General features: G+C 35.2%; 1 protein-coding gene across 1 annotated transcript; it reads left to right on the forward strand.

Annotated features, from left to right (window-relative positions):
• Nucleotides 1-3,184: 3,184 nt before the first annotated feature.
• LOC150096700 (ELAV-like protein 2) lies at nucleotides 3,185-103,852 on the forward strand. Its single transcript, XM_090408001.1, has 7 exons — nucleotides 3,185-3,224; nucleotides 12,987-13,202; nucleotides 51,815-51,918; nucleotides 66,778-66,931; nucleotides 93,249-93,474; nucleotides 93,632-93,634; nucleotides 103,510-103,852. The coding sequence occupies exons 1-7, from the start codon at nucleotides 3,209-3,211 to the stop codon at nucleotides 103,829-103,831; spliced, it is 1,041 nt and encodes a 346-aa protein (XP_090264127.1). The 5' UTR covers nucleotides 3,185-3,208; the 3' UTR covers nucleotides 103,832-103,852.
• Nucleotides 103,853-144,179: the final 40,327 nt, after the last annotated feature.

Raw genomic sequence — 144,179 nt, forward strand, 5'->3', positions numbered from 1 at the left:
GATAGAATTGACATGTGAAGAAAGTTGTTCTCTTCAATCGGTGGACCAGTAGCTGTTCAGGGAATTCGCGTATGACGCGTGTCGCTTAGGGGCGGGCATTACCATCCATTAGAAATTGGACAAAGGGGGGGGGGGGAGAAAGGATAGTTAAGGGTCGATGACATCTGAAAAATGGAGCAAATAAGAGTAAGTTTGGTCTAACGTACTGGTTTCCATTCTATTAGCAAGAATTAGTTTCATATGAAAGAACCACGAATTATTGAGAAAAGAGGGGCTGGAATTTGCGTGAAATAGCAGCTGGAATTTTCTATGCACTATTTGAAAGCTTTCAGACTATTTGCAATGTATATTACTTTATACTTAACATTCATCTTGCATTTCATTATACTTAATTACAACAATTTACATTCTTGATTTCATCCTATACCTGAAATAAGCATAAACTTCTCGGTAGTTGACTACCTTCGTGGGACCAAAATCAGGACTGGCTTAAAGGGGCGAAGCAAGAATGCTTTTCATCTTCTCCGTTATCTGCAGAGGACAGTGTAGGGATAAGGTGTTATTGAGCTATTAAAGCTCTGATCATGACAGGAGGGTAACAGCAATAGCCGAGCCTCAGTTAGAACTTCATTGGCTATAGCATTGCCATCCATTACCCTCTCAGGGTTTGAATATTCTCTCCTTTTCTATCCTCACGGTCAAGTTCTTATAAGAACTGGGCGATGGACTGAGTCCTTGACTCTTTATCCCGTCATCTGAATGAAGAAAATCTGTGTGGATGAGGTGTTATTGAGCTAAAAAGCCCTAGTCATGGCTGGGTAACGGCAATGGCCGAGCCTCAGTTAAACCTTCATTGGCTACAGCATTGCTATTTGTTACCCTAGAAGTCCTAAAAAGGCCTCACGGTCAATTGACATTTATGTCTTTAGGGGTGAAGCAAAATGCTTTTCATATTCCCCGCTATCTGTGATGGTTACAGTGAGGGTAAAATTTACGAGTAGTTTGCTCGCCCTGAATGGGCATGGAGATTATGCATCGTTATAGGAGGCTAATATAGTTTTTGGTCTTCTATATTTGAATATGTCCGTTGGCTCGTATGCTGCAGCTTGTTGAACCAAATCGTTGGGATGTGTGGACTTCTTTAGAAAAAACTTGGACGCTAAAGATTGCAGAAAAGAGAGAATATAGGGAATATTTGTGTCTCTGTGGAGTTGGTTGTTTCTAACATACCACGGGGCGTTCAGAATCATTCTCACGCACTTGTTCTGCACTCGCTGTATTTTGATAATGTTAGCATTAGAGGTGTAGCTCCAGGCCGGAGAGGCATAGGTGATGATAGGACGAATCATCATCTGGTATAGTTGTAATTTGATTCTGTTGCTGAGCTTGCTATTTCTATTAATTAGTGGGTAGATCTGAGCTATGGCTTTAGATGCCTTTGCGCACGTAGACTTGATGTGTTGGTTGAAAGATAGCTTTTTGTCGAGAATCACACCCAGGTAATTTGTTTCTGTCTGCCAGGGAATTTTAGTATTGAATAGTAACATCTCCTGTAGGAAATATTGGCCTTTTTGAGAAAAGAACTGCTGAGCTTTTCATGGGGTAGACTTCCAATCTCCACTTGGAGACTCACGGTCAAGGACAATTAATGCAAAATTCATACATCTTTTATTCAAGAATAAAAAAGGTTTGTTTATTTATTAAATATTCTGAGGAGAAAACAGAGTTATAGAAATATTTTTTATTTAATTATAATGTACATTATAGTTGACAAGAAATTATATTTTTCTTTTCTCAAACCTATTTTCCCAGACATGAGAATGAATAGCCGTAAAGTAACTTTACAATTGCTGGATAGTATTTTATTTTCAATTATAATTGTCCTTAAAAGATTAAAAATCAATCTTTTAGACTTAATCCAATATTCACCTTCCTAAAGAGTAGAAGAAAAGAATAGAAAGTTTGAACAATAACTAAAATCGCACCTGTAAACGAATTGCGTAAATCACTAAAACTCGTGTTTCGCTAGCAGTTATCCGATTTCCTGGAGTTTTGTTCCCCCAACTGATTAGGGTCGCAGCTGCACAGAAAGCCTATAAGTGCGCTTTTACCAAAATCTGATTATTTTCTCACTCTGGTAAATTGTCAGGGTTTCAAAGTTACGAGAATAAGCAGTATTACTTGAATTTGCTCACGTTTTCAGTTTATTTGCAGAAAATGTACCGAACTTGACGGCTGTAGCTTGCATAATGACACTAAAGAGGAAAAAATTGCGGATATTATAAAACTTGACGATTTTCCCCCCCTTTTACGTTTTTACTTTTATTCTAGGAAGTAGTTTTAACTCTTATGAAAACTCATGGAGCATTTTACGTTGACAATCTGTAGTAAATGTCACTGCTCATTTTAATATTATGCTATTTAAAATTTCCACTTAATTCTTTCTGTTCGTTGACACTGTCTACTCTAGTCTCGGTTTCTCCAACAATCTTCTACCTACCGTCCTTCTAAATGTAATAAAGATGTGCCCTTTTGCGTTAACGGCTTTTAATATCTGAGACCTTCATTTACTTGACAAGCCCCGAGAACTTTTAATATCCTTTTTATTTTTTTTTTTAAATACACACTACTGAAATCATCTTGCATAAACGTTAAATGAAAATTACCTAAATTTAACTGCTGCAGAAATTATTTCCGCAAAAGAAAAAGAATAAGTAGGTGGCGCTGTTGTTCAAAAATTTTGTCCAATAGTAGAAACTCAAATTTCTACGCAGACTTTGCATGCTGGAATATTAAATGTAATGTACAATTTGAATACACGAATTCCACAGCAAATAAGGGTAAGCCCTAACCATGCTGGAAGCGACATCTTAGAAGCCAGAACAAGGAAATGACTTCAGAGCTGAGTAGTCACACATTAGATTAATAGCGTTCTATTAAACAGAAATCCGGCTGCTCGTTGAAGCGTGACTATTCTGCATCGATCATTCCTTTCTGGAGTGCTGACGTATACGCTTCGTCCACGTGTGCCGGCGAGATAAAAGGCTATCTTACGAGTTGGGGAGGTAGACGAGGCTCGTAGTTTGGTCAAAGTTGGTGGCAAGGAGAGACGATCTGTTCGCCATAACTCTTTATTTATGTAAAGAATTCTCGGATTTTTTGAAGATACTGTAGAAATTTTTTTTTCGTCTCCTGCCTTCTGTAAGGCATGATCCTATTAAGGGGTGAGCAAAATCTATATAAGAATTACTTTCCAAATTTATATACCTTCGCAACTTATCTGAGCTGAAATGGGAAGTAAGAATTACCTGCGCTATCTTTAGAAGTCTAGGATTCAATTTCCTCCATGATGATTAAGCTGTGGGATTATCTGAAATGTGCCTTATCGTGACCTTTTTCTTTCCCGAGAAAACGTTGGTGCGTGCAAAGTGGAAATTAGTACTATAAAACACGTGATTTCCATAACTTTTAGATGGATGTGTGCGGTAGCACAGTACATCAAGATTAAGACATAATCTGTTTTTATTTTGGAGGCGGTCTTTACAGCAAGATTTCTTCTTATGTAACTCTTTAGCGATATTCAAAATTTCAAGTATTCTAAGTAGTAACCTACTGTTAAATGCTGCCGAAATATGTTGGATTGAGTTATGAAATAAATTTTCCAAGTATTACTGGAATCTATGGACTAAATGTTTATCATTGGCTTTCGCTTACGTAATTGCCTTAAGTATATCTTTAAATATTTAACAAAAAGGTGTAATTAGTTAACACCAATTTATAAAGTTTTTTTTGATTAACTGAAAGTAATTTTAATGAAATATTTTAATTAGAAGACTTGAAATATATTTATAGAAGCAGCATTCGTTTATCTAAAATAATTACTACTTTGAGACATAAATTCCATGAGATACGAAATTAATTGAGCAAATTAAACCCGTTTGTGTATATGGAAACCTTAGCATAACAGAGTAGTTTAAGTGATCTGATATTTCACAATATCAGAACTTTCAAAAATCTGATTTTGTGAAACTGACGTTGTTAACACTTTAGTTAACTTATTACGAAGTTGTATTCATTTCCAATAATGCATTAAATCAAACGAATTACTTAAATTGCACCACAATCCTCAGAAAGTAAAGAAAGATTTTGTAATAGTTCTACACGCGCTATTACACACATTCTACTAGAATGTTTAAGTATCTTAAAACAAAATATCAAAATTCCAGTTTTTTTTTTTTATCTTAAGTTTTAAATCTGCGTTTACTAGAGTTCTCTAACCTGATCGCTTTATCAGTATAATATTTTCAAGCTTGATTTTACTTCCTCTCCCCTATTAGTTTGAATTTCTAGGTACAGCGGACCTCTGTACTACTATCCCGTGCTGAGAGTACATCTGATATACGCGTCTTCCTATTGGGAAAATGTAACTATCCCAGTCAATGTTTGTTCTTTTCTGAATAAATTTGATTTCCCAGCTTAAATTTACATGTATTGTATCAATGGGCGTCTGTTTTTCAGCTACATATTCCCATCCTTGATCAACTGTAGCGTTTTTATGGCATCCACGATACCCCTTCAATGACTCAATATTTCGTTATATAGTTAGGAAGTATCAAGAATAACAAGTCTAATTGTTTTCAGAAATTTATGGGCCTCCATAAAAAAAAAACTTTTTTTTTTCGTATATCTCTAGATTAATCAGATATACTAAGATTGTTTTTAAATGTAATAAAATAACTCATTAGTTTAGTAATGAGTACATTTTTGTTTTTAAATAAACCTGGATTTGACACAAAATATTTGATTTTCAATCCAGTCTATAAGATGGTTGTTCGCTCCTTTGGCTACAAAAGTGTTTTTGTTTATAGACAAATTAGGTTCTGAACATCTGAAATGTTAGCTTGCTTGTTTGCTACTTGGCCGTATGTACGGAATTATTAAAAATCTATCAGTTCGTAAATAATTGGCGTAATAAGTTAACTAAAGGATGGTTTATACTAAAATATCTAATACATTTGTTTCTTCAGAATCTATTGACTTCGTTATATATATATATATATATATATATATATATATATATATATATATATATAAAACGAAGCTTCCAAAATTACATTAATCGTCATAATAGGAAAAAATCCATGATTTGATAGACTGTTGTTCATTAAATGATTAAACCTGAAGACAAAGTGCCCTTGACGTATAGTCAGACCCTCTGTCTTTGCAGACGTCGTTCACTGAGACGAACTTCAGGACCACGTCCAGTATAAGCATTATTTTTCCTTTCTAAGGCATTTGGCGGAAAAAATGTATAGTGATCTGCCACTGCTTGATCCATTGTCTTAAAATTTAGTTATTGTTCTTTCACTTATGATTCAGAATCTTTCCCCTTATTTCTTACAGCATTCACGGCTGTAAGAAATAAGGCTTTAACCTCAATCCCCAACTATATGCAATATATTAATTTTAAGAAAAAACAGTTGATTTTAGAACTATTATATAAAGGTGTATAATAAAATTTTAAATTCTTTCTTTTTATTTCAAATTTTTACCAGTAATACAACAGTTTCCCCATTTCTCTATTAGTTCTATACAAATAAACATGAATATTAATCGCTTAATATAACGCTGTATTATTATGTCCTATGATTCATGATAAATCTGAACTAAATTTCATTGAAATCCACTGACCATATCTAAGATAAACTGCATCAATCGATTTTTCTCAGGAAAAAAAAAAACAAATGAAAATTCCCATAACCACCGGAACGATCTGCAAAATGAATGTTTCATGTTCATCCAAACTGGAAAGATTCGTCAATAGCGCATCCTTAGGCTAAGAAGCTACTCATGCACAACTCAGTTTTGTTATAAACTCTAGTCCCAGAGGAGACTAACGGAAATAAAACATAGAAATGCCATTACTGAAACTTTTCCACGTACTAACTCGAGTATGAAGAAATGGTTGGGCAAGGAAGGGAAAAAAAAAAAAAAACTCCGAACAACATCCTTTCTCAACGCATCCATTGTGGACTTCTTTCTTCTATTTTCGCTACCACCGGGCTCCAGTTCTCTTCTTTTGTTTGGCTTACGTGGCCACTATTTCTAGGGCAATGACCCAACGCCAAATGGTCTCTACGACAAATTGTCCAGCTTTTACAGCTTAATCTCAGCATCCACTAAGTGATAGCTTTGACGATGTCTGATATTTTTATTCTGAATCCAAATCATTAGTTTTTGGTCAGTAAATCCAGATGGTCGGTTCATAAAAGCTTCTCGCTTTGACTGTATTGCATATAGTGAAGATTTTTCACACGTGACTTTTTTGGGGTAAAAACCTTGTCGATTTTTCTACTCCAAATCGTAGGAGAGGAATAAAGCAAAGCTTCTCCACAATACACCCCCCCCTCTTCCTCCTGCATCGTTTTCTTCAATGGACGCATGCGTGTTTACAAAAAAAAACGGTATCTCGCGCTAAGTTGCTCGTTACTTTTTTTTTTCCCTTCTCACTCCCTCTTTTCGAACGCCATGCTAAATCTACCACTGAATGCAGCACGCACGCAGATCAATAGGTCCACCAGGGTGTGTTTTGGAGACTCCGTTTCCTTGGCAACGGTGACGTCAGTATGGTGAAGTGTTACAGACGTGGCATGAAGCGCGGGTTGTACAACTCGGATGGCGTGCGCCGCCTCAGGCGTTTGCGTCTGTTCCGTTAACAGAACCTAAGAAGGTCGCCCGCAAACTCGTGGTTTTTTATGAAAGTGAGGAGGGGGGGGGGACCAAGTGACCTGCCCTATGAGTAACGGTACCACCCCACGCTTCCTTTCTAAGCCAGAAGAATAGAAACAGGCGGCCTCGGACTGGTTTAATTGTGGAGTCCAAGTAGAATTTGCGTCCTTCAAACAAAGATTGTAATAGGGAATTTGCTGATTTTTCAGGGGACGACATTTCCTTATCTTGATATGGACAACGCCTAATCGTATCTGAACATGAACTTCTCAATTTCAAAATGTATTTGAAGACTTCCCCAAATCGGCTTATTGTAAAATGTCAATTGATTTTAAACTCATAAATTGTTACGCCTTCCTGGATTGATCAAATTTAAATCATTAATAGTTAGCATCGAAAGCAATCGTGCAAAGTTTAAAAAAAATATAGAAAAGGTATTTAATTCAGGTTTTGCAATCTCCTGTGAAACTGACCACAAGTCTTTATCAAAGCATGTCAAAATATGTGTAGATATTCCTATTAAATAGGAATATATACAGATATTTTCCAAAACGAGCAGAAACAGAAATCGTAAAAACATTTTATAGACAAGTTCCCATTTGGCTTTAATTTATAAAATAATAGGATCTAGCAAGGTTTTCAATTTATAATTTGTAATTCATATAAAAACGGAATGTAATAATATCACTTTACTAATTTTTAGAATTATTACTAATGTTTCTTAATATTCTAGCATTAATTTTTATATTTTATAAAACACCCTTTTATAACTCGTATCAATTGTTTTAAGTTTCGTAATCGGTTTCTTGTGATTGTATCACAGTCCTTTTTAGGACTTACAGGGTGACAAATGGCAATGCTATAGCCAATGAAGTTTTAACTGAGGCTCGGCTATTGCCGTTACCCAGCCATGACTAGAGCTTTTTAGCTCAATAACACTCTATCCATACAGATTTACTTCATTCAGATGACGGGATAAAGAGTCAAGGACTCAGTCCATCGCCCAGTTCTTTTAAGAACTTGTGATTGTATGAGAGGAAACCGATGAGATGCGGTGATTAATATACCCTTTTGAGGGTAATGGATGCCAATGCCGTGGCAAATGAAATTCTAATTGTGCCTTGGCTATTGCTGTTACCCTCCTGCCATGATCTGAGCTTAAATAGCTCAATGACACCTTATCCTTACACTGTCCTCTACAGATAACGGGAAAGATGAAAAGCATTCTTGTTTCTCCCCTTTAAGCCAGTCCTTATATAAGGACTTGTAATATTCATTAATAAAAATTACTAGTACTTTTGGTACTTTCGTTAACGGAAATGTATTGAAATTTAACAGTAACCTTAACATACAATAACTCTAAATAAAGAATCATTACTTTTTTGATACTTCAAAATAGGTAAGTAATGTAACCTCATTACATTATTTTTGTAACCTCAATACTCACAATTCATGTTGCTTTCCTAGCAACATGAATTGTGAAGAAACAACTTACTGGACAGTGAGGTTTTGAGAAGTGTTATCATCCAGCGAAGACGTGTATCAGGGAATTGTTTTCTGGTGACAGCAGTTTATTGAGGCAGTTAATTGTCAAAAAGAAAAGTAACATCTTAATTTTTATGTTGTAAACAGAAAACCGGTACGATGCCATTGGCAATGCGCTGGCTAACTTTTTTTTTGGCACATATTTCAAGCACGCAGATGACATGCACCATAAAACGCTAATCTCTTGACAGCCACTTTTAACCTGATGACGCTTCGGGGATCAACTGAAGAATCTTCGTACGTTATCAAAGCGGGACTAAATTCAGCCCGGAGCTTGCACGTGAAAAACAATAAAAGCTTTGTACGTCAGGCTGAGTGATCAGCAGTGTTTTTTATTTTAGTAATTTGTAGGGAAATCGAAGACTTTTAGCAGATAATGCTAAAGAGGGTATTTCAATCTCTTGTCACGGTGATAATTTACATTCGATAACACACGTTCTTACCAGAATTGAAATCCGTAACGGTGTTTTAAGCTTATTTTAAAGGCATTTTCGTATTAGCTTAACCTAATTTCCTTTACTTAATAAATTAAATACAGAGAATTAGTTTCGGACTCTGAATTTTCTAACATCAGTCGTCTGTCTAAACATTTTCGATAAATTTTCCGTTTACTCAGGTCTTTTGTTAATTACTTCCTATTTCTGTTTCAAGATTATCACGCTCCATAGCGCAAATAGCCAGCTTTCTCATAGATGCGCCAAATAGCTGATCAAAACTCGGAGTCAAGGTAAAAGGTTATTCCATTGCACGTAGCACCCTTAACGCTTGAAGTAGGGGCAATCGAACCTTCACTTGACATATTTCTGTGAAGATTCACGATGCGAACACGGCTGTAGTTAGAGGCTAATTAAGTGTAAAAATCGTAAGGGAAAAAAAAGTAAGAAAAAGAATATCTTGAGACACGGAAATCCGCCCTTATCTATTGATTGACATCTCGGCTTCTTCTTAGACATTGAAGATTTCTTTTAACTTGTGTTCCTAATGATTGCGTGGTTTGTCTTATTAAAATAGATAATTCAAAAGGATGTGGCGCTAGTTAGGAAATCAGTTGTTGGTTTTCATTGGTTGTTTTGCCTATTAATGTTCTTGCACTCGTGCAAGAACATTAAAGGGACACTGGTCATGTGTGACGATAGGTAATATACTCATCTGACATTTGTTACCAAACATTAGATCTGTGTAATAGCAACAACAAAAAACGACATTCGCCACAACGTTATTCCCCCCCCCCCCTTCCGACAGACGACTGACTTTTGTGATCGCTTAACTCGGGATTGGCTGTTGAAGATAGGCCCGCCATGCTATCAATAGAAGCATCGATTTTGCAATCAATGGAGATCTCGGCATAGAAGGGAATGGTAAAGAGGGGGGTGGGGGGGAAAAAGGCTATGAAAATGGAACCGAAGCAACGAGCTTGCAGGATAAGTTCGCCTAGGTAAGCTTCGCTAGATCGTTTTTTATTCTGCTGACGTGGTCTTAGGATCGTGGATTCACCACATGGTTCTCCGCCTCTCCATCCCTATCGTTTTTTACGCCCCACGTGACATGGCCAAAGAAAGATTTTCGTCAGGACACGCACCGCGCTTTTCAGCTGTTTAAAGTTTGAAACAACCTATTCAAATTTCATACGGAGAGAAGCCAGAAGCGGCAAAAGAGAACTGTCAAAGCGTGTGAAGTTGGTAGCGTGACTCTTGCCTCCTGCTGAGTGATGAAAAATCACTTTCTATTAACAAATCGTTCTATTTAAATTATGTATTAAGTTTGCTTAATTTTCTTCAAAAAGTTTTAATTTCTAGCAATTTAACTCGAAGTATTTTCGCACACCTTTATTTTCAAAACTTAGTTTATTATATAAGTAATCTAATAAGCTGCAATGCTTCTGGGGCATGGAAGAAACCGAATACCCTTGGATGGTAATGGATGACAATGCTGTAGCTAATGAAGTTCTAACTGAGGCTCGGCTATTGCTGTTATCATCCTGCCATGATCAGAGCTTTAATAGCTCAATAACACCTTATCCCTTAGATGAAAAGCATTCTTGCTTCGCCCCTTTAAGCCAGTCCTTAAGGGCAATGCTTCTGGGGCATGATTTCCTAATTTAATATTAATGCTGATGTGTAACTATCGTAAAATTTAACTAATTTAATAAATTCAATATTTTGAAATAAATGGATTTTAATTTTAAGTTTTATAATGCAGTTTCAGAAGGCACTTCTTTTGTGGAATTTACTTCGAGAGCGGTCGGTAACTGTTAAATTGTTTTGCTTCTGGCTAGAGCTATTCTTAGTATAGGAAAATTGTTCCGCATTACACCAACCGAGTTAGAATAAATTTTGATATTAAATCTTCTATTTACATCTTGAAGCGCCGTTTCCGTAGATAACATGAACATCGCCATAAATTTCATAAACATTTCTTTATCATAAGTTCAAGATTCTGGGTTTATTACTCATGTTATGAAAAAAAATATAAAAATGTATCTGAAAATCCACTTGGATTTTCTGTCTGTCTGAATGGAAAGTTTTGTATTTGGCATTCTCGAATAACTATCATCAAAAGACATACTTCAAAAGATTTACTGCTAAAATCACCAATTTTAAAATAGATTCGTATCGTGTAAGCTACTGTTGTGTGTGTGTGTGTGTGTGTGCGTGTGTATATATTGGGCAATAGTCACAATTACTAAATGCTCTTTCGCTATTTGCAAATGATCTGCCAGACTTCTGAAAACACCCTTCCATAAAGTGTGGATGAAAATATTTTCTTAGCTTATTCACTTCAGTAGAAATCATTATCACAGATGGGACTGAAAGCAAAGCGAAATGCAGTTCGTTGCATTAAGCAAGCAACGAGAGAAAATTTATTTTCTAAGTCTTCATACCAAACGTTCAGTCGATATGAATTTTTTTATTAGACATGATGACTAGCGAATGCGTCAGTTTTGCTTGAAATTTTCAACTGAAAAGGGAGTAATTTTTTTTTGTTGTTCAGACTTGAGGGAATACAAAAATACTCATTGAATTGCATGCCCTATTATTGTCTAAGTAAAACGAGAATATGCTAAGCACCAGTTTCTTTGCAATTTCAATGGAAAGTTGAGATTTTTTTGATTGGTTGGAAAGAAAACTTGCTAAATTGGTTTATTTAATTTTTTGAACATAGGATGGGCTCAAAGAATTAACGATGGTAATCTAGATCCTTGCGTTACGCTGATTGGTAATTGTTAAAATGCGAATATCCTTTAATCCTAAGGAATTTTACATTTCCTATAGAATACATTATATAAAAAAAATAACGTATTCCTGAATATTTGCAATAGTGAGTATTCTGAGGGACGTTTCGCTTCTCTTCCAGGAATATGGACCTTAAAATATTTACTAAGAAATGGTCTCCTGAGATTATTGAGAATGACGTGATAATTCTGGGTTCGAATTTCATCTGAGATGTAAGGAAGGGACGCTTACAAATCTTAAGTGAATTGAATTCTGTCTTTTCATACGAAGGTGGGTTTCCATCGTGCAAAACATGCGTTTGAGAACGCATGCGATTAACAGGCATATGTTGGCTTCGGCCTAATTCGAATAGTTACGAAACGCCTTTCTCAATCACCTGTATACGACACACACCGATTTAAAATAGCAAACATGTTGCAAATATCCTTTAGATTACATTTATTAGAATATGTAAACAATAGCATTATCCAGTGCTATTTTTTACATATTGCAATATCCTTACTAATTGGCCTAAATGTAGTGTATTTAAGTAGAATATAGTAATCACCATTCCAGTCCTAACTAATTTTCATTTGCCATTCTTCTATAGATAGATGGCAAACAACACTGTAGTTTACAAATGCTCATACAACTGTGTACATTGTAATTGACTTTAGTGTGAGCTATTCGCTTATGTCTTCACGTGAATTCACACATCCCTTGTCCTCGATATGTACTTTGCTCTAAGTACTCACGAAAAGTGTACAAACCCATTCTAATGGTTTAAGGCAAAACTTCATAAGAGTTTTAAATATGATGTGAAGCTATCATTAAGAAATTAAAAAGCTCAGACCCTGATAAAGGAAACGTATCTCTGACAACCAACTGTAGGCAAGTTCATAATCGAAGATGAACAATTTTGTCCTCCAACAATACGCGCGATTTTTAAATACCAACATGGTTGATATTCGTTTTCAACCTTTTTAGGTAGTCGAAAAATTCAAGGTAAACCTGTCCCTCCTCAGAGTAATTATTAAAACGCTAATATGCGATTGAAATTTTTAATATTCATCTTGATTTAGTTTTGAATCATCTTGCATCATAAAATGACTGTTCAGTAATTGCAATAAGATGGACTTCTCTTTGCACGTTTTAAATTTCAATGCTATGATACTGAAAGCAGATCGTTGAATATACATATTAGTATAAGAATAAACTAACCGTGGAGAACATCGCGTAGCTATAAATTTGACGTATACATTAAGTATTTTCATACTTATCAAGATAAGCTGTAGCTCTTATTTGTAACCCATTATCGGAATTTTCATGTGATGACCACAGTTTAGTAATCGGATAAGTTATGTGATATTTCTTAAATTCTTTTCTGGCTCTTTGCGATCTTGGAGATTGGTTTGAACTAGTCACTAATTAACTGTCATCTAATTAACTATGTCAATGCGTATCTCTATCACTAAAACGTATAATTTTTTTTCCTTCTAGTGTTCCAAATGAATGGCATGGACACATCCTCGGTCCAACCCCAACAGAATGGTTCCCTCCATAATTCCGTGCAGACAGGAACCACGGCTGAAGACAGCAAAACGAATTTGATCGTAAACTACCTGCCACAAACGATGACCCAGGAGGAGATCCGTAGTCTATTCTCTAGCATCGGCGAAGTAGAGTCATGCAAATTAATCAGAGATAAAGTCACAGGTAAGAATTAAAATGTTTTATTTGTTGCGTAGACCAAAATCAACTTAAAGTAACGTCAACTACACGTATAGGCTTCGGTAGCAATGATTGCTTCTCTGTATAGAACACGTCTAGTGAGCAAGGATAACTGAACCCATTTTCACGTTTGCTGGTTTATGGCTACGCTAACGTTCCGCCCATTGGAAACGGGAGTAGCAGAAGTGCATCAAACTCCTCGTTTCCATCAGTTGTAGTTTATAGCTATCGATATAAACAACCTTAACGATTGCTTTTTGTGCATTTGCACAAGCCAGACCATCAGTGAAATGAAAATATCCTACGTTCACGATTTGTAGAGCAACAACATCCTGAACTATCTTCTAAACAGGCTTTTCATAGAATCCACTTTCTAAAATAACGACAAGTCCATTAAGGGATGGACTTGTGTTTCACAAACTTCCACCAACTTAATGGACGTGTTTACAAATATGGCCATTCTGGTTGCTATGAACAACGGTATATCGGGTATACGATTTTATGGAAAGGAAGTTATGGAGGTAGCAAACAAGCTGTCCTCAGATTACCCACACATCCCTTGTCTTCGATATGTACTCTGCTCTAAGTTACCGAAGGCAACGAAGAAGAGGAGGATTACGTTATTGACATTCTGGAGCCTATCTGGTGTCAAGTGGCAGCTGGTGAGATTTGAGGAGTGCATCTCGTATCTACGCATTCGATAGGCGAATTCTATTGTCTGCAAAATGCATTTGTATTTCCCCCCCGCTCGCTACAAATGAAGTTACATTTGTAGTAGAGCAGTTAAAATCGACAATTGGTTCTTTATGTAAGAAGCTTAAAATTTCATTCTGTTCAACCTTTATTTTGGGAAAGTGGAAGAGTTTGCATTCATGCATACAGCTTGTGGACAGTGTAGAACGTCAGGCATTTATATTCTAGCTTTGCATGCATTCCATTTATGAAAAGTGGTAAATGTAACATTCTATACCATGAGTTGTCTAAAGATTAACACTCTCGAAATCAAACCCGATAATAACTCAACTCACTTCAGTAAGCAAAGCGAAAACAGTTGGCTACCTAAGAATTTTAGCAAATTTCGAATCACGGGGTGGATTCAAACCAACATCTCTCTCCCCATGATTTTTTGCTATAAGAGAAATTTAATATCGTTATGAATGTTAATTCGTTTGGCTTTGGATTTTCATTGTATATAACAAAACGGCTGTATGGTCATAAATAGTGCCCTATTATCAAAGTAAACTAAATCGGCCAAACTTCTAATTTCCCAGCGAATTTACGACACGTGACAACTTACTTTTAAGGATGTTATTAAAAATGTGGTCCGTTACTGAACAACGTCAGACAAAACCGGCACCCTGCAAGCGTAACATTTAGCGTAAGATGGAAGACAAATTTTTAAGAAAATAATCTTCTGAACAAAACGCTAAGGAAAATGTAAAATTAATCTATAAGGAATTCATAAACCTTCAGATTAATGTATAATAGTAGTGTCATGCCAATTTGTTTGCGTTAAAACTACACTATAAAGAACTTTTTAGCAGCTTCCTGTAGTCGGCTCTCAACTGCTAATTTTTAGTACACTTAATTTACTTCGTTAGAGGCTCTTGTTAATTTCCTATCCTTCAAATTGTTCCTGTTTTCGCAGCTGTAGGATGAGGTCTGCCATACTTGCATAATCAGTTTCTAAACGTTTTCTAACAGCGAATAGAAATCACTTTGCAGTGAATTGACTTTTACTACCAAAAGCAGTCCAGAACATCCCAAATTCAAAACGTTTTTAGTTCTCTTCAGAGAAGAGATATCACAGGTGATTCAAATTATTGTAATGAATGGAGATCTTTATTTTTGGCAGTTCTTCGAAGGATTAGTCTCAATTATTAAATGTGTATGCGTTCACGTGCATCCATATAGGATGCTTAGGATATCACTCACCTCGTATGGCAATGTTCTTCGCCGTGTGAACAAAGTTTGACTGCCGAATCATCTCTGGCAAACCTCATCCGACCTGATTGACCGAGTGGTTTACGTATTTGCTCCCCAACACAACAGGCTGTGGGTTCATGAGGACGTGATTATGTTTTGTGAGTGTCTGAGGTAGGCAAGTCTTTTCTCACTTAGTATGAGACACTTCTCTGCTTTTATTGGAGAACTGAAGTGGCTTGAAAGTTCTAGATCAGTTTCTGTATTATCAAAACAAAATCACTATAGGCTGCCTTTGTGGTTTGGGATTCACAAACCTATCCTAACCAAACCATAGGTAATGCGCTAAAGGTTTCCAGAACCATTACAGGCAGACATCACAATCGTCACTAATTAGATAGACAGACGGACTTCTCTCAGAAAACCGAAAAATAATTAGAATATTATTTCAATATCTAAACAACTAGTAGCAGAGGCAGATGAACTCGCATGATACGAACTTCTCTTTGCAAATGTTGGGGGCACTTTCAAAAATACTTTACCGTTTAAATAGATGTCTTCGTTTACAACCAAATGAAGTGCGAACAGTTCTGTCTACGTTCTTGACACACCTAATCTTAAGAACTTTCCTGGCGTTTCTGGAAAATCCCACTGTCAGTGCTTAACTCATCACCCGTTAAGAGTGCTACTCGACAAGTCATTTTAGAGGATGTTCTTACTCTTTCTATTCCTGTCAAGGAGGAAGAGAAATAACTTGAAACATTTCCGTAGACATTGGAATTTAGGTAAGAAATTTGCTAACAATCCAAGAAATTCAATTTCTCTTTTGCCTTGGAGCGAAAGTAGGACAGTTTTGAATTTTGTCGTGAAGAATTCAGATGTGTTCAAAACTGCTCGTTTTTCAGAATTTGAAATCGTTCACATTTCATAAGAACTTATAGCATACATATTTGCGAATTCAGTTGCTCTTCTTTGCTGATTTGTTAAAAAAAAAAAAAAAAAAAAACCACCAATTTTTTGGGCCACTTCAAGTATGAGTCGATAATTTCAAAAATAATGAAGAAAGTTAGCTTTAATGTGAAGCGATGGTAAGTGAAATTTTTTTTTTGTCTTCACAAGGGATAACAAACGTTTTGCTCTTTATCCTCCTCCTTTATTTCAACATGGAAACCATCAGCCTGACTGTCCTATTTGCCTAAAATGCAATACCATCTTGTGGCGCATACCTAAACGCCTTTTTGTTACTGCAGACATTCTGCCTGTATTATTTAAGGAGCCGATTCATAGGATTCCTTTATATACATATCCTGCTACTGGGATAAGATATTTCTGTGCAGAATTCTAGTCTACGAAGTAAACTTCTTCGGAATCATATTCTCCCCCCTCCCCTCTGTGTTTCTCGTAACTGTCAACATCTTTGTCAACACAAAGGATTACATCGCATAATATTTTTTCAGATCTTGCTTTCGAATATTTTTGTATCCTTTTCTAAACACTAATACTTCAGCTTGTAACGCATTCTTTCACGAGACCTTTCTACTCTGATGGTACCAAAGTATTAGCATAACTTGCAAGTGAAAATCTAGATCGAGTTCAAGATATGATGCTGCACTTCCAGGCTTATCGCTAGAACTGTTTCAGAGTCGGTCTCAGGTGGATTAGAAGCAGTCAGTGTACATACTTTCACGAGATACTTGCTTTGTAAGTGATATAGTTGGATACTTTTCTACATGCTTAAACTTCGAGAAAAGACATTTGTTAAATAGAAGCTGAAATCACCGACGCTTTCTAAACTCCCATGCCAATATAGTAAATAGCACTGACGAACATATGTACCGTTTCTTGAGTCTCGTGCACGCCTGCAACATACGCTTTACATCCATGTACAACTCGAACCTTTTACAATCCGAAGAGTTGAATGCGTGTCAGAGATTTTAATGCCACAACGAACGATGAGACTTAACTATTCGCACATTTTCAAGATGGAGTATAATTACAATCTAAATAACTCAATGCACCATAGCGTTATTTTAAACGCAATACCGATTAAGAGAAAGCGAATATTAAATGTGGGCCAAAACCAGAAAGCGATGTGTGGTAACCGTATATCAAAGCCATCCCTGTGCGTTCGGCTTCTGGATTGTCTTGATCTTTTCTTGATGTTTCTTTTGTTCTTAGAGATCCTCTTAGTTTCCCACTTGAAATTTACCCTTTAGAACTAGTTACGAATTAAAACTATCTTGAGGTTACTGGAGTTAGTCTCAAAACCATAATTTAAGATAAAGGCAGCTTATTTTATTCACAATCATCATAGCCCGCTTGATTACAAACTCCATCACTTACCAAGGAAAATCAAATTTTAAATGGAGAGAAAATATTAAGTTTCCCGTAGTCCACAAGCGGCATCGAATATCCCAAATTGAAACATCAAATGACACAATGACAGACGTCGCATATGATCTGCACGAAGGTTAATGGACTCAGAGTTCAAATTAATCTTGATCTTGTGAGGGACAACGCGAACACAAATTGCGGGTAATATTAGCTGCGGCTATAGCTATTACTCGCTGTAATCCTCCTCCCTCCCCCCCCTTTTCCAGGCCATCCAACATATTCCTTAGAAATTGTGTAACTGACAGAGGAGCCACAAGGCACGGAGGCCTAGACCACTGATGGCGGCTCATTTAATTCATTTATCCTAGGCTGGTAAATCAATTAGCGTCCTCGGACTGTTATTGTCCGTGAGGCCTAATTCTGTTAACTGCTACCGGTCAGCATTCTTGGTATAAGTCAGTATTGGCGTTAGCGTAAGCCTCTGTTTACACAACGATACCTTCCCGCTTTAAGTTTTTATGATTGGCGTCTATCTGCTAGTAATGAAATCTTGTTTTATTCCTTGAATGGGATTATTCTTCCCCCTAGGTAAAATGTTGCAGATTAATTTTGTTTTTGTTTCTGTGTCAAAATTTGAGTCAGTTAAATCTCTTCCACACTATTTGTGTGTGCGCACGCTAACGTAATTCCATGTGAATTTTTTCTTTTAAATGCACCAAAATTCATTACTATATATATATATATATTATGATTATTCATTTTTACTCGGTAGAAAATATGAATTATTTTAAATGACTGATACCGAGAGATAAAGAGAATTTATTTAAAAAGATTTTACTAGTTTCGTTGAATGGATCAACTTCTTCAGGTATCACAATCAAAGCAATATACAAAAAATAACAGACACACATACACACACTATTAGTGACTTTCTCCAAGTAAAATAATTCCATTTCTTTTTTGTTTCAGTTAATGACAAACATAATTATTTCAATTCCTACGAATCTTATTTTCACTCACTGAAAGACAATTCATTATGTGTGTGTGTGTGTGTGTGTGTGTGTGTAGACACACACAATATACGTAATGAATATATAATTTACCAACGGCGCACGAGTCCATGTTTCATATTGAAAAAATAAAATGGTTTCCAAGATAACCTTAAATATCACAGAATAAAAAATAGATTAGCTGAAATCTATTTCAGAAATAATATAATATATAATTTACGATATTTTTATTTATCTTTAGAGGATTAATTTTTATAGTCAATACCGTTAGAATGTTTAAATCCTAATTCCATTAGGATTTATTACAATATGGTTTCTAACACACACGATAATACACTAAGTACCTTATATTTAATGTGCAATTATATCGCGTTAGATCCATAAGCTTTATGGTCAATCTTATTTGTTGTTTTTGCCTGATAAAAGAACCCTAGCTTAATTCTTACGAACATCTTTAACGCTTGGCATCAGCCATTTCCGAAGTTAAAGAGATCACTTTTTCTGCAACTTCCCAGTCTGTAAACGAACCATCTCATGTCTTTTGTCGAAAAAGATGAACGCAAACTCGCCAGGCAATATACTCCACCCAATCTTCGTCCCTCCCCCCTCCCTTCTTTCATTCACCTTCCCCTTCTGTTCGCATCCATATCGTGTGTGGTGCGGCAGCGCGCGTGTGTGCTTGTCTCGGGCGCATTGTCGCCTTCCAGTTAAAGCGAAAAGAATGAATTTGACAAAGAAGACAGCTGGGATACTTCCCGCGCGTCTGATCAATTCCTCCTGTCACCTGGTGCTAGTGAGGATGCAGGCTGTCGCTCCTGCCACCGCCGGAAGTCACTCGATCAGAACTTGCGTGCTTTTAGTCGTTTCGAGGTAAGGTTTGAATGGTTGGATTCAAACCAATCGAGAAATTGAACAGCAGAAGACGAATTTAACTCAATTTAATGATGCACTATCTTTAGAATTAAGAGCATTCCATTACTCAAAAAAGATTAAATGCTATCTTTCAGTTGCACATTATTATTTTTACTTCAATAATTAAATTTTACCTGAATCAATATTAATTTTACCTCAAATAATTAATATTATTATTAATATTATTTTATTAAAATTAAGTATAATATAATTTATAAATAATTATTTTATTCTAGAACAGGTGTAGCTTTAAAATTAAATTTTACTTAAAAATTTTTAAAATAAAATTAAATTAAAAATTCCATATTAATTATTTTTATATATCATTTAAAATTTTATGTAAAAATATAATTTTTCTGAATTCATTGAAGTGAATATTGCAAGCGTTGTTGTACCTTAAAGAAACAACAGTTACTTTTTTGCTCAAGGATAACAGTTACATGCTCGAATACAGCTGAAACATCAGCTGTTCCACGTTTCCACATCCCTCCTCCCCCGTAACCTTTCGCCAGCTGTAAAAGGGGGAGGGGGAGAATCGTAAAAAAAAAAAGCTATGTTACTAGTTTGCGCGCGCGTGTGCCCTCTCCAGTGTACTATTCCCTCCCCCCGTGAAATGCAGTAAGGGATGGGGATTCTAAAGTGCAGGCAGAGGGTAGTGTGTTGACGGGACAGTGAGGTGGGGGGGGGGCGAAATTTGGCCTGCGACTAGCAACTCAATACAGCTGTTATATTTGTTCAGGGGGGAAGTCAACGTGGGGGACGATAACGAAGAACTATCGTTGTAGTTTAGTGTGGCTCTGTGCAGTATGCAGGGAACAGATGGGCCGGACGTTGGCGACAGCTGCGAAGAGAAGAGAGCTTTTCGAGGGTGGGGAAGAAAAAAGACAATGGTGCAGGGTCGTTGTTGGTTACGGTTGAGCGTTATCGATTATATGTATCGCGTGACTAAGCAGATTCAATTTTGGTAGGCGAGTGTCGTTAACAGACTATTCACATTTCCTGTTTATAGAGCAAATGTAAACAGCCAAATTATCAAAATCTCGTGCAGCAATTGGGAGGTCAGTCGAAGTTCACATTAGAATAAATCCTGGTCAATATTTTTAATAAATTCCCAGCCACTTAAAATAATTTTTTTAAGGAAATATATATATTAAGTTAAAGTTTATAACGAGCATTCTAAAATCTCGTGATTTATATGGTAACAGTAAGGCCAAACTTTTGAAATGGATCGCAGTTTATTTCGAAACACATCTCCCTCTAGTAGCGTCATAAAGAAACTTTATAACCATCCTGATGGCCGAAAATGTAAATATGCACAATTTGGGTGTTAATATTCCTTGTTATCATGACTGATTTTCGTTATTAAGAAATAGTTATTTAGTTTAAACTTTAAATTTTACTACAACTAAAATGTCTAAATTATTTAGCAATCCAAACTTAAGGTACTATATCGAAACTAAAGATATAATTTATGATACTTCTAGTTATTCTTAAAACAGTATTAAAAAACCCTTATATTTTTTATATAAAAATAATATAACTCTAGAGACAAGGTCGTTAATAATCAATATTTATGACGTTGCATGTTTTTATTAGCGTACTTTGCGAATTAACAAAATGTAGCTGATATGAATTGTTAAGTGCTAACACCAGATTCTAATTTCACTGTTTTCTTGGAAAAATTCAGAATCAATGTCGAAATGCGAAGATCTTAAAGTAATAATTTTATGACTTCATATTTTTCAAGACATTTATCAGTTTCAAGAAACTTAAACTTGCACAATGTAACTGTTTCCCTCCTTTCATGTAACAGCGTCATTTTGTATTTACTGCAAGGTAAAAATCCTTGTAAATAACGATCACCCCACCCCCCCTTGCGGATGTGACTGTCAAATATTGCACAACCATACACGTACTTTCTTCGAAATGCTTCCTCAGGAAATTTCCATACTTGATAACAATTTTATAACATCGAATTCGCACATTTACTTATCTGCATTTGTGACTCGCAACCGTAAGCATTCCTTGTTGGAAGTCGATGAAAATCGTTACTGGCTTGACATTTAAGTGTTTCAGAAAGTTTTTTACGCCAAAAGGCCTTTTCTTAGTTTGGGAAAACTGTTTGTTACATAACGATAAATGAATTTTAATAAAGCAGATAACGTTTTGTATTTTTTTTTATTAAATGCCATTAATGATTTGATTCGAAGAAAATATTTCGATTTTGGAAGCTTACTCGATCCATTGAGAACTGTTCTTAAAGTCCTTATAAGGACTGGCTTAAAGGGGCGAAGCAAGAATGCTTTTCATATTCCCCGTTATCTGTAGAGGACAGTGTAGGGATAAGGTGTTATTGAGCTATATAAAGCTCTGATCATGGCAGGAGGGTAACAGCAGTAGCCGAGCCTCAGTTAGAACTTCATTGGCTACAGCACTGCCATCCAAGTGTGTGTGTGTGTGTGTGTGTGATCAGTTATGCGAGGGTGTAGATATCTACACGTAAATGCGATTAAAAATCAGTTTTTCAAAAATTTCCTCTGATTTTTCAATACAGTTTTATTTTGTTAAAGTCTTAATACTGAAGATTAAAGAATTTAGGTATACTTAATAAATTTATAGAAATAAATCGCAGAATTTAGAATGCGCTCTATATAAAACAAAAAAAAAAACCTGTAATCTGCTGTTTTTACTCTTACGACCGATTGCAAAGATTACTCACACAATTAAAGCTTTAAACACTGCTGTAAAAAAAAAAAAAAAAAAAAAAAAAAAAAAAAAAAAATCATTGGATATGTATATTATTGTTAAAATAATTACAGCTTCCATTTTGAAAAAAAAAAAAAAATCTTTCGTTCTGTTTTGCATATTTAAGAAAAGATCTACTTAAACTTTCCAGATACTTAAGACGGTCTGCTTTATATAAGATTCCAAAGGAGGTGAGCTAATCTAAGAAAGGTTCATGCTTTTAGAAACACAGCTAAACAAATAAGAATCGCAATTTAATTAGCAAAGAAAAACATTTTAGATAAAGCAAACAACTCGGTCTTAAGACATTTCGCGAGAAAAAATGAAAAATAATTCCTTTCTCCTCATAATTGCATTTAGAAACTGCAAACAGAAGCAACGAAGAAAATAAAAACAAGCGTATGCCATAATTATACACGGGACCATAATTAACCGAAGTTATGAGTGAGGGACTTGATCCATTATGTATACCGTGTGGATTATGTTGGCGTCTAAAGGAACGAAAAGGGGCCAAGGAAAGACTCAAATGAGCTTCAAGAGGGTGGAACATTCAAACAAGAAAAATCTTGTTAGAATCCCTAAGATTTCATAGTGGTATACGTTTCACGTCAAGTGTGAACCGAACAACCTGCGACAGAGATTCAATTGAAGACTATTCAATCATTAATATGGTAATTCTGATGCAGATAAATAGCCAATTATGTCTAGTTACTGGCAATGAGTAGGAGGTCAAAGCTAAGCCTCTTTCATTTTAAAGACTTAAAGTACTCTAAGCTAGAATTTTGTATCGGCCACTGCTGCATACTATTTGACTCCTGAACAAAATTTTTAAATTGGAAAACGCGAATGAGATTTATCTGTGTGTGTGTGTGTGTGTGTGTGTGTGTGTGTGTGTGTGTGTATATATATATATATATATATATATATATGAAATAGAACCTTTAACCAGATAAAGGAACCAGATAACATAATGGAATTTTGGACTCATTTAAATCTGAATTACGTTTTCAAGTATGGAACTATATAAGGACATATATTATTACATGTGGCAGTTCAGTGTCATATGCTTGCTATCATTTACCAACAGATCCACTGAGAACTGATAAACGTACTTTCTTAAATAGTCCTTAAAAGAACTGGGCGATGGACTGAGTCCTTGATTCTTAATCCCATTATCTGAATGAAGAGAATCTGTGTGGATGGGGTGTCATTGAGCTAAAAAACTCTAGTCATGGCTGGGTAACGGCAATAGCCGAGCCTCAGTTAAAACTTCATTGGCTACAGCATTGCCATCTGCTGCCCTGGAAGTCCTGAAAAGGACTCTATCCCCTGGTTGACGTACTTACCAGGGGATAGTCCTTTATATATTTACTTTATATGTCAATTATGTAAGAAAAAAGGTGTGGGTATCTACACGTAAAGAGATGCGATTAAAATTCAGTTTTTAGCAAATTTCCTGAGATGCTCAGGAAACAAATTTACTGTTGGTTCATTCTGCTTGAATTTATTTAATCGTATCTGAAGCATTTCCTCAATTTTTTTACATTTGGATACAAAAGTAGTTGGCTGTTGTCACTTAAAACAATTGCAAATTTTTAAAACATTTGGTAAAACACCATCGATAATACAAAGTCAAATATTTGTTATTACAAATTTGACGATTATAATTGTTAATATTTACTGTTTAGTTATATACTGTAAATCAATATTTCGTGAAAAGGAAATGCAAACACCTGCCACATATTTGTTCGATTTTTTTTTATGTGCGTGTTATGCAGTTTAAATGCGAACACACTTCTGTTTGAAACGACGAATTGCATTTTGTTTAGCGATTCCTGATTCGGAATATTGAAGATATTTTATCTAGTTGAAATTCCTTTCTAGAAATTAAACAACTTGCGTAGTAATAGCAGAATAAGTAACTGACTATATCCTAGCATCTATACTATCGGTTTCCAACCGGTGGTACGAGTATCTCTGGGGGTACTTGCTGGGCCGTTCAGGGTACACGAAAAATAATCAGTAATAGCGGAAAAACAAGTAAAGTAAACGATTTTACATTAAGACAGACACTGTATCAGTATTTAAAAATCAGAACAAAAGTATCAGTATTTAAAAACAAGGGGTGCAATTTATAGAAATGGTTTAAAAAAGGGTACACAAGTGGATAAAGATTGGGAACCACTTATCTCTACTATTGAGTATGATTGCAAATTTATTGCAGAAGTATACCTGCCTTAAGAATCCACTTCTTAACATAAACAGGTCGTGAGAACAACCTTTTCCCTTGATTTTGAATTCGATACCCTCCGAGTGTGATGAATGCTTTTTAAAGTGTAAAATATAGAGAAGGTTAGTCAGGGCAGCACGACAGTTTAGCGCGTCAGGTCTACTCTACCGACAAACTCTGGACAAAGTGTAACGTGAGATGAATTTGTAAAATAATCCCTTAGTAAATTTTATACGTTTTAAGATATCTCCTACAGACAATAAGTGTTCAACTTATAGTACTATAGTAAAGAAAATGTTAACTTGAAGTGTCCCCATTTAGAGAAGCGGGGAAATTACCGATTTTTTTCTCTCGGGGTATTTTATAAATAATTATAAAATACCCTGAGGGAAAAAATTTGGGACCGATTTCACTTATGGTTCTCCCTACCTAACCCCATTAGCCTGTCATAGAGTAGCCCAAGATTGAGTATGTTCGATGTTTTGTATTTCACTCGGAACTAAGCGAATAAATTCGCTAAACTACCTTATTAATGGATGTGTTAAGTATAATCGAGTGATATGAATATTATTGGAATTCTAAGTTGTAAAATGTGCTCATTTTAACTCCTAAACGTTTATTTTCTATTCTGAAGGTACATTAGAAACTATATTTGTAAACCACAATCATCCGTAACATTAGGGTGTTAGCATTGTAATCCGTAAACCAGCCTAAGAACACTGTAATTACAAATAAAGCGAAGTCGGTCCATCGTGTCAGCAGCGATGCAAACCAAACCATCATGTGAAAGGATTAGTCCTGCAGTTGACAGATGAATAATCATATGGATTTTGTTCAACATATAATTTTTTGAAAATCACTTTATTCCTCAGTCCACACGAAGTTGAACATACCTGAAATCATGAATAACTTGAGTTCGATGCATAATGAAAAGAGTTTTTGGACAAGCAACTAGCTGTAAGTGTTTTGACAGATCTTAGGAAACCGTTCTCAAATGGGAATATTAGCTAGCTTTTTTTGTGGAAATATTCTATTTTTTGTCTTTGCAAGATGTGTGGCCAAGGAGCTTATTTGCATTGAGTTAGAGCAATCATTCGTAACACAAATGAGTTTCATTGAATTCGAGCAACCCATTATACATATCTATAAACTTTCTTTCCACTCCTGTTTTATATTAGCAATATTCTTCATTAAGATGATTACGTCATTAATTATGAGCCATACATTCTGATAAAAGTGAGCATGAAATGCTTGTTTTCTACAAAAGTACTAGTATAAATGATTTTTTGTGCTGCCATCTATTGGATTACAAGGAAAATTTTCTCTCTTCGGGCTCAATAGTTGACTCTAAAGACTTACATCTCCAGCAAAAATCATAACTTACCTTTGGACTGCTATTTTGAAAAGACGAAGTTCGGCTTGGTTGGATATAACCAACTGCCTCTTTTGCAGTATGGCGATTTTAGGCCTGAAAATGCGGCCATTTCAGTACTCTAAAAGATCTTTTTTTTATATTGGCTGATAGTACTTAACTGATTTTTAATCCTTCACACAGTGGCTAGTACAATTTTAAATAGTTACAAACTTTAAAAACATTCTAGAAACGGACTCATGCTCCAAATCTGGTAACCAATCAGTAGAAATACTTTCTTTCCGGTGGAAGAATGACTATCCTAATTTTCTCTTTTTCAGCACAAGGATAGTTGGAATTTAAAGTCCATAGGTCACAATTACCCATGAGATGTTTTTAAATAAGTTTTGCTTTAATTAAATGCAAAGTTATAAGTACTTCAAGTTATATAACCTATTAAATGCTTCTTTAACTGATATTCGTTAAACATTGGTGAACTAGCTGTTTACCATATAAAAGTGGCATTTCGCTGAAAATAACATAAAATAATCTCATGGGACGCCTATTGCCAGGAAATACTCTCAATAAACCTTTTTATAAACTTCGCCTTCTGTAAATGCTTTTGTATTTTAGTGCATCAATATCATATTGATCATAAAATACTATACAATGGCGATCCTTTATATAAAGATTTAAATATCTGAGAAGTTAATCATTAACCCAAATAGCTCATAATGAAGAGTCATCACAGCCACACACCTGACTGTTCTATATTTGAATTTTTAACTTTCAATGGTATTTTTTTATATACTATTTATATTTATATCATAACTTCCAAAACAAATCATTCAAAACATGCAGAACTCTGCAGAAAGACATTTCTTCTCAAAGTAGTACCAACCACCATTGACCATTGACGTTACTGACAGGATGGGTGAAGCACAAGTGCTTTTCATATTCCCCTTTATCTGTAATGAGAGTTATTTGGGAATGGGAGATTTGTGAGCAATTAAGCTCGCCCTCTGAGGGCAGTAGTGTTAGCTATGATCAGTTGAGAGAAGAATAGCCTTCGGTCTTTTGTGTTTGTAGTAATCAGTCTCATTGTAATTGACAGCTTGCACGATTAGTGGGTTTGAATGTGAACTTGACTTCACGAAGAATTTTTCTGCAAGATCACGAAGAAGGGAGGAGATGTATGGAATGCCGGTTTCTCGGTGAATCTGTGAATTTCTGACGAACCACGGTGCATCCAGGATCATCCTAAGGCATTTATTTTGGATTCTCTGCAATTTTGAAATGTTTGATCTTGAAGTGTGACTCCATGCTGGTGAGGCGTAGGTGATGACTGGACGTATTACCATCCGGTAAAGAAGCAATTTATTATGTAGGTTCAATTTGCTCTTGCGGTTGATCAATGGGTAGAGCTGAGCTATGACTTTGGAAGATTTGGAACAAACGAGATTGATGTGTTTGTTGAAAAGGAGTTTCTTATCCATCAATACCCCAAGATATTTGGTCTCTGAATGCCATGGGATCTTTTGACCAGAGAGCAGGATGTCTTCTTTGTTGCAGATCTTTCTTCTTGAAAACATCATGGCTGAGCTTTTGAGGGGGTTTACTTGAATTCTCCAGTTGGTGAACCAGTTTGCTAGCTCATTGATACTTCCTTGGAGTCTAGTGATTGCTAGGTGAGGGCTGAGCGATCTGGCCAGAATAGCGGTATCGTCGGCATAAAGAGCCGTAGTAGTTTTTGGGTTGAGAGGAACATCTGCCATGTAAGTTGTGAAAAGTATTGGGGCCAGAAGAGAACCTTGAGGTACTCCCGCCTGGATTCTGCGCCTTGAAGAAACAATTCCGTTGAGTTTTACTTGCATGTATCTTTCATTGATATATGAATATATGAGTTTCACTAGTTTAATTGGGATATTGTTTTCAATTAGTTTGAAGATAAGGCCTTGATGCCAGACCTTATCAAAAGCCTTGGCAACATCCAAAAATACAGCAGCAGTATGAAGGTGCCAGTTAAAACCATGAGTGATATGTTCTGTTAGTCGGTGAATTTGTTGCACCGTGTTGTGAGCTTTGCGAAACCCAAATTGTTCATTTGGGATTATTTTCTGTTGGTCCACTGCTGTTTGCAGTCTTGATAGGATGATCTTTTCTGTCACTTTGCCAAGACAGGAAAGAAGACTGATGGGCCTGTAGCTTTGGGGAAGTTGTGGGTTATTACCAGGTTTTTTCAGAGGTATAATGTCCGCGACTTTCCAATCAGAGGGAAAGTATTGGAATCTTAAGATGGAATTGGTAATATTAACTAGATGAATTATGGCTTTCCGTGGGAGTAGCTTTATTATTCTATTGGTAATGCCGTCAGGGCCGGGGGCCTTTTTATTCTTCAGATGGGAAATGATATTTATTATTTCTGTTGGAGATGTGGGGATGATGGTTTCTGAATCATCCTTAAGCTGACTTAGTGCATTTCTAACTTTACGATGGACTTTGTAAATAAGATTGATATTTAAGTTTGCATAAGATGGGCTGCATTGATTTTCCAGATTGTCAATTAGGGCTTCTGCTTTTTCTTCATCTGTGTGTGCAACTCCAAGATTGGTCTTTAAAGGGGGAAGTGGTTGTCTTTTGGTACGAAGAGATTTTACAAACTTCCACATGGAGTTATCTTCTGGGTTGATTTCTTTCAGTTTGGTTTCCCATTTGGAGTTTCTGTGGACCTGGAGGGCTTCTCGAACCTGTCTGTTCAAAGTGTTTAAGGTTGCTTTGTCCTGCGGGGCTCTGGTGTTGTGATATCGCTTTCTGGCCTTGTTTTTGGCTCTAATCAGGTCCATTATCTCTTCTGGGATCTTGGAAGCGTGGAAGACAGTGGTTTGAGTGACTGATGCTATTGCTGTGTTGATTTGCCTAGTTAAGTTGTTTACAGCTTGATCTATTTCTTCTTTTTTACGAATGACAGGGGGAGGACCGATGTGGATTGGAAGAACCTTAGAGAGCTTGTCCCATGGTATGAAAGAATGATGGGGAGAGAGTTGGTCTTGAAGTCCTAACCTGAGTAGGATGGGATTATGATCTGAGTTAAGCTCTTCTACTGTCTCCAGCTGGTATTGATATTTGATGTTTCTGAGGATAACTATGTCTAATACATCAGAACTTCCTGATGGGCTGTAGTGGGTGGGCTCAGTGGGTCCAGCTACTATTGATGAGTTGAGTAATGTGTAGTTGTATAAGGTACGTCCTTTGGTGTTGATTGACGAACTGAACCAAGCCGTATGTTTAGAGTTAAGGTCTCCAGCTATGATTATGGAATCTGTGGAGCCGAGGATGGAGTCTAAGTCTGCTGTCAATAGTGGAATACTGGGAGGATTGTACGCTGCGTAGATTTTGAGTTTGCCAGCGTTATTTGTGTGCACCTCCACACCCGTCACCTCAAGGTTTAGAGTTTGGGGGTTGGTCAGCGAGTTGTGGCTTAAATAATTTTTGATAAAGATAGCTGTTCCACCTCCACTAGAGTTAAGTCTGTCTGTCCTGTATAAAATATAACCTCTTAGTTTTGGATTGTTTGATGGTCTGAGGTGGGATTCACTGATCAGGATTATGTCTGGATTGTATCTTTTTGCAAATTCTTGCAGCTCGAGAATTTTGTTTGTTAAGCCATTGGCATTCCATGCTGTTATCATGAGAGAATTTGGTTTAAATTTTTTAAACATTATAGAGAGCTGTTAGTATGGATTGGGTTTCTAGGTAGAATCTTTTTCTGGAGGATGGTGAGGTGCTTGCTTTGCTGAATTCATGCAGCATTGTTGCAAGTGACAAGGTTAAAGCTGAAGTGAGATTAGAGCTTGTTTGCTCTTGTGATGAAGAAGTCTGGGTTCTTACCGCTTCTGCATATGATTTGGACATGGTTGATGGTCTAGTGCCTTCCTGTGATGTTGAATGTGAGGTAATATGTTCTGGAGGGCGGACTTCTTGGATGTGCATTGTGTCATTTCTTGGAGGAGCGTGGTTACTTCTTAATGATCCACGGTTTTTTGGATGGAAAAGGCAACCCTTGTAATTAGAGGGGTGTGGTCCTCTACAGTTGGCACAACAGGCAGGTGTTGACCTGGGTTTGGTGCAGGAGTTGGTTTGATGACCCTCACCGCATTTTAGGCATCTATATGCAGCTCTGCACAGTTTTTGGGCATGCCCGAACCTCTGGCATCTGTGGCACTGCCCTGCCGATGCCTTCTTCCTTAGAGGTTCGGTTGTGATTTTAAGCTTACAGATGTCCGTTAATTCATAGATGCTTTTTTGTGCATTAGAGATTTCGACCAACACCAGTGGCATTGGTGTTTTATCTGATCTCAACATTCTAGTGACTTTGGTTGGAGTCAGTCCTTGATTGATGAGGTCAGCTGTAATCTCATCAGTTGAGATGCCTTCAGCCACTCCTCTTAGAACTACCTTTAAGTTCTTCTCGCTTGCTAGCGCAAAGGTGTGGAAGGGCAGTTTGGAGTTGTCAAACAATTTGGTCATCAAGCGATAATCGGTGACAGTGGTAGGGTGGATCTTTACACCCTCTTCCGTATTTCTTGCCCAGGAAAAATTGATATTATGATCTCCTAGGGATCTTGAGACTGAGGTCCATTTGTTTTTGTCTCGAAGGATAACTGGAGGGACCTTTTCTTTTCTGTCTTGGGAGATCTGATTTTGTTGAGTTGATACATTATCTTCCAGTTCACCTCCCGATGTTCTTCGTCTTTTATTAGATTGTTCCTCATGAGAACAATCGAGCTGTCGGGGAGACTTTGTAGGTAGAACAGGTGTAATGTCCTCTTCTATGTCTAAATCATCATCTTCAGTGTCATTTACTTGAGTAAAGAGATTCAAGCAGCCAGGGTAGTCTGTATCAAATTTCTTAAGGATGAATTTGAGAATGTCAAGTGACATATCTTTGTTTAGCTGTTGAATGGCGTCCTTGATATCGTTTACATTCTCCATTCTTGTGTACGAAATATTAAGATATATTTCGGAAAGGTATGATGGCGTATAGAACGGGCTAGGGCCAGAAAATTGTATCAAAAGTTAAATTCTTACCTTTTATTCTGTAAACAAAGCAGATTCACAATATCTAAAACTCACTAATCACCACCGATATCAAAAAACATTCTTCACAACAACAACCGTCATGCGAGACTACTATGCGAGACGCCATCTTTTCAAAGTAGTACCAATTATCATTAATATTAAGTTATATTTTAGCGATTACAAAAATAAAATGGTGTATTATTGATGCTATGCAATTATTTCAGTTATTTTTTAGTTTGTATAAAAATGAATCTAAAATTAAATTATGTTTTAGGTTCTCATACTTTTATAGAACTATTTTTTGTACGCTTTAGACATTAGTACAAATGTACGGAAAATGTATAAGGAAAATAATTATGAAGTTATCATTAGTCCAATCATAATAGAAAGACACTTTTCACCAACTGTTCTTTAGCGATCTTTAAAATTCAATATAAATGTGGTATTTTAGACAAAATTGCAGTTTGTATCTCTGGGCTGACTTAAATAGACTTAAATGCTTGCAACCCCCTTCGAATCCTTGTGAACAGTAGTCATAGTAACAAAACTATTCTAACCATTCATCGAAATCTGCTTGATTATGCTCTGTTTTCATACCTTTTTATCCCCACCTACGTGAAGGTTTCTTAAGTTTTTTTTTTCTTCTACAGACACCAGGTAAACATCCTTACATAACGCGAATAGCAGCGAGCACTTACATTTGCTGCTTGCTTCTATTTGGAAAGCGTAGTTTGCTCTCCCGAGACTTGCTACCGCTACTCCACTCACCTTTGTCCGTTCCTGGGGGAAAAAAAAAAACCCACCCACACACTCTTTCCTTTGTTAGCAAAACACGGTTAAATCCTGTTCTTTACAAGTGACGTTCGCCTAACGTAATTTTTTAGAAACGATGATATAACTAGATATTGGTGTCTTGATGAAATACACTTCCTTTAGAGGAAAACGCGTTAAAAACACCATCTATCCATATTTAAGGGCACTTTTATTGTATGCAAGTTTGTATTCATGGGCATTAAAATGCTGTAAACATTAACTTTAGACAGCTGTGTTAATTCTCAGTATTATTTGCCTTCTCCACAGTTCGGTCATTTGTAGCTATCCAAAGACATCCGCAAGAGTCCACTGCAACAAAAGATTGCTTGTCCAGTATTAAGGGATATAAATTCTTGCTGCGAGGTCGTGCTAAAAAAATCGCTAATAGTGAGGCTCCTGTATGTTATGCCTTACGATTCTGTTGTATAGAGATAGTATTTCAAATTAATTGCTCTCTTTACTGGTATTTAGGGTCTTCATATCCAATTTCATCTAAAGTTCGAGACTCAAATATCATATTTGGACATATCACTTAATGGAATATCGATCACTGATACATCAATGCACGAAATTCCAATGTTTGTTTGGTATTCTTAACTTCATAAATTTAAATGTTTGAAATATATTTGTTACTTCTAAAATACCAAACTATACAGACAATAACAAAATTTAAATACTTGTAGATTTTCAGTTTAGTATGGAAATATGAAAATAAACGGTAAAGATGCGACACTAGAGGCGCTGTGTAAAAATCTATTGCCGAGTAACTATTTTCATAGAAATGAAATCTGCAATTTGTGTTCTAAAAGATTGAATACGAAAACAAATGTTAGGTATTTTATCAAGTTTTTCCACATTGCTATATTTTAACTGTTAGCATATTAACTAAATATAATGAATATTTACGTTTGCGACTTTCACATTAAAATCGAGCATATTTGAACCTAAGGAATATCTGCTACTTTGTTAGTTAATTGCTTACGTATGTTTGGAACTTGTTTTTATTAAAATATCCGAATTCTTCACTTTGCAAATGATATTTTTACTATCAAAACAAACAGTTTAAAGTATTAAACTATAGTACACGTGGAGAATTATGCATTCCCTCACGTTGAGTGATTTTAAATGAATAGATAGCTCGCTAGATAGGGTAAAATATCTGCTGTCTACATAACTGCTGCATAGAACCGGGTTTTTCTTTTCGACTATAACTGCCTGGAAGACTTTCCCTAAAATAAAACATCACTGGTGAGACATCACATCATCTGCAAGTCGACGAGCTATCTGCGGAGCAATTTATCGCCTCACATGGTGACTGCAGTTTCACGACTGTGTCCCTTGGTGTCTACAGCCGTATTTTATCCGCAATCACCAAACTGGGACTACCTGGAGTTTCCACGCTTTCCAAAGAGAGCCATCATCTTAAGTCAACCGAAGTTTACCGAGCACAAGCGCAGTAGAAGTAAAGCTGAGAATTTCGTCTATTTACGACCAGCTCCGGGCTAGCGGAATCGAATACTGATGGACGTATACTTCTGGAAGAGTAAGACATTCACGGCAATAATACATCTGTCAGCGCGACTGTTATTCAAAATCTAGAAATGGAAAGGGACTTGATACACTAAAGAAGTGATGTTGAATGGATAATTTGAAGTAAATTTCCCCATCCCAACATCTTTTCTGTATTCATTATGCATTCGTTTCCATGGAAACCAGAGTATTAAGATTCGGGTTTATTTAGGAATGTTTTTTTTGCAAATTTAAGCGGGTATTCGCAATTAATTATCTTGTATTAAGACTATTACTATGAATCCTTTTGTTTTCGCCGGTATCTATTGTTTTCCAGCTATTAAAATACCTTATTTTAAAATAAGGCTTATTTAGTGCTATTGAAATAGTTTGCTGGTATTTAAAATCTGTTTGAAGTTGCTAATCCTGTTGCTCTTTTCATGAACAGTCAACTCTGTTCGCTTCTGCTAAAGAATTTAAGTCCCATATTCAGTAACATTTTCGGAGTTGAAATGGCCAAGAAAAATTATTTTGGATGCACTTCATTTTCATTTTTAATTCTGTATGTAATCGCCTTAGTCATTAAGCTAATTTGAAATTAGGTTTTTGTTCAATATTTCAAAATTAACTTCAAACGAATATTAATACTAAACTAAGGGGAACTAAAACATTTGATCTTGATTCTTTAATAGTATACTGTTTGAAGTTCAGAGGATTGCGATTAATCTGATCATGAAAAAAAAGTACATGCGACAAAGCCTGGAGGGAAAACAATGCCAAGTTTGAGACAACTTTAAACGAGTCATTTGTTACTTTGAGTGAAAAAAGTGTTTACTTTCCACTCATGTAAATAAAACGAAGTGGAAATTTTAGTGTTGGAAATAACATTAAAAAGTGATTTTTGTTGTTAAAGAATTGAAATAGAACTTAACCATCAATTTTTATTACCTTTTGCAATTGGCAAGTTCCTCGGGAGGGTTTTCAGCAGTTACCTTCACTGCAGATAACATTCCTGCAAACTTTTCTCATTTGAGTAAATTCTTCAAACCAGAGTTTGAATTACTTATTGGTATAATAAGTAATTCAAAACAAACTACTTATTGGTATAATACTATTGTACCAATAAGTAGTTTGAACTACTTCATAAACAGCAGGAATTGACTCGCTGGATTTCATTTTATCCAGAAGTCTTATGTTCAAACTTTACCTCTTTTACTAATGGGGGTGAAGATAACTTATGAGTGCAACGAAAATCTCTTCACCGTCCAATCCTCCGCTTTTAATAATACTCAGTTGCTCGCACAAGACTTCAGTTTCTAGTGGAATAAGGCGATCTTTTTTTTTTTTTAGTAGAAAAGAATTTCTATTAGGACGTAAGGACCAGTTGCCCAGTGTAAGCGGGTTCTCTCCTACCGGGAGGGGACATTCCATACCGTTGGAAATATCTGTTCGCGTACTGTTTACGAGATGATGAATCCTTTGACTTTTTAGTTGTCGAATTATGACAATTTAGGCCGTACTTACAATGATTAGTTATTAATATCCAAACATTCATGGTCTGAACTATCCCTAATTCTGAATAATCCATTTCGTTCGCTCGTGCATACTTTAAAAATGATAAACCTTAACTGAAATATTATTCCTCGTCTAGAATTGAGCACAATCTCTCCATAAAATTACATTTGATTGTTTAAAAGAGCATAATTCTGCTAATTGGTCGCCACTTAATCATTTCTAGGGTACATTGTTTTTTTTAACGTTTCCATTAGCATTTATTTAATTAGCACTCAAACACGTCAAATGATTGACATTCACGGTCTCTTAAAACTAGCTTTCATTGGACTACTACAGTTTATATTAATATGAATTAAACTAATTTTAAGGTTTTATTCGTTTCACTAGGTCTGGAGGGAATGAATTAAAAATGTCTTTAAGAATCGGCTCACTTGAACTCAGCGAAACTTACTTTTGTATGAAATTCGGGAATCATATGCAAATTAAATTAATATTGAAGCTTCATAATTCTCATCTTGATTTGCCAATATGGCGAATATAAGCGCAGAATAAATTCTCCTCAAAATAAAATCAAATTTTGAAGTCTAATTCTTAAGTTTCACTTCATACTTACCGAGAATGGAGAACGTAACCTATCCAACTGGCTAAAATGGCATTTTAAAATCAGTCGCCATAGAATAAGGGTTTGAAACTTAAAAGAAATTCAGAAATTCCATAATGGGGCTCACAATATCGTGTAATTGTTTGCTGGGATCGCTGTAGTGTGAACCTATTAAGTTCTTGACACTGTAATCAGGATTTCTTGAGTAAAATCTTTTCACAAACATCTACTTATACAAAATAAAATTTGTAAAATGTGATTGAAACTACTATGATTAAGTTTTAAATTTTTCGAAGACTTTACCTATTCATTAAATCTTTATTTTAATGAGTCTAATATTTTACTAATAAAATTTATTTAAAGATTTCGATGCGTGTGATAAGTGTTAATTAGGCCCATTCTGGGAGATACAACATAAAATTAAGATCAATCGCAGGAAGTCAATACCAATACATAGTAATCCCCGCAGAAGTACAACCTACCTAGCAGCCTCCTTGTACACTGTCAGTCTAAACAATTTTAAGGGGGGGGGGGAGCACGAGTTATGCTGCCTATAGCGCATTGTTTTTGTTAGAGAAACTGCAGAAGAAACCAACAGCGTTTGCGCCGAAAAAGTGGTTTCAAGTGTGCACAAGAAAGGTTACAGAAAAATCGAGTGATTTTTAACTAAACCAATTGACATGTCGACAAAAGAAATACGATCTGTCATCTTCATCCTGTACTCGTATGAAGGTAACTTATACGAGACATTTTTACAGGTGGTTATTTTATCCCCTCTTTACCAAAACAGTTCATGGGGGCGAGGAGAGTTTTTCACTCAAAACATGTAATATATACAGGCAGTTCCTGTATTTTTGGTAGTGGAAGAAAAGTAAATACCTACAAGACGATCTATATCCAATCAGATGCTTACTTTTCAACTTCCTAATGCCTTCTTGTCGGGTATGTGCAAGAAGAATGAATTGGATGTGACTGATATGTGTACTTTTTGTGGCGTAATTGCAAAGGCAGCATCTTTCCTATTATTTCTTAGCACAAGCGATAAGCAGACAAAGGGGATAGCCAACTTAATCCAATCACAGCTTTCCACAGGGAGGGGGGGGGAATTTATCAACTTTGGTCCTCTGCTAATGGCTATTTGGATTGTTTGTTTACACTGAACTTCGATTTGATCGAGAACAGTCAATGAGCAAATAACGCGTTTTTTTATATTTTTTTTAATCCTAAACGGTGCTACTTATTGTACAACATTCGCTGAAGATTCGTTTGTCTGCGTGTATGAACTATTAGTGCTTTGCTTTTTCTCTGGTGTTAAATGACTTTTGATTCCGAGTATCTATTTCTACAAAAACGGATAAATCGGACCGAGCACAACCCGCAGTTAAATCTTTCAAATATTCATCAGTAATTCTGTAATTATAAACAACCAAATCTCGCGCGTGTAAATCATGTCTGCAATAATAATAGCGTTTCACTCCACGAGATTATAACACAGTCATGACCATTACGACAGTCAGCAAGCCACTACAAGCACATCAGTGAGATTTGCTTTTGTAGCTTTTAATGGCAAAATGATTCCATTTATATTTATCAAAATTCAGTTTTGTAAAGAACAATATAAAAGCCCTATACAGAGATGCATCTTCAGACGTTCAAAATCCTGTTAATTCAAATGTATTGCTACATATAATGCCTGGTTGGCGGAGTGGTTAGCGTATCCTCTCTCCGCAGCCTTTTGGGTTCATTCGAACCCAAAAGGCTGCGGGTTCGAATCCCGCCGTGGGCATGGATGTTTGTTTGTGAAAATACTAGGGGCGTTGGTGTAGATGAAGGTGGAGACGGAAAGCTTTAGAGCAGGTACCCTCCCTCGATGAGTCTTTGGACTCCCTGGAGGTGTTATGTAATAATGCATCGCATCCCTGTGTGGAAAAAGAAAATGCAACAGGGAAATTGTACCAGCGATGTTAACAAACAAAGTGTCGATCAAATATTCAAGGAATTCTTCTTTTAAATAAACTCTACCATTTAATTCATGCACTTAAGAAATCTCGAATTTTTCGTAGAATTGTGTTTTTAATGGTTGGTTTTCAAGAAGATTCAAATAGATTCACAAGCACTTAAAAATAGGTGTTTCGTTTTATTTCGTATGGCTTCATACATTTGATTTTGTAACTGTTTGGATTTGCGTTAACGAACTACAGTTCTCGTTGGCGCCTTGAATTTCTTGGAAATATTCGTCCCCCTTTGTCGCAGAAAGAAGAAACTTAGTCACTGAGAAGGTGTAGTTTAAAATCCCTTCGTCTCGTGAATGGATTTAATTCGCTGTAACTGATTACGGTTGTCCTAGAACTAATATTAGTTGTCCGGTGTGACAACTCATTAATTCAAGTCTAAAATGGACCAAGTCCTGATTTGGTAGGGGAGTGATGAAACTGCTCTGATAATTAAATGGACCGGTCTTGAATTTAAACGTTGTTAACCATTTGCGTTACTCTTTTTTTTCTACGGATTCAACCTCGTAATTAACACCGATTTTCAGCGTATATTTTGGGTAGTTCAGCTGAAACGATATCCAGCTTAAATCATTAGTACGTTAGAATGATTTGACAGCAGACAAAATGATGTACAATCCGAAATGATTCACGTAAACGCTATTAGAAAGAACAAGCTATAACAATTGCTATTTAAATATCCCACCCCCTTTCCCATGTCTCTTAGATCCAATGCATCTACTTGTCAACAGCTGCTGAAAATGAAATACAATCTCTAACCTTAGTGTGTGTGTGTGTGAGGGATAACATTCGCTCTTAAACGAAGCCCATTAAAGATCTTCAAGCAAAAACCGCATCCTGTTTAAATTAGTAGGCTTCTTAATTACGAATCTCATCTAAACAGGAAGCATCGTATGCGGTAATCTCCAACTGTGTTGATGTAAGGATTAAGCATTCGTGGAATACAAGGGTGTCATCCTATTCCACGATTCTTCCATTTTTAGTATATTTGTAGGTTTTGTAAAAATCGTTGCGCTAACAAGCGAGTGTTTATGTGCCAGTAGACTTGAGCGCCCAATACTAGACCGTTGTCTTGAGCACAATGCAGTATTTTGTCATTCGGTTGGAAAACACTCGACTCGAGCAATATTTACGGATTTTACAGCTGAAAGCGAGTTAATCGGTCTCATAAGTGGCAGGAGTTTTGATCCTGCAAAATATACAAATTAGTCAAAACGGCATCTCCGCGTAATCGCCATCTGGTGACATTCAAACATCCAGAAGTACTTATTTTTCACGAGGTATTTATTTTCACTATGTAATTCATCTTATTGTTTATTTCGTTTTGTAATACGACGTTCGACAAAAGTTTTTACGGTTATTGTTAATGATTTTGTCATTGAATTAGTTGACGCAAAGTCCAGAGCAACAAATCACTTCGTTCTAGAAATAGTTTAGGGCTAAAGTTAGTGAAATACACAATACTGAAATGATTAATTTCTATGAATTATTTGGGAGGTTTTGCACACCTGTATTCCTCTTAGTACAGCAAACATGTAAAGAGATGCATTTAAGTAGTCAGCACTATAACTGTTCTGCTTGTTACTGTTATCCAACATTTGCGAAAGTTTTTCTGTAAGGAAAGTCTTCCTTGTTCATATGTTAGTCTGGTCATTTCAGACTACAAGGCAGATGAAGCGCTTACTATGCCATACTTTTGTATAAAATCATACACTTCACATGAAATGTGTTCTGGCATTGTAACTCAAACTGCCCTAATCTATTCAAAGTTGAAAGCCATTACATCATCCACCGATCATGCGCAGAAGTTTTAAACTTTCTGATAGCGTGTGTAAACTTCCTGAGCTCCCCGATGAATTTAAAACTTCGTGTCGAATACAAATCTCCATAAACAAATCAATCGATACTTAAAATTCAAAATCCGAGTCTTGTTAAACATTGCAATGAATTTCAATGCGGAAAAAGCATTTTTGATAATTTAAAACACGTTTTCTGACTAATGTTTTTTTTTTTTTTTATATTGGTATGGAACGATCAACATGCTTGCATTATTGTTTACATTTCGCTCAATAATACGCATTATCACTAATTGCTTCTCTCAAATGTTCAGCCTTGCGTTCTTTGGGATTTGTCAGCGCTGATGCCATATCACCAATGGCTTCTATGAAGATGACGCAATTCACTTGTTTTCGCCTGGTTCTTGAAAGCTGGTCGCAGGCTGACGTTTTCCAACCGTTGGTTCCAAGTGATTTTTCGAAATCCATTAAAGGTATTAAACATTAAAAAAGAAAAACGAATATAAAAATGTTACCCGGTTTTGGATGTCGCAAAATATTTAACTAAAATAAAGGAAAAATAATCTTGAAATATAAAACTAACATAATGATTCTTTCTAAGACGATGGAAACATAAGAACATGACTTGCAATATACAGGGGAATACAATTGAGTGATTTTCGTCGATTTAAAATAGAAAAAAACAATGTAACGCAGTCATCAGTCTAGAAATGGCGGAACCGGAATAAAGTGCGGGGTTGGATTTCCAATTATCAACGATTGAGTTAGGATGTTGTTCAAATATCTCTTTCCCCGTCAATCAAAAAATAAAAGCTTCGTTTTTGGTTAGAAACATTAATGGTGTACTTATCTCGTTTGTGACTTTGTAGCGAGTAGTATGTTTCTCTACGGTTCAAACGGAGCTTTAGTAAGATGCAACGGAGAGTTTTCAGTATTTCCAGTTTCATGAATAATAAACCGATTATTTGTAAATCGGATTTAAATTTTCAATTCACCTTTGAACTAATCAATTGGAAACATTTAAATGAAATTTATTTTTTAGTAATCGTTAATTAGAATCGTCTTTCACAATTATTGAAGTATGTAGTTTGGCCTAATTTCGGGCAAAGGCTGTAAATATAGATGAGAGGTTTCCACCTGGCTTTGTTAGGCTAACCAAGAAAGCCCATGATTACTGAAACCCTGTAGGAACAAATAAAACGAATGAGACAGTGGTAGACATCATTAAAATTCAGTAAATTTGAACTTCTGCGACAGTGGATGATGGTGCATCTTCAGTAGGTATCCAGCAAAGATGGCGACTGTTCTGCAAGTTCTACAATACATCATTGAGTGACAACTTTAAAACTGGATCGCTAAGTGTGTAATTAGGAACACTTAGGAACACTTAGGACTAAAAAACCAAGAGTAAGGAATTATGCAGGTGTACATTATTCCTTACTTAATAGAAGGTCATCGCCATCTATTAAATCCCGCAACGCTAACTTAACTTATTTTTAATTTTTTTTATGGGGATGGTGGAAGGAGTAGAAAAGACGAGAGATACTATATAAAAGCAGATTTTTCATCCCCCCCCGCCGAAATATCTCATTGGTTTTATTGCAAACTGCTTTAAAATATATAACGAATAATTACTCTTGTAATTATGAATTTTGTGAATAAACATTTCGTATCATTCAGCAGAAGAAATAATAGCTGGCATTTTCTTCTTGGTATCAATGGTTCTTAAACAGTCTTCAGTGACAAAATGGGAAGCAAATGAAATCTATTTTTTATATAATTCTCTGTATGAATTATAACTACTGTGACCAAATGTGTTCTTGTTCTATACGAAGTATGTCTAAGCGTATAGAATCTGAAGACTAAATATTTGACATTTTAAACTTAATTTCATTATATAAATTAATAATACATCACTATTTTATAACTCGCAGTAGTTGTAATAGGACGTATATAAGGATACACATTACATTCGCATATTATTTTACCATATGTTTCTTACACCAATTTGTTGCTTAAATCAATTAGTTACAATAAACTTCAGTCTTAAATTTCACTTGAGTAAAATAATATGCGAATGTAATGTGTATCCTTATATACGTCCTATTACAACTACTGCGAGTTATAAAATAGTGACGTATTATTAATTTATATAATGAAATTAAGTTTAAAATGTCAAATATACGTCCTATTACAACTACTGCGAGTTATAAAATAGTGACGTATTATTAATTTATATAATGAAATTAAGTTTAAAATGTCAAATATTTAGTCTTCAGATTCTATACGCTTAGACATACTTCGTATAGAACAAGAACACATTTGGTCACAGTAGTATAACACCAATTTGTTGCTTAAATCAATTAGTTACAATAAACTTCAGTCTTAAATTTCACTTGAGTGGGTGAATGAAAAGTCCTTTTTAGGACTTCCAGGGTAACAAATGGTAATGCTGTAGCTAATGAAGTGTAACTGAGGCTCGGCTATTGCCGTTACCCAGCCATGACTAGAGCTTTTTAGCTCAACAACACTCCATCCACACAGATTTTCTTCATTCAGATGACGGGATAAAGAGTCAAAGACTCAGTCCATCGCCCAGTTCTTTTAAGAACTTTAAGAACTTCACTTGAGTACATGAGAAACGTTTTGGTTCCCAGTCTAGCCAGGCAAATGTCTAGTAAGATCAGTTTATATCGCAGGATGTTTTTGTGACTGATATTTAATGAATGTTATGCTTTTTCGGCGTGAAAATCGAGGTACAATAGCCTGTTTAGAGAATTGATTTTTACTCTTGTGATGGTGTTACATAACAGGACTTCGACGGTCAACAGACACCATACTGTTTACGACTTCTAAAATCCAGACGGAATCGGGCGCCGGAGGCACGTGACACCTCGCACACGAGAAAGGCGCGAACTATCCCAAATATCGAACGTGACTTTGGTTTTTCTTGCCCCGATGTGTTCTGTAGCGTTCGTCGGGAGAGCGGACACCTGCGGAGAACGTGAGTGGATGTGATAATCAGGCAACTGGAAGCAGCCATGGAAAACTAAAGGTACGTCAGCTGTTTCGATAGCCATCTTCGTAGTTTGTTGCGTTGCGTGCTCATCGCTTCTTCGCGCAACATGAAATCAAGAAACGTTTACACCTTTTGTATAGTCAAAAGAAATCGTCAGCTGTCTTGGTATATGCGCCATCTAGTGATTAAAGTTATTAATTTGTCATAATATTAGGAAATGCGTTTTATTTCTGCAGCCTCTTAACATAGCCTATTAATGGCGACTTTAAATAGTTTGTTACGGACACAAAAATATTTCAGACTGACAGCTATGGGTTTTTAAGGAGAAATGAGCTGCTCATTTTATATTCGATAAATATCTGCAAACTTTTTGAGTTTTCTATTGCGATAAAATGCTAGAGAACGTGCATTACCTTCGAAAATTCTCGTTCAAACGAGAAAGTGAAGATGAAAACCAGATACAGAATCGTCAAGTATGTTGTGGAGACAGGATAGTTTGTATTCAATGAATAATTTGACTAGTATCATTACAGAACTTAATCCTTTGATTCTACTAATTAGTTACCTTAGTCTCGACATGATGGAAATCTGCGAGCAGGGATTACAAACTATCTCGATGACCTGGGCACAAGATATTCTGACATAATCGGTACAAAGGAGTTTTCCTCATGTCATTTGAAGGTATTTGTTTGCGTTAATATTTACGACAGTTGGTAAACATTTTAGATGTTGGTTGGTTGTTGAGATTATATCCAAGTAATAGATTGGAAAGCAAGGATACGTATTATTATCTATATATTTTGCATGTTAAACCAGATTACAAAGCTGAAATTCTAGTCTAAATCGCCCACATACTTTCCACCAGTTAGAGGAAAACATTTTAAGGCTACAGAATCGAACACAGAACTTGTTAACCAAACACAACTTGGTTGATAAAGTTTAAGTAGACAACAAGCGAATAGTTTGATGTGCTAATCTTGATATCGAGGTTCGTTTTCCAGTCCCGATCTAGTGATTTCTGGTCCATTTATTATTAATTATGATATGGCTTTCAACCTATCTTGTTTTCCAGTCGCTTCCAAACATGTTTGACCTACGTTCCAATCTTAAGATTTTCAGAGTTCATTTTTTTTTAATGCGAAATCTGTACGTGATGTTAAACGCCGTAATGCCACGCTATCCCATTCAAAAGAGCTCGTTTAGTATACCCTAATGCTTGTACATGACCTTCTTTTATTATCTGAAGATACTAGACGACGTACGGATGAGAAGGCCAAAAAAGAAGGCTTCTTATCTTTCGACTATGATTAATGAGATGAAGAAAGGTTAGCTTCTCAAGCAATTCCATCTTCTCCCCGTATGTCAAACAAGTTTTTAGGCAACAATGCAAACCCGGGTATCTTCCTTATAATCGTCTACTTGACAGTTACAAGAACAGATTTCAATAAATCGATTGCGCCGTAACTTATTCTGCCAGGCAAAAAGGCAGGCAACGTCAATTACAATATATCTTGACTATAACATCGCCTGACGTTGTCTATTTTGAGTAACGAGTCTAAAGATTCCGAAGACATTCGTTGCATAAATAGCGAACGGTAAGAATCTGTTTCATATTTCGGGAGAGTGCGGGAATGCCCCGTCGCTATTGAATTACCTCGCACCGGCACAGCTACAAAGCTTCTCGACTTCAATCTACACACCGAACTGGCGGCTCTGCATTCATTCTAATTTCCTTACACCAGCAACTCTATCTCCAATTCCGTAGCGCGTCCCCCCCCCTCTCCCTCTCTTTCTTTCTCTCTTCATCCAGGTCGATCCTTTCATAGGATTAATGCAATTCTGGATCGCCTGTACGCTGAGACAGCAGCAATTAAGCCTACTTAATAGCATCGCAGGGTCGCCGAGTGCGTGCTAGCTCGTTAAAACCCCGAACCTTCTTCCCTTGGCGTAGTCGACTTGTGCGCGCTTGTGTGTCCTGACTACGGAGTCGGAGTTGGCCAATATTGATTTACCATCAGCCGCCTGTATCGAGCAAGTGTCGTCCTCTTGAAAATGACACCAGAGATGGGAGGGGGGGGGGAAGAAGGGGGTGTCCAGCTTTGCACACTGTCCATTGCTGGTGAACTTTAACACGAAAAATTTTAATACATTGTGTAAACATTAAGCAAATTTTTGCTGTTTTTTTTTTTCTTTCTTTCTTGGCGAGTGTTACAAAATGCCTGTACTTTAACAGAGAAAACCATGCAGTCAAAGCAAATAGTAAAGCTTTATTAATCTATTTTGGCACATTGTCAAGAGGTTGCAACGTATTTCCATGTTTTAAGATGACATGAGAAGTTATCGTTATGTCTAATGGTGACCGATACTAGGATATCTTTCGTTATTATGAAGTCGATACCACGGCTAGTCTAACCTCGTTTGTAATACAATGACTTAAGGGCCATTACATAATTTAGTTTGATATGCATCGAAATACTGGTCTACTCTTAAACAGAAATGCTCCCAAGTACTAATTTTTTAAACTTTTGTGAGACTGTAGAAACCTATGGAAAAATTCTATTAAATACTATCTGAAAGGAATTGCAACATATTTTCAAGGAAAAATTACAAACGTTCTAAAGCGATTTAATATAAAATCAGTATTCTATTCACTGAAGATTTTTTTTTCCTCCTAAAACGACATCTAATACAAAATATCAATGTTTGCATGCTGTACGGAAGCCCCTACTAGTTTTCGTGGAACCCTGGGTTGGCGGAACAGTTTAAGAAACATTGCTTTCGTAGATCTCTAACTAGACCGAACAGTCACTCAAGTTTTATTTGAAACACGGTAACCCTGTAAGTATTCGATTTTACGTAATGAAGTTGAGCGCGACTTGCTCGTAGACCGTAACACTGCCAATGAACAGAATTTTGACACCAATTTTATCAACTACCAAACAGTAAATACAATAAAGATTGAGGTATCGTTTGCATCATGGGTACCGTACAATACTGCAGTAAATTGTTTCATAAGTCTGATAATCGAGAAATACCCTGACTTAAATACAAAACAAGAACAGGAAGATGATGGATGGGTTTCGACCTAAACGTACCCTGACTTAAATCACTTATTTTAATGTTTGTTTTTACTAGTGATATTTATGTTTGCAAATCACTAGTAAAATTACTGCAGTCTTGCCCATAAATTTGATGTCTCAAGACTCGCTGATTAACACGATCTCTCCGCAATTTCAAGTAGTTGCAAGGCCAAATCTCAATCTTACTACTTTAAAGCCTATAAAGGGGCACTTTCTACGTCTGATTCTTTTCACGGAGGAAGACGTTTATTGTTCATAATCACTGCATTTAAATGCAGTTAATATTGCCACCGGAATGATATGCTGGTTAAATGGATTGCAACTCGGGAAGGTCTGTTTATGCTGAATTCGCAAATATTGCACATCTCTAATATTCATGGGCCAAGTTAATAAAATTCTTGATTTACCAAGAATTCATGTTGATGTATAATTTTATTTTAATATATCGAAGATTGACGGATAAGAGCGAAATTAATTCTTTCTAGTGAAGGAAAGCGTCCAGTGGCAAACAATTTAACTCGTATATCGGTTTTCACGGTTCCACTATCCCTTTGGACTCGCTATACTCCAGTGCAGCCTCTGTTATTCGAATCGACTAACCCAGCCAGGAATCTATTTTGTTAGCCATCCTATATTACCAGCTCTATCTGAATCTCACAATCCTGAATTGATAGCTGTTTGTATCAACACTAATAAAATATAACTAGACGTACAAAGTAGTATGTTCCTGGACGGTGAATTTTTTTAAATTTTTTTACAAGGGCTACAACTGAGTCATTAGGATTGCACCTGACTGTTAACTCGCAAGAAAATCCAACATTCTGCACACCTCATCCTTGAATGAGGTGTGCAGAATGTTGGAAAGATAAAAATATATCTTTATAAATATCGAAGTGTCAGATAATCCAGAAGGAACTTGATCTTTTAAGCATCTTTACGTTTTCGAAGATATTCACAACGGGTCTTTTTGCTCCTTTCTACCCCACTAAATAAACTAGTGGATGATTTCGAAGGTATTCTTAAGACATTAGAACCTGTACAATACTTAAAACTAAACGTATTTGTATTTTATGCTCTCCCCAACACCACTACCTAAAACAAGGGGGTGTGGTTTCTTTGACTGGTTTTTGGGGTCTCCCCTTTTGGTTTGCAGGAAAATTTATTTCCCTGATGATGTTCGAGATAAAGACTAAGAATTTCATCTGCCATTCCACAGGAATGAACTTGCAGACTGTCCGTTCTCACCATTTCTTGGGTGAATGCACTTTGCAGAGATGATTCTGCTGGAGTGACAGCTAAGATATCTTGTTTCTTCTATCAGCTCCTCGGTACTGATCCCTGCACTCGGTGGTGAATGTTTCTGGCATCCATATTATTAGCAGGAGAAAAAGCTACGTCTTGAAGACCCTTCTGATGCTACTGGACCAAGAATCCTTTAGTTGCTGACGCGTGTTCATAGAAACAAGGCCTCTTAGAAGTTTTGTTGTTGTAGGCGTATGTTATGACAGTTTTCGTAAATGTCTTTTGGTTTCTGTTTGGTCCCAAGTATCAGATTAGGTAATCACACAAATACCGAAACAAATAGGAAAATATATCTTTAATGCTTATTATTATATAATGGTTTGATTGAATACTTTAAGGTTGCTTTCACACCTTAATTCAAGACGTTTTTTAAAACAAAAACGTAATTTTTGCTATCAAGATGCTTAATTTTAATAAATTTTTTAACTAATATTATAATAAAGAAACGTATTAGTAATCTAGTTTATATTATGGCGAACAGGATAGATATATGACGAGCGAGTTTTTTTTAACTTGCTATTTTATTCCAATAAAAAGAGGTGATCACCTCAGGAGAGATCTAGAATGGGAGGGGTGGGGGTAGTTCGCTCTAAAACGTGTCATACGTGTGATGTCTTAGTCTCTCACGCCTTAATTAGTTGGGTTTGTCAGCCTGGTCATCCGCGGGTAGCATAACCCGATCTCTAATAAGCCTAAATGGTACTCGCACTTCGCCGTTTTCTCTCCACTACTAGACAAAGATTCCCACATTTTTCTACTTGCGATATTATATAATTGATTCACTATGGAATTTCTGGCATTTTAATAGTGAAAAAACGATTAATCTAGTTTTTGAAAGAGTCTTTAATGCTGGTAAGTGGCAAGGCATTAAAGGAAGAGGATTACTGTGAGACACAAAGAAAGTAAGACTTACAGCAATCAGAGATGGTCCTAAATTTAAAGCAAAACTCTTTGCTTATCGTTTGTGAGTCTGTTGGAAAGGTCAGTCTTTTCAGAAGCCCGAAAGTATCCGGAATTTTTGACCTTCGGGAACAATCATACTCTCCCATCATACGAGGGTATGATTTTCTTAAAGATTACTTAAGAAGTGGACGAATTAGTATGCCCAAAAACATTTTCGCAGTTGACACACACACGCAACTACTTTCGCCTGCAATTCTTTCCTTCTAGAAATCAATGGAATCACTCGTCTTGTATATGTTCAATAGGAGCATTTGCTTAATATTTTTAAATCTAATTATTAGTTGATTATTTTAAAATATTTAAAAAAAACTTTCAAGGATCTTAATGTTTGTAAACGTTTTGCTTCTAATACGATCTATCTTCAGATGCGACTTTAGAAATGATTTTTCCCCGTACTTTAATTATTGAATAAGACCAAGAGATATCCAAGTTTTCATCTTATCTGAATGGATATTTGAAAGAAGCGAAATTCTTAGTCCGTTGAATGAACCGTGCAGTCGACGATATTAATCCTTCTCATTTACGGATGGAAGACGCTTGTAGATATCCTTTCTGTGTCTATCATAGCACTGCTTTTATAGCGAATGTTTGAGACTCGCCTCTCGCGAACATATTTCTTCGTATGAATTGAAGTTCTGAAAGCAACTTTATCACCGACGAACCCTATAAGAAAACGTCTTTCCATTCTCTATCTAGAAATCGCGGAGTCTCATCTTGGTGCAATTTTCTTCTCTGCAAGCGTCCTCTAATTACGTGGGAGCCCTTTTGAAAAAAGGCGGTCTTGTGTTGATCCATGGCCCGTCATCGTAAAGTCATTTCTTCCTTGGGAATTTTAACTTTAAGATCTGAGAAACAGAACCCATACTAATATCGGGGTATACATCACGCACACCATTAATATTTAACTTGGCCAAAAAAAGAGAAATCACGAAACCCTGGGCGTGTAAGGAGGGAAGAAAGAAGTGAAATAGTATGTTCTTGTTCGTAGCAGTTTTTCGATTTTTTTTTTTCATTTTTTTCCCTCCCCCGAGCATTTTTATTAGGGAAGACGTCAAGATGCCCCAAGTGTAATTTTCCAAGTTTTTGAACTAGTTAAACTTTGGAAAGTCAGATGTATGCGACATTCTGTCGATCAACATGGAATCTTTCGGAGGAGGAGAGAAAAACGAAAAGTTTTTTTCGTTTTTATCAAAACGAGTTTGACCTTGTTGCATTGGTTGAGAATCGCTTCTGCATCGACTCTTTCCAAATGAAATGGAGAAGCGTCAAATGAGCTGAACAGAATACCAGACAATACGCCTTCTGTCTGAGGAACAGGCATTTGGATGGTTAAAAACGCCAGAGGGAGGAGAAAAAAGCAAGGGCAGTCACTTGAACTGAATTTCTTATCCTCTATAAATAATTTAGAAGACCGAGGAAAATTTTCATGTTTTCCATTAGGAGGGAGGATTCTGAAACTGGATGATTACCAATTTATTTCATAAAAATTATTCATTATCAAGTTCCCATTTTGTAACACTTTGCTAATAATTTCAGATATAAACCACGAAAACTAGCCGTTAGTTTCTTTACTTGCCTTGCTCTTATTCTAGGGCTGATAGTATCCACTACTATGTTAGATTAGGATAATTCTTAACTTGGAATACTATTACTTTAGAATAAGTATCAGTTTAGCAAATAAAACAATCTTAATATTCTTATAAACACATTTGAGCAGAAAGACCTGCCCATAATTTTTTATTGATGGCCTCTAAACTTCATGTGAAGGCTAAAATTATCAATTTATCGCTGAATTTGTACCCATTGAGGATGAAGGTGGTTCTAAGGAAACAGTTCTTTCAGACGTCAGTGGAAGTTTCTAGTTTTCATATATTTATTATAATTAATTTAGTTTATCCAATTATGAGCAAACAAAGTTTGTGCCTGAAAATATTTTCAGGACAGACGCAAGGTGATGCCTCTGTTGGCAACTCGTAGCAAAGGTGGACCAAGATCTCATCACTCGTCTCAGTATCTCCCGCCATGCAAAGCACATCTCCTTACGGAAATGTATAATGCTATGCATTAAGGGAAGGGCCACTACCCAAACCGATTTCGACCATTGAGGTCTCGTCAGTGGGAGGCAGACCCAGAAGTGGTGATACTAAGTCGTCATCCTACTGACGAGATCTCAAAGGTCGAAACCGGTCTGGGTAGTGGCCTTTCCCTTAATGCATAGCGGGAGATACTGAGACAATGAGTGATGAGAGCTTGGTCCACCTTTGCTACGAGTTGCCACCTTGCCTCGGTCCTGAAAATATTTTCAGACCCAAACTTTGTTTGCTCACACTGGAATAAAGGATTAAACTAAATTTATTATAGTTTAACCAAGTGCAAAATAAACTTCCATCATATATTTATTAGTTGTAAGAGGTCAGGAGGAGACAAAATTCATTCTTACTCTTCAAAGGATAAATACCCTATTTCTTATCCAAGAGTTAAGCGGATTCCTTAGGGTGTGATGCTCTATCTATGCCCAGGATAGATAGAGAATAAGACTAGTTTTCCACAAGTCAATTTTTATTAAATATTGTGTAAAGAAAGCTGTCAAGTCAATCGATATTATCCGAACCTATAGAAAAAATGACTACAGCTTTCCAGGTCAGGAGAATCCTGTTCAATGCTGGTGATCGCGATTATATTTAAATATTTAAATAAAGAGAGCTTATTATTAGAATCTCACGTAACCAAAAGTTCTGATCCGGCCATTGTCCTTATATAATATAATATATAAGGATAAGGACAATAGCTCTGATCATGGCAGGAGAGTAACAGCAATAGCCAAGCCTTAGTTAGAACTTCATTGGCTACAGCATTGCCCTCCAAGAGTATTAATCACCGCATCTCACGGTCGATTAATACTCCTCGTATCCATCCATCCTCCGGTCATTGATATTCAAACGTTTATTTTATTCTTTTATTTTAAATTTTATTAGGTGTATAAGTATTTTACTTTATTAAAATGCAATTTTCAAAATTAATTCTAAGCTTCCTTGAAATCTTAGATTTAATATTTTTTGTAATGATATAATATAAAAATATTTAGATTATTTGGGTTTTACAGTGATGATATTGACAATATTAACATAATGCATGTATTATAACGAATTATGTACATAGATGACTAATTTAATATAGTTATGTTTAGTGGAAATAATTGACTTCTACGAACTTAGACTAATTATCTGCTTAGAATATATTTATAAATGTAAGGATAAACTGAGACTGCGCGTTAAAAGGTAAGTTTTGTCACATTTTAAAAACTGCATTTTACACTGCCTTGGATTTAAATTCCATACTTTGTTTGGCAGGTTGTCGATTTTGCATTCAGCATTTTACCTTTTGTTTAGACATTATTTGATTAACATGTCGAACAACATGCCACTTATTCCGTACCGTATTTGGAGTAGTAAATGCTAGATTCAAAAATAGGATCTCGAATAATCACAGAATCACATTTTTGTTTTGTAATATTTCGTTGCATTCCATAAGTATTTTGTAATAGTTAGAAAAATCCTTGTCTAATCAAATTCATTTCATTAAACGTATTAATTTGCATTTATCAAGTGACGTAACATAAATTTAACAAACTTTTGAGTCAAATTCTCAAAGGTGTTGAAGTTGTAGGAATGGATTAAAACTAATTATGGCTGATGTGACCATTGTGGTTTCATTATGGGATGCTTATAAATGACTATCTTCCCCAATGGGAAGACAGTCATGTTAAAGTGGGAATATTAAACTTTACGAAAGTAATTCGTTAGATTTTTTGTTAAGACCTTGGAACTAAAACCTGCTCACAAGTAAACCAGAATACTAATCGCTCCCCCTTGTTTTTTTTACGTAAAGGTCATCCATGTTAGTCGCATATCCGAAGTGCTGTGTTTTTCTTTCCAGTTGCCTAGGTGACCATATGTAGTTTCCTGACACACCCTGGCGAGGTGTCTATGCCCTGGTGAACGTGCGCCAAATTAAGTGGAGCGTTTCCTATTATTATATTTCTTTCTGGGCAAGGAAATGGGTCTGGAATCAAACTAATATAGGATAGGGGGGAAATAACTGGGATTTGTCATTTCCCGATATCCTCTAAGATAACCCTTGCTATCCTGAAACAATTCACGGAATTTATTGTCGCATAAAAACTTATGTGAAAAGAAATTTTACTTTATTTAAAAGTAAAGCTGAACCACAAAATTATGAGTAAAGATAGTTTCTTGTGTCTACTGAAGCCGATGATATAGAAAAACAATCTTTACCAGTGAAAGTTCTTGTGACCTTGGTTGTACATATATTTTTACCACCACACATTCAATGTCTTTTCCGATAAAATCATTACAACTAACGTTCTTTCTTTTTTTTTCCAGGTCAGAGTCTAGGCTACGGGTTCGTCAATTACGTCCGACCAGAAGACGCCGAGAAAGCTATCAATACTCTGAATGGGCTCAGATTGCAGAATAAGACCATCAAAGTAAGTGTTTTTCTTTTATCTATTGACGTGCTGTGCATACATACTGTCTGTAATCCTTAGCAGGTGATATCCGTTATATATTACAGTCACCCACTGCATTTCCTCCATAATCTGACGTGATAATCTTTAATTTTTCTGTTTCATACAAATGCAAAAAAAACTGTGCATGATCTGGAAAATATTTTTCTCGTATTTTTCACATCTACAATGATGTAAAATAGTCGAATTGTTATAGGTAACGTTATCTTAAATTTAAGTTATCCTAAATTACATTATTGAAATAAAAATAACTTATAGATTGCAATTACCATTTTTAGATTTTTAATGTAATTTGCAATGTTTTTTAAAACGTATGATAAGACACCATTTTGAAATTTTTATATACCTATTATAAATTTGAATGTTGGGGCATTAGGTTTTGCAAAGATTGAATCAATCGACCGTGAGATGCGATGATTGATTCATTCAATCCAATACCCTTGGAGGGTAACGGATGGCAATGCTGTAGCCAATGAAGTTCTAACTGAGGCTCCGCTATATTGCTGTTACCTTCCTGCCACGATCAGAGCTTTAATAATAGCTCAATAACACCTTATCCCTACAGTGTCCTCTACGGATAACGGGGAAGATGAAAAGCATTCTTGCTCGCCCCTTTAAGCCAGTCCTTATAAGGACTAGGTTTTGCAATTAGATTAGATAGATTAGATATCTTAGCTGTTGGTTGCTGCCACATCTAATACTTTCGTACTAGATCTAGTACGTTTTATAAATATAAATTTTTAGTGTTTTAGTACGTTCACCAACAGATCTAGTGCTTTTTCCCTTACGAATAGTAATAATAACAACATGAGAGTTAGACATATGAGTTGAATATTTTTCTCTTCTCCCACCTCTCCATATGTCACATTCAATGATACAAGAATATTTCTCCTTTTTTCCTATCCCTCTCACTGTTTGCTAGTCTTCTCTCCCGCCCCACGATCCTGTACTCACGCAATACGACTGGCATTAGCCAATGAAAATATACTCTTTGCTGTTCAAACACGTCTCGAGCCTTATAAGAAGTTCAGTGTTTTTATTAACAAAAACTTGTTTAATTCTTCATCGGAAATATTATTATTTAGATTTTACTATTAAACATGACAAGTGACAAGGAAACTTTCTAAAGAAACCACTTCCCACACAGGTAATTCAAATAAAAGAGAGAGTGATGCTAGTTATGATCCAGATTCAGGTTTACAAGGTTCATCTAAAAAGATGAAAAAATCATAAGCAAAAATTCAAAGAAGAATGGTTGGAGGATCCCTTCCTTAAATCCTGGATTTATTCAGGTAAAAGTAAAGGAGGCACTGCTTATTGTAAATTTTGTGATATAAGCATTAATGGTAGCAAATGTTTATTGATTTGTTATGCAAACACTCCAAAACACTAGCAGAATGTAGAATCTAAAAGAAGCTCACCAGGTATAATGTCGTTGTTTAAATCCAGTTCCAAATACTAGTCGGAAAAATAAAGAGGCAGAATTTAGATTATGTGCATATGATGCAGACTGGTCCCTTCCTTACAGGGGTGAAAGGAACCCGGGCGGCACAATTTAGGGGCGATATAATCGAACATGTTCATAAAAAATAGGGAATAAATAATACGCTGAAGTGTTTGTGCATATTTGTCCCCTTCGAATGTGAAAGATTCAGTGAAGGGCTGGGTAGTTGAATAAATGGTGCGAGCTTCAACACAACTTACTTTAATCACAGCTCTCAGCACAGTGAACAAACATTCTAGGAATTTCTTGAGTTTTCTTCTTGATGGACTTGTATTTCACTCAGGATTTCTCCATGAGTGCAGGCCACAAAGATGCCTCCAACGATCTCGATCCTCTCTCTCTCTCTTCCATCTTATCCCCATAGATTTCACTAGTGGATCTTCTCATCTAGTAGGTGGTTTTCCTGGTTTTCTCTTTATTCTTGTTGCCAGTTGAATATTCTATGTTCCTCTATTATTCCTGGGTCTATGTGAGTGTCTATCTTATACTGCAGTTACCATATCTTTTATGCCTGATCGCTTTCTTAGTTCTCGTGTTTCTAACATGTTCATTTTGCTGATGTTACAAATCCTACGTTCCATTGCACGCTGAGTTATTCTGAGAGTCTCTTCTTTTCTTGTCATGTTCCATGTTACATTACATGAGTATGTTTGTTTATTATATAAAAATAAGTTTTTTTTTACTATTTATGTTTTTTCTTTATTTTAATATACATTCCTCTTAATGTGCAGTATAATAAAATGATTCTTAACGTGTTATTGTACTTCGTGACCCTTTAACTTTTAATGGAAAGGGAGCACAAAAATTTTGCACTCGGGAATCGCAAACCAACGGAACCGCCCTGGATGACGAACACAATCTGCTTTTTTGGCTTATGGATACTCTTCCAACTCTATTGAAAACAATTGCCCCTGATAGTGAAACTGCTAAGAAAATAAAGTGTGGACGCACTAAATGTAACTATCTTATTAAAAATGCGTTGGCTGTAGATTCACGTAATGAAATCTCAAAAAAAAATAAAAAAATAAAAAAACTCCTTTGAAGAATGGACTCCTTTTGACAAAAGAAAAATTAAAACATTCATCAGCCACAGATTTTACTGTTGCTGAAGAGTTAATTTAGCAAAATCTGATAAAAATAATGAATAAATACTTCCAGTGTTTTTCTTGTGGGTGGGAACCCCTGTATATGTAAATAGCATAATAAATAACTGAAAATTTAATGTTACATTTTTTAAAACACTAAAATGAGACTAAAATTTATATGGTAAATTAATACACATGTGAAGTGCTAGAGTTACAATTGGGACTTCTGTTATGATGATTAACAACTGCAGCTCTTGGACTCGTAGATGACTACAGTGAGATGAGTTTTGACTTGTTCGTTTCATATTTGTAGTAGATGTGTTAATTTAGCGGTTTTACATTGAGTTCATCTATGATAAGATAATAATATCGTAAAATGTCTTAAATAGAGTGAAACGAAAGCAAATGAAAATTTAGTACTTTTTTTTTTTTTTTCAGATCTAGTACCTTTTTCCTGCGTAAGTTAGTACGAAATATTTTTGCTCGGTGGTCACCCTGACTATAGGGCTAAAGCAAAATTGACACGCTCAATTGTCATTTATAATGAACATGATTATACTTGACATATAATTGTGAGATGAGAGGTACGCAAAGCCAATGTTATCGCTGAATACTATTCAATGACGAAGTACCACTTACGCCTTTTTGACCACACTAATTTCCGCGTGATGAGTTTACTTCGGGACAAACGTTAGATTTTTAATCATCTAATTCTACATATTTAAGATTCGCATCGTTTTGCATTCAGTGAATGTTATGAATATAATTTTTTTTTAACGTGCAATTGTTTTTGGTGTTTATTTTTCAAACTAAACAGAAATAATTATTGAATACAGTTCAGTATATATCATTCACAAATTCCATTATTTTAGTAAAACAGATTTGACTTATTACTAAGAATTTTTTAAGAAGCAAATAGTGTAAGATTATAGATACTTAGTACCCAATAAGTTGACACCTTTTCTTGCTATCGGTCAATACAAATGAAAATCGGAAACTATCAATCGCAAAATTGCATTTCTAGATAAAAAAAAATACATTCATTCGCTTATTTTGATCTGTTTTTGTATTCCGTATTGGTTTCAAAGCGTAGTCTTTTTTTTTCTTCTTGAGTTTCAAGCTTAGCTAGTGGGAGGAAATCAAATTCATATCAGATGAGACTCGAAGGAAAAACTAACAATCATTAGGGGTGCAGGGAGTTATTAACCCAAGTAATTGAATTAAAAATCAATTGTGAGTGTACAAAGGTACTCAATTTATCGATATTATGACGGTTTAAATTACTATATCGACTCATAAGTTAGTATATCATCTTAGATCTGGATAGCTTTAAAACGGATATGAGAAGTGTAGGCTTATGTAAGACATCAAGAGAACATCCACTCTTTGCAACCTAAATTTTAGAGTTGTCTGCTTTGTGTTGCGCAAATTTGCATACAAAATCTTAACCAGTGTCTGCAGTTAAAGAACATAATTCACATCATAAACCACAATACTAGAACTCGCAACCGCGGATTGCACGCTCACTGAACTATGACAATGTCAGATTTTTGTTTTGCACAAATTTCTGCGCTCTTTCTTATTTAATGATAAAATAGCGATGACGTAAGAAGGAATTCCTAACATAGTTTAGCTACTTTTAATTCCATCACAGTATCTTAGACTACTCTAATTAGTTTTGCTCGAATGGTGGCATATTAACCACTTTAGAATAGCAGTGAAGGATAAACAGAGTATCTTACAAATGTTCATCATAATCATGATTTTTCCTATTTGATGTTCTTAGTGATTCCAATATATTCGTTTTGAACATTCCCATCGTTTGGTTAAGTTATTCGTACTGGTATGGAACTTCAACCTTGTTTATGAATGTTTGTTTCCCTCCGTCCGTCTCGGTCAAAGGTCTGCTCTACTGTAGGTGATGTACCGATTTCATACACTCCGATCGTCAGTGTCACTTACGGCACATTTCGTCATTATGGAGAATTTAATGACTTCGGTAGCCTAAGGTTAATGCTTGCGATGATACAACAAGCACAAACGTAGTTGCAGAAATGAGTTGGGGGAGGGAAGGAAATAGTTATTTCCAGTGGCGAATTGTAACCGACGCGTTTGTTCTCATGGACATTTTGACTTTAGTCAGCGATGCATTGAGATGTCGAGTGCGCATGCCCAGTGATAGTTTTCAATGAATGCAGAAAGACCGGGGGCAGCAGTAGTTTTGACGAATTGTATTATGAACTGATTTCAATCTGCTTCATTGAGACATCGGGAAAGAGTGAAAGAATAAATGAACGTCAATTTCAGACGTTTCCGAAGTCGCAGATCACCGATTAAAACGGGAAAACCAGAAATGAATGCATGGGGGGGAACGCACATTAATCCTCCCCCCCCTACTTCCCACCGAAGAACATTCCCGCATTCTAGGGCGTCGAAGTACATCTTTTCGGCGCTCGAGTTACGAAAGACAATGCCGTAACCATAGGGTGCAGGGAAGCAAGTTGTAACGGATGTCGTTAATTACTGGTTGCGCTGCGTCTCTTGTGTGCACAGCTCCGTATCGGATTGCTTGCCACCCCAAGTAGCAGAAAGTCACGGATGACACTGACATTACTATTCACCATCCTCCACAGCTCGCGCGTATTGTTAGAACCCGCTTCTAAGGCGACACGCCTGTGACGTTGCAGTCGAAAACGGGGGGGGGGTTGAGACAAGGAGGGCAAACACGTCTTTCATCTGGCCAAGATAACGTACTGAAACAAACGAATGAAGTTATCCGAAATGATTTCGCTCGCATGTTTTGAAAGGAGAGAAGGTACGTTATTCCACCCCCCTTCCAAATTTTTCTTAAAAACTTGCCCTACCTTTCGTAAATATCTAAGAATTTAATTGTTTTTCTTCCGTGTGTGAACTTTAACGTAATTCATTTTACGTTGGTGTTCCACTGCATACGTCTGTTTTAACGATAGCGTTCGTTTGCGCTATATTTTAGAAACTGAGGGCATCGAGAAAGTAATAGAATAATAAAAGGGAAATTGCTGACTAATAGTAACAGTGTTCATCATCGTTCGGCAATAAAAATACATCTTAATATGTAGTTTTTAAATTCTAAATATCATCCTAATGGAAACATTTCGTAATGAATAATAAAATTGTAAAACTATATGAATCCATTAGTTAACTTGCTGATGAAGTTACTTGAGTCAGTGGTTTGAATGATTATCTGAAAGATGCTTCAGCATGTTCTAAATAGAGTACAGAATTAATCCGGAATTTCTCTTGCTAGAATTTAAAGGTGCTGTAAAAGAGCTTGGTCTTCATTTAGGCGATCTAAAATGAATAGAAATGGAGAATATTAAAGATCCATCTTTATTTCATAGTCGAATAAATGAAAGTTTCGAAAAATTGACCAGAAAATTGGCAGCCCTCATGTCTTAAGTAGTGCAAGCTAAGGCAACCCCGATGCCATGCCTTAAATTGTGAAACTTTCAGTTATGTACATATTCGGCTGTGAAATCAGGATGGATAGCCCCTATTTCTAGACATTCGGTTATTTCCCCCCCCTTCAAATCGAGCATAAACGATCATGAAATCGGTATACAAGTACTTACTGTAAGTTTTTATTATTTTAGTTTTTTTTTTACTTTAAAATTGCATTGTTATACAAAATTCTATTCTAACTCTAAATGCCTGATGTCCTAAAAAAGGACTTTTCAATATCAACAATCTGATATAACCTTTCAGACAAAATGCTTGATATCTTTATAGTCCTTATAAGGACTGGCTTAAAGGGGCAAAGCAAGAATGATTTTCATCTTCTCCGTTATCTGTAGAGGACAGTGTAGAGATAAGGTGTTATTGAGCTATTAAAGCTCTAATAGTGGCAGGAGGGTAACGGCAATAGCCGAGCCTCAGTTAGAACTTCATTGGCTACAGCATTGCCATCCGTTACCCTCCAAAGGTATTAATCACCGCATCTCACGGTCGATTCCTTCATGCTTTATATCCGTTTCAATAAAATAATTTATAGGGTTAAACCTAAGAATAATATTAAGGTATATAAAATGTTTTGGACAAAAATAATTTAAATTACATCAAATATCTAAATCTTTATTTTTTTAAAGCAATATCTATTTGCTTTTCAGTTTATAATGGCGATCTTAATTCTAATGAATTTTTTGGAGGTATTTGCGTTTAACCCTGAGTAACTGCCGATTTTATATTCTACTGACATTGTTCCATGTGCTGAATTAATTTTGCAAAAAATTTATAAACGAAAGCAATTAAAATTCTTACAAGTAAGAAGTCCAGGCAGCATCATACATTCTTGATATACACTTGTTCACGCACAAAAATGGCAATAATAGTGTTTAATAAAATTTCCATAATCTGCAAGGGGTGTCCACTTGAGGGCGCCATTTTTTTCCGCGCTCGAGTTAACTCGATCGTAGCAGTTAAAGGGTTAATATATTGAGTAGAGACAATTGAATTATTACAATGAAAAACATGCGTATTATGTCGACATCTAAGAAAAGACATCGTATTTTAATAGTGTTGTAAGTGACCGAAAACTTAGGAAATTTGCATAAGTTATTTCGTAACCATACTAGTCCAATGATGTAAAATTTGTCGAAGTCTGCATCTTTGCCTTTTATTAGCTATTTAGGATATAATCTTCCTGTGCTTTTAAATAACAATTACATCGAACAGTCGACTTCTTAATTCTCAAGAATATAGTAGTTTGAAACGGCTATTGTGCTATCAAATTCCTTAACAAAAAAAAATGCACAGAATTTTATAATTATGCAATATTTCTTGTACTGAATACTTGCATATCTTCAGTTACCTTCATATGTAATAATGCACACCTTTATTTTGCCTACTTAATTTAAAATGGATATTTGAATATCGCAAAATTCAAGCGGTTTTTAATAAGTGGAATGCTTACATCAATCTTCTAAGTAATTTTTTAATTATCCATATAAATGTTAATTGCCTATATTAATCTCGTGATAATTAATGTTTTATGTGAGAGTTTTAATAAAACAATTGTAAAAATAGTTAAGTAGTGTCATACACCAAAATATAAAATATATACTGTATGAATGAATTGAAATCTATTTTGGGTTAGATTGGCGTACCAAATGTTAAATGTTATATTAATCAGTGAAACTCATTTAAGACCCTCAGACAATCCTAAAATAAGGGGCTATCACCTATACAGAAATGACAGACTACTCGACAGAGGCGGCGGCACTGCCGTCTTCATTAAAAACTACATTAAGCACCACTCTGTGAGCAATCCTTTAACCACTAACCTTGAGATCACAGGCGTGGAAGTAGTCACCAGCTCCACTGGCAAACTGAAAATCTATTCAGTTTACAACCCTCCCCAAAAATCTCTACTTCACTCTGACCTAAATGCCATCTTATATGTCAGATAGCCCACCGTTATTGCCGGGATCTGAATTCTGAGCACCCTGCGTGGAATTGCACAACCACAAACAAGAATGGTTGCATCCTTTCCAATTATTTAGGATCAAGCAACGCTGTTGTGGTAGGCCCCACCGAACCAACTCATCTCAATACGTTTGGCACTGCTGACATCCTGGATATAGCTATCCTGCAGGATATTAAACTTCAGTACAGTATCATATCTATGGATGAACTATCATCCGATCACAATCCAATTCTACTACAGCTGGGAAATCAAGAATACCTGTGTCCTCCTTCTCACTCCTACGTTGCAGGTGAAAGACTGTCAACCGCATTCAAGGATTATATTGGACCTGTTCCTCATATACGCACAAAATCTGCAGTTACAAATCTCGCACAACAAATTAATTCTGCTATAAAGGTAGCTTCCTCCTACAAATCTGCCCGCAAGCCAGATCGTTTGCCTGAAGACATCATGAACTTGATCAGAGACAAAAACAGAGCTAGGAAAAGATTCCGTAACACGCGTGCACCACAAGATAAAACAGCTCTAAACAGGATAAATGGGGCGGTTAGAGATGCAGTTAAAACTCGTAGAAACCAAGTTTGGGGTAAACAGTTATTCTCTATCTCTCCTACAGATCGCTCTATCTGGGGGTTACTGAGAAACATCAGAAATAAAAACAGTTCCCTCCCCCCATAATCTCAAACCAAGACTTAGTTCACACAGATGTAGATAAGGCAGAAGCCATACTAAAGACTCTAGAGGAGCAGTGCAAACCCTATTATAACAACTTAGATTTCAATCACTTGTACAAAATCCACAGACAGGTCAGACACGCTTTATCTCCCGGATACCAGTGCTGACCATATTGGACCCACATCACCTGTTGAATTATGATATTATTAAAAAACTTAAGAACAGTAAAGCTCCTGGACCAGATGGCATCTCAAACAGGGTGATCAAGCTGCTGCCTCGGAACGCTGTAGTGCACCTGACCAGCATAATAAATGCAATCTTAAGATTTCACTATTTTCATTCCACCTGGAAACTGGCTGATGTAACTCCTATTCATAAGCCAGGCAAAGACCCACACCTACCGCAAAATTATTGTCCAATCAGTCTTATCTCTAATCTGGGTAAGGTTGTGGAGAAGGTCATCCTCTCACGACTCCAAACCTCAGTAAATGACCTAAACATCCTCCCTAAAGAACAGTTTGGTTTTCGGCGACGCCATAGTACTACCCAGCAAATCCACAGATTTCTGGAATACATCATCACCAGCTATAACTGGCGTCAGTACACAGGAGCTGTTTTCCTAGACCTATCCAAAGCATTTGACAAAATCTGGCATTTTGGACTCCTACACAAACTTATCTCAGCCGGTACGTCACTAAAATGGCTCATCTAATCCATTCATATCTTCAGAATAGATCAATGCAAGTAAAAATCAACGGTTCTACATCGTCCCAGCTCCATATCTTTGCTGGAGTGCCACAGGGATCCCTACTGACTCCATTGCTGTTTTCTGTATACATGTCGGACATCCTGCACAATCCGATGTCTTCCATTTTGGCGTTGTATGCGGACGATACAGCAATATTAACCAGATCTCTCCGACCCCATTTCGTTACCAGCTTCAAGAAAACCTTCTAAAGCTGGAGGGGTTGGTTCTCCAAATGGAGATTGGAAATCAACCCCCAGAAAAGCTCAGCCGTTTTTTTTCTCAAAAAGGCCAATGTCTCCTGCAGGAGATGTGTAACTATTCAATACTAAAATTCCCTGGCAGACAGAAACAAATTACCTGGGTGTGATTCTCGACAAAAAGCTATCTTTCAACCAACACATCAAGTCTACGTGCGCAAAGGCATCTAAAGCCATAGCGCAGATCTACCCGCTAATTAACAGAAATAGCAAGTTCAGCAACAGAATCAAATTGCAGTTATACCAGATGACGATTCGTCCTATAATCACCTGTGCCTCTCCAGCCTGGAGCCACACCTCTAATACTAACATTATCAAAATACAGCGAGTGTAGAACAAGTGCTTGAGGATGATTCTGAACGCTCCGTGGTATGTTAGAAACAATCAACTTCATACAGATACAAATATTCCTTATATTTTCTCTTTTCTACAATCCTTAGCATCCAAGTTTTTCCTAAAGACGTCCACACATCCCAACGATTTGGTTCAGCAAGCTGCAGCATACGAAGCAACGGACATCTTCAAATATAGAAGACCAAAAGCTATATTAGCTTCCTTTAGCGATGCATAATCTCCATGCACATTCAGGGCGATCAAACTGCTCATAAATTTTACCCTCACTGTAACCACAACAGATAACGGGGAATATGAAAAGCATTTTGCTTCACCCCTAAAGACATAAATGTCAATTGTCAATTAGATTGGCGAATATATATGTAATTATTCTACAGCTGTATTTTAATGGCTTTAACATGAAAGAATTATTTCACAAAAGGAATAATCCAGTAATTCTGTTTTTGAATAAAGGAAAAATTGAATGTGAATCAAATACGACACATGTGACATAATTCCGTAATCAACTTTTTATTTATTTTTTACCTACACACATTTAATCTCTCCTTCTGGGCGTTCTAATTTATAATCCTATTGCGATACATTGAAACATTCAACTGGATAACAGGATGCGTGTTAATTTAAGCTGTAATATAAGAATTTTAGCAATTTATTGCGTGAAGTAAGCAACAGCTCTAGCTTTGCAATAGAGGAACTAGTTAAGGCGATTTATGCTGCATTCAATTGACTGCTCCAATCGCATTTCTCCTCTTCATTGAGGGAAGATATTCTCCGTATTGTATTCAAGAAATCGTCCATTTGTGCATATCGCTCGTTAATGCATTGATTTTGGTTCCTATGATTACTGCCGGACATTAAATGGAGGTTAAAAGGAAACTTAATGACACGTAGAATGCAGTACGTGTTTCACGTATTGATATACATAATCGCTATGAGAATTTTAGCACGTATAAGAACTGAATGGGATTCTACTTGGCTGTTTAGAAGGTCAAAATTTGCGTAGATTTTTTAATATAACCTGATCGTGCCAAAGGTCATAAATTTGGCCGTGAAAATTTAGTTGGTGTATTAATTTTGTAACCTTTAAGGTTAATTTCAGGACACGGTGAATCTGACGTGGACATTATATATGCAACATGTTACATGAGATTATTTGTACAGAGGGTGATGGAACTTCAACATTGCCTTTATCATATGTAAAGGATTAAGTAGGATTAAATTTCTTTTCCAGAAAATACTTTTATACATAGTTTTGACATCCATAGAGAGGTTTCACTCCGGACACAAGTACAATGAAATTCTCTGGTTCTAAATGCACAATAACACTTCAGCGGAGAATCTTCAATCTCTCGGTCGTTCATGACCTTACAGTTCTAAACTAAACTGTGCGAGTTGTCCTTTAGCAGTATTTTTTATAGCAAAAAATTGCAAGTCGATTAGCCCAGAAGAATGTAATTAACAACGTCGAATCACTAATGTACTAGCCACTATATGTATGCGTTAACTTTGCCCAAGCGAGATCAAGAATTAAGCTGAACACCGACAATAGGAGACATTGGCTTTTCTTTTTTTTCCCCCGCGCATTTCAGTCCTTAAATATTCCATTTTCTCTATCTTGGACGGTTATAATTTCTGGTTAGTAAAATTTAGCTCCCGTTTTTAGTTTAAATCGGACCCACAACACCACTTTAAAAATGCAAGTTAACAGATTTTTTTCATTAGTCACTACCCTGATCCAGGTTGACATTAAAGATAACCTATGACCTGTGTATATCTTATTCCATATAATGATCATGATCTTTGATACCGGAGAATGTTTTAGTAATACTTCAGTGCCTTACGTGAAATTTAAGTGCTTTTCAGTTACTTTGAGAACTGTTTTAAAACATCAGATCTGAAATTCCGTCCCTGAATTTGAGTGTCAAATATGTGATGCAAAGCAGACTTCAGAATACTGAGATTTTTTTCAGTAAAATGTTAATGTTATAATGAGATTTTTCCTGCAGTTTCAGTAATAAATCGAGAATCAATTGTATTCGGCAATTTATACGAAAAATTACTATAAACAAAACATTTCTTAAATGCAACTTCCTTCTCGTAGGAGCCTTCAATAAGCTCAATCTATAACTAAACAGAGCTGATCGACATCAATATGCCCGTGGAAACCCCCTCTGACCCTTCTAATTTTAATTATGGAGGATTGAAATATAGAAAAACTAGTTTGTTCCTCGTCTGCGCGTTGAATTCAGTTAAATGAATTTTATTCTTTCCTTGATTCTGTATCTACAAATTCCTATTGCTCGAGCATCAGTCATATTTGGCTTCTGCTTGAGCAGCTTTGTTTCCGAGCCGAAACTGATGAGGTGCACATCACGTGACTAGTCTGAAGCAAAAATATTAGTCAAGCATTTATGCAGTAATATACGAAATTGTAATTTAATCGTTAATTAAACGGCATTTTACTCCAAAGGTCAATTTCTGGTTACACCCTGCCTGTTCTACAATGTTTTCCTAAAAGCAATCCCAAACTACGTTTTTTTTTTTTTTTTTTCAGTTAGATGTGGTGCCTCGACACCAGTGCAACTAATCTTGAACAAATAGAAACTGAAAATTAATATATCCAACGTAGGAAAAAGAGACACAGTGCAGCAATAGTGAAAGGGAGGGAATTCAAAAAGGATCGTAATGTCACTTATGAGGGTGTGCTGAAAAGTTCTCGAATTTCTTCAAAACCTCTGTCTTATATATCCTAAAAGAAAAAGTTACTACAATCTGACGAACATGGGGATTAAAGGGTTTTAAGATATGTTCTTTCTTGTGGTTCTATCAGTTGCTTTAATATCACTTTTGTTCTAGGTCTTTATCAGAACTTTTAAGCCTCCCCCCCCCCAATCTCGCATCTGGCTGTGCGTTTAACTGCTATTTGTTTCAGATTACTTGATAGCACAATTTTATTCCTTATTTGGGTACTAAAAATAAGGGTTTGAAGTCTTCATATTCGTTACCAGTTTTCCAAATAGACCAACTAGGAACAAAAAGCTTTCAAACAGAAGGGATGCGAATTGCAGTCTTCTAGTGTGAGAGCTGCAGCCAAAAAACTCTTCTCGCAATAAATTCAACTGAAGGGTAAACTATCTTATCTTATGACATTGAAATATTTTGTTATGGAACTCTTCTGGGATGGTGTTGGCATCTTTCACTAAACGATCTCGATGAAGACAGTCTTGCTTCGCTGACATACTGTGTTTTCATAAACTGCGTGCTCGTATAGATCAGTTATCCGATACGTCGTCAGTAGTAATAATAGTGCATTCTAAGTTCACTTTGTATGGACATTTGTCATGAATATTCATTGGCATTTAGAAACCTTTTGCGGAACACAGTCAGCCAAGTGTCATTAGCTTTCATATTCTTAATTTAGTAGAATAAGATAGTTCTATGTCTGCTGAATATATTTTGTCAAAATTGCACGTTCTGTTATGTCGGAGGACATAAATTCGCTTCCGTATGAGATCCGATGACTTTTGCTGAAAAACTGTATAAAAGTTAGCCGTAAACGGGATTTGAGCCCAGCCCTTTTCGAAGAGTATCGTTGATGATGGCGGAACTACGAAGGCTCTTCCTATCCTGCATATTGCTTGACTAATAAAACGTGATTCTATATCGCAAATCGGTATATGGAGCACTATGACGGCTACATTCGTACATTTGTTCCTCACACGTACGTTATCGAATATCTCACTGAATTATGTTCTCAAGGAAAACTGAATTGTCACAACATATATTAGCAGCTTTTAGTTGTGAACATATTGCAGACATATTAAAATCAACCTATAAATACTGATTTGAATAGACACGAAAAAAACCCAAAGAGAGCGAGTTTTTTTTATTAATCTTCTATTGTTATAATACTTCCGAATATCTGTTATCACTTAGGATTGTCTTTTGATTCAGACCTATAATACCTAGGTAACATCGGCATCTTCAAAAAATCTAGATAAAACTGTATGGACTGTAATTTTATGCACCTGACAATCTTAATGAAAAGAGGATTTTTGTACTAAATGAAACTTACAGAATCTGAACAACTCGGGTATTATATCTTTGTCCAGAAATGTTGTATGTAACTAGTATATTGCAACTGAGGCTGAGCTTTGTCCAGAAATACTAGATAGATGTTGCAGCTTCAGTTACCTTTCCTCTAGATATACAGGATGATTTTTTTTACCGTCTGTCAGGAAACATCTGCTTTGAAAGTTGTCTATTGAATTACATGAGCTACTTTATGGAAGAGTTGAAAACATGTTTTAGGAATTAATAACTCGAGGTATCTTTTATACTAAACGTAAGGCGAATATCTAAGCCAAAGTGTCTCCTATGGAACAGTGTTAATGCAAGTATATGAAATATAAAAATGTAAACTTGAAGATGATGCAAATTTTGGTGATTCTTAACTATATCTAGTTTTTTCAGATTTTCGTCTGTTTTCTAATCACGTGATTAATCGGTTCCAACGAATTATTCGATTGTGTAGTTGATATAAAGGATAATTGAATCAATAGTAATGCGTGCTGTTGAACGTCGGTTTTCGGAATATTTCTCGTTCCGATAGCTGCGAGTTAATTATGTATATTTTCATTATTCTGTTACTTTCCCCTTAAGTCTAGAACAACTGTGTAAAATATCTCAGTTCATATACAATTGCATTTCCCTACACCTTCTGTTTCTCTTTTCAGGTGTCGTATGCCCGGCCAAGCAGTGAAGCCATCAAGGGAGCCAATCTATACGTCAGCGGTTTGCCCAAGTCCATGACCCAACAGGACCTCGAAGGTTTATTTTCGCCATTTGGTCGAATTATCACATCGCGCATCCTGTGTGACAACATCACCGGTGAGTATCTTTCATTTGCCATTCTCAGCTGCTTAAATGTTTTCCCCCTTTTTCACTCCCCCAAAACTGTGACCTCCTCTTACCATTTTTAAACGTCTGAATATCGAAGTGGGCCGGAATATTCGGTGAATGCCACCGGAAACTCGGTTCATTTGTAGGATGTCATGATTTTTGTAGAGCTAAACAAACGTTAAATACCAACCCTCCTCGTGAGAGCAAAGTTTTTTTTTGCTGACACTGTTAAACGAATTACAAGAGTTGATTTGGTGAAACATTTTGCAAATCACAAGTTCATTAAGTACTCGACACAAACCAGCACTCATATTTTAATTACAAATTTTGAAGTTCCAGTTGTGAAGCTTTTAAGTAACTCAAATGTTAACTAAGTTCTCGGAGTTCGCTCTATTTACATCACTATTAAAGACGCGCCATGCTTAGCCTTCAGCATTTGGTATTCCTGAGTAATGTACATCGAATTCATCTCTTCAAATTTCATGGTTAGAATATTGATTTACTTCTGCTGTAGATAAACTTTGCGATAAGTCTGTGTACAGTTCCAGTAGCGATATCTATTTAAAATTCGTAAAATCAACCGGATAGATGGAATGTCAATATTAGTATGGCCATTCATTACTTGATAATCTTGACTAGAAATGCATTTGCGGATGACCTCCAGCTAATGTATACGAATGTTCATAACCCGAACTAACTTGAGACTCGTGTAATGTAGTTTATTGGTATAAATGAGATACCATCGTTCATTTGTAACCGAATTTTAAACCGGTGTTGTGATTTTTATCAACTTTCTGTTCGTATTACACTTGTAAAATTCAATTATCTTTCCTAACCTCCAGCTAAATAATCAAATGTAATTCTAATGTCATCTATTATAGAAACTGCCCATTTTCAGATATTTCGCTTAATTATTGATTCTTCAGATTTCTGCACTAGCCATTTTACGAGTCTCTAAGAGATGGATAAACGGTTTAGGCCTAACTCATGTTTAACGACTGAAGTCGCCAGGGAAGGCATGAAATTTTGAAGCTAGTGATCTCATAAGAATCTTGATTTAATCTCATAGCATGTTTTGATATCAAGATTGTTTTTGAATATCTCCAGAATGTTAATTTGTCAAAGGTGATTTCAGCTAAGATGACACAATACGATAGTAAGCAAAACTCTTATGTATTGCATGTATAAACAATGTTACAAAGAAGTTCTCAACGCAAAATTCCACAGATCCAGAGGAATATTACTGACTATAGCCTGAAACCAACTAACCATAATCGATAGAATTTATCAGAGCGGAAACTGAATACAGACCTTGATCGCCAGATCGTTTTATGCTACCAGGCAAGCAGTCATCATAATTATTATAAAGAGCGAACTGCTTCTCTTACATGGAATATCAAATCTTCAGAACTTGAGTGATTTGAATGCTCAAGTTGAAATTCGTCATCTCTGGTAGTGCAGAGAAATACTTTACGTCCCTAACTCTTCCGCATGCATACTTCGTAGTCTTAATGGAATTAGTTTATTTAGGAATTTCAACTTGCTATTCTACAAACCATAAACAAATTTTAAACGAAAGTTCTTTAGGGGGAAATCTACATAATCACTTGCTCGAGTAAACTACAAACTAACCTCAGTACTACCAGATTATAGTAGATTAATATAACCGAACCGGTGTTCTCTTCCACTCTAGTCATCGCGTCAGTTGCTTACCTTGGAAACCTTCGAATGAGAGCTAAGACCGGAATGAGTTTTCCCTTAGATAAATCTGTGAGTGCGTAATTTTTGGAGGTTCGTGTGAAGGTAATTGACTGGTTGGAATATGTGTTTTCATATGTTATGTATATTCTGCCAATGGAAGTCGCCTTCCATGTAAATATTTAATCAGATAGACTTCATTTGTCTGTAATATTCGCCCATGTACTGTTTCACTAGCTGCTAATATTCTCTTTAGCCTTCACGCACCTACATCACGCAGAAGATGGCATCATTCTTATGACCTAATTTTCTTTTCGAGGGGGATAGTCCGAGTTGACCAATTTATCGCATCCATTTACATTGACCAGATCAACTCGTGTCAGGATTTAATTCTCTACACGACGCCACAGAAATCTAACACCCATATATAGTTTCGTTTTCCCCCCCCCCCATCTTTTTTTAAAATTCATGTAGAAAGGAGCGAAAACGTTTCATCTGCGATAAACACAAATATTTGTCTCGTAATTATGAGAACGTCCACCTTTTAGAAAGGATCTAAAATTCACTTCAGGTAATCTAATCTTATATCAAGGGACAAGATTATTGAGTGGTATCGCTAAGGTTGTTTTCGATTTATGGCTGACGAAACTGCCTGGCCAGCGTATTATATCTGTAAATTGCGTGTTTACACAACCTGGTTTGCCTTCTATACGGAATGAAAAACCAGTAATCATGTCTGCCTGAAACATTATAGTACTTCCGTATCAGGGATTTACCCTTCCGGCTAACTCTTCCTCAGTTAAAGATGTCATATAAAGGGTTCTGCGCGTCCTTTCCTAGTCGGGATTCCAAGCCAGATCTTTATTACCAAAGTATATGCACTGACTAAGCTATAGAGACATTAAGGTCAGTCCATAGTTTGTGTCATAGTCCAATCCGTCGATAATTTAATAGTGAGGTGCTGGTCAAAATGTAATGAAAGGTGATTATCTTACGATTTCAATATTTAGGAATAAATCTACTTTACTTCTGGCATATGAAAATTGCGAAATCAAATGTAGAGGGAAAACTGAATAATCAAAGTAGACAAGGTTTTAAAACGATTTCATTCTACCAACTCTTAAAATGCCATTCTTGGCATGCATCCAAAATATTTTTATTAATCTGAAGGCAAATTGCAGACCTGCCCTTATACCACTCGTTCTTTCTAGATGGTTATTTTTAATGGAGGTCTTTTACATAATTTCCATGTCTGCAAGCTCGTCTACGTTTTGGCAGGGAACTATATTTTCCAGAATATATATGCTTGCGTGTAGTAAAGCAGTTTGTATGTTGTGGTTTTATTACGTGTATTAATTTGAACAATTCTACGTAATACGGCTAGACTTATTGATTAAAATGTTTTTTGTTTTTCAAACATCGGAACTCTAAATATTTTGAAAGTTATAACAATGTTTCATATACTTCACATAACGTAATTTAGTTCCACTGTACTATTGAGGTAAATCTTCTAGAAATATATCCTTTAAGTTTTCTTTTCTTTAGGAGTATCAAGAAATTAAAACTTTTACATTCTTTTAGCCGTGATATTCGAAATAGTCGGATTTCTCCATTCGATCGATTTAGGTATTTTCATACCTTTCACGAGGTTCAAGATTCATTTCAAGAAAGGATGCGATATTTTAGGATATGACTCTTAATTCAGTATTTACACAAATTATATGAAATTATTTGAAAATATTTTTTCAATGTATTTTCACAAATTCAATGTAAGATTGAATTAACGAGATATAATCCTGTGTCGGAGATTTAAATTCAATTATTTCTACCGTTTCAAAACTCCTTCCGGAAAAGAAAGAGGCCATCCACTTAGGTGAGAATATCGCCTACAGACAAGTGAGCTCTGATACTGAAATTTAAGTTGCAAAAAAAAGTAAGCTCCAGATTAATTTTGAAATTGGTCTTTCAATGGATTCTTCATGATGATTTAAAATGAAAGAGAATCGGTTGCTAAATAGTGTCAAATTTATACTATAACAATTACACGAGTTAGTCGGTTCTTAATTCTATTATTATACATTCAGCTAGCGCCCCCATTCAGCGACTATATTCCTTTAGTCTGTGAAGATTTTGGTTCGCTTCCCTTCTTAAAAGCAAGAATCATAGACATCTGAACTGTGGGTGTCAGTTATTGTCATACGGAAGTGACAGGGTTTATTTTTCTGGAACAGTTATCGATGTAGAATATTTTTTCACGCAACGCAAATCAGCGATAGAACATACAGTGGTACATATGGTTGGGGAAATTGCAGTTAACTGGCCTCGCTTTGCCTAAACTAGATCTATAAAAAGCCAGATGATTTCACACAGCATACGATTGGCAATGCCAGACTTGATGTTTGCAGGAAGTAGGCACTTATTTCTCGAGAGAAGTTTATTTAGAAAAAGCATTAAGTGATTATTTATGTACCACGTGATTACTTTTGAATTATGAGAGTTGAAGGATACTCTTTCGGTAAATTTGTTTGAAGTAAATTCTTGGTATGAATTGCTTTCGAAATGCTTGATCGGGGGAGGGGGTTTGTAAAGAAGTTAATTTAGGAACTTTCTAGTTTTATATTTCAACATAAGGCGTTATTAGGTAGATTTTTATGGCTTCGGTGTTAAACGAGATTCCCATGAATTTGATTCATTATTAAATAGAAAGGATCAAAAAATCAATTAGGTTTAATGTATTAAAATGCATCTTATTTTTACACAAAGGTACAAAAACATGTTTATTCATCAAGGATTTTTTTTTATTAATGCCCTCGATCTCGCATGTTTCCTGTCAAAAAGCAGTTTTTACCGTCGAAGCACACTCTAAATTAGTCCGAATACGCCAAGTTAAACAGCAGCTCCGATTCTTATTTGGTGATTTATCGAAACGTTTCGGATTATGTTCTTTTGACAAATTCTTATGTGACGTGATATACTTAAGGGACTTTAAAAGCCCTTCAAATGCAAAACCAGCTGTCAAAATGAAGTCACAGAGGCTTCCGTAGAAGCATGCTGTACGCTTTGAGACGGCTATCACAAACAGTGGGGGAAAAGAGAAGCGATTCAGCTTTTCTTAAAGAAACGTTCTTACATGAAATTTGTCAGTTGTATGACATAAATGTTATTGGATGCTTCCCTGCATTACACCCATGAGTGCAGGGAAGCTATTTTCAAATTTCTCTAAGGAAACCTATCATGGATCAGATTTCTTGAAATTTGTTAGTTAAAAACACGAGTTAAGTTTTTAAATCTTCATTAGATCACAGTGCAAAGGATCGCGATGTTACTTAATCGAAATTTTCATGTATTACTGAAAGGCAAATTTATAACATCGTACACACGAATTACATTCTCAATTAGATCGTTTTGTCAGAAAATTCGTCTCGGCATTTAAATTCCTGGTTTCCATCAGATCATTTTTAGTAACCAAATTAGACAAAACTATAGAACTAATATCAAAATCATGCTATTAGTGAACTGAAGTGAATGAAATTTGCTATTCTTGTGATCTAAGCATCTGGAGAACATACTCAAATGGTTCAAGATTCAAATGTTTTAATACATGACGTCATACAGTGTTGGATAGATGTAGAGTGGTTTGGCCATGCATTACCTTGCTAGAGAAAGAAAATCTTTCAAATCCCTTCTGAAGTGAAGAATCCGGAACAAGAAGATAACGGAGCTTAAAGAAAATCGGTTTTTCGTTTCTTTCTTTTTTTTTTTTTTTCAAATAGTATTTCGCAAAACCCGCACCTTTGCTGAATAACGCGTGCAATTGAGCATTAAAATGATATCCCGTGAGTTCAGCCCTTTAATATTTCTAAACAGATATGGAATTTGTACTTGGTGGTTCGTAATCTTAAGTTTCGATTGTGTATGTGTGTGATCAAAATAGATCTTTAACTTATTGTCCATAGTCTATTAGATCATTCTTTTGATTCAGTGTAAGCTAAGAAACAGATTTAATAAGCAAATTATTTTTAACGATAACAGGATAACCTTTATCTACTTTAGTGTCCGCAGAGCTCCGTGAAATTAGCTTGTTATACGTTTCCCCTTGTCCGCAAGACATTTACAAGATCCTAGCAATCAGGCAGGATACTAAACTCATATTTCAATTCAATGTTGATCGTGATCCCTTTTTTTGTCTAATAATTTTAAATTGGGTTTCTTGAAAGATAGAAACTGAAATTCACAGCACCCAAGCTGGAAATAAAGGCTTCTGCCATTAAGATTGAGCTAATTCCCATTATATTTATAGTAATAGATATAACGTTTAGTGAGAAAGGTAGTTTGAAACGATAGCTTAAAGATCTTAAGTCCTCATGACACAAACTTAAAAAAGACACCAGTTCAGAATGACTAGTTAAACTCTCAGTTATCATTCTTTAGTAGGTAGAATAACACAGATTTACTTCATACGTTTTGAGCAATGAGAAGAGCGTGCAAGTTTTATTTAAACCTAATTTGATAGGAATATATTCAGCAAGATGCTTAAGCGACTGGTAGCGAAGCTAATGAAATCGAACTTGAATATTCTGATTAATATAACTTCCTGTAACATAAAGGATAGGAAACTTCAGTTTTACTAATTGTTACGATTGGCATTATTCCTTGTTAGTCTAGAGCAGGGGTCTTCAACCTTTTAGACAGTGCGGGCCGCATTAAAAAATTTCAATGAAGCCCGCGGGCCATTAAGCGGTGTTCAGAATAGTAAGATGCTTTTCAGATACACAAGGAACGCTTTGCATTTGAAACTTTACATAAAATCCTATAAAAATAAACAAACTCAGCTTTAAGAGCGTAGGAGCCGGCGAAGATTAGGGAATGCGTCCTCAGAAATGTAGTCTTTGTAAAATGTAAGCAAGGGGACATAATTTTTTTTTTTATCAATGAAGAGTTGTTTTGGAGTTCAAGCAGGCTCCATCGGTACTTAGCCTGGCATTTCGACAGCACTGACACTGAATGGCATTGAAAATAAATCTAAAGAAGACTGTTGGTTACGAAAATCACTAAATCTCTCTTCGAACTCACTTCGCAACACGGTTAATTTTGTAGCGTATTCATTAAGAGAAGAACAGTTGGACTCCGCGAGAAGCTGAAAATGAGTTAAGTCTTTTTTACGAGTTGTTCCTCCCACAATTTGAACATGGCCACAAAAGCTTTGTGATCATCAGTGTACACCAGTTGATCTTTGAATTGTAGCCGCCTATTTAGGTCGTTCATATGCAACGAGATATCGGTCACAAAAGCAAAGTTCGTCATCCACTTCAGATCGCTAAATTCCGCAGTCGGATTCCCCTTGGTCTGCATGAACTGCTGTATTTCGCTCCTTAAGTCAAAGACTCTTTTAAGAACTTTCCCTCTACTCAACCAATGCACAACCAATGCACATCACTATAATAAACCACATCGCCGTGATCTGCTTTGCACTCTTGGGTCAAAAACTCTTGGAAATTGATGATTCAACCTCTTTCCCTAATAATGTTTACGATAGTCACAATAACTTTCATGACATTCTCAAATCCAATAGTTTTCGCGCACAAATTCTCCTGGTGGATTAAACAGTGGTAATGGACGAAATCTTTTCCTTCTATTTCCGGTTCTTTCCGTAGCAGCGCAAAAAATCCTTCGTTCTTTCCCACCATAGCAGGGGAACCATCAGTTCCCACACCCTCGAGGATGGTTAAGCTTGAGGTCGAAACGCTGGAGCGTTTTCTTGGCGGATTCAAGAATATCAGTGCCTTTCGTAGTTCCCTTCATAGGTACGAGCGCTAGTTCTTCTGTCACATTGAATTGTTGATCAATTCCACGGACAAAGATAGCCAATTGTGCTGTATTCTTCAGATGTGTGCTTTCATCTAAAGCAACTGAATATGACTTAAATTCGGACGACCGTTTTTTTAAAGTTCCTTCAATGTCATTGGCAAGTTCTTCGACACGTCGTGTGCTACAGTTACCCCAGACAAACTCGGTTTTTTAAACACTTCCTTATTATTTGGGTACAGAATATTCCAGCAACTGAGACACTCTTTCACAAACTCGCCGTCCAAGAAGGCTTTTGATTTTTTTAGCAATTTTTTCAGCTATTACATAACTTACTTTGACGCACGCTTCGCTCTCTTCCTTCTGCCTTTTAAATGTCCCTGCTGGCATTTTAAATCAATTTGGAGACGGTTCACTTTGTCCACACGAAGCCGCCCTTGAAGGTGATCGAAATTGGACTCATGTTTTGTCTCATGGTGTCGTTTTATATTTTATTCTTTTGATACTGACACTGACTCACAACAAATTAAACACACTGGCTTATCGTCGATCGGCACAAAAAAGTACAAATTGGTCCACATTTCATTAAAAACTCGACAAGAATCACTCGATTACGTTTTTTACTCGTAGACGCTATAGTGATGGAAGGTGAATCCAAACAATGAGCCAAAATGGCTGTGTAACGGTTATTATCCACTGAATATGTCTCACACTAATGGAAAAAAGTCTGGCAATATAAAACCACAATAGGCTATGGCTGACACGATGAACCGGCGTGCGCTTATACACCAATATTACACTGTTCTCGACTGACTGTGGATGAGATCCTCTTGTATTTATATGAAAATAACGAAGTATCGAGAACCTTCGAGATGTATCTGGAAGGCACTCGAACGAACTACTGCTTCAGTAATCTACCTGCGACGTTAACTAGTACTTAAGTACAGCTTGGCGCTGGTAGATGGCTGAAGAAGCATGTCTATTTAATATTTATTTTTATAGGATTTTGTGTAAAGTATCAAATGCATTGCGTCCCTTGTGAATCTGGAAAGTGTCTCGCAATTCTAAATACCGCAGTATAGCTTATTGGCCGCGGGCGTCATTTAAATTAATTTTTTTATTTAATCGCATTTTAATGTTAAGTAGTTATTTTTTCAAAATGGCCGGCGGACCACGTCAAAGAGCTCCGCGGGCCATAGTTGAAGACCTCTGGTCTAGAGGTTGTGAAGTCTGTCTCGCGCGCACTCGTTCTTTATTTGTGCTTATTAAAGGTTCGAAACATTTTTCTTTAATACTTCTGTTGTAATTCTTGACATTACTGAAGATAAACTGTTCCAAACAGTGGATGGATGGGGTGGGTGGGTTTAGTGAACCCTCCACAGTGTGTGCGGGGTTCACTACAGTTGCTGTGTATATGTATGTATATAAAAAAGACCAGCTGCTCTTCATGTGTTAATGTTTTGAACCATAATGGAGGATACTGAGTTCGAGGTCAGTTATGGGCATGGAAGTATAAAAGACTCGAAGAGAATGTAATCTATGATGGTGGCGTGACCAGTATTTGATATCGAAGACGACTGCGAAATGTAACTAAATCGTCTTAGGGTTTCTAAGGGAAAAGTTATGAAAGCAGCATTTAGAAATGGCAGATAGGATGAAAACTAGCTTGTTATATTTGTTACTTTAAACTGTTTCTCTATATTTGTGCTTGCAACTCTAATATAGAGTGAGAATATTACGGAACGTGTACACGCTGCAGTATTTCTCAACAAAATGAACAGAACCAACATTTGAATTCGAAATAGCTGTGAAACCTATAAAACGGGAATACACTGGAATATTGAGTAATGTTTTGTCTTTAGGTAAGGCAATATAATTTGGCCCAAAGCTTTAATTTTTTAAGTTCTCAATTGCATTTGAAAATTTAAGTTCACATTACGCAACATCGTTCGCTTACTTGATATAAAACCCTCCTTTGGCAATTTTATAAATTATTCATTAGCTGAATGGGAGCCATTTTAACCAATTGTCGATTGCCTGATCCACTGAGCAGTTTTCTCCGAAATGTTAAACGGCTATACAAGGTATGCATTCGAGGAAATGTACTCGTGTCATTTATCTTGTAGTAACGGTAATTATTGCAAGGTGTCGCAGACTTTCGAACCGGCAGCACAATATAGTTCGTTCCATGTACCACTTGTAGAACAACACGTATTGCATTAGAATACGAAACAATAAGGCATTCTAATTTTGTTAGGAAATGATTTTTCCAAGGGATATGGTTACGGACGTTTTTGTATATTTAATTTCCAGGATACCACATCTGTCATATCTTAAACATTTGGATGAATTTGCAATTATAAGGCCACAGAATAGGTATAAACCTGTATCACGGAACCAATTTTTCGCAGAAATCGTATCCTTATAAGGACTGGCTTAAAGAGGCGAAGCAAGAATGCTTTTCATCTTCCCCGTTATCTGTAGAAGACAGCGTAGGGATAAGGGATTGACCGATTAAAGCTCTGATCATGGCAAGAGGGTAACAGCAATAGCCGAGCCTCAGTTAGAACTTCATTAGCTACAGCATTGCCATCCATTACTCTCCAAGGGTACTGGATTGAATGAATCAATCACCGCATCTCACGGTCGATTGATTCTCAGAAATCGTATCAGCTTTTGGCTTTATTAAATATTTAAGTTATGTTTACTTTTAACTGGTGTTGGAATATTTTTTAAAATATATTTAAAATTACACGTATTTCACATTTTAGATGTTTATATGATATTTAGCCAAACAGAATACATATAAATGTTTAAAAATATGAACAATTACAAAACATTTACTCCTAAAAGTGAATGAAATGCTTAATGTTTAAAAATATTAAAGTCGTTGAAATCTAAAAGTACATGTCTGAGAATACTTGATACCTAAGCAATATCGCGGACACATTGAAATGTATGGCTTGAAGACGAAAGTTAATTACAATCTTCTTTATAGAAGTTTAATTTTGCATTCTCCACAACAAAAGATTTTTTCGTGTGTGTAAAGATAAAACTTACGTACAAACAATTTCAAGGTCATCACTTTAGGGATTGATTCCTATTGTTTAATTCATGGGAAAAGGAATCGATTCAGCCAAATAAACAACTTAATGCCGTCAAAGAAAACTTCTATACCAACTCCGTAGTGCATCTCAATTAGCATTATAGAATGTGAATGAGTTCTAAGAATAGCTAATGTTATGAGCTGTATCAAGTAGGATCAATTTAGTGTTGGATGATTTTGCATGTTTAATACTAGTTTAGTAGAGTTTGCTAAAGAATTAAGATGATCAATAGTAGGATTCCTCAAATAAATTTGTGTTGAAAACCATTTTAGGAAAGATAAGGCTAAAAATATTTAAATTTTAATTAAAATTTAAATAACCTATATAAGAATGTCAATAATATGAAAGTTCATAAGAATATTTTTATGAAAATTTATATAGATTTATCATTTAAATTTAGGCTATATTAAATACAGAACACCAAATACTTTTCTATATACGGATCATGATAAGCTGGCTGCTTGGTAGGCTAACCGAACGAAGTATAACATCACTAGTAAAACGGATTGCATTTGAATTATTTTTAAAAAATTCTGAACTTGCATTACCTTTTCGAACCATTATAATCTCTTACATTTCAATAGAGAAACGATGGATTTTTTTCTCATAAATCACCTAATCCTATCCCTTAAGTAGTCATTTTTGCAAAGTGTGGTTCATAGCAATGCTAAGTTATATACACACTTTATTCCATCTCTATTGCTTCGTGAGAAACGTTATCGTTAATATTTTAATTAACTTTCGTTTTTCGTTAATATTTTAATTTAATTATCGTTAATATTTTAGTTAAGGTTGATCACGGCCGTGAACAACCTTAACTAAAAATCTTGGTTAAGGCTGATCACATACCAAGCTTTAGTGCTGGTTTTAATGTCTTTTAGATTAGTATTTTCAATATTTTACACCGAAGAAAATATCCCAAATGCATTCTTACGCTACTTGTGTAGTCTTAATATGTGGTAGGTTGATTCTTTTGTTTGTTTGGAATTATCTTTACACAACTTATAAATTTCATTAATTTCCAACTCTGTTCATGACTTAATTGGATTTGATAGAGAAATCCGAGAAAAAAATTGAAGTTTTAGAAGTAATACTTGCAGAAGAAAAAAAATATCAACATTCACCAAGAGACCTTGTTTACTCTTGTAATGAAGACTAAAGCAAATAATAATCGGGTATATATTCCAGGATATAATCCAACTTGATTTTCCTCCATCATAGATAGGGACAATTTGTTATGGAAAGCAAGAAATAAACTTAAAAATGCAGAAATTTAATGTTTGATATACATTAAACATTAGATTTTGAAGCAACCAGTGGCATTGGAGATTAGGATTTTTCAAAACTAACTTTATTTTAAAAGAAAACAATTACATAAAAAAGTTGTTTTATGTTTTACAATTAGTTCATTTCGGAACTGATATCAGTCGAGCAGTTCTTTAATTCAGTTATTCAGCTAGTTCAATGACCCCATTTTCATAAACAAACAGTTAAAAGTTATTGACAGTCATATTCATTAGCTCCTTGCATCCCGTGTGGTAGCCGGGATAAGAATAGCCTCACTGTAGCCGATGCATGTCGTACGAGGCGACTAAAATGGGTACCCAGGGAGAGTAATGGATGACAATGCTGTAGCCAATGACGTTTTAACTGAGTTGAGCTTCCAAGGTTTTTCTACAGTATAGTTATATGAAAATCCCATCACTCAAGTAACGTTCAAATCGACTGATCTGTTAGGACTGGCAGTTAGGACACATCGAACGACAATCCTTACAACACGATAGACTAACAGCAGCAGGTTTTAGTGCAAATGAGTGGACAACGCAAATGCATGATCACAATCGAATGCATGAACCGAATATAGGTATAAAAAAGTGGTTTTGAACCAGAATGTTTTTATTATTTAAACTTTATAATTTCTTTTTTCCAATCAAACCTATTTTTTGTTCCCTTTTCCAATCCTGTAGTTATCTAAGCGTGCTGTTCCTATTCGTTTACGCATGTATTTTACTGCTTTATTCAAACCAAAATTAAGTCTTTAACTCGTAAAAAAAAAGAATGTTTTTATTTAAAGCAAAAGACTAGCTTTTAAACAATTTGTTTAAAAACAAGCGCGCGGACTTAATGTAGATATTGTGTGATATATTAGTAAAGCAGCTTTACTCTTCCAATAGGTCTGGCACAGCAAGCTGCTGCAGGTTGGTAAACGTTTTAAACATCCTGGTTTAAGTATTCCTTTAGCTGGTTACGGTATGTTAAAGGTTTTTTAATGATTTGTCTGTATTTTTGGTTGAAACACAACACACACACAATCTTCCTCAAAACTTACATTTTGCTACAACAATGAAACATTTTTTTTGTTATCGGTGAAAAATTTCAACGAATATTACGTTAAAATAGACTTTTCAGCCTTTGGTTTTAGTTCACATTTGATTTCAAATGTTGAACTCATTATTCACGTTAAAATTTTTTTTAATGGTCGTAAATTTCTTCGTAAATATATTTACCTCTGGCTGAACTGTTCAACTGATTTTAATGTGGGCTAATATTCGTAACAAATCATTTCCCGATAAGTTATTATTTTGATGATTTTTTTTTTGTTTTCTATAGCGAACACCAGATGGCGAGTGCAGAACCAGAACTTGAAACGTTGTCATAGAATGAAACATAGATTTCAGGCTTTCAGATTATTGGTAATATTGTAACACTTTTTACAGAAGATGAATCTTCATTTAGTATTCAAGAAATTATTTTAAAACACAATCTCCTACTGCAGTTTATTGTGATATGCTGTGCTATGTAGTTAGGTTTTGAGAAGACCGAGAAAATAGTAAAGAACTCATTTATGAGAAAACTTGAAGCATTTTTTCATATACGAGTGGAATTTGGGGTCACTTACTTCAAGGTCAAATTTTAAATGACTTTGAGATAAGTCATTAATTTCTGCAGCAAAAACCAAAACAAAGAATGAAAACCGAAAGGTTTCACAAATTTAGAGCTGTATTAAAATTCCTTCAAATATTTTCGCAATAATCGTTGATCCATTTGAAACTGAATATAAAACGGTTTCTGAACATATACCAAAATATTTATTTAAAATATTTTTAAATATGTAAATTTATATAAAAGAAACATTATTAATTTTTCTTTATTTTTGAAAAAAGAATTAAAAAATCTTAATATGCGTATACACCATAAAATATTAAATTTGATACCTATATATTAGGCTTATAATCGATGAGACAAAGTCCATTTTAGGACTCCCAGGGTAACGAATGACAATGCTGCTTTGCCATTCGTAGCCAATGAAGTTTTAACTGAGGCTCGGCTGATGCCGTTACCCAGCCATGACTAGAACTTTTAGCTCGATAACACTCCATCCACACAGATTTTCTTCATTCAGATGACGGGATAAAGAGTCACGGACTCGGTCCATCTCCCACTTCTTTTTAAGAACTTTAGAATACCTACATATTGCGCCATAATGTTTCGTTGTCGTATATCGTCTTTTAAAATTCATAGACTTCGAAATATTCGCTAAGAGTATTTGAAGGTCTTTGTAACTAGATGAATGCATACAATATACACACTACGACGAAGCGTGTTGTTTTCTAGTTACTCTTACACAACATTACTCTTCTCATATACAACTATTGAGCGGTGTAATTTGCAGTCATTTCTTTTTTCAAAGGCAACGTGTTTCATGTTTTGTTATTTAAGCAGTACTTTCTGCTTATAATTGTATAAAGTTACATTTTAATGTTTAAATGTCTCCTAATATCTTTTTTTGATTATCTAAATGGATAGTGATGCTTTAACTTTATTTGTATAATCTAAGTATTTATGCGATTTAATGAAACACATTAAAGTTGATATTTTGAAACAGAACCATGATCTTTATATTAACTGTAAAGGAAACTTGAGTTCGAGTCTTTTTTTTTTTTTAATTCGCTGTCAAATCGCTTCCCAACAGAAGTAGCAGATTCCTATAAGCACGATAGTTTATATTTTTAAGCTGGTGTTTGCCTTGATTAGAATGAAAATTCCTGACGGCTTAACTTTATTTTTTTTTATTAAATATAAATATTTAAAATACCAATTATTTAAAAATGGCTTTAAATTTTCCAAGACTAAAAAAAATAGATTTTTCTCTTTTCCTTGAATTATAGGAAGTAAAAGACGAGCTGTTTGCCTTTTATAAGATAAGCAGAATCTGAAGTCGGAATCAGTTGAATTACTTTTATATTGACGTTATCGCAATAGTTAAAAAGCCGTTTGAATTTTTAATGTTTCTTAACTCTTCTTTGAGTTAAACTTGTTTATTCCCAGTGGTAATAATTTCCAAAATGCTAAATTGTCACCTCGCACTTGAATATTTATTTCACTATATTAGTTGATTCAAATTTAAATCGATAGGATGTGGATCACCGGAATGTCGCAGAGCAATGTTCGGCATGCTAAAATAACGAAGTACACGATTACCATTACAGAAGAAAATTTCTGCCCTTTGTAATGAACACAACTGTCTTGTGATTATTTTATTTTGTGATTATTTTCTGTTTAACCCCGTAATTCAAATCCTTATTAAAATCAATTAATAAATAGTTCCACTAATTCAAAAACTAAGTTTGGTTTTCATTTCTCATCACAATCAACCGTACCATACAAATGTGTGACTGAATCACTTAGTTTGCCAACACTAAATGCATTTTTAACTCTGATTCCATCACATAGTAAATAAGCTATTTTAACGTAAGTTTCACTTTTATTCTATAAGATGCAATTATTTTCAAAAATTTAAATTGCAATACGTAGTCTAATTATTTTTGATTATGTAATTTCACCTCGGTGAAAATCGCAAAAACAGTTCGATCTGTTCAATTTTTTGTTGGTAAAAGATCTTTTGAGTTTCGCCATTTAGGCGAGAAACACTTCATACATGAAAAACACTCCGTTAGCTCCTCATGTGGAAATAGCACCAAAGATTTCACTACATATTTATTTCGGTGGCTCACTAAGGACGAGCCTGCATGAAGCGGACTGTAACAGACGTATTTTATAGTCCGAAATAGAATCGGGTATTTTCATCCCCTCAAAGCAGGCAAATCCGTCAGAAGACTCGTAATTGACGGCGGAACATACGCTGCTTTCATAAACCTTATTTGTCCCTGAACAACTAAGGATAGAATAAATACCGAATAAGAACTAAGCATAGTGTCTTCATTCAATCTAACTAAATCAAGGAAGAAACTATTTTAATGCAAATTCCACATTTCTACTGTTGTAAACTGAATTAGTTTCCAGACCAGTTATGTCTTCCCCCCCTCTTTGAACTGTGGATCCCTCCCCCCACAAAAGAAACCAACGCGTGAACAAAATCATTTGGCATCACATTAACACTCATGCTATCAGTTAATTGGCACCAATTTTGAGCTGTGCAACCATCTCTAAGGCGCTACTTCAAAAGAAGTCAATGAGTCATATACACTCGAGTTTTATAATTTTTAATTTTATGTCTGTTACATTCTGTGAGCGAGTTAATGTATTATGATGTAGAATATAATCAGCTTATTAAATTCTACACCAAGTGCATCTGTGGGGACTTAATTTCACACCGACTGTCATCTGAAACTTAAGTCCTTTATCGCAAGTCATCGTGTTGTCTTAAGACGATGAATCGTCTTGAGGCAGTTAACTTTCAGTTAATGTTGCCGATTGGTACAATGAGTACCAATCGGTACAGTATACTGTAATTAGTATACTGTACCGATTATCTGATGATCGGATCAGATCTTTGATCGATTTCTTGTACGTGCATTTCAATCAGTAATGACCTAACCGAAATCTGTTGATGAATGCTCCTCTACACATCGAGCTACGGAAGTCCGCGGTGAAGACCTTGTTCTCAATACTATGTAACATGCGATGCTGTCTGAATTTATCGCAATCCATTGTTTCTCAATTATTATCAGGGCATCATGCCTTCATTCCTAAAGATTCAAGAGCCGATGTATTTCATTCATTAATGCAAGACAATAGGAAGAAATGATGGCGAGCTGGACACCGTTCCCTAGGGAGAAACTGTTCCCGTATAATTATTTGACATGCATGCACGCACTTCCCGTCCACACACGGAGAAATTTGTTAAGTTCCTTATGCGATACAAACACTCGAGTACAATAGCATTCCACTACACACATCTCGTAATCCTTGAACCAAATGAAGAAATTAGTTCCTTGCGAAAAAAGAATTAGAATACATTTTGATTCATTTTACTTACAGAATACTCGAAGGGTTATTTAGATGGCTTTTGACCCTTAATTTAGGATGGGATATCTTATCTTTTGGCAATTTAGTTGCCTGAGGTAATGAAACACATCTAGCGCTTCTGATAGTTTCTTTTTGATTCTCTTCAATGCCTTATAAAAAAAACTACGAACTATTAAGTCGGTTTTAGGCGAAATACTAAACGTTTGTATTTAACAGATAATTTTCTGAAAGAGAACGCGTTGCTTGGTAAATGCAAGGCATCATGCCTTCATTCCTAAATTGACCAACTATACAAGGCAGTCTGCATTAAATAGACTTCCTAAGAAAAAAAAGATGCTATTTTAGTTGTTGTCCTAATAGCATAAATACAAACATTATTCCTTTCTAGATTTAGAAAACGGTGATTTTTTTTTATTTGTTACGCGATGTAAGACCAGCGTCATACCTTTTGGATACTTCCAAAACAGGTTCGTGTGTGTAGTGTCTACAGGAAATTTCTGGGTTATAATAACCAACTGTGCGATATAACCAGCTGTAAGCTGGTTATTCAATCGCGCATTATTAATCGAGAACGTAATCTCCCTGTTGTACATCCCACATAAAAGTTCTCAGATCTTTTGAATATATCTCACCTGAAATGTCTTATTGCTTTAGTATTTCTGTTTCCCCTCCTCAATGAATACACCCACTGTTTAGCTTTCTTCTCACAATTCTAATTTCATTACTCAAATCTCTGAAGTAATGAAATTATAAATTATAATTCTTATAAAATTAACATTTCAATTTCACATTTCAAAATAATTAGACCTAACTAACAATTGTCTTTTAGATTGTTCGTTATAGTAGGAATTAGTATACTGTTCACTTTTTTCTCTTTACGTCAATAACTAGATTTCGTTTCTTAATCATAAAAAAACGGCAAATGTGCTGAATAAAGCCAATCACATCTTTTGTATATTATTATTTTTTTTTACATAGGCCCCGCACACAAAGTAGTGTCTCATGATCTGTAACACGACAGTTCTGTGTGTGATCATTTCAACACATGTACTAGTGTTTCGTATCTTATATTAATTTCTTCATTTAAAGAAACTAAGAATTTAAATCCCTAAGAAATCTCTACAACGTAAATCCTATAACCCACTCGGTTCATAGTATTGGCTCTATGGGTACTTGACTTGTGACTAGCATAGTGCAGGCAAAGGCAATTATCCTTTCCTGTTGGATGCATTTTTGAGAATTTTATTATTCAGTAAACTCGCATAACAATATGTTTATATATATATATCATTCATCGGACTTGCTTCATCAAAATAAGATCCCTAATGATTAATTTTTATAACAATATAAAGTTTTGTAGGAAAGATTTTTAATATTAATATGCGAATTCGTCTCTTCATTGATCGTTATAGCATAAAAGTAGCACGGAAATCGTCATAAGAGTATCATGTGTATCACTAACCTTATAAGGACTGGCTCAAAGGGGCGAAGCAAGACTGCTTTTCATCTTCCCCGTTATCTGTAGAGGACAGTGTAGGGATAAGGTGTTATTGAGCTATTAAAGCTCTGATATGGCAAGAGGATGACAGCAGTAGCCGAGCCTCAGTTAGAACTTCATTGGCTACAGCAGGGTTTCTCAAACGTTTTCTACTACGGAACACTTCATAAATCCTGAAATTTTCACGGAACACCTTGGTTATTTTGTAATGTATTAATTAATAATTGGTAATTTAGCTGATTTTTATTGTTAATTGATAATTAATTAAACATCGAATAAAGTTTAATTTAATTGATTTAAAGCATCAGTAAACCATCATTAAATTAATTTGTGCCGATTTTCATTGACATATCCTATTCTGATCACCAAATATATTTATAAGTACTTACGAGTGAATGCCGACTTTTTCTCCTGTGTGCTGGTAGTTCCCCCTCTTTTTGTACATCCTGGAGATCTTTGTAGGCTTGAGGTGGATGCCTCACTATCTGATCCGTCACAAACACCTTCAATAAGAGATTTCTTAATACCAAAATTAAACAAAGTGCCTTGTCATTTATTCATATTAATTTTAACTCTGTATTCCTATTTTTTTTAAAAAAAATCACGGCACTCCGGTTTCAGAACAAGCACTTACACACTGCAATACGAACTTGCGAAAAAAGTATTCAGTATTACTAGATCTGAGAACCAGATACAGATTACCTTGATCTTCAATTTCAGTGGAAAAAGTTTCTTTATACATCCTTGCTGATTGATCACTGACACATAGATGTTATTTCGTTCAGTTTTGAGAGCAGGCAATTTTTATGATCGGTCATAAACGGCGGTATTCTCTTTCCCGATTGTTGAAAGATTTTGATGTGCGAAAATTAACCATTAGTCATGAACATTTCCATGTTTCAAAATATGCCACTTGGTCGCTGACATTTGCTACATAGATCTCATTTCTTTCAGTTTTGAGAACAGAGGATATGCCACCACCGTTATTATTCTCCTCAGAATATTTTTACTATAAAATATTTATTCATGTTCATGAAAAATACTTAGAAAACTAAAATGACAAATTCTATTCTAGAGCTTCTCGCGGAACACCTATTCACCTTTTGCGGAACAGAGTTTGAGAAACCAATGCTGGGCTACAGCATTACCATCCATTACCCTCCAAGGGTATTAATCACCGCATCTCACGGTCGATTCTCTCCAACTTCCTATTACATTCCTTTCATATTATATACGTATTCGTAAAAACTAAAGGTGTTTTTTTGATAAACTATCAAATTTAAAACGTTTATTTTAAGTATGCTAAAATTAATTGCATTTTTGAACATATAATGTATTGCTAAATTAATCTGGATAAAGTTTCAAACGATCTTGCATACTAACATTCACTATGGGATAATATTCGGAATAAACACATTTTTACCTTCTCGTCTCAAGCCCATGAATTGAACAGTGAAATGTTTCTGATTAGCTTTCTGGACTTACGTGAAAACTTGTATGAAATATGACAATGCTTCTTTCACATCAAATGCAAATTTGCATGTTATTGCTACTACTAGTATTAAGTACTAATTAAAGTTATTGCTACTACTTACGATCATTTCACTTTTTGCACTTTCGTAGTGATTTTGAATCTAATATTTTCGCAATTCTATACACTAACGGTTTTGGGCGTGCCCTTGAAGTCTGAGTTATCGCAAATGTTTGTAATCCTACATGAACGAGACAGCAACTCCTTCAAAAATAACTGTTACATGAACCTAATCCTAAAATCCTTGATTGTTTTTTACTTGCAATATTTATAGGCTAACAAACTGATGCAATTAACGAACGTCCACACATAAGAATTCATCTTAAAAAAGTGGTTTAATATTTCGCGAAGTGTAAACCAACCCGCAACTTCAGTTTTCACGTTTAGAAATGAGTGCTGTGGCGTGTTTGGAACTGCAGAGGCGCATCTTCACTGCTTCAAAACTTGAAGCAGGCAATCGTGGTCATGGACGTCTCATAGCCAGTTGAATTCTATTTAAGAGTAGCAATTGTTAGTAGATGGACTCTCGAGATGAAATGAGCACCGTTTAGTATGGTGCTATACACTACGGCGGTAAGAATAGCATTTTGTATAGAAAGAATATTTTATAAAAAAATAGCGGTAATGCCGGGTATATTCTTAGTTGTACAAGGTTGAATTGTGAAGCATCATTTCCATCTCACAAGCAATCCTACCTGATTGGCACTATTTATAATGCTGAACTCAGAAACTTTTCGGGGAAAAATGCACGGCCAATTTGGGGATTTATTTGTATGTTTTCAATTTCCACTCCCCATTTGTACTGATCTTGTTAGGCTGAATAAAATTATGCCAGAATGAAAATTCATTTGATCTCAGACAAACTTCACTACACTAAACATTACTGATTTGGACATCCTTCATAATCAGTAATGAATGTACGTTAAAAGGATGTTTATATATACTACGCTAATGAATTTAAAGAGTTGATGAATTTAAGGTCCTAAAATATGCCGTAATTTTCATAATCAAGAGCTCAAAGTATTTTATAGAAATATGCGTTGTACACTCTGAAATATCAAAATGTAAATACCTCGCAGCTCGGACTTATTGAACCCCGAATATTTTCCTGTCTGTGCAAATGTCCTTAGGATGTCCTTAGCTCACCCTTTCAAAGGTGCAAGAACCTATAGCACATCAGTGCCGTGGGTGAAGTTGCGGATAAGGGTTGAGAAAGAAACCTCTTGAAATTCTTTTCAAAGAGTTCTAGCCTATTCCAGAGGGAATAAATGAAGAGAAACCAGTTCGATGAGTTTGCAGTTGTACTCTAAAGGATGTTGGGCAGTAGCTGCTCTTGAAAGTGGAAGGATGGTGCTTGGCAGTTCACTGGAGTATGACCATGGAAATACCTGTAGAAGACAGAGTTGAACATTGAGTCTGGCATAATCTGAAGTGAACCTATGAGAGAAGTCACCTATGAGCCGAATTTATCTCCTCTGGACAACACATGTTTTTAGATGTACTAGCCCAAACGTGTGTAAATAAAGGGCCACCGCCCCCTCTCCTCAGATTAGTGCAAAATATTGTAAATTTCCAGTTAAACGATAGAAATAAAGTATATTGTTTTGAACAGTGTTAATATTTTGAAATGCCATTAGCGGAAAACATAAATATGAATAAAGTATTCGTAGAAATCTAATGTCTCTCGATCTCGTCAATTCGAAATCAAAGTAAATACGCTGTTGCTGCCTGCGTCGAGGAAATGTGAGTTATGACAAACCAGATTTCGAAGTAGCGAATTGCTCTTTCGAAATGGGGACCATATCCTTAATATTTGACGAAAGGCATTCGCTTTTTGTGCCCCAAATGATCTTTATCTTCTAAACATTGATACAAAATGTTTTGGATGCTATAACACTTACTTCCATTTCCTGGAATTTGCATTGCAGCATTTGAAAATGCTGCAGGCAAATCCATCTTTCCTTCCACAGATTAAAATGAACTACACGAAACGAATCCAAGGGAATTCATCGATCTTCTATCACTGTAAAGATGTTTAAACGAATCCAAGTTTTTTTATGTAAAGATGTAATTGAATACCAGAACTATAGCGATCTCTTTATTTCCATGGAGATTGATGCCTGTAAACCATTTTTTTTTAAAACAAAGAATTCGTAGTTCGTACACGGCTTATTGCTGTTGCCAAAATTCATTCTACAAGGTTTTCCTTTTGGATTCAACTCAGGACTTTACATTGCGAAGGAAATTCTGAGGCTTTCCAGTTGTGAATTTACACAGAAATTACTCATCGTATTTCAGCATTTACTTTGCTTAAAGCAAATCTGAATGTTATTCTTTGTCTGAAAAACTTTATGTATAGTTGATATTTTATTAAAGAGTTAAAATAGGTAGAACGATTTCGCTGCCATAGTCGTTGACATGTATATACGTATACAGCCAGTGCCAAGTAAAACTGAAATAGTACAGTCGAAAGGGAAGAATCAAATCTTCAGAGGATTTACACAAGTGTCCATACTCGTTCGAATGAGTTCCTTAAATGTTGATAAGAAGAAACATTTTTCACTAAGTTTCACGTTAGTTTTCATACCAAACACACAGAAGCAAGTAATATCTTAATACTGGATAAATCAAATATCTAGTAATGTAGGACATCTTAAATAATTATGCTTGCTTGTATTAGTTCAAAACATTACCTTAAGTTTTCCAAAAATGTTAAATGAATATAGTCTTGCATTTTCTCAGTTCTCTTTCCAACCCGGATTCTGTTGGCGCTTCAGCTGCAGTGGATAAGCAAAATATTAGCACATTTGAAAGTGAAGATAAACAATCACAGCTTTCCAAATGTTTACTTAATGAAGCTAAGTAAATAATTCTGAACAGTTGGTCTTAAGAGCTCCATCAATAATTCAAACCTAGATAGGTTCTTGTGGCACCCATTAGAGAAATGTTACTTTAGTCTACCAGAAGATTCGTTATGAATACAAGCATTCAATTAATCATTTGGCATGGTTAATTGTTCCGCTTCTTATTATGCAGTGGTTTGTGCTGTAATTTTGCAGAAACTAAACTGATCTAAAGTTGAAGAATGAGAGTCATTCGCGCTTTAAAACTACATCTAGTTGATTTGTAATCTATTTAGATACCTCTAGTTGACTGGTAGAAAGATTAGTTGAGGAAAGACGTGCTGTCACACCCAGTTATCCTCTTCCTTAACTTCTGTTTAGTATCAAACTTGGCTAGACACCATTGTGTTTTTTCCCCAACATGTCTAGCCTGCAAGATTGATCAGCTTCAGCTGATATTAGCAGCGCAACATGTATCAATCATCAGGAATGGAATACTGAAGTATATAAAGATTCTTAAAAACTTGTTTTGGTTTAGCGCATGTACTCTCTACGTTCCATCATCGACTAATCCTAACGTTTTATTTTTAATGAACGACAACTCAGATGAGTTTAATTCAGACAATGCAATTTTCTTCTGTATTCTTTCTCAAACTTCGTAATTGGATTTGATAGATGACTTAAGCAGTAGCATGGATGCTACTGTGTAAGTCATTTATCGCATTAACGTTGTATTAGTGAAGTCATGGCTCGCATAACATTTGAATTTAGTGTTAAGCTGCAATATATTTGAATAATTTCACATGCATATTTAAACTCAGTTTGATTCGAATTCATATTCGAAGTCTCCTCTACAAAGGGGGTCTCCTTTTTAATAAAAAAAAGCAAGACTTTCAGATTTTTCTAATTTCATGTTTTTTTTTCAATGATATACAAGATGGACACTGCCAATACTCTTATAAATGCATGCTGTTTAGCGTTGTCTTTCTACATTACAAAACTATAGCACGTGATACGCAATCCAAGCTTAAAATTAGTACACGTTTTCAAATGGTGTGGTTACAAATCTAAATACGCAAGAGACAATTGAACTGGAAAATGGATTCGAGATACATACTTCCTTCTAGTATGAATGCTCAACTGCTTCTGAAAGATTATTCGTAGCTCATTCTTTTCCTTGGTGATCAGATAAATGATAATGCTATATACACTCCGCTGAAAGTTTTCTAGAAGCCATTTGCAGCTTGTAAACGTTATACTTCCTTTTGATTCTTTTCTTGAAAAGATGTTTAACTGTAGATATTGCTTCATGTTTTATCACAACCCCTTTGATAGTGTTTATCACTTTTTAAAAAAGATTTACTCGTTAGTACCTGAAACAGACGAGGTTGGAATTTTGAAATTCGTTGTTCATCTCATTTTCATACGCAAGTTCCTTCTAAAGATGTAAATATTGGCTATCGTGAACTAAATTACATTACAAAGAGACTGCGAATTTAGTAATGTAGGAAATTCTATATTTTTTAAATGTACTAAGAAGATTAATTAAATAAAATGGTGTACACACAAATCTCTCAATCTTAGTTAAATAAAAATATATTATCACATTTTTTAAGTCTAGATTTTTAACTATATATATTGTCATTTTTCAGACATAAATTTGATGAAATTTTTACTTTCAAAAGTTAAGTAATCTTTCAAGTGAGCATTATCCCACTAATATTTCAAATATAAATACGGCGTATTTATTTCATTTCAGTTATAAGCAATCGAAGGATCATTTGATGCTATCAAAAACTCAAATTTTGCATTGTCACTCGCAGAAAATTCTATGTGTGTATGAGAACTGCAACCCTACCGCTTTCCACTTATTCCGGAGCAAATTATGTAACTGCAATAATTCAGCAGAATGTGGATGGATTACAAGGATAAGATTTATAAAGGTTATGCTGATTTAGGATCAGACGATTTTGAAGCAAGTTGAATCAAGACAAAAGCCACCGATTTGGAACTGTTTCACTGTGTGACTACAGAACGCACAAAATCGACTGGGAAAACTCAGTTTAATGAAATGAATGCAGCACAAAGAAATAATTAAACAGCAGGGTTAATCATATCATTCCGATGTTTCGTCTGTGACAAACATCTTCAGGCATGAAATATAAATTTGTAATCACACAAGCAAGTGAAAGAATTCAGACTATTCTAAGCCCGAAGTCCTCAGGGGAGGGGTGTCCTGTATGGGTGCTATTGGGCGAGAGGCCTAAGAATTAGTTTCCCCTATCTCGGAAAGTTTAATACAACCATATTCATTTCGATTAAGCAAGTTTTAAAATTTGCCTTCTGGTTATGAAGAATAAAGTTTGTATTTGCTGTGATGAAACATACGTTGTCTTCCATCTGATGCTGTGCAAGGTATCCAAGGCATGAACATTCAAAAACTTGACTGACCATAGTTGCTGCAGCGAATGCATTCAATTTTAACGCTGTATAATAGCTGGTAACACTAGTATACGAGCAATTAAATCGCTTACATGTAGGATGGGTTTCCATCTACGAATCAAAGCCGAAGTGTAACTGTTACTAGAAGTAAATGTTTTTTTTTTTTGGAAAGAGTTCAACCTCGTCTAACTGTAAATCATAATACATAGATGAGCGGATGTAGACATTGGCATCTGCAGTGGGCATTGCTACCTTTTTAACTTTCTTTTCACAAGCCAGTGTTGTAGTATATGATTTACTCCGCAAACATGATAATGTATGCAGAAAGTAGATTATTACAAGCTCAAATGAACTCGATGATTGGTGTTTAAAATATGCCATTAGTTGATATCCATAATACAATTAACGTAATAAAAGCCAACCCAATTTGATTATAAAAATTTAGAGGTGGTAGGACACCAGAATCCAGCTTGTACTCCATGAAATATTGACGAATCGGGAGCACCATCTATCAAGTATAGAGGCTTCTAGTGTGGTAACGGGACCTACCTTCTATTGATAGGTGCAGGGAATCATTCTTAATGAATAGTCGAGATACTGGTTTAATCACTAATTTAGTTTGACTATTCTATCTGGCAGTTGCTTATGCGAGGAGAATCCCCCCCACCCCTTACGTCTGAGATCGATTAACCCAGCTTTAGTTCGCCAATGAATGATTTGCGTTTGCTCAACAAAATTGTTTAAATCTGATCTACTTGAAGTTTATAGTGATTAGGTAGCCTTTCCTAACTATAAGTTAGATACTCTTTTTCTGCAAAATATTTAACTCCCTGATTGACACCCCGATATTCTGTTAATACTTCTGCATTACCGCGAAAAGAATGCACACGAATAACCACTGAGAGAGATAACACATTTCACGACAAATCTTGATCTCAAACATCCGTTTATTATAGGACTGTCGCATCTTTAAGACTCCACTGTAAAATATAATTACAGTTAATACGCTTGCAATATCTTTCATGAACATCGTGTATTCTAATCCAATTACTGTTATGAACATCGCAAATTCCGCTTGTAGATATTTACCACGAAGTTTGTATATTTCCAGGTCTGTCCAAAGGAGTTGGCTTCGTGAGGTTCGATCAGCGTATAGAAGCCGAGAGGGCCATCAAACACCTTCACAACACCATTCCGGACGGTGCCACGGAACCCATCACAGTGAAGTTCGCCAATAATCCGAGCAACAACACTAAAGCCATCACTCCGCTGGCTGCCTATCTGTCCCCTCAGCGCCGCTTTCCTGGTCCTATCCATCACCCTGCCAACAGGTTCAGGTATATTCCACTGTCCCCGATTTCCAGGTATGAGTACATACTGTCTCCATTCCTTCTGGCTATTCGTCCCTTGGTTGGTTTGTTTGGTTTCTTCATTCACATCGCAGCTTAACCTGAGATTTTAATTGATTTTTTTAAATCATTGCTAAAAAAGCAGTCGGTTATGGAAAGATTTATTTATTCATTTATTTTTTTTCTCTAACTTGTAACATTACTAATTGTAATTTTAACTTAATTTTAGGAATATTTCCATTTGGGATGCGATACTGGATAATGGGGTAGAAGGTTTGACTCGGTGTCTGCAGATATTGCTGAGTCAGTCGTGTTTTATTTTGATCAGCTTCAGAATACGAGGAAACAGTTCTCTATATATCAACGCGAGGAGATCGTCTTCCACTATTAAACTTCATAAGACGGAGGTTTCCAACTTGATTAGTAAGGCCAACCACCAACTGGAATTAATATTGCCATCCTGAAGGATTTAATGTAATGAATAATGCATGGAACTGATTTCTCAAAAATGACCATTTATTGAAACTTAGTTGAGATTGTATCACAATATGGAACTGGAAACATAGTGGAAAAGATGGACTGAAGATTAAGCCGACACTTCATGAATATGAATAATTAATGCTGACACTTAACGTGAATTTGTCCGTGCAAGAAGCATGGCTGATTACAGATATTTCAAAAAAGAAAAAACTTGGATTTTGTTTAACCCTATAACAAAGGAAAGTCTACCCAAACTTCAGGTTCCCAGTGGAGCGTATTGTTGAAACAAATAATCTGCCGCACAGTTGCTGTAAACCAACAATTTAATTACGGCTAGTCTCTCACGTATATTCTAACTACAATCGTTCCCGCTTCTAGCTGAGTGTTAAGATAATTTTGTGGTTCTTTCTGGTATATATCAACGAGGTAATGAGATTTTCTTTACTTGGAACGAAGCATGGTTAAAAATAAGATTGCTAAAGCCAAATCTGAATCTGTTTATTTTAGACACGTTAAATTATAACTTTATTAGCATGCTTACCATACTTCTGATTCATTACTCTAAAATGTTTCGGTGAAATCGGAAACTTAAATAAATTATGTATTATGTTGCTCGTATAGTTAACATAGTAAAGTACGTACATTTAACAGTAAACTTGTGTATATGTTCAAATGATATTTAATATCTATCTAAGTTAACTAAAGATCTTCCTCCTCCGTCGAGGACGGGTTGAGTCTCATCCTAATGAGGGGTTTACTGGCGTATTAATACAGCCGGTTCGCCACTCCTCTGCTGCATCCCCTAAGGCGATATATATTTCTGAATGTATCCGTGTGTGTTCAGATAAACTATAAACGTGTGTGTGAACACACACGCTTATAGTTTATCTGGGATGAAAAACCCCAAATAAACTAAAGAAAAAACCCTGCTGTCCACGCCCAAGACCGGCTAACTTGATTATAGCTGAGAAAGATCCTTGAGTTCCTCACGTCTCCGACGGGAATCAAGCCCAGGACACTCCTTCCCCAGGCATATGGTTGCAAGTGCATAGTCACTAGGCTAACCGCGCGGATAACTAAAGATCTTACATACCAATAAATGCATAATAATATTAATAATTATGTTTCTGTTAATTTTAACATCATAACTTAGTATATGAAATATTTAAAGGTGTTTAAGGCGTTTTAGAATTTTCTACAATTTTTTAAAATTAAAATAATAAAATCCTTAAATTAAATTATAGATTCTAGAAAAAATCATAACATTTAATAGTTTATTATAAAACTTATAGCCTCTGTTCATTATCTAGCTTTTGAAGTATTTTAATACCTCTTATCACTGCTAAGATATTCAGAAACAAAGCAAAACTTGGAATATTCGAGTTACTAAAGCAACTCAGATATTGTTCTTGACTCACTAAGTAAATCTAATTGTGTATCATCGCTTTTCGAGTTTCTTTTCAAAGATATGTCCGAGTAAATAAGTTATCGTTAACATTTTTATCCAATAAAATAAGTGCTAAATGAAAGTTAAATGCGAAAAAACAGTGTTCGTTAGAATCGTCGTCTGTAAAGGGCTTCCTAGATCAGACTAAACCATTTAATCAAATTAAAACAAAAGTTAGTTTCGTATTATTGCTTACGTTAATTTTAATGTACTTTTCTGTAGTTTATCGCACAATCATATTTAATCTTTCCAATAGAATATTGCATTAAATTGAAGATTACTTTATTCGAATAAATTGTACGAGTAGTTTTTCAAATTTCATGTCTAAATTGTGAAATTACAAAACAAAATTTAATCACTACGAATTACCATGAAGGTAGACTTCATGCAAACACGTCTGTGTTTAAATTTCGAGAAAACTGCAAAAATTGGAACTCATATTCGTGAAGTTTTCGGATAATCCTAATTGAAATACTGTATTTGAATGTTTTAATCGTATTTAGGAAAGCACAGTTATGAATTGGCAATATTCCCTCGATAAAGATGATTTAATTGGCAGCAGACAGAACCCATCCAGATTTTGCAATAATTCCAAAGTTAACTCGTGTAAGATAATTCAGAATAGGACCTCGCTAATTATAGATTTGTTTTGCAGATTGCGTGGATTTGATTGCTTGTATTTACGGTTTTCAATATGCAGATACGCCATACTCTACACTAGTTTTTTTTTTTTCCAATCCGTATCTCGTCAATGAGATTCGGATTGGTCTTTTTGCCCTCAGGCCGGTGGAGTAGACAGAAATGTCACGTAGTTGATTCTTATTTGGTCGGAATTTTCAGCTAATGGATATGGTAATCGGTATTCTTCTGTGTAATTACTAAGCAGGATTAGATATAAAAAATCGCTATAAGTAGGTTTCACACCGGTGTAGTGTGATTGAGAATTGCTGATCTTAAGCTATGGAAGAAGTTTCGGCGTTAACACCGACGAAATTGTTCATTTTAATTTTTGTATATCATGACACATCGAATTTTCTAGAAGGAAACAGCCTTCCCAATCAACTTCTTATTCGAATGAGAATTCGAAATTGTCACCATACGACAGCATCATATGCACACAATATAATAATCTTCTGTTTTTTTTTTTTTTTTTTTTTTTTCCCATCTTTTGATTTATCACTGGAAGCCAAAATATTATTTCAGCAACGATGCGTCAATTGAAGTCGGTTGTCACGATATGTGGCATAACTAATCCTGCCATAATAAATTAAACATTTTCCCTTGATTTTCGGCTACAAAATCCAGTTTTCATCGCAGAAAAATATTTTCATAATGGTAAAAAGGTTCTTTGAATTCCTTAAATTTGAAAAAAAAAAAAAAAAAAAAAAAAATCCCCACTTCAAAATTTGACTTTTTTTTTAAATACCGACTTGTACATTACACTGAAGTTTCAGAAAGTAAACACAAATTGCCATAATTAAGATTTAACCTTCCTGAAAATATAATCCAAATTATATTGGTCATCTTTATAGCGTTTAATCAAATTTTATGTAGCATATTTTAGATGGTTTGCCTTCTGCATTTAAGGTGATTCTCCTTTGATTAAATAGTACACTAGGCTTATTATATCAACGGTTTTAGGTTGCCGAGGAGCATGGAATAAATTCTAAACTACTGAAATCTTTAAATGACCTAGATGCACTACTTCCCTGTTCTTTTTGAGACCCTAAATAAGATGAAAGCCTGCAACTTCTTCCTCTTATAAAAAAAAAATAAGGAATTTCAACGCATACTAGTTGCAATTGCATGCCGAAGTGTTTTTCTATGAGCTCAATGAGTTCTCATAGATCTAGTAACCATCGTTGCCTAATGGACATGAGTTGTGCTATAAATAGAAATTCGTTGAAATGACTAACTTCAGAAAGTTTCAGATCTCAAATAGTTGATCTTTATCTCAGTGGCATTGGATCAGGTTTCGCACAAAGGACTTATTAAATAAGTCCCCATTTGTGTATGGTATGAATTCTACAACTGCCATGCCAGTTAAATCTGTATTGGCTCATTACAGGTTATAGAGGATAGATCTTTATCCTCAATTTCCAGATAATTATGGTGTTCTTACAAGTGCTAGGCTGTTTTTTTCATTTACTCTCAAGTTTGTGCATCAACCGTCTAGAGTTGAGTCCAAATTCAGTAGTATTGTTTCGCCGATAATGCATTGCACTCATTTGTATCTTCCAGAAATTAACCTCCATAATTTGACTTCTGAACCTTTTTCAATGGGATGCAGATAACCTGGTTATTTTCAAAGATAGAAAAACACGATGCAGTTTTACTTTCTCACAAAAAAATCCCTCCTTTTCTCCCAGTCTTACTTTGATCACATCAAATCTCTGGAAAAGGAATTTCTCTTATGATATCCTTAGATCTCTTGGCAAAAACATTAAAAATATCGCCGCCTCAACATCCAAAAATCTTTTCTTATTACTTCTACATGTCGAATAGTTGTTACTAGCATTATATATGTCCGATAATTGAATACCGTCCTGATATTCAAGGTTGTGTCTAAGAGCGCCTAAAATACTTGAATCGCTGCAGAAGACGACAAATAGGATTAAACAACTCGTCTTTCATAATTTCACTGTTTGACACAAGCTTAGTTTCTGCTTCTTGCATTTTCTACAAATATTTCCGTCAACTAAGAAACGACAATTTTACCCCACCTACTAAATCTTCTAAAAACGTGCAGCAGCTATTCACCCCCACCCCCTTAAACGCCATGCCCATAGAAAAGTTTTTTTTTTCTCTCTCCTTCTTTCTTGGGATATTTTTTCTTGAGTTTTTCTTTAAAGTATGATGCACCGTCTTTAAGTTGAATGGTAATTTTTTTTTCTCCTTTGTCCTTCCGCAATACTAATGCAAGTTGCTTTAGTAATTGCACTTATTTCACTTTATTACAAGTAAACTCGAGAACCGCTTGTATGCAATTTCGTGATTTATTGTAAACGATTGAAACGTTTTGGATAAAGGTGTCGCACTTTCGTTAATGTCGCTTTAATCCTTGTAGAACTGGCACCAGATAATACTGACAGGTGCGACGGATACATTTTGGTCAATCTTAAAAGGCTCTCCACCGAATCACTTTATTAGATCAGGTAGATACAATGGCATTAATGTCCTGAACTAACATATTCGTTATCATCAATACGCTATATTGCTCAGCCTCGACCCAACAGCATGGAAAGAAACCCATATACCCATCGAGGGTTTTCTCAGAAACTTGTTCTCTTATGGACTGCCTTCCTCTTTCAACCCATTCTCTGTCATATACGTAAAAGTTCTTTCATTGACCTGAGATTCTTATTCATGGTTTGCTGTTGATAGTACTCTCCACTAAACCTACTCGTGCAACAGACTTTACAGGGCTCGAACATCTCGGGTTTTAAGATCATCTGAAATGAGTGTCCTAAACACTAATATTTATACCATCTCTCATTGGAGCGATAACCACTGTCACTTTCAACGCTTCAGAAACATGTTTTATTCTTTCTCCCTTCACAAACTTTAGTTCTTTCTCCCTTTACCTCTTGATAATGCTAAACTCGCCAGTTACCATCAGATCTCTTCTCCAACTGACTTACTTTCTAGCCTTTCCTGACAAAATGCAATCATTTCATAGCGTGCTCGACTTCCAGTACGAATCTTAAATCGGTCACGCATTGGAATACTTGCCACTTGGAATGGTATCCCTGAAACCTCTAAGAATTTTGATGCTGTTCAGGGAAGAATGGTTCAGTTGACTGACTTTGCTTGTTCTTCAGCCATTGGCTCATAAGCGGTTAGTTTTCGCCATGCTCAGCTCGGCAGAACTAGCATCCGTTATGCTTCTCCCCCATTTCTGCCACACCGATTTGAACATGGAAAATACTACACATTAGTTCACCGTAGCATTTCTTGACTCGCAGAACCGACAGTTCCTTATCGTTTATTCCATCTACTTCAGGTTACAATTTCTACTTATCTAAGAGGAATATCAATGGATTACTTTGCCCTTGACACCAGCTCCTCAAACGGCATTTCTTTGCTAAAAACTTTGTCGTCCTCGTGTGGGCAATGATATTAAAAAAAACACGAATGCTCAGACTTCTACGGAGTCACAACTTATTACACAAAGCCTTTCTACATTACACCAACATCTAATGACGTCTTGCACAATTCTTTTGTCTCAATTGCTTTGCCGGTTTTGCAGCAAATTTGTATCCTCCCGTCATGACAATAATCGAAGAGTCTTTTTCAATTGAAAGAATTGCATGTCCAGTAGTTCTTTCAATCACACGAAAGAGGAGTCACTTTACAAGATATTTAGAGAACAAACATGAATTAAGCGTGCTGGTCTTTTCTGGATTCAAATGAGAATCTCTGGAGCACAAAACATCTTTTTAAACAGGAGGTCACCAAATTGAAGAAACAATTCAAACGTTTAAGAGAAGAAAAGCAAGAACATCCACGTTCCTAATAAGTTAGCCTATTGTAGACAAGGGAAAGGACCATTATCTGCCTTAAGACGTATTTGTGTTACCATGAAAAGCATTAATCAAATTCTTATTACAAACACCAGTAAATTCTTAACCATTCATTTGTCAATGTAACTGCAGTTCTTAAAATGAGTTACCATTCAGAGATAATTAGTTAATCTCTCTTTAGAAACTTTAAATTTTTCATTAACTGAGCAGGTAGTATTTAGAAATATCTACAAATCAAAAAATTTTAATAAACGCGTTTAGAGGGTAACTCTTCTTATATAGTAAATTGTTAAATGCATCGAACCATTGTATAAAAGTTGTCATTAACTAAAGTATCCCCAAGTGCAGAATACTGGTAATTTGATATTTATAGTGATAAGTTTACAAAATTTAAGATGCATATTTCAAACATGCATTACGTGTTCCTATAGGGCATCAAATGATGTTCCGGAAACAACGAAAAATGTCTCAGGTTAAGTTCGATGGGAATTTGTAATGCCAAAATTATTTCTGGCGTTTTATTTTTCTGGCCTCTTACTTTAAGTTATGCCTTTAGTTTCTATCACTCACTTTCTTTTGTGAGTATGCATCCATTTGATTTCAGACTGCCTCTTTAAGTGGACGAATATTTAGAAATGGAGACAGCAGCATAACGGTCATTGAGGAATCAGTCCCTAGAGAAGAGATCTCGATGGATCACTTGAAGAGCGGGGGTTCATAAGACCTCCCAATGCTCAGTTACTCTCTGGTAATAGGATGTGTTGCCGTTATTCAAGAAGTTGAAGACTTGGGATTACCTGGCACTCCTGTGCATCTATCTCGATGTGGATTGCAAGCGAGGCAATGTCCAAGAACTTCGGAAAATTTCTTGTCTAATATTTGAGAAGGAAAAAACAACTGCAGATTGTGACCTTTATCGTGTCTTTCACGGAGTTTTCCGTATTTTGACAGTTCATTAATGAACTAGTCGGGAAGAAAATTGGTCAAGGTTCTTTAAGGATCATAGGGGCTGGTTCTTCACTACCCAATGCATGCATCCCATAAAGGTAAGGAAATGCTGAAATTCTGGTACGATTTTCTTCACCAGCTCTTTTAACTATTAATATAAACGCCGTCTACTTAGCTTAAAACAATTTTAATTCATTCTTAAATTTATTTTCGTGATCTTAAACATCAAAAATTGTCCAGTGTAGCCATTTCTACACCTCGTCTAGGGCTACTTATGAGAAGAAAATAATTTCTACAAAGAAATCTGATCAACCATTGTTTTTCTCTCTTTAGTGAATTTTTAAACCGATTTAAATCATGTCGATTTTCTTTTGAGATACCTGTAGTTTCTATTTACAGGTACAAACTACTATAATAATATCTGAAATTAAAATCCAATAATTTAGTTTTTTCGTTCACTCAAATCAATGGAGCTATTTAGAACACGAAATGTAACATAAGAAACCATGTCGACCTCTCTGGAAACGAATCTTAACTTGTTTGTAATCGTCATTTTCCTAATCTTTAGCCATTAATGCAAATAGGATCTAAATTCAACAGAATATTTAATATTCGCCAATCAAAAAGCTTATTGTACCAGTCAGGGTTTAAAACTAAGTTTGCAATTCCCACACTTCAAGAAACTAAATTAATAAAACAAACATAGTTAAAATTCCTATATCTTTTTTTCTTTTTTTTTCACAGTTTGGCGAAAAAATTGTACCAGAATGTTGGCATCATTACCTTACTGGGTTTTAGTTTTTACTTTTATTTTTGTTAATTTTATTGGTTGCACTAATTTTTATAAGTTGGTTTTGCTGTTATTTATACTGAAACTTGCCTGACATTTTTTTTTATAATTTACTACTCTTTGAATTATTTATTGAATTATAATAATTTTGTATATATTTTTTATATATGTGAAAGTGCTTTGAGATGTTAGAGCAGTGGTATTCAAACTGCATTTTGCTCGTCAAATGGTATAAATTTCTAAAGTTGACTATTCTTAGCATTGTCAATTTATATGTTAATGTAATACGTGAGATTCTTTAAATTTTGGAATCAGTTTGAGAACTACTGTTTTTGATTTGATACATTTTAATAATAAAAATTAATTTTATATTTGAATATAATGGTGCTATTTTAGTATGTTTTGACATTGAAATTTATAAAAACCTCTGACATCCACTTTTATGAAGTAATTTATATACAACAGAAAACTCTACAGGGTGGTCCAAGAAATGCCCATTTGGATTTTTATATGCGTTCACAATATCTTAACTGTTTCTTTTAATACTGAGTTCATTTTTTTTTCTTTTTATTTTAGGCACGCTCTTCTGATGAAACAAATATTGGGACCACTTCTGTCGAGATATTCTGTTTTGAAGACTAATTTTCCATACACAAACGAGAACTCATTTAAAATAAGATTTAATTAGATTATAGCAATTTCTGTATACCAAAGTTCTCATTAACTGCATTCACAAGTCGAAATGTTTGATGAGAATATTAATGCGAATTAGTTAAAAGAGAAAATAATATTGTAACTTGGAGACTAATACATTAACAGACGAAAAAAAATGATCACTTTCTCTTAAACTTAATTTTAAGAGTGATTTTGAACAGCGTCTCATACTGGCTTTCACTAGAAGTTTTCCCTAACTTTCTATAAACTGATTATATGCTAGCTTCTTTAGTACTATTTGGTTTTATATTTGATTCAATTAGCTTTGTTACACATCTTCCCAGAAATAGTCGCACATTTTCAAGCTAATCTTTCGTCTTCGAAAACCTTGATCGCGTTCGCTGAGGTGGGGGGGGGGGGAATGATCTGACAGTGTCTTCTGATGTGTTTTATTCGTCCTAGCAATTTTGACTTTTTAAATCCATTTAAAGTAGCCTATTTTCCTAGTTACGTATCTCATAATTACCTTGAATATTAGTACATCTAGTTAACAAGTTTCAGATGCATTAACTTTGAGCTGCTTATCCCTGAACAGTTTTTGTTCCTGGATACTGGCGGCCGATTACTGAGAAATTCCAACGCGCTGGTTATAATTTGTACTCTGTATAATTATAATTTATAAATCTCATTTCTATGGAACTTCCTGGGGTCATCTTGAATATTGGAAGATGTCCAAAACTGAGGAAGGAGTACATATTAACACTGCAGAATTATACAAGCTGAGTTCTTCATAATAGATTCATACAAATTGTTACTAATACTAGCCAAATTTGTATTTTGAAATGTAATCTATTATTTTGGATTGTTAATTTTTTTTAAAAAAAAGTGAACGATTTTTAAAATATTTTAAATATTTAATAATGTTAATACAAATTCTTTTGGTTAAGAAAAGAACTATTTTAAAAACTGCACACACCCTTTAAAATTTATACCTTATCGTTTAGTATTCAATCTAGTTTGATTAACTTAAGATATCTAATTTATCTAGGATTAACAATAAATTAACGTTAAAACTAAACATAGTTACTAGATTTATCCACATCGTAATCGATGTGGAATATTTTAAGAAAAAAAAACGGTGCAATTTCATTTGGAGTTTCTTCCTCCCTATTTTCTTGCAGATATTCCCCCTTGGCAGGCGACCTCTTGGCCAATCCACTGCTTGCGGGCAATGCCATGAATGGATCAGGATGGTGTATCTTTGTCTACAATCTGGCCCCAGATACAGAGGAAAACCTTCTATGGCAATTATTTGGTCCTTTTGGGGCTGTCCAAAGCGTCAAAGTGATCCGGGATTTGCAGACCAACAAGTGCAAGGGATTTGGTTTCGTCACCATGACCAACTATGACGAAGCTCTAGTGGCTATTCAGAGCTTAAATGGTTATACTCTCGGAAACAGAGTGCTCCAGGTCTCTTTCAAGACCAACAAGTGTAAGACATAAAGACCTACCTCTTGGCACCAGCCATAAATTGAGGTGTGTTCAGGGGATGTCGGGAACTATTTACGATAAAAAAAAAAAAAAGACCCGATAAAAACACCCCTTCTTCCCTTATTCACACCTCCCCAAGCGACAAAGCCGCAGGTGCATCACCATCAGATTGTCCAGAATCTGTCTGTTGGTGATGCGTTTCAAATCTAGTCAATTGGATCATGAAATTACTGTTGCTACTTAAATCTAAAATTTGGGAGAAAAAAAATTTTAAATATACACAGTTAAGACCTGTATGCCTTATGGCATACGATAAATCTTTTAGAAGCACATTTTTCGTGTGCTTTTTTCTCTCTAGGCCCTGTTACAGTATTCGGTTAAAATTCTTTTGTTAAATTATCTTGGGGTTGTGTGTTGGCAAACAAAATGCCAAGAAAATATTTGGCTGAGTTTTCTTTTATATATATTATATATATATGTGTATACATTATACAAATTAAATTTTTTTGACGGGGATGAAAAAAAAAAAAAAATCGCGAACTTTGAAGCGTAGCCACCAGGTGGCGCGTTTTCCAGTGATCTCAGAGACCTCTTGTGGTAAGGGGAACTGTTTATAATTAAAGTGTTGATAATGTCTAGTCATGCTACTACCAAAAGATAATATATAATGCCACACACATACCTTTTAAAATTATTCCTCCTTCACATTCTAAGTAATGTATTGTTAATATTTTTTACTTTTAACATTGATATATAATATATATATATATTAGTAGGTATAAGCACTATTTATTGCTAGCTTCCTTGTCTGGGTCTGTTGTAAATAACAGACATTGCATACCCACACATTCCTTTTTTTTTTCCCTTGTATTTCTCAGTAGTAAATAGTGATATGTTTAGAAATATTTATGTTCCAATGTAAGATGGCCTGCATTACTTAATTGATATGGGATTAGTTTTCGATGTTTTCTTAGCAAATGAGTTCTGTTGTGAAAAAAAAAATCTTAATTTAAGTTTTGTTTTTAATTTTGTGAATTACAATTTTGGTTTTGTGGGACTTCATGGGTTTTGATTTTTTTGTTTGTTTATTGAAGTTAATTTTCACTTCATTATATCACACTTTTTGTTTGTAACTGTTTGCACAAGGCACTTTAAATGATCCTTTTTAAGTGTTTTATTTAATTTTTTTCCCATCTTTTTCACTTCTTCCCTTCTCTCCCCCCATGTTCTGACAGTTTGGTGCATGTATTTTGAATGGGTTTCCTTAAAAATAAACAGCACAGGTCTTATATTCTGTGCTGTTGTATACTTCTGACATCGATAAAAACTTCAAAGATCTTTTTGGACGAGCCAACTGTTCAGCCACAATATAACTTCCACAAGAGAGGTCTATTTTTGTAAAGAAAAACATAGAACCGTCGGTAGAGGAACTTTTACCAGGATAAGAAAAAAAAATGTGGTGAGATACTAAGCCTAAAGTCCGAGGCTTTGTTAAATGGTGAATGCCTAATCAATGTGGAATAAACCAAGTTGCCTCTTCTAGATCTTCCACTTCGGTTTAATACCCTCCTTCGCCGGGTACTGAGATATTCTTACTGGGCTTTTTGAGGATTTTTGGGGAGAAACGGTTTGCTATAAATTTCCCTATCTTTAGTGTCATATTTTGGTGTGTCCAGGTGACGCTTTTTAAAAAAAAACCCGTTAAGCCCAGCAAGAATTCTAGCATGGTCACAAACTTTGTACATACAGTGGATAAATATAGTTGAGGTAGTACATTTTTGATAAAATGGTAACGTTGATGACTAAAAAAAAAAAAATGGGGGGTTGTATTGGGACTGTGAACCAGTCGACGTGACTGGGAAACATTCCTCTTTCTAATCAACGAGTGTTTTAGAATCACAGCGGGTAAAAAAAAAAAGAAAAAAAAGAAATATATATCTAACATTCCCACTTTGTTGAAGACAACCAAATGTACATTAAATATTCTTGACTTTCAATCGTTGACCGTCTTCCGTATTGAGAAGACTTTGATATAGTGGCGCTGTTTCGAGATGGATTTTTTCCTTTTTTCTAGGTTTAGTCAGTTTGTAGGAGTGCTCTTTTTGTAAAGGCACTTCTAGTAAAGAGATTTTAACAGGTGGTGCTTAGTGTAAGGTGCAATACAGTATGCAACTTTCTTGGGAACTTTTTGAAAATGTTAGCATCTTAATCTCGAGTTTGGCCGCTGTTTGTTGAGACAAGCCACTTTTTCTCGTCAAATATTTTTCCCCAATGGAGTACTTATTAGTTAGGTAATTTCCTTTGGGTGTTATTTCGTTCATCACATCATTGGAAATTGAAATAAGCGCATATATTCTGAGCATTTTTTGCTCACATTAATCATTGCCTATTTCCATATTTCTCTCGCTCTATTAAGTTGAATTCATCCCCTCCCCAATTCGTGTTCGTCTTAAACTGGGTTAACCAGTTGTTGGCCCCCTTTTTTACAGGGGTCCTTCCCCCCAAGAAAACATTCCATTTTTTCGAGGTATTTTGGTGATACCTCTTCACCCCCTTTTTCGATGCAATAAAAGAACCTAAGTGTAGTGGCGGACAGAGAATATTTCCATTCCCCCCTTTAAAACCTATTCCCCCCGCAAATACGGATGTGGCGGTACAACACAAACAAGCAGACAGAAGTTTTAGGCCTAACATTAAAAGGACTTTATTTTCGTTCAAGGCCTGGTCCTCGTCTGTTTATTGTTGTCTGCTATCATCTCGATTTCTTTTTTTTTTCCTATCTCATTGTACTTGCATTCTTGAATCTCATAACTTATTAGTATTTATCCCCTATTTGTGTCCCTCTGTGTTACATTTTACACTTGGATTTTTCAAGCCGGCCATTCTAGTTAACGCATCTGACTGTATAACCTCTCCCCATCCCATTCATCCACTAGTACCCACCAATAATACTCAATACTTCTCGAGTGGTGGAAAGCTGTGGTATTTAATTTATTATTCCCAATCCATTCACTCCATCCATAATTTTCCCCCTAACCAAAACGAATCTCACCAACTTTCTACTTAAAAAGAAAATTTGCATGAAGTTTGGTCGGCAATTCTAGTCAATATTTAAGTAGCCATTTTGATCGTATCGTAGACTTAATAGGTTTTGTGCTTCACTGTGAGACGTGTTTTCTTTCGCTAGTTGTAGGTGTTCAGTTGTTAAGCCGTATGTCAAGAAGTAGCTGTTTTTTCTGTAGTCTTTTTTGGGCTAAGGTAAGAGTTTTTCCATTATCATCTTTGATGTAGGGACGCCCCATTCCTTCATATGACTCAGGGCGGCCATATTTTTTCCTGTATCTTTAAATCTACCGTTTGTTCGACCATTGTTTAATAACAGTCGCATAGTCAATTTTTGGTGTCTGAGGAAAAAAAAAAAAAAGAAAAGTTTACACTCTTGCTTGCTCGCTATCCCCAAAACTTCTTGACAGTTGAAATGGTTCTGTTCTTTGTGAGCTGTACCAATAACCTTTTTCTTCCCCTCCCCATACCGTCATTGATGACTTTTTGTTTTTTTTTACCTCTAAGCCATCGACGGTCCTTGGGGGGTATTGAGAGTTGACTGCGCCTTTCTCACCAATCCTTTAACTGGAATGGCCAAAGTTCTGTTTCAGTAGAGTTTGCTGCTTCACAATTTCCGAAGTTTAATAGGTGCGGCTCTGATTTTATTAAGAAAAAAAAAAACAACCTGAAAACATGGCCAGGTTTTTTGGCTCTGTCTGTTACTAGAAGAAACTGCCATTGAAATGTAGATTGTAAAAAAAAAAAGACCTAAAACCCGAAGGGTGTAACGAGATTTAAAAACCCTTTGTAAAAGGATACAGGTGGCCAGTGTTTCTTGGCGTAGTTTGACTGTACTGCAATATTTGTACTTTTTCCATGTTGAAACTTAATAAATTTCCACCATCCTGAATTAATGACTCTTTCTTTCACATTTTCCCAGCTCGCTAATTTCTTAACAGTCAGATGAAAGCGTTCCTAAAATTACAATTTTTTTTTTCTTCGCATTTCATTTATTTTTTAAACTACCGTTTAGTTTTCAAGGGTCATTGAAGTTTTGGTATTAGTTTTCTGAAACCTTGATAGCCATTTAACCAACTTTTGTTTAGAATGCTCTGTTCAGAATCTTTTCGATCATAAATAAATGAAATTGTCTATATTATCTCTTGGGATCTTTTTTCTTTAACTAATATTAAAACTTTTCTGACCCTTATCACAAGCTTTTATAAACTGAAGTCCAACGAATCATCCACACCACAATCAGTCCATCGTAAATCTGTCCATAAATTCTATGTACAAATCGAGTCACTATACTTCCAAAGATGAACTAGTCAAATGAAAGTTGTCGTTATAAAGCTTTTCCTAAATAGGACTTTCATAATCGGATTTTCTACAGGTTTAATAATTATTTATGCACTGATATACAAAATTAATGTTACCATAATTTTTGATACCAGTGGCATTGAATCGTATATAAGAAGTGTAATTATCCCTTTTCACTGATTGTTAATTGACAGATTGATAAACATTAATTTTGTAAAATCAGTGAACATATACTGACATGTCATATTTTCATCAGAATAACTGGTGTTAAGTGGAAATGAAATGTTAATGTAATTCAAATTTTGTACAGATTTCTAAATATCATTTGCAGAGAAATTTTATATAAAAAGAAAACACTTGGTTTTTTTTCATCTAAAAATCAATAAATATATAAATGCTTTACTTCCAACATATACACCATTTCGAAATTTGGATAAATATAACTTTTAGACTGAAACAGGATGGGAAGTTGGTTAGGTGTGTAAATATGTAGTGCTGTGGGTAAGAGGATCACAGTTGCCACTAGTCTTATTACCATTAAATGCAAATATTCTTGAAGTACTTTTTCGAATTACATTTCTGAATGGTAGGATTCAAACTTGTCACTCTTATTTCAGTGATTTACGAGTCAACCTAATTGGTGTCATAGATCTTTAATGTGTAATGTGGGATAAAGAAAGTAATAAGTATCCTTCATTGCGATTAGCTATTTTTAACGAAAAAATAAGGGAGTTTGGAATCTAAAACCATAATGTAACTTTCTAGACTTCACAAACAACTTCGACGTTATTCGGTGAACATTAAATATATTTTATTCTTACTGTGGATATTTTCTTTGTTTTTATTACTGGGCAATTAATATCGTAAACGTCGCATGAAATTTAAACTGTTTTAGCTGACTTCTATAAGTGCCAAACGTGTTTAAATCTGCCCATGTTGACCACATTGGATTTGCATAAGTGCTAAATTCACGAGGATAATTTAACTTGCCCACAAACATCCTGAATTTTCCACTTGAAACATGCAATATATATGCATGATTCATGCTCATAATACTCATATCCACGTAGTAAATAATACTGCGAAATACTCAGAATAGTACTTGTTTTGAAATCGGCGAGGTCCACTTTTTGCACTCCGAGGTTACAACTCGTGCACAAATACGGACAATCATGCTTTATACTAAACTCCGATGATGTCACCTGTCCTCTTAGGAAAAAAATATTTAAAATAACCACATTATGTATGACTGTGTATAGTTACAGACGCTATTTCAGTCCAAAAAATGTGAACGTTAATGAGTTACGTTATAACATCTGCTGTTAAGGGTTAGCTAAGATTTTGCTCATCACAATAAAGGTAGTTGAGTTCAATCATTCTTATATGTTAACAAGCAAGTAAGAATTTAAATGTTTCCAAATGTAATATGTTGACAGACCTCATGTTTAGCAAAATAGTTCAGTTATGGATGGTTTAAATCCAAAAGAATTGATATTTTGAGGAATACTTTGAAATTAACATGCTGGTTGGGTGGGTGATTTGATTTCTTGGATTCTGAGTCCAAATCCCGAACTACAGGATCATCACTTTTGCCAAGTATACTTTTTAAGGCTTGGTTTAGTTAAGTTGGGTGTGTGTCAAATTGTTCTTGAAATTCATTATCAGAAATAGGAAATAAAAAAATAATAAACAGCCCTATGCAAGCTCGGCTTCCAGAAAAGTGTTCCAAATAATACAACCAAATACCTCAAAAATTACTCAGAATTTAATGTTTTAAACAGTAGTCAAAAGTTCAGCTGAAGTATATCAATAAAAGGAAGGGTAGTTGCTATTGGCAACAGCTTAAATTCTAAGCCATGTTGTAGTTTTCATGTGAAGTGCAGCAACATATAGAAAAGTATTTTAACTCTGCAGTGTACTTTGAGTTCAGTGGATTGCTTTTGAGGTGTTTTCTAAAAATGGTAATGTACATTTTTTCATAATTTGTAATCAGTGAAATTGACTAGAAAATTACCATCATTGGATCATCACGAAGTCTCGGACACTCGTGAGGCAATCACTCGCTCACCTCCCACAGCACTCCAGTATGTTAATTTATATCAATCGAATATTCAAACAAGTTTTATTGTAGAGAGATAAGACAAGCACCCAACTTTTGGACTTCTCTTTTCGAGACTGATATAACTCAGTCCTCGATTAAAAAAACATCTAAAATTCCTCATTGTGATCCCTTTACTTTCCACCTTTATACTCTAAAAGCAAGTGTTAATGTCTTGGTATCATTAAAGCTTTGCTAATTTCGGAAATAAAAATACTTTACATTCAGGAAACATGATAAATACTCAGCTTCGGCTTAAGTACATACTATAAAAATATATAGTAATATCCTTTAATAACCTAGGTGTTAACCTAAAGTAGGTGTTTTATAATTTTAGAAGTGAACAGTTTCTCATATTTTGGGTTAAAACTGGAAAGAACACCATTTATATAAAAGTATAACTTATTTATTAATTCAATCGTCAGTATAACGTTTGCAAATTACCAAGTTGAAAATAATGATGTAAAAAATTGGATAATAGTAGTGTCTATTTAAACATATCGTAAATTTAAGAGTTAACACATTATAAATGGATTTCGTTGCTTGCTAAATAAAGACTGGAATTTGTTAATAAAGATAAAAGAATTTTCTTACACCTAAAATGTAATGTTTATTTCTAAGCATTTGTTAGGGCTTTGCATTTATATATGATTACTTACTTTTATTAGCATTTTGTAAATTCTCTATTCGTATTTGAATGTGCGCATCAATCTTATAAATACAACGAATAAAATGTCCATATTTGTGAAGTTTTTCATAAAAAAAAATGCATAATATGGTGGGGAAGGTGACCTGTTCCTTTTTTTTAAGGGGTTGAGGAGATGCGACAGTTTCACAGGCTCAATCTTAGTCCTGCCATGTTAACACCAGTCTGAAAATTTTAACTAGTGACATGTATGTTTTTTTTTCTCCTCTTCTGGCAGCTTATGGACAAAGCACGCTTATTGTGATCTTACACATCTTTAATGCTATTATATAAAGCTTTGTATATTGACGAATATATTTGTAGTTTGGAATGAGAACCGTTTTGGAGTATTCGAGGGGGAAAAAATCAAAGTCTAACTGAAAACGCAGTTTCTTGAAGGCTAAATATTACTTTAATATTGCTCTATAGATCATAAATATCCATTTTATATAGAAATGCTATTCTCACATTCAGTAGGGTGGGAGTGCTGTTCCCTTAAACTCGCACTTATTCACTGCACCAGATTTAAGTTTCCCCAAACGTATCGACCAATAGGAATTGAGAGATACTATTTGCGCGGGAACTGGATATTTTTAAATAGGAATACCGAGTTCTCCATCACTAAATACATCTGGTAAGCTCTCCCATATATCTATAGTTCATGCGAATATTAGAAATATACCACAGCTTGATGGGGGTTTTTGTTTGGTATTACTCAGCACAAATGTTGAAACAACCTAGAGTTTGGCTAGTCTTTCAGAACTAGAAATCACTAGTCTTAATTTCAGGTGAGTACGATTTTAGGAATCAAACTTTAATGTTTATATAGTAATATAAAAGTATAAACGCAAGTCAGATTTTCCTTATAATTTTTGAAGTAGTTCGGTGGTCAAAATCATCTCCTTACACTAAAATAAAAGGAGAACGTGATCATCTGTTAACTTGAAAACACTAACATTTTAGTTTAATTCAAGGAAAGTTAATAAAACATAATTTAAATATCGTATCGGAAAAGGAATATGTTTAAAAGCAAGTGTGCATCCAATCCAGTCGGATTCTCATGCACACGATCAACAGTTTTCAAGTGATAAATGCGTAGTTGAATTCTTCCAAATATTACCATGCGTTTGATTCTTGTGAGTAATCTTTAAGGCAATATTTATCTTCGGAAAGCTTTGATAGTTTCCGTACGATATGCCCTATCAACATATTCCATCTTTGTTTAATATCGCAGGATTTCTTTCAATCGGAATTATGAATTGCCTAAAGAACGTAGCATATGTTCGAAAGGGTAGAGGCAACACTCGCTTACCATAGCTCGCTAATACAGTAATAGTGATCGGGTGTCCATAGTATTGTTAGTCACAAACAGTTCTTGGATAATTAGAATCCACTTAACTCATACTACAAAGATCTTCCATCAGCAGGCCCTAAACGAATCTTCAGGACTGCCTCAACTATGCAAAATTTGTTGTGTCCTTGCTCAATGATGCATTTTATGTAAGAATAGTGTTCCAGGTGTGTATTGTAATGTTACTTTAATAGCTTCAGGCAAGATCTTTTAAAGAACACAACATAGCATTACGTTGAAATTTTTCAGAGGGTGTATTTTGAGCTCACAATTTCGTCCCTTGTCCATAAGAGTTCTAGAAAAACTCGTTGAGCATCTAAAACGCATTCACTTTGAAGTAATCAAGAAAATAACAATTTCTAAGATGGCCGCCAAGAACGTTTGTTTGTGGTGATTCGCATACGATTTTTAGAAGTTTTGGCTCCTTATTCAGTCTCTGTATTGTTAATCTGAAACTTCCTGTTGATTTATACCATCTAATAATTTTGCTGTTTATTGCTGCTGCCAAAATGTGCTCAAGGAACATATTGATGTTAGTCGATACCTTTTTAACTTAATGCCTTCTACACTTTGTGAACTGTAGAGATGTTATAAATAAACTTTAATTGATTTGAATAAGTTGTATTTGATTTTCTACAATTCTCTCACAATTTGAACATTACAACTTTTACTTTAAAATTTCGTATCTAAGAATTTTTTTACAATATAATCCAAATGAAGGAATAATTTTACAAATCACTTAATATTATTAAACCAACCAGTCAAAAGTACTAATAAATTTAAGTGTAATAATTATCTTAAAATTTGTTTTCTCTAAATAGATGTTGCTGTAGTTTTCATGTTTGATCATTTTACTTCATACCAAATGAGTTCAAATAGCGTACAACACGACAAATTTAAGTTGCAGCACCAATTATTTTTATCAGTAGTGCTTTATATGGTGTTTAAAGTAGACATTTTTGAATATTTTCAATAAATATAATTGTTAGACAAGTTAACTAAAATATTTTAAACAATTAAAATATTTTAAAAATAATGAATTATTATCTAAATAATCTGAGCAAAATTACACCTGTCAAAATATTTTATAAAGTCATCATAAAGTAAATATATTGAAATTGATTGCGATGCATCACAGATAAAGGGGAATATGAAAAGCACTTGTGCTTCACCCATCCTGTCAGTAATATTAATGGTTAAAATGATTATGATGCTAACAGATGCAATATTATGATTACTTTGTAGGATATATATATAACGTTATAAGGTAATGAGAAGTGAGCACTCGCAGTGTTCAATTCAACCTCCATCGTTTTATGCCGTTTTGGTTTGATAAACCAATTTTGACCAGCCCAATATTAAAGCCTACGTCATATCTATTATGCGGTCCTAAATAAACGGAATCCAGTAATCTGTAGTTTTCACGAGAGGATTCAAATTGGGAATGTCTGCTTTCAATGTATTTAATATTCATAATTCGGCTTCCTGATGAACTGGAGCAATGCTGTTCGTATACACGAACACTCACCCATGGAATGCGAGGAGGATTACCAAGTTTTGATGGAAATTGGAGGTGGACTAATACATGTGGCCGGTCGTGTTTTAACACAAAGCAACTAATTGTTTATTGAAGAAACGTTAATCAGTAAAATAGTTTAATTGAGTTACAGTAACGCAATACGTTTTTTGAAACTGATTTATGGAGAAACCGTTTTATAAATTCTAGCTCACAATATGCTGAACTACCAAGTATGGAAATATTACATAATTGGACTTTGAATAAGGACTTCAGTTTTTTTTGTTAAAGATGATTATTTCATCCTTTTGGTTATGATAATGCCATAGAAAACTTTAAAATACTCGTTTGGAGATATAATTCCTTTATTTTGAAGTTCTGAACTGCTCCGTTTTGAGAACATTAAGACTAAAATACTGTTAATGTATGAATTGAAACTGTTATTCCAAAATTACTTATTCTGATGTAACGACGCTGTAAATATATCTCGAATCTTTGTTTGGAGAATAAATACATTCAAGGCCATTAATAGAAATAGGCTGTGAATAGTGTCAGAAATTAATAAGCAAAATGAATTTTTAAAGAACGCAGTAAAATTTTAGATTGCTAAAATAAGAACTGATTTTAGCAATCTAAAATCAGATCCAGACCTTCATTGGTAACTCAAATCTGATTTCTAAAACCACATCTGAGAAACACCGGTGATCAGAGTTTTGAGACGTCTTAAACTAAAAGGGCAAGATGCTATAATCTAACACCAAATATTTGATCAAGTACTGCATTATAAGACCATCGCAATACGTCATGCATCTTATTATCGAGTTGCGTTAAGTCCTAACGATGTTCACACTATTTCTTAGAAAGTTCTCTGTAGTTAAGATTTAAATGTTTCGTGGGTAAGTTAACTTCCTTGGGTCTACCATTCCTTCTGTCTTATCTTCCGAATTCTTGTGAAAAATCAAGAACATGTACACTATTTTCAAACTTTCCTAAGAATAATGAAATACGCATTGTTTTCCCGAGCAAAAATCATAGGGTAAGGTACAAGTTTAGATCTGAAATTTAAGCCAAACAGAAATATGCTTAAATATTAAATTAAAACCTACCAAGATTTTCAAGAAGTTAAATACCTATGATATTAAAATAATGGTGTGAAATATTTCTTCAGAAAATTTTCATTTTTACAGAAGAATAAAATGAAAATAAAGTGATTTTCATTTATAAATATAATTCAAACGAGTTTTTTTTATAGATAAACATTGCTGATGAATAACTATTTTATGGTTAAATAGATTTGATCATTAAGTATTTATTTTTTTGTTTTGTTTACGCCATGCCAAGAGACGCTAATTAATCAACTACACCAATATTTCGTGAGAAAACTTGGTTTTGAATTAAGACTGCATTGAAGATTTGAGCAAATACGCAGATTTCAGTCTGATTACTCCTAAATGACAAAAGAACTTTAAGACAATTCTGAATTATTCAAAAATACGAAAAATGTACATGCGGGGCATTTTTAGAAAAATATCAAATTGATATTCGAAATCTTCGCAGGAAATAATTCATAAATACTATATTTACTATTATTCAGAATGTTGAATGATTTTTTTTTTCTTCTTGGTAAAACAAGAATACACATTAGTTCTTTATAGAACAAACTAATGCGTATTGCACATCATGTTGATTTACTTCCCTATAAATCAAAATTTCTTGATCGTTTTTATTTGCAAATAGCTTATTAAATTCTGTTAATTTCAAATTCGAATGATACTCGATAGAGGGAGTGATATTCGCTAGACGGATATTAAGCTAAAAGTACGGCTAACATTTAATTTTAAGTTAAAAATAAGACGATTCTGCTCTACTTACTGTTTGTGGGTAATTCTCAATGCAAATAACTGATATAAAAATTCATTTAGGCATTTGTTCTATTTATTTTGGATGTCAGAAACACCAGTTTCTTTAATCACACCTTGAACAGCAAAGGGATGCTAGACGCGGGTTTCTCAGGATGCGGAGGCTTGAAATTGGGCGAATACTTTATACCTTAATTACTATTATGAATTATTTTATATTACTCACTGGCCCAATTTTAGGCCAGTGAGTTTCGAAAACTTTAAACTCACTGGCCTAAAATTGGGGATAATTACTTCATTGCAAGTAATATGAATTACTCCAACTAAAGGTTTGGACCCTAGCGTACATCCCTCCCTCGTAGCATCGTTAAGTGGGCTGAGCTTTGGAGACCAAATATTCAACTCTTTCAAATCACTTCAGACATGCAATTTTACACACAAATATATTTAGGCATAAACCATTCTGAAATAATGGGTTACGAAAACCAATATTGACAGGATTTGGGACTTATAGGTTTATACGTACCTCGGATTATCCAAAACCTGCCTAAAGAGGTTAATAAAATACTAAATGAGGCGTTTTTCATTAAATTCAATTCGCGAGGAAAATGAAATTTCGAAGTGAGCGAGATCCAACTTTCGTTATGTGACTCGTATTAAGTGATGGAATATCCTCAAACGCAAAACCTTTTGATCTCTTTACGACGGGTATTGTATCCTTTTTCCTGATGAGTTATTCTGAAATAAAGCTTTACGTAACATATCGATACCTAACTCATCTAACGATGTTTGCTTAAGTGCATTCGTAAATAAGTCTTTCTTTCTGGAGGTAAACAAGTTCAATGCAACGAAGGTGGTAAATGATCTGCTGTGTGTGTGTGGCAGGCGATTCATCAACACTAATTAGCCAAATGTAAGTTCATTGTTGTTGGTCTCTACAGACTGTTTTATTTGCTTATGACACGTGGCGCCATCTTGTAAGATATGTCAAGTTGAATAACTCATAACCTTACAGAACATATTTTAAACTAATTGCTGAATTAAAAGCTTAAAGGCAAATTAGGCATTTTCTTATGGTCTCTTCCATTAAAATATTTTACGATGATAAAACGAATCATTCTTTCAGTACTATATATATATATTCCACTTTACATTACATATACTGTAGTATATTAATATAAAATTAGACAGCTCAAATGCAATAACATGAATAATCATTTCAAACTCTCGTTCACGTTACAAGCTTCATCTCGCTCAAGGAGACTGTTCCAATGGCGATCAGACAGCCTCATACGAACGAAGACACGTGGCCAACAATGAAATTCAATAGCAGCGTCATTTCCTTTTCCGCTAGTCCGAATAATTACGATTTGAGGGCTCGCATTCATGCGACTGTGAGACTAGATGTTACTCCGTTTAAGAAAAGCGCATCTGTTCAAGAAGGCGTTTTCCCGAACAACTGATCAAGATTTGGCACGTGACGAATAGTAGTCATGACGATTCTTACCAAGTTACAATAACCGTTATATATAACTTAACACAGTAGCCAAATTGTTAAGAATAACAACTTACTGATATTTCCTTATAGTCCTTATAAGGACTGGCTTAAAGGGGCGAAGCAAGAATGCTTTTCATCTTCCCCGTCATCTGTAGAGGACAGTGTAGGGATAAGGAGCAATGATTTTTTTAATTGCTCAATGTTATTGAGCAATTAAAGCTCTGATCATGGCAGGAGGGTAACAGCAATAGCCAAGCCTCAGAACTTCATTGGCTACAGCACTGCCATCCCTTACCCTCCAATGGTATTGGATTCTGATATCTAATCACTTTTTATCTTCTCCCACTTACTGATATTTCCTTATAAGGACTGGCTTAAAGGGGCGAAGCAAGTATGCTTTTCATATTCCCCGTTATCTGTAGAGGACAGCGTAGGGATAAGGTGTTATTGAGCAATTAAAGCTCTGATCATGGCAGGAGGGTAACAGCAATAGCCGAGCCTCAGAACTTCATTGGCTACAGCATTGCCATCCATTACCCTCCAAGAGTATTGGATTTTGGATTGAATGAATCAATCACCGCATCTCACGGTCGATTGATTCAATATATATCTTGTCTGAATTTTACTGATATTTGTAACCGCTTTCAGCACTTATATTTAAAACATAATAAAATAAAAATAGTGTGATCGGTATATATTCTTTATTTTTTTGAATTTTTAATAAAATTAGTAGATCTTAAAATATTTATATTAAAATTATATTTTACATCATTTTATTAACAATTATTTAAATTTAACTACTTTAGCACATTTATTTACTAAAGGAGTTTTGCAAATATCAGTAAAATGCAGTGCTGGTGGCATCAATATTTAAAAAAATTTATTTTAAATTACATTGCCTTTCCGCGAATCTAATAGTGTGATAAAGGTTGGAGTGTGTGTGCGTGCGCGCGCTCACAAATAAATATATAAAATATATAGTGACATATTGGGCTATTCTGATCGCACTAATGGCGCATGAGTAGTTCTCGTGCATGTATATTAAATTTAATATAGTTCACTCCTGAAAGTCATAAATTCTAGACGCACCAGTTATAACGTCGATTCGCAGAAGAGTGATCAAAGTACCTAGAAGTACATATCGGTCTCCGTGCATAAAAATGACGAAATAGGAAATATTTTTCTATTCGTTGCCAAGAATTTTTTTTTTTAATTGTCACGAAATGTTAAATATTTATAGACTAATATTATTCCATCAGCAACAATTTCATATGTTGCTAATGACAATTATCCCTAAAGTGCATAAATATAATTAGCATAACTTTTTTTTTGTCGGCTTTCATTTGATTGTGACAATCAGACAAGGCTTATGAGATTAATGAAATCTTTCAGCTGTTTCTGAATTGTACTTTTAGAAAATAATTCAGCAACAATAGGTGGAAGTGCACACTTAGCAGATGTGATTCACTCGTATGACCTCTCTACAAGGAAGAGAAAATGCAGATTTAAATTGTTCGAATAGACAGTTGCTCCGAGCCGGCAACTTTTCTTTGATGCGGGACACTTTGAGACTTCGAGGTTTGTAAGCGTACCACACATTACTCAGAAGGATTATTCTTTTATCTTTCCTCATAATTGTAGTAGCTGGCATCGAATCTCTTGCTTTTACCGAATAAAATATTTTAAATTCTGTAAATGTACAAATTTACTACACCGACATGGCGATTTACTAGCGACATTGCTGATGAACCCTAGCTTTACATAATGACTTTTGTTTAGCTAAATTTACTACTTTTCAAATTTCAATGAACACGGGAATATCTCCTCCAATACTTCGAGTCTCCGCAGCCCAGGTGGGATCGATGATGCCAATTCCGATCATAATGTAAACGGGAGTGGAAGGGGTTTTCATCCTACAAAGCAGACAAATGTAATACATCGACTTAAAAGGTTTTGTTTCTTCGGCTGTAGTTCTAAACAATGTTTGGAAACAAATTCATTTCTAATCGCCTCCTGAGCTAAAATCGTCTTATTGAACTTCCTAAGAGTTTATTACTCTGAGATATCTTAAAGGAACACTCAAATTGAAATTTGAGTGCCACTGCTTCAACTCCAACCCACCTGAATCTAGTGGGATATATAGCTTCTGAATGTCTTGCGTGTATTCCCCCATAGGATTCAAATCAGGATTTATGCTGTAGAGGTTAGGTATTGGAGTTATCACGGAACTATTCACAAACACTTGGTGAATAAATAAATGAGAGAATATTATAAGGTGTGCGTATCTTTTCTAGAACAGGACCATATCTTTTCAGCACAAATGACTTCTTGCTATTGCAGCATCTTCCTTCTGGACACTAGTTTTAAATCGCTGATGATATTTACAAGTATAGCAGAAACTCGATCCAACAGTTGAGGTATACTTTATGTTCGTGACACAATGATAAATTGCCTCTGTGAAGGTATTTTTATATGCAAGAGATTGCATTTTCCCTTGAAATAGGAAAGATTTTTAGATAATTGCCACACAATAAATTGTGAATGTATTTCTTATATCGCCTTAAAAGTGTTAGTATGTGTAGAAGGCATCAAACAAAGAGCTGGCCTTACAATTTTAATGCATATAACAGAACCAACTGCGGCTGGTTTGTGCATAATGTTTTGTAGCTGTAGCAAAGTATGCGCTAGTCAAGCGAATTCTTTACGACCTGTTCTATTTAATTTAAACAAGTTAAATCGCGAGTTTGTTACTTGTCTAACATCTGTTATAGAACAAACACATTAAAATTTTAAAAATAGGTACTCAACCAATTTTCTTTCTTGCGTTTGAGAAATGATACAAATCAGTCTTGTATGATAGGATATACTAGCAAAGAATGATCTTGGAATTCGTATACAACACGTATTTCAAATCGATGCTGAATTACGGCCAATTCATGTTTGCATTGTGTGCTCAAGATCCGATCAACAAGATATTTTCATTTCACGCACTCCGAAAGGAATTTGGGTCATCTGTTTGAGGAGGTATTGCTTAGATACACGTTCTAAAATAGAATGTGAGGTATTTTATTTTCTAGATAGGCATTAATGCCTATTAACTGAAGGACTTATAAAGATATACTCTCCTCGCAATGGAATCACATTTTCTTTCGAGGTTAAAGAAAGAAGATACTGAGGGATGGATAATTCATGGCGATAACTGGTCAAAAGTGTGGCTCACGAACTGCTAGTTGGAATATGTTACCTAGAGAGTACACAACATAACTTTAGAACAAAGACGATTCAGGCTTCCGATGAAGAATGGTGCCATCTAATAGATGGGTTGCCATCAACTAAATGATCCGGCCGCCATACTACTATAGTCTACAAAGGTCTGTTTTAATTACAGTGAATTGAGCGTCACATCCATTGGTTGTATGTGTTCTGACCGTTTTGCAGGATTAAAAACACTAGCTGGAGGAAAACCTCTCGGCTGGAAATCGGTGATGCACTTTGGGTTCAAAAGGCATTGCGGGATTTGATTTTGGGTTCAAATGTTGGAAAGAGCTGGGCTCAAATACCGTCCTGCACGGCATTTTAAACTGATGACATTTTCAACAAAAGGTCGTCTTCGACGGAGCTATGGACACTACAAAGAGACATATCGGAAGGCACAATGCGAACAGACAATAGATTACAGCAGTAACTTTTTTTTAACAACCTATCTTATTCCTTTACATGTGTCTATCCTAAACTCAAGAAGCAGCGATACAATGAACACAAACTAGACAGTTGAGGCGAGCAAAAAGGATTGTCTAAAGTAACTGCAACCAAAGAATTCCGGCTTCAATTGTTCTGGTGTAATAGCCGGCGAGTTTGGGCTTAGTGTGACCCATCAGGGAACGGAGGTAAGTAGAAATAATCAACAAACCACTCACTACTCTCCCCCAAAAAACTGATTCGTATTATTGATGCTAATATTTCAACCAGAGGACAAACTTGCAATTCTGGCTAAATTGTTTATCCCATTCACGTTAATTAATAGGTGAATTAACTATTTTAAATAGCAAAACAGCAACAAAAATGAACTTTGGCGTAAACTATTCTTTAGGGTTTCATCTCAAATTTTAAAAAGCAACATTTTGATGTTGGTTCTCAGTTATTTATCGTTGTTTCTTATGAACAAGAAATATTCACGTCAACAAAACGGGAAAGAAATGAGTCCTTTAAGTGTGAAGTGCGTGTTACGCATCAAACATAAATTAAAACTCGGATTATACGTCTGTTTTGCGCGGGTAAAACTTTTCATGAATTTCGTCGGTGGAAACTTGCAGACAGTCACGCATCCTTGACAAATGACAGTGTTAAGTGCTGGCACTACTAATTAATGGAAAAAGAAGAGAAATAGAGATAGTAGACACCGTTAATTTAGCCCTTTGAGCACTTCCTTAGTGGTCTAAATAGGGATGCTTCGTCACGTGCGATGGCAGTTAATGTTTCATTTTCTAATGCGACGTTACTTACCACGTATATTATGTATACGGTCAATATTTAAACAGAAACATACGCGACTATGGTAATTTTATAGAGAGTAGAATAGAGGACCTAATTACATCACTTTAACAGGATCAGACAAGGATAAATCGAGGTCACAATATTGATAATAAACGACACTTAACAACTGATCAGATATCGAATGATGCACGGATCGCCACGATCTTTTTCATTCGAGGCTGAAGATCTTACAAGAATGCTTTCCTATTCCGCGCTCTCTTTGTGATTGAATAATGCCTCCCCTATCCGGTGTAGCGATTCATTTGCCGTCTTCACTACTTACTCCCCCCCAATTCCCCCCACCTTCTTCCGTTGATCATACACGCACACTATTCATTGCGGGTAGGTTCACATAAGCCCTATCCATTACTAAGTAGCCAAGCTTTCCTTTAAGCCTTTTATGCTTACATTAGCCGCACCATTGCACATCTATAAAGTAAGTTAGTTGCCAATTTTAGATCCGGTATTTAGCTTAATGGTGGACATCGCTCATGGCCAGATAATTAATTAGTTCGGAGAAAGGAAAAGCCAGTCTATAGAGCAATCAAGGGAAATTACTTATGCGAAATTCTATAGCATTTTAGCTGCCTAGTAAAACATTGTATGAGGCTAGACATTTGTAGCACGCATTCGTGATGAGGCATTAGGGAAAATTACAGTTATATAGTTACTCAAAAGAAAAAGGTCCATCACTATGTTAAAGATACATTATCTCCTCGTGGATGTTAATATAAAACAACCTAATAGTAATATCTGTTTTCGTATATATATTTAATTCCAAAGGTGCATTAGATACTCGCATTCTTTGTTCTAGAATTCTTCGTCGATGTTAATTTGCTATTAAGTTGTTGATTTTTTAAATTTTTTTTTTTTTTGATATACAAAAATTCTGAATTTTCTACATAAAATATTCTCTCAATAAAGAAATGAGCAACACACACACACACACACAGGAAATATTTTCTTAAATCATTTCTGGCGTTTCATAATTAAATAGCTTGTTGTGGAAAAGTCTAATTATTGGCTTAAGTGGCTACTGTTTTTTTTTTCCGTCTTTGATTAAAAAAATATTCTAAACTTTTTTTTTTGAAAAATTTTGAAATGATAAACCATTCAAAAATAATTAAATTCACCATTCTTCTAAATAATGACATAAAAATAGTTTGTTACTAATAGTCTTTTCAAAGACATTTTATAAGTCGGACAATAACTGTTAATTGAACGAACGAACTGATAAAAAAGCAGTCATCTTTTTTCTTACCAAAAAAAATCTACAAAAAAAGTCAAGCTCCAAAAGCAACCGGAAAAAAAAGTAAACAATACCCCTTAATTGATAAATAAAAGCTGTCTTTTTTTTTTGAAACAATTATATCGCACGCAAAAACGGCAAGAATTCTATTTAATTGTAGTACTATGCGGGCGATTCTATGGAAAAGCTAGTGAATGCTAAGAATAGACTATGACGTCACAATACACTCCACGCTCCCACGCCCTTCGCGTGTTCTAATCACGCATCAGTAGCTGCCATTCTTTCCATTGTTACACAAGAGCTTTTCAAACCGTTTCTCATGGGACAGAAGGCAGGCTTCTACTACAAACTGGAGGAGTTGTCAGCTGTTGGAAAACCTGATGAAGTGTTTTCATTTCTTTGCTGCCTTCCCTCTCGTTTGCTCGAGAGTCGATCCCAATCCTTTCTAGGGGAGGTAAGGGTTAGTACAGATAAAAGGCGATAAGCGAGCTTGATTGTACTTTGACGAAGACAAACACCTCGAGAGAATAGTTCGTTGTACAGACAAGGTTTGCTGTTATCTGTTAATAGACGCTTAACAAGTTGATGACGTCATTGGCACTGTTACGTTTAAACCATCACACGTGTACTACACAAGTATCTGAAACCCTTGGAATAATTAAGGAGAAGTTAGAGAATTTGGACAATTTGACACCTTAATCATTTATAGAAATCTAGAAATTAAAATTTCCTATGGAAAAAAAAAATTGTATCAAAAGATGAGAGAAAAAAATGCTTGACCTATGGCAAGATATGATGAAAGTCTCGATTGTTAATCAAATTAAGATACACTGAAATTTGCACTATTTGAAATAACCATTTCATATTGTCACATACAGTGGCAGGCTTACCTTACACACGTTATTTATTCTTGGGTACTCCCACAAGAGTAGCTATTAACTTGTTTAAGCTGTCGAATCGTAAGAAGTATTAGTTTCCAGTTACAGAATTCTATTTCTGATTTTCCCTTTCAGTCGTTTTCCGATCGTAGGTGACTTTGTAGGCATTGCCCACAAAGTATTCCTGGTGAAAGCTTTACAGGGTGGTTCACCATTGCTTCTCCCTCTTTCCCCAATTTTATCCGGGCTCAGGACCGGCGTATGGCTGGGATGTATTCATGACTGTAATCCATGTGTATTCAGGAGACTGGTTTGCCTGTTCTGGGGGACGAAAACCTCCTACCTCCGTATGAGACTGGCTAACTCATTTTTCGCCGAAAGAGACAAGTTAAAGGTTCCTCACGTCTTGGACGGGAATCGAACCCAGGTCTTTCCGAACAAAGGGCTTCATGACTGAACTACGGAGGCGCCTTTCTCGTGTTTATACTCATTATTGATTGTTAAAAACCGAAATGTATCCTTTGGGATTTGGATCTAAAATTATGATACAGACAGCTTTTTGTAGAGATTTCTTCCCAGGAAGATATCATTTAAATCCACTCTACCGGCCAAGACGTCAATGTTATCATGGATGCGAAGTGCATATTAAAGTTGTAATACCATTGATATTACATTGAAATATATGATGGATATGAAGCGTATGAGGATAAGTATTTGATCCATAATGGCCGGTAATGTGGTTAATAACATGTCCTTTCATTTCGTAAGCTGTATTTTTTCTTTGTTTTTGTGAAAGCCAACAGTCGAGCATTTTTAGAATGCTTTTCGCTCGGAATTCTATTTACATTTGTTTAAAATATAAGTTTTTATTTCAATTATTTTGAGGTATAATATGAAATATTCGTTTATTGTGAAAATACACCATTTTGTATAAAGGATATGAAGATATATATTATGATACTATTCTTATATTATATTTATTGGTAGATGGAAGGTGATTAATTCATTCAATCCAATATCCTTGGAGGGTAATGGATGACAATGCTTAGCCAATGAAGTTTTAACTGAGGCTCGGCTATTGCTGTTACCCTCCGGCCATGATCAGAGCTTTAATAGCTCAATAACACCTTATACCTACACTGTCCTCTACAGATAACGGGAAAGATGAAAAGCATTCTTGCTTCGCCCCTTTAAGCCAGTCCTTATGAGGACTATAAGGATATTATATTTATTTATGGAAGAATATGTTCTCATTAATTTTGGGCAACTTGAAATAATTTAATTTATGTGTAAGCAATACTTAAATTTAATTTGCATATTCTAGGTAACAAATAAAATGAACGGGAAAAATTAACTATTATAATCTGAACGCTTAAAATAATAGGTTCTTTATCGCTACCTAACGAATGGTGTGAGTCGCCTATTAGTTGATTCTTGGTCGATTATTAATTTATTTACAAATTCTAATTATATTGCTATTAAGAAAATAAGTCGAAAACTTCGTTTGCATTTTTATTTATTTTAATCCCTCATTTGTTTATTCGTGTCTTTGAGTTGTCAATCATGTATAAGAAGCTTATTTGTATGATCTGCAAATTCACCTTTCACTGCCATGATAACTCCATAAAGCTAGAAAAATAATTGGATTATGATGTTAAAGCATCGATAATTTTAACAATTGCATTACACAAGTACAGAACACTTTACTTTCGAGTCAAAGAGTTAGTTTTTCTTATGTTTCGTCTTGTCAAAATCTTAAGACGTTCACAAGATTATTCATCTTTGAACTCCAAACAGTCTTAATATAATGACCTGATGCGACATCTTGACAGCAACAATCCAGTTTCTCTCTGTCTTCCTACTTGTTATTTTGAATCACTGTACTTAAAGTTTGTATGCAATTCTTTAAATTGCTTTTTTTTTAAGACAGAACATCGTTAGATTTTAAGACCCGACCTCGAGACATCGTTAACGCTTTGTAGAACTGCTAGCAACACGAAGTGATGTGTTGAGAGAATATCCCCGATGATAAGGGAGAATTAATGAGGAAATCATGGCTTTATTTCTCTTTCGAGAGGTTTATTTTTGTTGCCTCGTATCTAACAAGAAACATCTTTACTTGTTGAGCCACTTTTCTTGTTCAAGTAGCCGTTGTAGAAGATATTCAGATGAATGAAAAATTGATCATTGAATACTGCTGAAGCTTTTATTTTTCTGACATTATTTCTGATTGGTAGGTTGATATATCACTGCGTAAATTAGTTGAATCAATAAGCAATTATCTGTGACTGATGAAGCAATGTATAATTAAAATAATGCTAGACAATTTTTATGGATTGCTTTTCGAATTGGGAAAATTTCATTTGTGAATTTGAATGTGGATATATTGACTACGAAGTTATATTAATAGGAATATTTAATGAGAGCTTCTATACCTCACTTGGTTTCGATGTAGTTATTTAGTTGGAAAGACCTGGTTTCGAATACGTCTATGAGGTAAAAAAAAGCGTCTGTCGCGACTTTTCAATTAAAGTCGAGTTAGCCGGTCTCATCAATCAAACCGATCCATTGAACATACATATTGACGTGATACTCTCGCTACAACAACAAAAACTTTGATTTTTCGAAACGAAACAAAACAACAATTACGAAAATGAACAAATTAAACAGGAAAAGTAAAAATAATTAAGCAATTAACACATTTATTATGGGTTATATGAGTAACTGAGAAACTTCATCTGTGGGTGCTACTCCCTCTAGGGTTCTTTGGTATGGATCAGTGAAGATAGTGTTCCGTATCTCTTTTCTCGAAATTATACGAAAAAAAACAACAGCAACAAGAATAATACTGATCGAAAGACAAAGATGAGTGAAAAGGATGATCTACACCTAACACAATAGGCTAATGATAGACTTTTTCTAGCAACTTCAATTAAACGTTTGAAACCTCCTGCTCCTTTTATGCAGTTCTCAATGTTTGTTTGATTGTGGCGGAACATATACATGTAAGTGTATATGTTCCGCCTATATCTAATATGTTGTGTGAATACCAGTTGTATATAAGCACCAATAATAATTATCATTATTTGATCAGATGTGTGTATGTTGATGGATAGCGAACATGTTACTAAATCACTCTCAACTTAAGCTTACAGCCCACATTATTACGAAATAACTCTAAAGAGCTAAACTCTCTTCATTGGTTGGCGGCGTGGCTAGCTTATCCACTCTCCAACTAAGATGCTGTACATTGTAATGCCACACTAACGTGGATGTTTGTGATTGCCTTTAGGTGGGAGATTAATTTCATCACTCGATGACATTAGTGGAGACACGAAGTGAATTTTGAAAAATAGTTCCACATTTGGTCTTTAGAGCAGGGATTTTTTTTCTATGTAAAATCAATACAAATTATAAAATTAATAAAACAATTACTTGGATCACTGATGATACTAATGTACTATAGGCTTACCACCTTTCGTTTGAGGAAATCACAAAAATTCCTTTAATATCAAATTGTCGGCGTTAAATGACATCGAAACTCCATTTTTCTCATAGGGACATAAAAACATGGGTAGCACCAACTTTTCAAATCATAACAGAGCTGCTAATAAGATCTTGAACCAAGTTGGACCTCTTCATAATCTCACCCTTAATAATTGTGGTTTCACAAACTGTGATTTGTTGGGTTATACAAGGTCGCGTATGCATCCTTTAGAAATTGATCTGTAGACCAACTGTAGATGGTTTTGATCTTGAGCAAGTTGTCTGTTACTTTGAAGGAACAGGGATTTCTAATTAGCATTAACTGAGTATCAACAATATAAGATAGCAAAACTCCACTAATAAATAACAGAGGTTTCTAGGTTGACAGCACAAATATTTCTCTGAGAAAAAAAATAGAATCAAGAATAATAGTGCGTAATTATCTATGTAAGCAGATCACAGTATTATTGCAATTAATCGAAAACAATTATTAGTATGAAAATTCCCCAATTACCCACCCACTCCGACATTTCTCAGATTTATTTCCTAATACTTTATGGGTGCATTGGCCCAGCGAGGAGCGTACCCTACGGAAGTATCAGTTTCTGCACATTCACGATGTGACCGATTTACCTTGATCTATCAAGAAATCGTAAGCGAGGATAAGATTTAAAAAATAAAAAAAATAAAATATAAGCTTCGTACTGTATATCTTACACTTCGTTTTATATATTTAGCTTAGTGACTTTTCACAGCCAATTACTTTGACTTGTTATGAACAGCTGACAAGCCCGTCTAAATGTTCCTTGCGTGTCAGATAGTATTCGAAGCTCTCTTCTATCTTTATATCCAAAGTGAATCGCGGTGCCGATGGGCTGAAGAGCACTTATAATAAATTCGACATTATTTTTATATCTGGCAAGGAACAATCATTGATATTTCTATAATTTAATAGAGTTCTCTAAGTAAAATATAATTTTGTTAGAGAAAGTTATCATTTAGCATAAAACTTTTCATGAGTTCTTTAGCCAAAGGTATATTTATTTCTTTTAAATAATTTATACGTAATAGTTATAAAAATTCAGAAAAAAACAGGTGCAATAATTAAATTCCCAAGAATTAACAACACATCGTTACTTCTTGAATTTTTATATATTATTAATAACATTGATAATAAAAGGGGTGTGTTATTTATGGTCTTTTTTTAATGAAATTTCTAAATATTTTCAGAAATATTAAAAATAATGAAATAAAATTAAATTTACTTTGTGATTTCTATATAAATAATCACTTAAAATCAAAATTACAAACACCTGTCTTATATTATTGTCATAATGGCAGCCTACAAAATATAGTTATTCTTGAATTCTAGTTGTCTAATGGAAATGTTGCCATTGTTCTGTCTCAGAAATGATATTATTAATTTATATTGCCAACCGTAATCTCTTTCTAGTATAAGATTAGCTGCATAGTGGAACAAGTCGATAATTTATATGGCAACATGAATGATAAGCATCCGGAAAATCTAATTTGGTAATGGAACGCTTTACACTGAGAAAATAGCTTCTTGTATAAATCTACGACCGTGTATTCATTTAATTTAGTCGCTTTTTATTTATCTGCATTGTAGTTTTCCTCCTGCTTTGCTAAAGCAGTTCATATCAGCCAGCAGTCATATGCAGGCATTCTGAGGAAGGAATTTGTCTTAGATATAAGCTTCTCGCTCTGTCTCTCCACGAATAAATGTACGCTATGCATGTACTCTATCTAATTCATCTAAATAAGACTTCAGGAAAGAAATATTTATATACATTACCTTCCGTTCTACGAACAGTCACACAGTAACAGTGGTTGTTGCCTAGCAACCAGTAAAAGCCTAAGGCACATGCAATGTTAGAATAATTCATACGGAACTATTTACTAGATGAACTGTAATTTAATATTATGGTTATCTGAAGAATATTGAAGTGGTAGTCAAATCTTAAAATTAATACCCGAACCATTCAACCGCATACTTCTGGATTATCTCTTTTTCTATGAGTTTCATGTATGAAAAACTCCGGGAGAACGATACGCAGACTGTGGCAATTTGTAACATGTCCGGGGAATGTTCTCTGAATAAGTGTAACAGCAACCTTTCTCCAAGCAATGAAGGGTCGGTTAGCTAAGTATATTGCTGACGTTGCACATAGTAGTGGTAAGAAATATATTTATTTTAATTTTTAAAATGGTGCTCGCAATTTTTTCTAGCTTCCCTAAAACACATACGAGTACGTACTTTTCTTATCCTTATCAGGACTGGCTTAAAACGGGCGAAGCAAGATTGCTTTTCATCTTCCCCGTTATCTGTAGAGAGCAGTGTAGGAATAAGGCGTTATTGAGCTATTAAATTAAAGCACTGATCATGGCAGGAGGGTAACAGCAATAGCCGAGCCTCAGAACTTCATCAGCTACAGCATTGCCATCCAAGGGTATTGGATTGAATGAATCAGTCATCGCATCTCACCTGCTCCCCCACCCCAACTACGTACTTTTTCCTTATAGTCCTTATAAGGACTGGCTTAAAGGGGCGAAGCAAGAATGCTTTTCATATTCCCCGTTATCTGTAGAGGACAGTGTAGGGATAAGGTGTTATTTTGAGCAATTAAAGCTCTGATCATGGCAGGAGGGTAACAACAATAGCCGAGCCTCAGTTAGAACTTCATTGGCTACAGCATTGCCATCCATTACCCTCCAAGGGTATTGGATCTCCCTCCTACGTACTTTTTAACGTATATTGTGCTAAATAATGTTATGTTATGAATTTCATTACCTGGTGTGACATTATTGCTGCGCTTATTTAAAAGTCTAAAGTAGTTTAAAAAGATTTTATTAATTTTTAAGAAGGATTTTTAAGTTATATAAAAATAAGTATAATTAAAATCATAGCAAACTTAAAATTAATAATAAAAAATAAGCTCCTTAGCAAACACATGGTGTTCATATAGTATTGATTTTCAACTATTACAGAAGCAACATTACTCTGAGATCAGAGTTATTTTGATTTTCTATTGTGTGTATTTGACAGAGAAAATACACAGAAATTTGCCATTACGAGTAACCTTAATAATTACCACGTACACAATTTCCACTGTAAAGGATATCCTCGTGAATATATGTATTAGCAATATCTTTAAATCTGCGACCAACATGTACTATTCAATCGCATCTTTGTATCTTCTCCCGCTACTTCCGTCTTGTTTAATACTCATTTCATTTCAACGAAAGCCAATTCCGGACTTGGTTCATACACACAGGATTATGCGGTAAAATTTCAATATGCTTTCAAGGAAATTTCTTTGTTCAGCTTCTCACAGTCGTCTTATTATCAGAAATGAGTTCTTACTTGTCATCTGAACTGCAATGCCTTCATTCTCTGTTCTAATTAATGTAAACTCATGCGAAAGATTGACCGGAAGATTGCTTCGTATAAGTAATTAAAATCGCTCAGAGGAGTGCTTTTAATTGAACAATGCAATGTTCAAATGTGTTGAAGATTCACATCTAAAGGACAAACAGTTTCCTCTGAGAACCTCTCTCTCTCACACACACACACACACACACACACACACACACACACACACACAGAGTGATTCATTCTCCTCCATTTTCAGATAATCATTCCCATGTGTTTTAACTTATTTGGTTTCGGTTTCTTATGTTTCCGTATAATTTGAAGGTTGAGAGACAGGCCTCTCTCTTTCTCTCTCTCTCTCTCTCAAACAAACTATACTTTAAAATCAGTTCTAGCGGAAACACATTTGAGTCACTCCATTTTACCACCCCCACTAGAGCACTTTTTCTATTGAGGGTGCATACAAAACTTCCGTGTACAAAATACAGTTGAAGGGACTGGAATCATGGAAATCTCTGCTTGAGATTTCAATCACATTCGACATGTTAAACTATTTGTGTTTAAGAAGAGTGCTTATGATTAACGATTTGCGTTTATCAAATATTAATTACAAAATAAATAAACTGTATACTTTAGTTCGCCTTTGATACACATTTAGCATTTTATTATTATTATTTACATTAGTTAGAAAGATCATAGTATGAGTCTACAAAGTAGGCCAACATTTTTTCCCCTGATAGTTTCAACCGGTGCTAACCTAATTATCCTCACCTGGAGGTTAGTTCTTTTCCCCTGAAGTTAACAGATCATGTACTTCCATTCCAGCATTAAACATTCGATCTAAGTAGTTTAGGATAGTTAAACTTCTGAAATACTAGATGAAGGAATGCATAAAGAAACGCTTGATGAAAATAATACATGAATTAAACTGTCAGAATCCTTGTACGTGTGACCATGCTTGATCCATCTCTATTTCCCCTATATTTCTTCATTAACCCTAAACTTAGTTTATCACCGACTTAATTGTTTATATGATACTGCATATTCGTCTTTTCTATACACAACTAAACCAATAATTACCCACTTAAGTAATCAGTCATCTATAATTATTAATTAATGCGAATTTCGGAGAATATACACAAATAAGCCAATTATTACCCACTTAAGTAATCAGTAATTTATTATTTTCGGAGAAAATATGTTTTTTTTTTTTCGTTTTTAAACTGTGAAGTGGGAGGTGAAATTTCTATCAACATTCCTGAAACATAAAACACATTCTGCTTCCAATTTCATAATGAAATTGGATTGCTACCTTATAGTCCTTATAAGGGTTACTTAAAGGGGCGAAGCAAGAATGCTTTTCATCTTCCCCGTTATCTGTAGAGGACAGTGTAGGGATAAGGTGTTGTTGGGCTATTAAAGCTCTGATCATGGCAGGAGAGTAACAGCAATAGCCGAGCCTCAGTTAGAACTTCATTGGCTACGGAATTGCCATCCATTACCCTCCAAGGGTATTAATCACCGCATCTCTCCTGTCGCCTTCCTGGATTGCTAGTTCTTATAAGAACTGGGCGATGGACTGAGTCCTTGACTCTTTATCCCGTCATCTGAATGAAGAAAATATGTGTGGATGGGGTGTTATTGAGCTAAAAAGTTGTAGTCATGGCTGGGTAACGGCAATAGCCAAGCCTCAGTTAAAACTTCATTGACTACAGCATTGCCATTTGTTACCCTGGAAGACCTAAAAAGGACTATATATTTCGCCAATTTCCTTACCTTGAATTAGATTGCTACTTTTGATTATTTAAAATATATAGCTATTGTAATATATGCATATTCAGGTGTAAGAATATACTAGAATTTAATTTTTTAAAATTGCATTAAAATAACGATTTTCAAAAGCTTTTAAGTTATAATTATAATTATAAAAATATTTTATATTAAAATGATAAAACTATATATTTTAATATTTGTAAAAGAGTTTTTAAATTTCACAATATGTACCACAACAGATGTAATAGCTTCTAGGGCATTTATCTTCAAACTACTGCTTAAATAAAACCTTGAGTAATTATCATCTTGAGAGTCTTTTGATAAGATAGAAACTCAATACCAAAGTTTATATTTTGCAGAAATAATACTTTAAAAATTAAGAGAATAAAAATATTTCATTTAACATTTTATATTTCTGTAAAATATTAAACCTCCACCAAAAAAAAAAAAAAAAAAAAAAAAGCATCGTTGTCCATTCGGTAACATGCTGACGTTTGCGCATTCTGCTCAATAAAGTGATTCGTTTATGCCAAGTCAATTATTACAGTAGTTCCTGTACAAGAATCCTCATTCTCCCCTCTTGAAACCCCACTATCTTGATTTTCACAATCGCACATTACTGTCGTGGTAAATGTGTTTGATTTATACTTTACATCAGCAGGTAGCTAAGTTTTAAAATTAATTATTGGAAAATCATTAATTTTTTCTTAAAATATTTATTAATACACCGCGCTTGCCCAAGAAAGTTGCCTTAAGTGAATTTATGGAGAGCATCTTTCTACTGTGAACAATGTTTACTCCGAAGTATTTAATTGATAATAATGTACATTTCGGATGAAGGTAAACATCCCAAGAGAGATAAAAGAATTGCGTTAACAAACTCCTTCGTTGCTTAAGTATCTACCAAAGGGGATTGAGATAAGATGCCTATTGATTGAAGTACTTAGTTCTTAGCTGGTCTTTTTAATATACACTTAGAGTGTATTATGAATGTCTGATTAGTGTTTTGTGATCAATAGTAGCAGGGCAACACTGCGTTGTTAGCATTTAGGTTGAGATTTTCGTTTTTATACATATGCTGTCAAAACAAATGGTGCACTGTATTCTGTTGGGAATGAGAGAAGAGTTTATAGAATGCATACTAAGGCCTGCTTAAACTAAGAAATGATCGACTCTATGCGCATTCTGTACGCAAGCTGCTACTGATGTTATTGCGAAGAATTTCACGATGTTTTCTTCAAAAATAAAATGCATCTAAGAATGGATAAATAGCGTATTTGCAGTTGTATGCTCCAAACTTCGTGGACTACTGACGTAATACATCACCACTTACAGTAGCATCAAGAATACATATCATGGTCTGTAGACCAATAGAAAGCCTTATGTTCTAAAGTTGGTCAAAATTTCTAATCTACACCTACAAAGGTGATAGGAGAGTTTGGAGATGACAAAACGAGAGATTGTATAGAGCACGTTGTCATCGTGGCAATCCCGTAGTGTATTCGGAAGGAATGTTCCTTTCGATTAGAAAAACCAAGGTTTAGATCCCGTCTAGGATTCAAGAATTATTTATAAAGGCTCTTCAACTATAGAAGAGTTAGCGAACCACTGGGCTGTATTTGTTTCACTTCTTAGAAACTCGAGTTTTTATCAGACGTTATACACCTTGCCTTGGAGCCTGAGCAGCTAAATCAAATCAACCTGAAGCTTTTACAGTTCAAGGTGATTGCTATGTTATGATTTTTAATTTCGCTGATGAAGAGAGCGCTTGTGATTATTGATGGCTGTACAAATTTATAAGCATCACTGAACGTTTTGCGTGATCATGTACGGCTTATGATAACACCCATGACGTATTCGGATATAACTGACTATGAATCCTGAATACGAAAATCTTCTTGACCACTTTTCATAGATTTCATTCAAATGTTTCCTTATGAGCATTGTTTGTAATTCAAATAAAATTCCACACCATTCAATGTTTTATATATGAAAATATAACTAATGATATCAGATGGCGGTGGCAGTAATAATTATAATTAACACACTTGGAGGGTAATGGATGGCAATGCTGTAGCCAATGAAGTTCTAACTGAGGCTTGGCTATTTGCTGTTACACTCCCGCCATGATCAGAGCTTATAATAGCTCAATAACACCTTATCCCCACACTGTCCTCTACAGATAACGGGGAAGATGAAAAACATTCTTGCTTCGCCCCTTTAAGCCAGGACTTGTTGGATATTTATTTATTTATCCTTATGTTAGACTGATAAATTTAGTTTAATCCTTTATCCAATTGAGAGCAAACAAAGTTTGCGCCTGAAAATATCTTCAGGACTGAATATAGTGCAACGCTATATTCAGTCCTGGAGATATTTTCAGGCGAAAACTTTGTTTGCTCTCACTGGGATAAAGGATTAAACTAAATTTATCATAGTCTAACCTAGTGATAAATAAACTTTCAACATCTTTGTCTAAATCCAGAGTAATTTAATAAAAAAAGGTAGCAAACCTTTTGGCAACTCCTATAGGTAAAGATGGCCTTGCTACTGCTTCTGCCTGGTATCTCCAACTCTGGGCCTGGCTCCCACTGAAGAGACCCTCATAATAAAGGTCGAAACTAGTCTGGGTAGTGGCCAATCCCTTAATGCATAACAGTATACATATCCACAAGGAGATGTGTTTTGCATTATGGGAAATACTGGGATAGGAGTGTTGGTATCCTGCTCCACCTTTGCTACGAGTTGCCTGGTGTTGTACTACTTACCCAGGTAAGATAGTGCAACACTATATTCAGTCCTGAAGATATTTTCAGGCGCAAACTTTGTTTGCTCTCACTGGGATAAAGGATTAAACTAAATTTATCATATATCACTTATAAGGACTATAAGGTTTTGGCGGTGATTAATACCCTTGGAGGGTAATGGATGGCAATACTGTACCAATGAAGTTTAACTGAGGCTCGGCTGTTGCTGTTACCCCCTGGGACGCAGAGATTCGAGAGTGTGAGTACGCTCTCTTAAGGGAGCAATTTGAGTCTCCGTGGAAAGTGTTCTCCGGCACGGCCCGCTGAGGGGCTTTGTCGGTGAATGCTTTTCTTCGGAAGCTCGGTGGTGGTGTGTGGGTGGAAGGCCATCACTGAGTGGAGCCCATGCTGAGATGGACGGTCTTTCGCCCACGATTGAGTGGCCTAGGGATCGTCCGAATTTTTAGAGACGGCTTTACCTTTAAATATGCCAATGAAGTTCTAACTGAGGCTAGGCTATTGCTGTTACCCTCCTGCCATGATCAGAGCTTTAATAGCTCAATAACACTTTATCCATATACTGTCCTCTACAGATAATGGGGAAGATGAAAAGCATTCTTGCTTCGTCCCTTTAAGCCAGTCCTTATAAGGGTTACTAACATTCTTTTGTGTAACACGGATGCTTATGTCATTTATTCCAATGTGTTTACATGGTTTACTTAAATCTGTGTTTTCGTTATTATATTATAACAAAACTAAAATTATAAAATTAATTATTTTTTATCACTGAGCACTCAACGATTGTTTTGATTGCAGTAGCATCAAAGCTTCACATTCTATTATTGAAACCTTTCTCCCGTTTTTCACCTGGAAACTAACTTATCTGCCTATTTTTTTAATTTTCTTCTCCTTCATCTCAAATCTATTTTCTGTCTACATTTTCCTAACATACTCCTCTTTTTCAATATATTTTAGTCTCATCTCCGCCATTATTCATAGCGTATGGAGGACGATCCTCCTATCATTGTGTTGAAGAACTGCAGCATTCCAAAATATCCGATTCTACTCACACCTCCTAACATCATTTATACTTAAGTTCCCGAATGTTCATTCTGCCCCCACAGCATTCCTCATGCCTAGTCAACACACACACACACACACACACACACACACACACACACACACACACACACACACACACACACACACACACACACACACACACACACACACACACACACACACTCTTCTGGTTTGCTGTTCGTAGCACAAGCTCCCGCAAATACAGAAATTCATGCTTCATCGACTTCCCATTAAAGTTGTCGTTATTGAAGCATCTGTTACTGAATGTAGCGGGTGGCTGTGTATCTTCATCTGTGCTTCATTTATGTCTTCAATCTTTCTTTGTTTCTGTTTTTCTTTTTTTTTTTGTCTCCCGTTTAGCTTTATGACTTCGCTTCCAATCTTCAGTTTTATGACATCCGAACCTCTTTTTCTGTTGCTTTCTTAAATCTTTGCCGGCTCTTATTTTTAGTCTCTCTCTCTCTCTGTCTCTCAAGAGACACACGTTCTCACTCTTTCTCTCTCTCTCTCTCTCTCTCTCGCTCCTTCTTAGCTGCTGCACAAAAGACTGAATTCTAACGATGCTCGGCTACTTCAGCCATTAGTCACCCTGCACAACACCCGCGCTGTAGGCGATCGCTCACTCCGGTACTGGGAGGACCAAGGAGATGGCGGTTTCCGGAGAAGCCTTCATCAATTTTAGCCTGCGCTTTTTTAGCGCCGCTGACCACGGGGAGGGGAAAATTGGAAAGCAGTGCACAAGATCCCAAGCTAGGCTGCCTTCGTACACACACACACACACACACACACACACACACACACACACACACACACACACACACACACACACACACACACACACACACACACATGGAGGGTTTGGGTAACAAGAACACAACAAAAATCGATTCGGGGGAACGCAGAAAGACAAAAGGCTGGATAAAAGAGTGGTAGGCATGTTGTCGGGCATATCGGAATACGGACCGTATTTCTTTCCGCCTGCTCAACTACACGGGCGTGCTAGAATCAGCAGAAGTAGTTGACGAAGTTGTACATGGGTGACAGCTAGTGTGAAGATACCGTTCTCTCGATATGATAGACGACACTTACGTATACTGCATTCGAAGAGGAAAAGGAAGAATTTAAAGACGTTTGATTTTCCTTTTAGCTTTAAAAATGTTTTGTGTACAATCCGGATTTCATAATTAAGTTATTGTAGTTTGATTGGTTAGAAATAATTTGATGCCATCAGCCGATTTCCTCGTAATAATAAAGATGCACTGTCATCAGTTTTTGAATTAAAAAAACTAAAGGGTGAGAAAGATTTAATTTATATTCATTTGGAGAAAAAAAAACGGTTTAGGTGTCTGAAGATGAAGTTTATGGAGCGAGTACCTTGTGCCTGTTATTTGGTGTGTTCTACGGTTGGTTTACGTGTTTTGCAATATATAAAAACCAAGTTTTCGGATAAAACTCTATGACATCAGTACATTGCAGATTTTTTTCCGCAAAATGACAAGTCAAGTATCGTTTCTTATTTTTACTGTATTGCACATATATCCTATTCGAGAAGAGTCTAAAAAAATCATCTCTTTCTTGTCCTGATTCTAATTCTAGTGTTTACGAAGAAATAAGAAATAGCTCACCAAGAAAAACCTCATCTTTATTAAAATTTCTGCTTATTTCAAAAAACCACAAGAAATGCAATCAGGAGGAGATAAACGTGATCTCCCACTTTGAGCCAGGAGTCATCCGTTTTCGTTGACCATTCGCATTAAATACATTCATCACAATAGGAATACAGTCGTTGCTGAGGCAAGACGAAAGAATAAATATCAAAGGATGCTTGTTATTCATGTTATTCTTCTGCATAGTAAGTCAGCAACAAAGGGGAAAAACGTACTATACTCCTCTTTATATTCGCCTTCCGTATGATGTTTTTTCATCTTTCAGCACCTTTTATATTTGCATCCCATACTAATCCATAACATCATTCGTCTATAGTCAAGGAAGGACATCGTGATCCTTTTCTTTCTTTCTTGGTTTCTCTTTAGTATTCACTATGATTCTGATGCACTCGTTTTAAGCGACCTCTTACGGTCAAATTTTGAATGTTGAACGACAGTTGTCGTATTGCGATTGTTCTCAATACGCAAATTTTATTCATGATTTAATCTTTTTTTAAATATTATTTTTAACAATAAAAACTTTATTATAATTTAAAATAAATATTTTTTGTTTTGTTCTATTGTTTTATATATATATATATATATATATATATGAAGCCAGAATCAAGAATGGATTTATAGTAGAGTTTCGAACACCATTTTGTTTCACCCTTAATTGAAATACATTAAAATCTATAAAAGTACGCGAATCATGTTATCGCAGAATTGTGGTAAAATTGTGCTTAAAACCATTTCAGAAAAAAAAAATTAAGAATAGGAATTCAAATCACTGAATCAATATTGAATAAAAATGAATTAAGGGATTATTTTTTATTTTATTCACGTTTCTGGTGTACGCAAATGCATTAAATTCACGAAAAATGAAATTTAAGAAGTCGATTTCCAAAGTATAGGTAACTTGCTTCAAAGTAAGGAGAGAGAACATAAAAAAAAAAACGGAACCGGAAACAGATTAATGGGTTATTCAGACCTCTGTAACGATCCTGCTATCATAACCGATTATCACTCCAACACAGAACCGTTCCGCCCGTCAGCGAGTTCGAAGTTTTCTCAGTAATTAGTCCAAATTGCTACCGTTTAATTGGGTTTTCAGATTGCCACGGCTTGGCTCACTTATGATGTCGTTTCATGGTGGAAACATAATTCCTTTCCCTCGCACATTCCACACGTGACTTTGCATGCTAATAGACTTACAGAAACGGCTCGTGTTGTGTCAAGTCTCGTGAATGATAACAATGTAGGCCGTTCAATCAACAACTTCAGGAGGCTCATAGCAGCAGCAGAAGCAGGTATATTTGGTCAACGGAGTTATTTGTTCATTCTCCCCCCCCCCCATTCCCCATATCTTTGTGTAGGCACGGAACCCATTTATACCAATCGCGAGTTTAAACATTTCTCTCCCTCACACTCGTCATCTATGCTGACACTTTTAGTGCTCTGAGATTGGCCTGGAAATGAGATGGCCACGTTTGTTTGCTTATGATGTGGTGGTGATTTTATTTTATTGCCTTTTCTGCCGTTCGATATGAAAGGAGTGTTGTGTTAATGAAAGATCGCTTTAGCAAACACGTACCTCGCTGTACTAAGTTAAAATGCTTATCATAGAATAGAAGAGTTCTGTTTTATTTAATTGCTTTCTTTCCTTTTCTTCTTTGTTTTTAAACCGAAGATAAATGTGTAGACGTTAGACGGAGATAATTAAAGGAAAAAAAAATAACTGGAAGATTATATATAGATATACGCACTCATGCGCGCGTAATTTTTTTTTTTCCTTTTTTTCCGATTTATTGAAGGAAGTTTAATTTCTCTTTATACTTTCTTCCTTTCTCTCCTCTTTACGGAAAGCGTGAAATAAATAGAAGCAGATCTCTAGTTGATAACGTGAACGGTTTCAAAATTTTAAATATCGTCTTGGTAACAGCATGAGGTGAAACAAGTATCGAATGATACGGGAATAATACTATATATTTTACTTGATTATTTAAAGTTTGTTTAAAAACTTTGATATAACTTTAAGTTTATTTAATATTTCACATATTAATGAAAAATAATTAAAATTTTATTTTATTAATGTCAAATTTAAAAATACACCATTATTTAAAAGTTAAAGAAATTAAATTTATATCTTCATTTTAGAGTTCACTGCATGTTTACAGCTTCCTAAATAAACACAACAAAATTCTCCTCTACTATACTATATAAATCAGTCATAAGACCCCAGCTAACTTACGCTTCACCAACCTGGTGAGGCGTAAGTCAGCTGTTGTCTGTAATCTGTTGATGTTGATTTTTCTATCAACAGATTACAGACGATCCAGAACAAATGCCCCAGAATGGCATTTAATGCCTCTTGGTTCATGAGAAACCTCCAGTTGCACCAAGAAGCTCACCTTCCAGATATCAAGACGTACATGACAGGCATAACAGAAAAATTCTTCACACTCACAGATAATCACCCAAATCAGCTAATTCGACAGGCAGCGGACTACGAACCCTCAGATCAATTCAAACACAAAAAACCAAAATCCGCCATTGCAAAAGACAGCTAATACAACTTACAATGCTCACAATGAGCGGGTAAATTACCCACAATAATCCTCTCACACACAAGCCAAAATCAGATGAAGGGATAAAGAGTCAAGGACTCGGTCCATCTCCCAAAGAAGTTCAAAGTTCACTGCATGTTTATTTCTAAAATAAAATAGTATTGAGACTAGGTTTCTGCCTAGTCTGACTTCCGCTGAGGGGAGTTCAGATTTTGGCTTTGAGACCATTTGGAGTTCCGGGGAGGGTGCTTCCCGCGTGGTCCGTGAGGGGTCATTTCGGTGGGTGCCTTTCCCTGGAATATGAGCGGTTCTGCAGGGTGAGCCTGTCACTGAGTGGACGGTCACTCGTTTCGAGTGGTCTTGGGGATCGCCTAATTTTTAGAGTGAGACCTTTACTTAAACAGTGTCTCTTAGGTTGCTCCCGGTGAGGGGGGGGAGAGATTTCGGAGGGTTTGCCTGAGAGAACATTTTGAGTCTCCAGGGAGGGTGCTTTCCGGCGTGGTCCGTGAGGGGCCATTTCGGTGGGTACTTTCCCCTGGAATATGAGCGGTTCTGCTCAGTGGTGGGGTGAGCCTGTCTGAGTGGAACCAACGCTGAGTTGAACAATCTTTCGGTCACTCGTAGGATCCCGGAGGTCACCTAATTTTTAGAGAGATCCTTTATTTAAACGTTGATCTATTAATAGATTTTGATGTTCATGAGAAATTCTATATTTTTAGCCTCATTTTTTAAGACTTTAAAAAAGTCTCAAAAATGAGACGCACCGCTAACAGGCTAAGGATTTTTTAAAATCATTTTTATTATTTTATTTATTTTTTACATTATCCGGAAATCAAATTCTGCTCTTGAGACCAAACATAGAACCTTTAATGCACTTCAGGCCTCCTATAAGTGAAGCGGTCTCACACCAGGCAATGAACTAGGCTCGCAATACCTTGTGGATACGCAAAACGTTAAGTAACATGATGGAATCTGCATCTCGATAGAATCGATCTACATCTCGATCTGCTTAATGAAGGCCTGCAGTGGCTTGAACAAGTTCCATATCTATTTTATAGAGTAAAGTTTCCGAACTATCTAAATAACATTAAAAAAAACTTTGAAATCATAAAAAAATTCTCTGCCTACCCACACGGTATTAACACACAGTTGACAATATTTCGTAGATGGACGCACAAAAAAATATTAAAATATTGGAGAATTTATACACTAATTTCGTTTTGTATGCATATACACGATAAAATGATCAGGTTTAAAATCAGAATAATTGGAGGATTTATAAAAATATAAGTAAGGGAATCAATACAAACAAAGTTTATATTTTGAACAGGAATCATTTCTTCTTTAATAGAATCAAAACATTTATTAAAATTTCACTAGCTACAAAGTATTCATGTTTTAAAAGTATGCATGCTTGTGTTGTTTGTATACTTAATACAAATAAGACAATTCAAACTATTGTTTGTGCCTCAAACATGCGCAGAATATGAGAAAAAGCGATCATGTTTCCATTTAACATTGGTATGTCAAATGGTAATAATAATCGATTTACAAAACGCCATATCAATGTCAAATGAGGACATGATCGTTTTTTGGAAATGTTATAAACAAAGTAAACTTTAATTAAAATATAATTAAAAAATTAAGTTTTTCAGAAGAAAATTATATATTTTATGTAAAATAGAAAAAAAATATTATTTCTTGAATTTTTTATTAGTTTATTTTAAAATATTTTGAATAATAAATTAAATTTTATAAGTACACCATTTTTGTTAAAAGCAATCACTCTTATATTAATTTATCTATATGAAATGAGCTGTAATGCAATGCCTTTACAGCTAATTCAATGTAAATGAAAGTAGACTGGGACTCTTTCTTTAAAAATAATTTTCAAGCAACGGAAGTGTGATCGTCATATTTTAAGTGTGATTGTCACAATACGTACGATAGAACCACGATAGCAAATAAGGTAAATAATGGAGTGTTGAGTAAGAAATAGAAGGCAGGAGAACTTCCACTTCTGAAGTAATAACACTTACAAGAACCTTAGATAACAAGTCATCAGAGATAGCCGCACGATAAAAGACTCTTACGAAGAAAGCTGATAAAAAGAAGTCAGTGTTTGTTCCTGGATCCGGAAACACCTTGAGGTGTGAAAAGACCAAAGTACTAGAGATCTGCTACAACGGAAAACCGTCTTATCCAATCTGAGTCGTACCGGGATTGATAAAATCATCTAGCATAAGGAAGAACTTACAGATAGAGAAAAACTACCAGCTCCATATCGTAATAGAAATGGGAACGAAAGGGAAAACTTCCCGTAAGAAACCAATGATATTTTGCTTTCATATTTTTGTAGTATTGATTATTAAATTAAGGTCCTGTAGCGTAGAGAAATAGGAAAGATTTAGCAAGACAAATTATTTCCTTCAAGGAGGAATTCGAAAAAAAATGCATCTGTAATCTAAAATCTAATCTTAAGTTCCAGATACCCAGGTTACCGCTTTAAGTCAACACCTTAGACTCAGAATTACTGCCAGTATTTCCCTACTTGTTGTCTCCACTTGTTAGTTTCTACCTTATTATACTTTCTTTCCACCCTCCCTCTCTTTCCATCTTTCAACTTGAGAATGATTGGTTTTATGTTGATTATGAAATGCAAGCCTGGTTGCTAGGTTACGGCGATTAAATAGGAGATTCTCCATCTAAAACGTGGCAATGAATAATGAATGTCTAAAAATATTAAAGTTTGTCTTTCTTGTGTAAAGAAACGATAAGAAAAGAATAAAGAAAAAAAAATATGGAAATAAAGTGAATGCAGTCACAATAATTTAGATTTCACTGTGTAAGGTAAAGCATTCGCATTTGGTTCTTAACTCCTAATAAGCACAAAGTATTTCGTAAGCAACTTGCAAAGAGCAGAGGTAATTTAGATTGGCTGCTTCCATTCCCTGAATAATTCTCGTAATGGAAAATTTTCTTTTTTTTTTCTTTCGATGAGTAAATTAATAAAAAAGGTACAAAATTTATTACTAAAGTTTTCAGCAACTTCGACATCTTCGTTTAATATTCTTTTTTAAAATTGAAGAAGAAACAAAAATAAAAACGAAGAAAAATAGAAAGGACACCATTTATAAAAATTAATGTCAGAAGTATATCAAAGGAAATTAAAAATTTGTAATAAAATGGGGGGAGGTTTTCGGATTGATTCATTCAATCCAACAATACCCTTGGAGGGTAATGGATGGCAATGCTGTAGCCAATGAAGTTCTAACTGAGGCTCGGCTATTGCTGTTACCCTCCTGCCATGATCAGAGCTTTAATAGCTTAATAATACCTTATCCCTACGCTGTCCTCTACAGATAACGGGGAAGATGAAAAGCATTCTTTCTTCGCCCCTTTAAGCCAGTCCATACAAAGAAACATAAGGATGTTTCTTTGTATGAATCGTAATAAAATATCAAAATTGTAAGATTAAAGAATTTCTGACCTTTCCGATATGTATTATATTATATATTATATTATATTATATTACACATAAGAAATGAAACATCTGAACATCTCAACCTCCTACTTACGGTTAGTAAAAAGATTTGTTTTATTCCAAAATATCTCTATTACATTTTTAATCC

The sequence above is a fragment of the Typopeltis vanoorti genome, chromosome 18 (assembly GCF_054136105.1).
Source record: "Typopeltis vanoorti isolate ZY-2024b chromosome 18, IOZ_Tvanoo_1.0, whole genome shotgun sequence".
NCBI classification, from domain to species: Eukaryota; Metazoa; Arthropoda; class Arachnida; order Uropygi; family Thelyphonidae; genus Typopeltis; species Typopeltis vanoorti.

Coding starts and splice junctions, on each gene's coding strand:
- LOC150096700 (XM_090408001.1), top strand. Junction 13,203..51,814: donor AATCAGAGATAAAGTCACAG/GTAAGAATTAAA, acceptor TTTTTTTTCCAG/GTCAGAGTCTAGGCTACGGG. Junction 51,919..66,777: donor TGCAGAATAAGACCATCAAA/GTAAGTGTTTTT, acceptor TTCTCTTTTCAG/GTGTCGTATGCCCGGCCAAG.